Source organism: Thermobia domestica, chromosome 4 (genome assembly GCF_964235325.1).
Source record: "Thermobia domestica chromosome 4, izTheDome1.hap1.1, whole genome shotgun sequence".
Taxonomy (NCBI): domain Eukaryota; kingdom Metazoa; phylum Arthropoda; class Insecta; order Zygentoma; family Lepismatidae; genus Thermobia; species Thermobia domestica.
Window position 1 is genome coordinate 230,115,464 of NC_137457.1, and position 144,179 is coordinate 230,259,642.

The following is a 144,179-nucleotide window of genomic DNA, read 5'->3' on the forward strand; positions in this document are numbered from 1 at the left end:
AGAAAAATTTTATCCCTGGCAGGGATAACTTTTCCCCCCTCTGGAGTATTTTTAAATGGACATGAAGATAGAAAAAGGGAACAATTCTTACTTTGCGTAGCTAACCTAAATATTGTTTGAGTGAAAATTTATGAAACATCTCACATCTCAACTGTTTTATACTTGTTAGTAAATTTATATATATATATATATATATATATATATATATATATATATATATATATATATATATATATATATATATATATATATATGTGTGTGTGTGTGTGTGTGTGTGTGTGAGAGAGAGAGAGAGAGAGAGAGAGAGAGGATGGTGCGCATATGGGTGAAATTCATCCCCCCCCCCCTGGGAAAATTTTTCAATTCGCACACTGCTCTAAACTCTCGTAAAGTTCGTAGTAACAGTATATACACCAGTGTGGCTCAGCATAAAACAAACCTCTTGCCAAATACGGAACTAAACATTTGTTCTTGATCATAAGACTTTCGAGATGTTTGCAAGAACTATAAAAGACTTTTGTCAATAAAGTAATTTCCAGAAATGCATCCTATGCGAATTCTGAAAATATTGTTATTGCCATGATTGGTGACTACAGATCAGCTAAGCGAATCATTGCTGCCGATAAAATCCTCCAATCCAGAAAACAATGTAAACGTTGTGAAACTCGTTTTTTCCAGGTGCCATTATTAAACTTCGAGGCTAGTAATTACACAGAAATGATAAACTAAAATGGGTGTAACAACAGAACTGCCAATACTGACTCATATCACAGATGATAATTTGCGAGAGATTTGTTCTTGAGAAAGTACAAGTGTTGTTATCACTGAGTTTCCATGTTATACGCAAGCAGTGGAAAGATTAATGAAAATACTTAGTGAAGGTTCTTCGTCAGTATGTGGGTCACGAGAGATTTCTTTATTCGTTCCAAATTTGACTTAAGAAAATACATGACTACTTTTCAGATAAAGTCTCAGTATTTTGCTTGAAGACGTGAATGAAATTATGAAACATTCAATCTAATACTGGTGGGTAAGTAGGATGAAACTCGACGGCAGCCACCTCCGTGTGGTGAGTTATGGGTTGATGTAGCCTGTAACATAGAATATGAACTTTGATAGCTTTAAAAATCCACCTGGACATGACAACGAATCTTAACATCTTCAAATTACAGTTTTCCTCAAGCGAAGAGCTGCCTAATAATTACACAAATGCACAATAAACGTGTATTTATTTACAAAACCTATTAAACTTAAGGCCCATTGCGCCCCTGCTAAAGAATATTTTAGAGAATTGAAATTTCCGGTGGTAAAGTACTACAATATGATGCAACTTTTCCCCTATATCCGAATTCGAATTTTAAAAAAGAAAAATTTGGGCTCTTTTCACTCATTTATAAAATCTATCAAACTTAAGGCCCTTTGCGCCCCGGCTAAAAATTATTTTAGAGCATTGAAATTTTGCATGGTAAAGTACTACGATATGATACAACTTTTGCCCCCTATCCAAAATCGAATTTCGAAAAAAAAAAACATTTTTTGGCCTCTTTTCACTCCACCCTAGTGTACATGCTGTCCAACATTCATGTTCCACCAACCAGTGGGAATTTCCGTGATCCGCATGGCAACTGTCCCAAACCTAATATAGTTTCAGACTATAATAGGTGTATGGGATATGTTGACAAATCGGATCAAATGGCTACGACCTTTGGAATGAAGAGGAGAACGGTCAAGTGGACGACCAAACTTTTCTTCCACCTTCTCGACGTCGCAGTTGTCAACTGCTTCGTCATGGGCACCGCTATCAAAGCCCAGGTGAAAGGCCATGATAGGTTTCGGGAAATTCTACTGGAACAGCTGGTGGAATTTGGCAGGGCTGGAAGTGCTGGACCGTCACAGCCGCATGTCCCGGGAACTTCAGGGAGTAGTAGCAGTGAAGTTCCTGAGCATGTGGCTGTGAAAACTCCGAAAATAAGGAATTGTAAGCCCTGCTATGCCCTTACAAAGAAGCTCAAACGGACCACATACATGTGCCAAACTTGTAGGGTGTATGTGTGCGAGTCCCCCACCGGCAAATGTTGGGAATATTTACACCAGGACCAATAAAGTAAGTACATGTTTCTATTTTATATAATGTTTTGCACTTGATTTATATGCCTAAATTTTCGAAAAAGGGATTATTTTCTGCGTATTTTCCTATATGTGTAGTACAGAAGTAAATATTTTTCCCGCTCTTTGTTTTCAAGATATCGGATTGATTTTTGGCACAAGTATTCAGTACATATTGTGGTATGTTTCAAATTCTTTGGAAGGTCTACGATTACACAGGGCCACTCCAGAGGGGCTCAAACTTTGAAAAAGGGATTTTTTCACAAAATTTCCCAAATCGCCTCAGATTTTCCCTTTCTGGTATGCGGCATGGACATGTTAGTGGCACAATTTGATAGGGTGCTCCATTGGGAACACAATGAGATATGAACCGTGGTCCTAGCAGAATTAGTGACTTGCTGGGAATTTTTTACTTTATGTCATCGCTTTGGGGAAATTTGCTGTTTATTTTCCTATGTAAGTAGTACAGAAGTAAATATTTTTCCCGCTCTTTGTTTTCAAGATATCGGATTGATTTTTGGCACAAGTATTCAGTACATATTGTGGTATGTTTCAAATTATTTTGGGAGGTCTACGATTACACAGGGCCACTCCAGAGGGGCTCAAATTTTGAAAAAGGGATTTTCTTCACAAAATTTCCCATATCGCCTCAGATTTTCCCTTTCTGGTATGCGGCATGGACATGTTAGTGGCACCATTTGATAGGGTGCTCCATTGGGAACAGAATGAGATATGAACCATGGTCCTAGCAGAATTAGTGACTTGCTGGGAATTTTTTACTTTGTCATCGCTTTGGGGAAATTTTCTGCTTATTTTCCTATATGAGTAGTACAGAAGTAAATATTTTTTCCGCTCTTTTGTTTTCAAGATATCGGATTGATTTTTGGCACAAGTATTCAGTACATATTGTGGTATGTTTCAAATTATTTTGGAAGGTTTACGATTACACAGGGCCACTCCAGAGGGGCCCAAAGTGTAAAAAAATTCCCTCCGAAATTTTCCCTTTGACATCAATTTTCCCTCTTCTGGTATATGATATGGCATGCAAGTGGTACCATCGAGACCGAGACCGTTACTTATCAACCGAGACGAGACCGAGACTGTATAAAGTCTGGTCTCGTCTCGATACCATCCCTAAAGAACATGACATATATATCCCAAGTGAGGACATAGGAACAAATGACTGTTAGAGTGCGAAACTGAGCCAGGTATATAAATGCTATATTTGTGGTACATAGTTGCAAATATCAATTAGGTGTAACAAGTACCTAAAACTGTAAGTAACTGAAGTACATACTTAGCACATGAATATCATATGTGCCAAGTGTTGGGTGTCTAAAAAGTAGCTGGGACACCTAAATGGCACATGCCTAGCAAATCTTGTGCTGTTAGGGACACTTGCGGGGTGGTTACCGATATATGTAAAAGTAGTAGAATGACCGATATTAGTGTCGAATTCATAGTTTTCGCGGTCGCTGAGATCAATGGTGATACTCCCACATGCGTTGACTAGGATATGTAACAGTATTAGAAAATGGCCGATATCTGTTTCTTCCATTGTTCTGTTTGTTTAAATAGATATTTTATCTGACTCATGCAAAGAATGGGTATTTCAGCTAGTGTATATATAGACCCTAGTGATACTGTACTTCCATAGTACAATTCATTTTCCAGACACGACTCATTGACTCATTGACATTTTGATCGAACATATTGGGTTCAATACGTCAACGTCCGCGAAATTTCAAACTAATAGATGTGTAGTGTTCATACATACATCAATCTGCAAAACATTAAGTTAATCTGCCCATGGGAAGGGGGTGAGAGATTGCTTGCAAAAGTTGATTGCCATGTTCTTCGGGCGGCCATATTATGTCCCTTTCACATTATCCGGCGATTTGCCGGATCCGGTTCCAGCGAATTGCCGGACGAGGTAGAAAGACATTGCAAGCAATGAAGCTCTTCACATATGTGCGGCGGTCGCCGGACATTCATCCGGCGAGCAAAAACAGCCGGATCTCCCTGCTAGAATCCGGCGTGGCAAATCGCCGTGTATAGCCAAGCGGGACATTACAAGCAATGAAGCTCTTCACATATACGCGGCAAACTACCGGATGGGTGTTGGGGGAGGAAGCAAGTGTTGCCAGGAAAGAGCAGAAAGTGGCTGCTATAATATGGGAGCGCGTGGTTTTGTGTGTGTGGAGTGTGTTTGTATATGTGGTTATGTTCTAGCCCAGTACATCTGGAGTAATTAACCAAACCTGTACATACAATATATGGGGAAAGATAACATGTAAAATTAATTGAAAACGACCAATACTACCGAAGTTTCGAAATCAATATAAATTATTATTTTTCTATGTAATAGAAGATTGAGAGATGTCCGGGTAGCACTGGACAAATGAGCTTCTATAAATTTGTGGTGAGCCAAAATTGAAATATACACTATCAAATATTTCAGCAATACAGTCTTTTGCTATATATTTATGTACTATTTTGCAACGCAAAGCAAGAATTCATGATGTGATATTTGATAAATATACCGTACTTTATATATTTTATAATTATCTGGCTGTAATTTCTTAAATAGTCCTCTGAATTCAGAGACTAGAGCAGTGCTTTAAAGGGACTTGAGTCAATAGTCGGAACGCTTAAAAAAAAGAATAAACCCGAAATAGTATAATAATAATAATAATAATAATAATAATAATAATAATAATAATAATAATAATAATAATAATAATAATAACACTGTTCAACAACGAAAATGTAAATTGAACAAAATCAGCTAATTCTTATTGATTTTGTGGTGCTGATCACGAATTTGAAAGTTATTTTCGAATATTAGCTCTACTTTTCGTTCTACAGGCATGTCTAATAATAATGCTTTAAAAATAAATATATTCGCTTCGTTTGGAGTAAAATGTTACACTGATCCGGCAACACTGGAGAAACTATATGAACGCTTGGTTTCATTGTGTTCCTTATCTCAGTAGTGTTTTGCTATTGTTAGAAAAGACAGGTTTAGTGCAGTTATCAGCGTTTTGGGTGTGACGTTTGTGTAGTGCAGGACATAAAAATACAACTACAAGTACGCAAAAATACTGGTATTTCGAATGTATATTTTTAAATAGTTGTCGGAACTATTTCAAGTGACATTTTGAGGATTTCAATAAACAAAAATGCCGCGAAATTGTGTAAACAGTGCGGATAACTTCTGCTACGTGTGTGGGGAAGTGACATTTTCCTCACAAAAGCAGACTATAACACCACTAATAAGAAAAGCCTATCAATATTACTTTGGTTGTAAAATTGGAGACCAAGATAAATCTTGGGCACCCCACATTGTGTGTAACACTTTTGCCAGCAATATAAGAAATTGGATTAATGGGAAGGGGCGCTCAATGCCTTTTGCAGTGCCCATGATTTGGAGGGAGCCAAGCGACCACATCAGAGACTGTTATTTTTGTATGGTTCCTTCCGTCAAGAAGGGAATTTCCGCGAAGAAGAAGCGGGCCTTGATCTATCCTAACATTCCTTCTGCAATGCGCCCTGTTCCACATGGAGGACTACCTCTTCCAGACCCACCTAAAGAATACGATCTTTTTTCTGATGATGATCAAGAAGTTGAAGCTTCTGAATCAAGTACTTCGAAGGACCCTACGTTTGTTGTAGAAGAACCTCCATGTGAACCACATAGACTTACTCAAGAGGAACTAAGTGATCTAATTAGAGACTTGGACCTCTCGAAAAGCAAAGCCGAAATTTTAGCGTCACGCTTAAAGCAATGGAATTTATTGCAGGAAAAAGTAAATATTTCAGTGTATCGGAATAGGGAGAAGATGTTCGCTTCATTTTTTGCTATGGAAGACACACTTGTGGCATATACAGATGTAAGTGGTCTCATGAGGGCACTTAAAATTAATTACGAACCTACGGAGTGGAGGCTCTTTATAGATTCGTCCAAGGTGAGTTTAAAGGCAGTACTTTTACATATTGGAAATGAACTTCCTTCAATTCCTGTAGGTTATGCAGTTCATATGAAGGAATCTTATGAAAACTTGAAACGTTTACTTCAAGCCATTAAATATTACGATTTTCAGTGGCTCATTTGTGGTGACCTTAAAGTAATAGCACTGTTGCTAGGTATGCAGTTAGGGTATACAAAGTATTGTTGCTTTATATGTGAATGGGACAGTAGAGGTCGTGGATCTCATTACCGCAAAAGTGATTGGAGTACCAGAGAAACTCTTCAGCCGGGAGTGAAAAATGTGCAGCATGAACCACTGGTAGATCGTAACCGAATTTTGCTTCCCCCTCTACATATTAAATTAGGTCTTATGAAAAGTTTTGTTAAGAGCATGAACCAAGAGGATGAGACCTATAAGTATCTAAGAGGACAATTCCCTCGATTAAGTGATGCCAAAGTTAAGGAGGGTGTTTTCATAGGGCCACAGATTAGGCAACTATTCAAAGATCACAAGTTCGACGAAATTCTCCAAGGTGAGGAGAAAGCTGCCTGGGAAAGCTTGAAGAGTGTTTGTTCACAGTTCTTGGGAAGACACCGAGTAACAAATTACAAACAACTGGTAGCAAAGTTGTTATTGTGCTACAAAAATCTTGGTTGCAGTATGTCTCTGAAACTCCACTTTCTTCATTTACATCTAGACTTCTTTCCCGAAGATTGTGGAGCAGTAAGTGACGAACACGGTGAGCGTTTCCATCAAGTTATTGCACCCATGGAGAAGAGATATGAGGGAAAGTGGAGTTCTAACATATTGGCCGACTACTGTTGGACTATTGCAAGGGATGCTCCAGATGTAACCTACAAAAGGCAAGCCAAGCGAAGACGCTCAAAATAAAATAAACATAATCCTGTACAAGGGATCACTTGAAACTTTTGTCTACATTGCAGTGTAGTTCTTGCACAAAAAGGTATTTGTACATATTTTTCATGTTTTGATGTTAATACTGATTTTTATTACGGAATTGTTAATGTTTAACTTGACCACGGTTACTTTATTTTCTGTATCGCTGTGAAACTGGTATTTGCGCAATTTTAAAAAAAGAAGTACAAGGGTATAGAAAGCTATAGGTTAGGGTACTTCTTAACTCCCCAGCTTATCACATCACAGTGAAATAGATAAAAAAAAGTGAAATGTAGGTCTTTACAAGGATTTTGCTTAATGTTCTATAAATATTAATACATTTGTATATATACAGCTACTGTTGTACAGCGGTGGACACTTCTAAATGGTACAGCCATATGGAGATTTACGGCTAAGGTGTACCATTTAGAAGTGTCCACCGCTGTACAAGGGCTTTTTTTCACAACCTGAGCTAAGAAAATTCTTCTATTATCATTTCCTTTCATATTATGCTTAAATGAATGTAAAAATCGCAATTTCAAAGAATTTACATACTTTCGATCAAAATTTGTTGAACAGTGTAATAATAATAATAATAATAATAATAATAATAATAATAATAATAATAATAATAATAATAATAATAATAATCTATATATATAAAAGAGAACGCACAAAATCCTTTGTCCGCTCATCACGCTAATACGGCTGAACCGATTTCTTTCATTTTTGGGGGGTTGTTAGGATTTGGACCCTAGATGGTTTTTATCATATCACTTTAATTTTCAATTACCAGTGTCTTGAGATAATTGACCAATCAGGTGTCAATACGTACAAAAAATCCTTTGTCCGCTCATCACGCTAATACGGGTGAACCGATTTCTTTCATTTTTGGGGGGTTGTTAGGATGTGGACCCTAGATGGTTTTTATCATATCACTTTAATTTTCAATTACCAGTGTCTTGAGATAATTGACCATTCAGGTGTCCATACGTACAAATCCTTTGTTATTAGTTCATCATAGGTATAAAAATAAACGTATTTATATGCAACCCGCATGACCCTGTGACTCGGCGGGTTAACATAACTGACGGGCGCTATAAATCACTTGAAAGCGAAAAAGTAAAAATTATCTAAGTAACAAAGTTTATTGCGTTCCGGGATGACCGCAGCGAAGCGGGGCGGGTTAACATAAATGACAGGCGATATAATGTTAACATTAGTGCAATCTTCTATGGTTTTTATCATATCACTTGAAAGCGAAAAAGTAAAAATTATCTAAGTAACAAAGTTTATTGCGTTCCGGGGTGACCGCAGCGAAGCGGGGTGAACGCTGCTAGTAATAATAATAATAATCTAATATAAATAAAATATATGTTTATGTGTCTGTCTGTCTGTCTTTGTGCGGCCTGGGAATCATACGAGTGGACCGAAAGTTACCAAAATTTGGTCACGGATACCTTGGTCCAGGCTCCAGATCAAGCCGATGCGTTTTCTTCAAAATTCGAACCAGGAGGTCTCAGGGAGGCGCTTACCAGGACATGTAAAAGTAGTAGAAAATGACCGATATTAGTGTCAAATCCATAGTTTTCGCGGTCGCTGAGATCAATAGTGAAACTCAAGATAGCGTTCACTTTCACATTTAGTCCCCATCAGCTAAGGAACTTAGGCCAGGAGATCACCGAGACATGTAAAAATAATCCCCAATGACCGATATTAGTGTGAAATGCACAGTTTTCGCGGTCTCTGAGATAAATGGTGATAGTTTCATTAGCGATGATTTTCACCACCATTGTATGCGGGCCGGGAGTCACCGGGGTGGAGAATTGCGAGACATGTAAAAATAATCGAAAATGACCGATGTTAGTGTCAAATCAATAGTTTTCGTTGTCGCTGAGATGAATGGTGATACTTCCAAGGCGTTGGCTTCCAAATACAGCCCCCGTCGACTGGGAGCCAGAGGCGTTGTTTTTTCAAAATTGTAACCAGAGAATCACAGAGGCGTAAAAGTAGTAGAAAATGACAGATGTTAGTGTCACATTCATAGTTTTTGCGGTATCGGCTGAAGGCCAGAGGCGATTTTTTCACAATTCGAACCAGGGAGGGGTCTCAGGGCACGTTTACCGGGACATGTAAAAGTAGTTGAAAATGACCAATATTTGTGTCAAATTCATATTTATCGAGGTCGCTCAGACGTATATTGATACTCCCGATAGTGTTTACGTTCAAATTCAGCCCCCATCGGCCTTCCCAATGAAAACACGGACGTTGTTGGATATATATTCACACAAAATATATCTAATTTTAGAAATGTTTCTTAATTCTTCTCTCATTGTTCAGTTTGTTTACATTGATATGTTATCTGAGCCGTGCGAAGAACGGGCATAACAGCTAATAATAATAATAATAATAATAATAATAATAATAATAATAATAATAATAATAATAATAATAATAATAATGCCTACAGACCAGTCTTGGGGTCAGTGGCTGAATGTTATATTGAGATTCTCGGATAGACCTCAACGGTTGACTATCCCGAGAGGACTTTAGCCGGCTTTTCTCAGTCACAACAGTTGAATACCGGAACGGTATTTTAAATATCCAGAACCGGGCCGCTATTTTGTCCAAGTTTATCAATTGTGGAAACAGTATAGAAAAATCTCTTCCAAAATACTGCTTCTCTAATAAAAAGTGCACATCTTTTCTGTATGTGGCATGTTCTCTCATTTCGGTAACAAACCGGCCCGTATCAACGGGGGGCTAGGGGGCCCCTAAACTTTGGCTGGCCCCCTAAAAGTTTCACGGTAGGCTTGCAAATGAACTATAATATGGTGATGAAGTATACTATGATTGGGTCGGGCCCCCCTAACTTCTACCGGGCCCCCTCTAAATTTTTGGGTTGGCTACGGGCCTGGTAACAAAGCGAATAAAATGCAGATTATTTTGCAATCCACTTCAGCCACGTTAACAAAACTAATGAATGACAATAGTTGATGCGATAGACATACGAAATTACTTAAAGAATTTTCCTTCGTCTTCCCTTAATTGTGGAAACAGTATAGAAAAATCAGGTTGAACCCATATGTGTCTCTGACGTTTTTTTTTTTCTGCCTGTGTCGTAACAAGGTGAGTAGAAAACACATTTTGCGTCTATCCATTACAACCACCACAACACGACAAGAGTCACAGAGTTTTGTTTCTTCAGTTGCACAGCAACCCTGCTCGCATATTTTTCATCCACGGCAAAACGCTGGATAATATGAAAGGGGCCGAAACCGGATCCGGCAAACAGCCAGAAACGGATCTGGCAAATCGCCGGATAATGTGAAAGAGGCCTTAGATTTATCCTTTGCTGTCAGCCCAAAATATTTAACCAGTATTCCTTCATGGCCCTTATCTAAATATATGCGCAGTTTCCGGATCCCCGATTCTTGGGAGAGAACCTTTACTTGTTAGGCTTGGTATACACTTTAGATTAAAACCGTACTTAATTAAAAGTTCTAATTACACCCTAATTACATTTCACGTATTTTAGTTTGACGATCGACCGAATCAAACTCTATCCATATTTTTAGCTACACTGAAAAAAGCCAAGTCCAGATATAAGGAGAAAACGAGGATAAAATGCTTTCTGTTGGGAACATCATGACAAGGCGGTGATATCAATTGTAATACTGGGTGCAACAGCCTTATTTCATGTGGCTACGTACGTCAGTAAGTGAGAGCTCTCACTTACTGACGTACGTAGCCACATGAAATAAGACTATGTCGCCATAGGAAATGAGGGTGTTTCACCCAGTATTACGATTGACACCACTGTCTTGTTGATGTTCACAACTGAAAGCATATTATCCTCGTTTTCTCCTGAAATCTGGACTTTAATTTTTTCAGCGTATATGCAATTATTCAAAGACTTACAGTTAGTAATACGCATTGTGTTGATTTTTGGGTTGGTTTATTTTAGTTTAACGTCCCACAGTTATGCTAGAGCGGCTAAAGGAGACGTGGAGCTACTGATTATAGTGGAACCACTTCGGTCGTTCAACTGTACCCACACCGGGAATCGAACTTGGGACAACGCGAATTGTAGTCAAGCGTGCTGCTTACGGCTCTGCCATAGTCAAGCGTGCTGCTTACGGCTCTGCTATAGTCAAGCGTGCTGTAGTCTGCTTACGTCTCTGCGTGACATCATTGAAATTCTATTGTTAATCAGAGCAAAAAATAAATAAAATAAAATAAAAATAAGTAAATAATTTTAAAACTTTTTTATACTTCACATAAACTACTGCGACGAGTAGTACGAAGAGTAAAACTAGATATTTCCAAAAGGAAACAAATCATTGTTTTGTCCTACTTAGATTAGTAATAATAACTTTGAGGGCCCGCAAAGCTGATTTTTCCTAGCGACATTTTTCCAAGAGGGGCGACATTTTTCCTAGCGTACAAAGAGATAGATCTGTAGCATCCATGAAAATTTATTTAAATTATAACACTAAATTCTTCAATTTCTTAGGTATTATCTTTTCTTTAGTTCTCAGAGTAGAAATTTTGTAAGCCTGACTGGGTTTTTCGACGCCCTTATGGGTGAGGACCCCGGGACACTGTCCCAGTTGCTCCTGTCTAGTTACGGCTCTGGATAAATGCTTATGTAATGCATTACGACCTTATGAATTTGTATAAGAAACAGAATGTACTTAAATTGAGACGCGAACTATGCGAAATATCGGACTTTGAATCTAACTTGTTTGGTGATCCAACCCAATACCACACATAGCAAAGCTGAGAGCCTTAGCTCCCACCACAAGCTTCAGGAAGTTCGTGTTATAAAGTGTCAATTAAACACGGAGATGTAAAACGCTAATAAAGCATTTGATCAATTAGAAACAAAATATATTGTAGTAATAATTTATCCTATTTGTTAAGATCATAAATGTTATATTCTGTTTTCAAAATGGCAGTCAAAGCAGACTGTATTGGATATTAAATGAGATATTGTAAAATTTCAATTTCGGTCCAATTTAATACATTCGTGCTGCTACGTGTTGCGTTATCCGTTAGGAGGTATTGATCAATCTGATTCAAAGGAAGGAAATAAACTGCTGTATAGTACTGGAGCGTATTTAATAGAGTTTAATTGTATAGGCAGTACTGAGGCTATATGAGACAAAGTCTATTGCTAAAAAGTGAAATATGGGTTACTATTAGGATTTTATCCCAGATATGATATACCCACTGATGATTGAAACTGGAACACACGCATGGAAAGCATTAGCGCTAGCAAATTAGCTATGAAGCGGTACAGCGTATCATAATTGTCAAGAATGAAGGCAGAAAATAAGACGCAGAAACGACAGACTGTACAATAATAACACTTCCACATTTTTAATTTCACACCATTTATTTCGAGACTTTCGAGACGAGACCGAGATCGAAACAAGCATCTGTTGACCGAGACCGAGACGGCGATTTTTGACTCGAGACGAAACCGATTCCGATTATTTATCAACCAAGACGAGACCGAGACTGTACAAAATCTCGTCGCGGTAGCATCCCTAAATTTATTAGACCCTGTTATCTTCTACGTGGTTTAGTTTTTGAATGGTGAAGATTCGACTATTAGTTAAGGAGATATAGGCCTCTAAAACTAACACTATGAATTCGCAGAAGCGGCCATCTTTCATAGTCGCGATATTGGATTCTGGCCACCTGTCGGAGTGGGCACTTCGATTGCTGCGTAGTTGGATCAGGGATCCGAGTGGCACCTTTTTAACACAAAGTTCAAGATACTTTCCGTAAACTCCCCTACTAAGAGTACGGATAGGATGGATATATTTATTAAGGGGTCTTTTTGTGATGTTAGAAGTTCGTTCAATTTTAACCATCAGGTTATTTGAACCAATCGGTTTTTCTCCTTTAAGTTACAAGATTTAGATATTTTAGCACTCACAAAATCCTTGACCCAGGAAATTTACATTAGTTTAAGCCAGGGATGCAAATAATCAACAAAATTTTACGAGCCCAAGAAAAAATCTACTAGCTCACATCCCAGAATAAAAATCATTTACTGTACTACCTTCGGTATGATATTAAATACTCGCCCGCACCGATGAACCACTCGCCCCGGGTGAGTGGGCGAGCGGTTATTTGCATCCCTGGTTTAAGCCGACGTATTAATTTCTTTTCTCATACCTCTACACGTATACGAGACTTTGTACATTCTCGGTCTCGTCTCGGTTTATAAATAGCTGTCTTGGTCTCGTCTCGAGTCAAAAATCGCCGTCTCGGTTAACAAATGCTTGTCTCGATCTCGGTCTCGAGGGCCAAATCTCGGTCTCGTCTCGAAAGTCTCGAAATAAATAGGTGAAATTAAAATTGTAAAAGTATTATTATTGTAAAATCTGTCGTTTCTGCTTCTTTTTGGCCTTATTCTTGACTTAGAATTATAGTATGGTGTACTTCTTCAGAGCTAATTTGCTAGCGCTGATGCCTTTCATGCGTGTGTTCCAGTTTCAATCATCAGTGGGTATATCATATCTGGGATAAAATTCTAATAGTAACCCATATTTCACTTTCAGCAAAAGACTTTCTCATATGGCCTCAGTACTATCTATACAATTAAACTCTATTAAATTAACTTCAGTACTATACAGTAGTTTATTTCCTTCCTTAGAATAAGAATTGTTCGATACATTCTAACGGATAACGCAACACATAGCAGCATGAATGTATTTAATTGTACCGAAATTGAAATTTTACAATTTCTCATTTATTATCCAATACATTCTGTTTTGACTGTCATTTTAAAAACATAATATAACGTTCATTATCTGAACAAATAGGGTAAATTATTACTACAATATACTTTGTTTAAAATTGATCAAATGCTTTATTAACGTTTCACAGCTACGTGTTTAATTGATACCTTATAACACGAAATTCCTGAACTTGGTGGTGGGAGCTACGGCACTCATCTTTGCTATGTGTGGCCTTGGGTTGCATCACGAAACAAGTTATATTCAAAGTCAGATGTTTCGCATAGTTCGCGTCTAAATTTAAGTACATTCTGTTTCTTATACTAGTTCCTAAAGTTGTAATGCATTACATACGCATACGTATATCCACTGCCGTAACATAGATTAAACTTATTCCTGAGCTCTTAGCGGTGCATGTGATCTTTATTCGAGAAAACCAATCGTGCGTTCATTACGTTGAAATTTTATATTGATTGAAAATTACTTGCGAAACATGAACATACATATTATATAAGTATATAGGTAATTCGAGCTAGCTGTATCTATTTTCTCTTTCGCCAAAACAAGTGATTCTTAACTTTCTAGTTTTCTTTTGTACTCATTTTCGTAGTTTTGCAGCAACATGAAGTATTAAATAGTCAAAAATATTTTTTTTTTCGCTGTATGACTTTCGTTAAATTTTGGATCCAATTTTACCCTTATATTATGACTATGTAGACTATGTTAAGTCACGTTTTGGTCAAATTGAGTTAGAATACTTTTTTTTAAAATAGACTATGTTCTTTCTAGTGATGTAATAATGTAAGTCTAAAGCCATCTTATTACTTTGTAACTACTTAGTATAGTTTGAAAAACAGTATTATAAATCTTAGTTAAGGAACCGGTTTTTCGCTTCTCCTGTAAAATTACGAAATTACGACATGGTTTAGTTTACCTCTGAGGTCTCGATATAAAATCATCATCATAATCATAATCAAGCATTATCAATCCACTGCTGGATGAAGTTTTCCCAAGTTTTCTCCACAACTATCTATCTTGGGTAATTCTTTTCCAGGTTACTCCCAAGTGGTTCCTGATTTTGTCACAATTTCTTGTATGCGGACATTTCCTAGGCTGTTTTTGTCACGTGGTATCCAATCTAAAATTGTTTTCGTCTATCGATCATAATTTCGTCTTGCAATATGTCCATCACATTTTCCGGTCTATTTTAAACATTATTTCATTAGTACCAGTCATTAGTTGCCAAATAATTCATTTCTATATATTTGGGCTACAAATAGTTCATATCCTCTACTTTTGGAGCACAGACACACTACTTTTTGGTCTTCGGATCTGGCAACACTGACTCAATTATTTAAATCAACACAATGTAAGAACCCCCATTTGCTGTAATGGCTAGTACGCTTGATTTTGGTTCGCATGGTCCCGAGTTCGATTCTCGGTGGTGGTAATGTTCAACGACCGAAGTTTTTCGGATTCCACTATGATCAGTAACTCCACGTCTCCTTTAGCCTCCCTAGCATAATCGTGAGACGTTAAACTAAAACAAAACAAACCAAAAATCAACACAATGTGTATTACTAACAGTAAGTCTTTGAATAATTACATATAGCTATATGGTATGGATCGAGTTTGAGGTGGTCGGTGGTCAAACTATAACAAATGAAATGCAGTTAGGGTGTAATTAAAATTTTAATAAAGCAGTGTTTTAATCTAAAAAATACACCAGGCCTAAGGCTTAGGGAGAACAACTAGTGCTACTGAAAAGTTGTCAGTTACGTTTAATTTCAGTTACAATTTGCTTTTACATGTATTCTGGACAGGGACGTAGTGTCCATTAAGGCTATAAGGCTTAGCCTATCCATTTATTTATACATCAGCCTCAAATGTTGCTTTTGGATATTGATACAATTAATTTTATTAAAATGAATGTATTTTATAATACGCCGTTTAAACATCAATCGAGTTGAAGCGAAGATTCTGCAAGTACGCATTGAAGGCTATCGGCGGCTAGCCTTCCGCTTTTCTCATGGAATTAGGAGAATGGGGCGGTGACAATCACTTTCCCGCCACCCTCAGCAGACGAAAACTTCTTGACCTATACACATATTCAACACGATGCAACGAAAGTGGACGAATGTTGAGGAAAGGCTAGCCTTTCGGGTGTTTGGGGAAACAAAAGGACAGGACGCGGTCTTGGAAAAAAGTATAGAACAGAGACTATGAAAAATTTAGAAGCTCACATTCAGTAACGAGTTTTGACTAAGAAAGGAAAAAAAAAAGAAAGACAGAGAGAATAAAAATGTTATATTATTATCAATAGTATTAATTCATCAGGGACCTTATTGCGTACTGGTTTGCGTTATCACAGCGTAAAATTTACATTTTAGTTTTCGATAATTGACATAGCAGTTCTGTTGTATTTTTTGCGTTGCGTTGCTGTCCGCAAGTTTTTCGAAGATCGATACTAAAGAAGATCTCAGATGATTTATGGTTTCTTTTTTTTCATACTTTTAATCTAAAAATAGCTTTTCCTGTAAAAATCATCAATTGACTATGAGCTACTGTTCCACTGTTTTCCATTAGTATGCTGATAGTGTGTTGTTGTGGGCAGTGGCGGCGGTTGGACGTTAAAAGTGGAGGGGCAAGACATGATCTCAATATTTGTATATCAATGTTTGTTTTACTGGTTGCTTCTAACATTTTGTTTGACGAAAGGTTGTATAACTATTAGGATACTGTCTTTTCCAGTTAAAATACTGTATATCGTGTTTCATATTTTATTAATTAAATTGGCAAGAGCAACGCAAGTATATACTAGCTCTTTTTACTCTTAAACAACGAAGGTGTAAGAAGAGATTTGATTTCTTGCTCAAGAACATCTTAAAATTCTGTCTGAAAAATTGTGTGATCAGATTAGGGGCCTATTTAATAACAAATTTGCAAAACAATTAAACAGAAAAAATAATGTTAATCGAATAGTAATGAAAAATGAGGCTTGTTTTGCAAAAGTTACATTGAAACGGGGATTAATGAACAACTTATATTTTTAATTCCACACATGGCATTAAATGTATGTTATTACTCTTAGAAAGATAATAAATACTAGAAGCATATGCTGCGACATTTAAAGAAGTACTTTGCAGCTTCCTGATGCATGTTCGTTGCCATTAAGTACAGTTTTCAATTTCTTGGAATACGTCAAAACTCAACAATACTTAGAATCACTCCAGTTATACAAAACAATCCTAAAACCTAGAATAATGTTGAATTCACTAAATTTAATTGTATATAAAAATTGTATATGTATACCCCTAAACTCGTATATTACATTGCAAACATTGCCGCGCCTTCACCAGTTGTGAAGGACTTTTTTTTTTTTTTTTTTTAATACGAAATGTTATTTCAATTAGTACCAAAGCGGCTAACTAACATATTGAGTCCTTGTAAGAAGAAGGAAAGTACACTCGAGTTGTGGCACTCCAATAGGTTAATTTTTGGGTCATTTTTCGTGACAATTAAAACCCAATTCCTGTAGCTTTCTTAACTGAACGGGAGACAACCAATACGTACTCACGGGACGGCAAATATTTTATGGCACAATTTTTATTCTATGAACCATTAATACATACAAAAATTTTATATTTCCAAATGAAACTATATACATTAATGTGTCATTTCAAAAAAAGTGGGGGGGCAACTGCCCCCCTTTGCCCCCCTAATCGCCGCCCATGGTTGTGGGTGAAGTGCTTAAGTTTGTCTATGATTTGGAGAAGTTACACTTAAGATCGTCCTGTAGCTATCCTGTATTTGAAACAGTAATACAGTGTTTGTGTGATATGCGAGTATCGCATATGTAAGGAAACCGTATATGTAAGGGAAATATGAAGCAGAACCACTCTTGTACTTTTCCTTGCATTGTATGAAAAATATATGGCATGAATTAGCATTTTTCTATCAAGTATTACAGCGTAGTCAGAACACTAAGACGTGATCGTTTAAATAAGGTCGGAATAGTTTTTTTGGGGGTAACTTAAATTCACTTTACACTCATATATACATACAACAAAAATTGCAAGTTTCAGGGGATTGGGCTCCTCCTAGCTACCCTCTAGCTACGAATCTAATTTCAGCCTACCCATTTCAAAACTTCACGCTACGTTACTGATTCTGGAACGAAAACTTTGACATTAACATTATAAGTAGCCCAAAGACTATGAAAAACATCGTGTTTTGAAAACATTCTTGCACCATAAACAAATTACGAGTAATTTTAAAATATTTTGCACTTTAGCTACGTTATTTGCACTATATTTATAATAATATTTAGCAATTTATTTAAGTTCGCAACACTGCTTAAAATAATGTAACTGCGACTTGTTGTAATTAAAACTACTGAACACTAATGTTATAATGTTCCTGCCATTTGAGTTATTAGAAATCTCTAAAATGTTGATGTTATTGTGCTGCCAAAATGTCTTGAGCCGTGGCAAAAATCCGAACTATAGCTCACACCCCGACACACCCACGCGCTGAGCCAATAAGGGTTTAGCAGCTGCTAAGCGAGAGAGCCTTAGCGAAAGAGAATGGAATTCCTTCAGCCGATAGCAGCGCCTGAAACGGAAGACTAGGTGTCAAGTCAATGTGGTATAATTATAGTGATATGTATTGTCCATTGTTACAGTGAATAATATATGTGCTTTTGTGGTTTAATTTAATATCTAAATTAGAAATATGTAGAGCTCTTTCGTGGCTAAGCAGTTAGCCTATGGCGTGAGAGACCCGGGTTAGATTCCCGGCGGGAGCTCATGTGGTTTAGATTCAACGTTAATCAGTAGGTTCAGTCTCATATAACCTCGCTGCTGAAAGAAGCGTTAAATTCAATTAAAAAATGAAATGAAATTTTTGAGTTTTACGTCCCACGGTTATGCCGGTTAGGCTAAAGGAGACTGTGATGATGAGCGATGAATGAAATGGTGGAATGAAGAAAGTGGGAGGAAACGGGAGAACCCCGAGAAAACCCACGCACTAAACTAAATTAACTGAACAGAAATATGTAATATCAAACGTAGTGCAATTTGAGAAATTACAACTTTATGTTGCGTTAGCAACATTGCTTGTTATCTAGTGGTATTGCAGAGTATCTAGAAGAATTTCCCCTTCCATATTTCACACAGCATGTTAAAAAAATTCAGCATTTTTAATATATATGACTATTATATATAACTAGATGAAATACCCATTTTTCGCATGGGACCAGTATTTGGAAGTCAAGGCCTGTGGGAGTATCACTATCTCAGCAACCGCGAAAACTATGTATTTGACACTAATATCGGTCATTTTGTATTATTTTTACATGTCTCGGTACCCCCTCCCCAGCAGGTGAGCCCCGGCCCGCATGCACTGGTAACTGAATTTGAAAGTCATCGCTAATGGAAGTGACACCATTGATCTCAGCGACCGCAAAAATTATACATTTGACACTAATATCGGCCATTTTGGATTACTTTTACATGTCTCGGTATCCCTCCTGTGAACTCCGGCCCGCAGCTGAATGGGGTGAATTTGGTGGTTAATGCGATCGGAGTTTCACCATTGATCTCAGAAAACGCGAAAACTATTTGACACTAATATCGGTCATTTTGTATTATTTTTACGTCTCGGTACTCCCCTCCCCCGCAAGTGAACCACGGCTCGCATGCACTAGTAGCTGATTTTGAAAGTCATCGCTAATGGAAGTATCATCATTGATCTCAGCGACTGCGAAAACTATGTATTCGACATTAATATCGGTCATGTCCCGGTAAACGCCCCTCCTGATTCAAAATAAGCTTCTTCTTGGTCTGAGGCCTGGGACATGATACTTGTCACCCAAATTTCATAACTCTTGGACTCTCGTCTGGTCCCCAGGCCGCAAACAGGCAATCAGAAAGACAGTCACGCAGACACACAAACAAACTCTTCCTTTTACTTATATTAGATATGATATACAGGCGAGGATTCAAGGGGAGTGTTAAAGGGGTTATACCTCCCCTTGACGCTCAGCTACACACTGTATAAATTGGGCTTCAATCCTACTTCTTTCTTTACAATGGATAATAGGGATGCGCACGAGACAAGATTTGTGGCTGTCTCGTCTCGAAAATGTGCTGTAAAAGTGATGTCCCGACTCGAAAAATGTACATTTCTCTATTGGAAGAGCCGTGTCTCGACTCGAATTTTGTCAGGAAAATCGGGAATTTTGTTTCGGGAGAGGCTTGACAACGAGTAAGAAATATTTGTGTTGTACGTGCAATGCGGAAAAATGATCACAATTCTATTTCGGGAGGGGCTTCAGCCCGATAGCCGTCCCCTAAATACGCCACTGAACATTAGTCAACCGTTCCCATATTACCTAATACAGCAACGAAAGAAAATTTGAGTAAAGGTCAATCTTAATAGTTGTCTATATCAATATTCGAGACGAGACCGAGACTTTCGAGACTGGCCTCAATCTCGTCTCGGTCTCGTCTCGATTTATAGAGCTCCGTCTCGGTCTCGGTCTCGTCTCGGTATATAAAAGGCCGTCTCGGTCTCGTCTCGATAATTCGTTCAGTGTTATCCCTATATGTTACATCTTAATCAAATCACGGAAACACATTACTGTACTGGTGACAGTGCCTCAGTCTTCTACCTCCCGAAACAGAGAGTAAAAACAGGTTACATTTGTTCTCCATAAGACTTTGAGCCCCTTGTACTGCCGTCTGGGGAGTGGGGAGGCCTAGGAGGGAAAACAGTGCAGCCACCACATCCAATATTGCAAACGTCGTAACGACGTTGCTCAGTAATTAGACATATTCCAATATAATCACATAGCTTAGAAAATAATATAAATTAGGAAATTTTAGCGATTCGAAAGGTTTTTTGTACCCAAGGAGAAGTAAATACGGGACATTTTGGCGTTCCGGGAGAAGTTTTCGGGACACCGGGAATGGTAGTGAAAAAACGGGACAATTCAGTTTTTACGGGACGGTTGGTCACCCTACCATAAATAGATGTGACTTAATGAGCGCATATTTCAATATTATCCTGAATGGGCCGATTTTTGTTGGTGGTTGTACCTGGTTCGCTGGATCTAAGGTCTTCCTATCTACTGGACACAAATTACTTATAATGAGGTCAAGAAACGTTTTCATCAAGATGATTTGTTCATTCTGCGATTAAGATTAATGTACTGTGGCCACAGATTTCCAATGCATTTAGACATACGGCAATGCCTAAATAGCAACCTGGATCAAGAAACTATTAGATCGAATTTTTGTTGTAAATTTGCAGTAATTTGTGGATTTGTTATATGTGGTTGTAATTATTATGAAGTTCCAAGAATAAAATTACTTGTATTTTAACTGTTGTTATTTATCAACAATACAGTAATAATCATAGGCTTTATTATTATCTTAGTTACAAATGCTAGAGCCTTTCCTTTTCCTTGTGAAAATATTTATTTCAGCTAAATTTTCTCTTCAAAGAACAGAGAAATAGAACAGAAATGAAAAATAAAAGAAAGGAAAATATTACTACTATTAATAATTTGTTTGTTCAAGTGATGGAAACTGGTTCTTTGTAAAAATGGGAACGCAGACTTTAGTCGTGGCATCCAAGTTGTTACATTTTCTCTAACGAATTACAAGACAGTTTATTTTGTTGTGTTTGTTATAGGCCCTATTCTTTAAATCAGGAGTAAAAGTGGATCTGAAAAGGTAGGGGGACGCATGATGCCACATCGTTCCAGGCCCGTAGTCAAGGGGGGCTAGGGCGGGCTCAGCCCCCCCTAAATTGTTTGGAGCCCCCTAACTAAAATCATAGTTTGAATTAACGGGGAATGCCGGGGAAATTCCCCTTCGGTAAAAATTTATGTCCGGCTTGTATCACAGAAGTAATATAACATCCCTGTCTGTGATAAATTTTCGCCTTCTACACTTACAGCAACAATACATAAACATCACCGTCTCATTCGAAAGTTTAATTCGAACACTGACTGAAATGTTAGAAGAAATTGTATTTCCAAATGTACTTTAGAGTGTTAAATTAAAATTTACTTTTATTATCCTCATTTAAAGTGTTGGCCTATTTATGCGCTACGCTTCTTTGAATTGCTAATATTTATTGTGCTAATATGAGCGTGAGACTGTTTTAATGCTTCATGTGCAAACGACCCTCGCTGCAGGAGAAAAATAATTTATGGTTATTCTATCGGCAAACATGCATTTGTGTTCAGAAACAACATACTTTTACCTTAATCTTACCTTTAAGAGTTTCCTTTTTCCTGTCCTTTTTTGGAATTTGCAACTGAAAACATCCTTTTGCTGTGAGTCATTGGCTTTCGGTCAATATGCGAGAGATTGAAAAGACAGCATCCCTCAACAGGGGGTCGCAACTGTTTCGCTCTAAATCACACAGGCGATTTTGACTACGTTTTATGTCACGTGATAACGGAGTAAGAAAAGTATCTTTTTCTGAATTGTATTTACTACTTGTCTTGTTCTGTTGAGTTGAACATGGTTGTAATTGAAAATTGATCGATGCTGGTTTCTGAAGATGCACCGAAGTTGAATTGAAGAATGAGAATTGTAGTGTAGCAGCAACTTGATTATTTGTTAAATAACTTGGAATAAGTAAGCAATTCATAATGCATGTCTTCTAGGTGCTGCTCTCACGTCGGAAGCACTCACTAACGTGCTATTGAATAAAATATCTACTTTAGAATTGTTCTTGTCTCGACTTCCATCAATTTCAGCCCATTCAGCCTTTTTCCTTTTATGAGCATCTTTATCAATCCCTCGCCTAACCTATTTTTTACGATGCTTTTCATCTTGGCATGAGAGTTCTTTGCTGCAAAAATATGATACTGTCCTGAAAACTGGCCTTGAATCAATTCTGAACTGCTCCTTAAATGACAACTCTTGGATACAAGCATGTTTACCTGTTGGTTTGGGCGGTCTTGGTATTCGACGAGCTGTGGATATGGCGATTCCTACATTCTTAGCGTCATACCACGGATCTCTGCGTTTAATCGAAGCTCTCCTTCCACAGGGTTATTGTTTGGACCCAGATGGTTCAGTACAAGAAGGTTCTAATAAGTGGGCAAACTTAGCAGATACAAGCCTTCCGGAGATTAACAAAAAGTGTTATCAGTCATCTTGGTATACACCAATTGCATGTCAATTACATAATCATTTGTTACAATCTGTTGTTGTTTCAGAAGATAAAGCCAGGCTTCTTGCTGCCTCGTCCCCCGAAGCGGGTGCATGGTTGATGGCGATACCTTCTCCGCCTTTAGGCCTTCATTTGTCAAATGAAAGCTTTCGAATTGCTGCAGCCTTACGTTTAGGCTTAGCAGTTTGTGAGCCTCATCGCTGTCCAGCTTGTGGGGATGAGGTTAACCAACGTGGCCTGCATGGCCTTTCATGCATGAAGAGCGCTGGTAGATTCGCCCGACATTCCTCGGTAAATGATATAATACTACGAGCCCTCAACACAGCTGGATTTCCTTCAATACGGGAACCTTCTGGTTGCTGTCGTTCGGATGGAAAGCGACCGGATGGGATGACACTGATTCCATGGATGAGAGGTAAATGTTTATTGTGGGACTTCACATGCGCTGATACATACGCTCATCCAAGTCTCCCTCTATCAGTAATGAACGCTGGAGCTGTTGCTAATCGCAGAGAAGCTGAAAAGCAAAGAAAATACAACAACCTTCTCGAAAAGTTTGTTTTCACTCCAATCGCTATTGAAACAAGTGGTGCTTGGGGTGCAAGAAGTCTAGAATTCATTAGGGAGGTAGGAAGACGCATTTCTTGTGTTTCCGGCGAAGTTCGCTCCACATCCTATCTAATACAGCGCATATCCGTTTCTATCCAACGTGGTAACGTCTCGTCGGTCCTTGGCACTTTACCACCTGGCAAGGAACTGGATGAGGTGTTTATACTCTGAGAAGAATTGTCTTTGTAGAAGAACGTAATCAGAATCTAATTGCTTGATATTGTAAAGATAATTTCGATTATATTTTAGGAGATTGTAATACCCGATCTCAGTTGGGCGGAAGTAGAGACCTAGTTTTACTGTTGGTACAAATTCCAATCAAGTATTATTATCTTCCTCACGCTTTTGTGCAGTATTGTGTCTTCACGATGAATTATCTATTGTTATATTTCAAATTTTGGGGTGCAACACATTTAGTAAGCAATATTGTTAATATATCTTTAAACTAAAGATAAGTTCGATTCACTTAATCTTTATCGGGGATGAATTATTAGATACTTATATTAAAATAATTTAATAATTGTTGCCAATCTTTGGTGCCAGAATCAAATGTTCATGCAGATCATCAGACGTAAGCCTAATCATCCAAAGTTACTATTTTGTAAAATAATACCTTGCAATTTTCTGGTATGTAAACAAAAAATGCAGCGGACTAAACGGAGGTAGTAGTTGCACTTATACGAAAAACAGAATTTTCAATTAAAAATTGAACCTTATTGGATGATAATATGTATAATTCTTTATAAATTTGAAATTTGACCTTTGACTTAAAACAGGGTGCGTTGGGGAGTTTAGCGTCTCTCTTCAGCAAGGAGGCTATATAGACACGGGACTTATAGCTTAAAGTAACATCCAAATCACTATCGGTTTGACTCCGAGGACTCCCAGTATGGTTTGAACCAGAAACCAGACGCCCCGAAGGCGAGCGCTGTACCAATGAGGCTACGAGGTAGCCCACAAAAGTAACAATTTGTTAATATAGTTTCATTTCGAAGAAGAGATATCTTCAATAGAAATAAGTAAATAGCTGTTTAAATCATTAGTTCTTAACTTAAACTTTTTTAGTACCTACGAAAGCAACTGATCTCGAATTCTTATTTGTACAATGTAAAGAAGAATTTCATGTATACTTTGATATGAACTGTACTATACAAAGAAAATTTAATGAACTGTTACTTCTCTTATCAATTTCGTTTCGAGAAAGAAGGTAACTGCGCTAGAACAGGGAGTTTTTTTGGAGTTATTTCTTATTTGAATGCTCGAGTACCAAAACATAACAGATTATTTTTACTTAAACATGACTTTAGTAGCAATCCTCCTAAATGATTGTTGACAGTATTTCCAAAGAGTCTAGAGCAGTGGTTCTCAAACTGGAGTCCGCGGACCCCGGGGGTCCACGTGACCTACCTATGGGATCCGCGAGGTCTAAAAATTGAAATGTGTTGTGATAAAATGGAACTCACGGCTTTTATGCCAAAAGTATTTTTTTTAATTACAAAAAAAAGAAAAGAAAAAAAGAAAAGAAAAAGAAAGCAATTGGAAATTATACCTAGGTTTGTAAATTTGAATATTTTCTTTACTAAATTTCTGCCCTGAAGCCGGTCAACCGTTATATAGGACTACTTCAGGTGAGAGGAATTCCTTCTTTGTTAGGGCATTTTTTTTTTAAGGAGTTGTACATTAACTGCACCATACCGATCTTGTTTTGTTGAGTTACAACAAGGACATCACCAGAAACTTCGATCTGGACACAATTGTTCTAAGATTGGCAGCATCCAAAACAAGGAGACATACTGTGATTGTGTTGTTAGTGATTGTTCAAATGTTCAACTTGTTTCTAGTATAGTGTGCTAACATGAGGAGTGTGTATATGTGTGTTGTGTTTGTGTTTCTTAATCTTATGAAATTTATAAATTTGTAGATAGCAAAAATCCATAAACATATCATTATTTCTTTCGAACATCACCATAAAAAACTATTCAAAAAATGTTTAGAAGTACAAGTGTAAAATAAAGCGCGTGATATTTGAAGAAATATAAAGTTTCATATTTAAGGAGATGTAAATAATAATACAGGTAAGATGTTAATTTCATTTTTCCAATATGCATATATTTGTTTAGGCCACATGTATTTCAAAATATTGATTTAAGATTTTGAGACCCTTCTCTGTAGAATCTCTTTGAAGGTAGTATTAAATGTCATTACTCTCTACATGTTATTTCTTCAAGTTTCACAAATATTTTTTTAGTCGATCAAAAATTGGAAACGTATTTCCTATACTAATTCTTTGGAAATTTTAATGATTGGTTCGTTCGGCCAACTATTTTTTAAAAAAATATTTTTTTTTTATTTAATAGAAGATGAGAAAACGAAAAAAAAAATGTTGCCATAACAAATAAATAAAAAGGAAACACACAGTATTCTATCTTTCAGGTACAGTTGTACTAACGCTATAGGGGAAAATTTTAATAATAATTCCTTCACGCTGTAGTTTTAGTTTTAAGAGCATAAGAAATTACTCATCATCACACACGGAGACAGACATTATATATATATATATACAGTGGCGGCCGGTGGATTGTGGTTTTGGGTGTTGCAGTACGAACGATAAGAGACAGAAGATATAAAGTTGACTCATTGACTAATCAGCATAACTTTAGATGCAAATGCTATGTCACATGTTAAATTAAATAAAATTCTGTTTTTAAAAAATAAAAAATGCAGAACATTTTATCCGATTAATCACCTTAATTAATTAGTAAGTTCATTATCCTCTCTTTGATTGGAGCAAATCTGTCTAATACATGCTGGTTGAACCCTGGTATTCTTATTGTCAGGTCTTTTTCGATGGAAAGCATAACCAATGGTGATAACCTTTCTTGGGACATTCAATTCCTTGAAAGTGTCAATTCTTTCTCATGTGAAAAAAAAAAAAAAAAAAAAAAACTTTTCGTCTTTTGCTGACGCCATAAATACAGTTAATATTAATTTCAGAAGCTTTGCAGATTCACTAAATATTTTTTCTAGATTATTGCGAACGATTCATTCTAGCAAACTCAGTTCCTGACAGTGATCCGAATTCGTCTTCAGCGTTGACTGAAGAGAGTTCGTAGCAGAGATTAGTGTTATAAAAATGTACATTGAACAGACTGTATTCACATTTTATCCAGGAAAATTTAAAATAAATTGAGAAAATGTATCTGGTGCAAACAAAACACTACTGCCATAAGATATCCTGTAAATTTAAACTGGATTTTTTTTCGAACACTCTCCTGAATTGCCCTTTACTTGTTTTGTCTAAGCTTTCATTGCAAATTTTTCCTCAGTTGAAAGCTGGTCAATGTTTTTTGTAAGTTATTTACAGAAGTCATGGTATACAATTCATTCAGAATTTGTAGGTTATTTACAGAATTAAAGCACACACAATAAAATTAAACCTAATAATTAAAAACCAAACCAGCTGATACAAAAGAGGTACTGGTATATGAATTTCGAATGTTACATATTCATACATCAACACACACACATGTGCGTAAAAGAAAAAAAAACTACATTCCAAATCATCCGCCTTGGTTGTTACGCAATGCACAATGAACACAATATACTTCCACATGAGGCGAAACAACGCTTACCAATGTGATATGTTTTAGAAAGGAAACCTCGAAACCCGCCAGATGAAGGACCCGCATGTAGCAGAAGCCAAAAATCAAAGAACAAAAACAAACAGCACTGCAATTCTACACCCTGAAATGTTAACTGGGAGGGGTCCAAAGTATTTGAGGGAGGTCCAATACGTCTACATAATATGGAACCCGTGTTATTCTGCACCCGAAAACACGATAAGTAATTCTTACTTACTGTCACCTGCATTTTTAGAAAAAAATGATAGAACGTTTATTTTTATAAGAAAAGAAGAGTACATGATGAGGCTTTAAAATAAAATATTTAGCCTACATCAATCGTTTCTCTGTTAAACAAGTATGGTTCGTTAAGAAAATGCTAGTCAAGTTTCAAAATTTTTGGAGAGGTCCGGACCCGGTGGCCCCCCCTCGTGGCTACGCACCTGAGCATTTCTAACTAGTACCAAATTCAATGTGGCGTTCCCCATCATACAGTTTTATGTGGGAATTATCAAGAGTATAAAATATACTTATTTTATAAAAGAAATATGTTTATACTAAAATACTATCCACAGAGGGGGGAGCGCTTCTACATACTGACTTATTAATATTTGATTCACAAATTACTGTAGAAGAAGCCCTCATTATCAATATAAACTAAGAATTAACTTGTAAATATGGGTCTACTTTCATTTGTTTTCTCCTCTACTAGATATTTTCTTTTTTATTTTGTAATTCTGTAATCACTTTTTTTTTAATTGTCATTATATTGATTTGCTTCAGTATGGTCCCGTAATTTAAAAATATGAATGCATAAAAATAAATTCCATTTGTAATTACTAATGAAAGAAAATTCAGAAATCTTATTTAGCGCGAGAGACCTCGTTCACTGGAAACCGTGCTGTGTTGCAGAAGCAGTGCAACGACCAGTCCCTTTAACTTCTGAGATAGGGGAAAGGAGACTTAACATTTGCTCCAATTGCCGCGCTGAAGCAGTGATGCCAATTCCTTCAGAGCCGTTTTCCCTTCACAAGCTTCAGAATTTCCCTTTTCCGGACAAAATTTCCCTTTATCCAAACCGTTCAAGTACTGTATTTAGTAAACGTATTTTTAATCGTTTTCGTTTCCACCCCCTCACCCCAATCTTATAACCACAACAAGCAGATACCTGACAGCCTTCCTTTGAGCTTACGCAGAATTTGAACTTGATTTGTTGTTTAGGTATCTAAGGCGTCGCGATAGAGGAGGGGGAAGAATATGGAAAGGTGTAGGGAAGGACCTATGTTAAAGGTGCAATATCTGCATTTGCCTGGTGTGACTGCGGAAAAACCCTATAAATACCTCGGTCAGGACGGACAGCCTAAATAAATCATAAAGAATATAAAATAAATATTATGTAAATTTAATTTTTATCCTAGATATCATGATAGATTTTAATATTAATGTAACCTAAGGTACAAAGAAAATATTAAGTATATATTTGGTATGTACTTACTTAAGAACAGCACTCCCATATTTACTGAAACGAATACGAACAGTTACAAAGAAAACTCTAGCTGCTACTGTCTTTGGCTGTACACGATATGTATGTTCATAAGCACAATACAGAGTTTAGAGATGCGGAATTCTTAAGAATTTATAATTCTGTGCGCACAGTTACCAGAAAATTTGTAAACTTACATAAACACACACACACTAATGACCCAGTATTCGCCCATTTATACATATTTACATTCACGACACGCAGATTTTCTTCTCTTACATCGATTAATCCTCTTCAAAATCAATTTTCTGGTTGGGAAAAATACCTTCTGATTGGGAAAACCAAACTGTCGTAATAGTTGGAGTGATGAGAAATATTTCATCTTATTGCATTGCATTGAATTCAACAAGAGGAAGATTAATTTTGATAAAAGATTTTAAATAAGCATTGTTGTAATGTTTCGAATTTAACTGAATATGTTGATCGATGTGTAATGTTGATAAATATTAACGAATGCAAAGCAAGATAACTTGTGAGAATTTATATGAAATATGTGCAACGGATTATGTTTGGAATAAGTACGACGTTGAATATATACTGAATTTTAATGAGATTAATCAGATACGTAAATACATTCAATCTATAAATGATTGAAGAGAGGTTCAAATTTCCCTGCAATATTGGGAGATTACAAGCAATTTCCCTTTTTCCCTATTCTCCAAAATTTACTCAAAATTTCCCTGCGCCAAGGGAAATTTCCCTTCAATTGGCATCACTGCGCTGAAGGAATCTGGTCGTTGTATGCTCGCTGCAACGCAATATAAATTAGGGACTCTGTGACAGATTATTTTTCGCTTTTTAAAACGGATTAACGGAACGGACAGTTACAGAAGTAAAAAATACGTTATTTAAAGTGTATATATGCGAGTATTAAAAAGTATTTTTTTTCTGTTCTTCACAACTATTGATAACATTTTTTTCTTGAAATACTTTGGTCGTTGCGCAACGCTGCAACACTAACAGTAGCCGCCACTATATATATATATATATATATATATATATATATATATATATATATATATATATATATATATATATATATATATAATGTCTGTCTCTCTCTGTGTGTGTGCCCACCCTAATTTACATTTAGCCCCCCCTAAATTTGGAAGCTGGCTACGGGCCTGCATCGTTCCCTTTGCCTAACTTTGCCGATTGTAATTTTTTAGAAAGTGGGGTAACGCCATCGATATTTTATGGAACGGCGGAAGACGACGTACCCGGCGTTCCCCCACACTTTTACCCCTGCTATAAAGTAAACACGGCATTAGGTAGCAAGAAGCGGTTTTCTGCAATGAATTAAGCCCAAAGAAAATATTCTGTCTTCACTCTAGCCCAAGGTGACCAGACGTCCCGTTTTAGCCGGGACAGTCCCTTATTTTCAACCACTGTCTCGTTTTTTTCTGATTCTCAAACGGGACGCCTAAATGTCCCGTTCTTAAGCAAACATGACCCAGGTGTCCCGTAATTATTATTCAAAATATAAATGGTCAATGCTAATTCTACACTCTTTCGTACCAGCACTCATTGGGAGATTCAGCAGTGCCTAGAACTTCTGAATATTCAAATGAGAATTGAGTGTTCTGTGGTTCAAGTGGGAATTGAGTGGGAATTCTGAGTGTTGAAGTAGTTAAAAGTATTTTTGGGTAGTACTTAAGTTAGAAACGCTGTGTTATCATTCTTACTTGTGTATTTTGTAAATTGAAAACACTGCTGACTCCCAAGATGCAATGTGGAAGTCACCCCACCCACCCCCACCCCGTCGCTGATTCGTATGCGTCCCGTTTTTGAAAGTAAAAGTTCTGGTCACCTTGCTCTAGCCCCTCTACTAAAAACCGGAAATGATAGAAATCTACTATCACTTTCGGTTTCAACAATGATTGAGAAAATATGCCATACAAAGCAAATTCTTTCACGTAACACTGCTTCTTGTTATTCCTTGAAATTTAACAAGTGGTCTCTTGAATTTTTTATTTGAGGGGACTGGGTTTCCTGAAGAAGAGTTGGGCTTTCCTTCAAAATACTGTTGTAAAGTCCATTCAATAAATTACTAGTACAGCATTTAACTAATCTTTATTGACAAATGAGACAAGTTGCATCCCGTTTGCAATTTTCTCGGGACTACGAACGACTTTCTGTAAAAAGGGACAATCCCGTTAGAAAGAATTCTCGTTACACTACATTACATGAAAATTCTGACTGACTGATTCTTGAGTTTGCATGCAATAGATATGTTGTACTTTTAACATGTCATAGTTTGCGACACTGAATTCAGTTTGTTCTGCATTTTCTTTTCATCTTTCACGTATACATTGCCCTAAGTTCTATTGTGTTATAGTTTCGCTCTTCCGCTTTTGTTTCGCTGATCACCTGTTGCTCCTACACAATCTGCTGTTATGGTGGGAAATACGAAGTAAGATGTGGAAGTGTAAATATTTAATAGACTCCAAGCGATGTTTGTTGTAAAATTTACATTGCATTATATTGAAGTAAATGCTAATTTTGAAGTTAAGTGATTATAGTGTGTGTGTATGGAGATAAATTAATTTAGGGAAAAATGAGATGATGTAGACTGCATGGAACTTGCTTCGTTTTGTATACTTGTTTCCTTGTAGGAATACAGTAATATTTGTATTTATTTAATGTACTCCACTGTGAAACTTTATAGTTGGTGTTTTCAGTCTAGCGGATAATATAAAAATAATCAGGAGGTTCTGAACTGGTGTTCTAATGAAATTAGATTGTACAGGAAGTATTATTTTGTAGGTCAAGGAAGTAAAAACGTAAACAAAAGTCTTCTGAAATTTGTGGAAACACTATGATAAAGAAAATAACTTTAAGATTACTACATAACTTTCAAATTGGCACAAACGGCCTTCCTGTCAATATTTGTATTTTGTATATATTTCAGCCTTCACCCATAATCTAGTGATTAGAATGCGCGCCTCTGTGCACGTGGTCCCGGGTACGATTCCCGGTGGAACAGCATTGCAATCCGAACGCATTACGGTGGTTCGGATTCCACCTTAAACTATAGGCATAAATTACGTCTACGTTTGATCCAACTTTTTTTTTTTCTGAAAAAGGACGCTGAACTTAAAAATAAAAGTGTAAATTAACATCATTCTCTTACCGTGGACGTTGACGTTGACAATATATCGGGCTACATACTGTAGCTATAATTGTATGTGCTTTCCAAGAATACCTAGTGTTAAAAAGTCACTTTACTAATATTATTAGCCAATTTACACTTTTATTAAGTCTGCTTGTAAAAGTTAATAGTTATCTTAACAGGCTTGGTTACTTTTGAAGCCGAAGGGATTGGAGATGGGCGAGTACGATAGAACGATAAAGTGTTATTTGCAGTGAACAGCATTTCTGGTAATCTTCGAGTGTGCACCTGCAGCAGTGTGGGGTGCAGATCTAGAATATAGGGCCATTGTTTAAAGAATATTTACAGAGATAATGGGAAGGTTCTAGATTACTGGTCTCCATGTAGGTTAGTAGCTGGGTTGGTTTCTTTCTGTACTTAAGTTTATATATTTAATTTCCACAGTATTGCTGAGCGAGCGTTAGCGAGTAAAGGCGGGTTAGAACCCCGCAGTCCACGTTGTTTTCTGTTTTTATTACTGCTCTATGGGAAGGGGGACCAGTAATCTAGAACCTTGCCGAGATAATTGTTAGTTCACAAAGAAAGACTGCTTTCTAAATAGCTTACTTACGTACGTGGGAAACAAATATTGAACTTAAACTTTCGAATGCTTTTATCTTCTCTATACTATTTTTATTTTGCTTCAGGTGATAACCAACATACGCATCCGAACAACAGCCCTCCCTGTTGGTCTAGCGGTTAGCGTGTGTGCCTTTGGTGCACATGATCCCGGGTTTGCTTCCCAGTGGAAGAGCTCCCAATTTTTGGCTAAAAGCATAATAATTGGTTCCTTTCTGGGTAAGGTTCTAGAACACAGGTCCCCTTTCCCATTTAGCTATAATAAAGACAGAAAATAATGCGCCCTGCGGGGCTCTAACCCACCTTCACTCGCTGACGCTCGCTCGGCAAATACTATGTGAATTAAATATTAAACTTTGGCACAGAAAGGGACCAACCCAGCTACTAACCTGTATAGGGCGACCTGTGTTCTAGATCCTTCCCTCCTTTCTGTACCAAAGTTTAATATTTAATTTACATAGTATTGCCGAGCGAACGTTAACGAGTGAACGCGGGTTAGGTCATGTTTTCTGTTGTTATTACAGCTAAGTGGGAAGGGATCTTGTGTTCTAGAACCTTGCCGCCGTGTTGGTTATGTTACTTACCGTTACATTGCTTGCCGCATTTTATACAATATATTTTTAGATTTATTAAGCCATAACTCGTACTTTACTTTTAATAGATTTTCCTGATTATCACCAGCTATGTTTACAAAACAAACGCTCATTGCATTCCCATTATCCTACCATGAAGTAACCTTGCGCCAAGTAGTTCCCTCCGCTTGCCAAATAGTTCCATGTTTAGAACCGTTTATATAAGAAAATAAACACGATTTTCGCTTTCCTTATACATTATCAAGCATACAAACAAGCAAATTATTCATTTCTTCCCTGTAAATTTTCAAAATTTTGATAGAAATGGACGACCAGCTTTGGAACTTAGCCTAACCCTTCGCTAATCATCTGTCTCCTTTAGCCAAAGGGCATGAAATTAGTTTAAAGTTATTGCCATGAGATGTATTAACAATTGAGGTTTCTTTTTAGGTGCTAAAGAATTACCGAAACCGTTCGGTAATTTAATATTAGGACTCATTCCGAGGTAAAACCAATACAGTAAAACCTGTCAACTTGACCACCTGCCAGGGTTTGAAAAAACCCGGGTATTTTTGAAAAAACTTTTCGGGTATTTGCGGGTTTAATTGTTTTTTTTTTCGAAATATTTCAATCTCTGGGGTAAAAATGTTAAAATATGATTTACATTTTATGAGTGTCATTGTCACAACTTGCAACAACTTTCTATTCACTGCTGTTTTGAAAAAAATGCCGCCTTTTGAAATTTTATATTGGATCACCGAAAAAATATATACAGCAAATTTAGAAGGTCTTGTGCTTCTACCCTCTAAATATCAACTTAAAAAGTCCGAAAATTGCACCTTGTGGCATGGATACCCGCTATTTTGAAAAATGGCCGCCATTTTGAAATTTTATGCCGCCAAAATATATACAGCTAATTTAGTCCCTTGTGCTTCTACTTTGAAAATTTCAACTTGAAAGGCCTAAAATTGCGCTTTGTAGCGTGAATATCAGCAGTGGCGCAAATGTCTTCAACGTTGGGGAGACGGATAAAACGGAATATATATGCGATGTGCAAAATATTTATGAAGGCGAAAAACAATGCTGGGGAGGATTACTCATGTCAGACTCGGCGTCCGCCACAGGGGACATAAAATATGATATTATTATTGCTTTATAACTTTAAAATCCGACTGGCAACATTGGAAACTGTTTACAAGGGATGATCCAAATATGATCATTCCCTGTAAACAGTTTTCAGTGTTGCCAGTCTGATTTTAAAGTTGTAAAGTAATAATAATATCGTCATATTTTATGTCCCCTGTGTGGGACTCCGGGACAACATGGGCAGGGGAGCAGAGTTGTCTTCAACATTGGGAGGCGGTCAGATTTGAGGCTTATTCTGGGAGGTATCAATTTCATCTCACTTTCCTTTGTCACAGTTGGACACAAATCATCACATTTCTTCCTAAAAGACACATTTCCAATCGGATTATTGAGGGGGACAGTTCCAAGATTGTAAGGGATATGTCCCCATCATCCCTCTGGGATTTTCGCTAGTGGATATCAGCTATTTTTTTTAAAAAAAAGCGCGCCATTTTGTAATTTTACATTGGTATGCTGCCAGAATCTAAACAGAAAATTTAGAGTGTCTCTGGTTTGTATTCTGAAAATTGAACACTGTGTGGTAAAGGCAGACAAACGAACAAATGTAGATCGAATCATCCTAGGAGCCTCAGTGACGTTCGCCAAATATGAATACCAAATAGCTATATTAATGTAAAACGAAGACATAATTCATCAAAATATCTTAAATATTTTTCAACGTAAAATAAATGGTCTTCTTGTGGAAATATTTTTCAACGTAAAATAAATGGTCTTATTGTTGAAGTTCACTTTCAATGCTTTGTGCATTCAATTACGGGAATTACCCGAGCACTTGTTGCAAGACCGTTCTTTTCCGAAAATTAATTTAAAACAATTAACAAAGATAAGCCTATAATTCATATTTTATAAAGTAAATGTTTCAAAATGTCTAAAATGAAATGAAATATCCTCCAGCGTAAAATAGTTTTATTGTTGAAGTATTCACTTTCGATGCTTTGTGGGTTCAATTGCGGGAATTTCCCGAACACTTCTTTCACGATGGGTTTTCCCTGAAAATGCAGCTTGCTTTACTATACATCGAAACTTCCATTAATACTGAAGTTTGAATGCAGCACTTAAATAGTAAGCGTTACGTAGTCTTCGGAGCTCCGAGCATTAAGCTTCTTAATTTTGACAAGAATTTTTACGTTATTGCTAGTGTTGATTCTACAGAATGCTTATTTGAAGACTAGCAACAAATGGACTGAACTTAACTGTTGTTGGAAAACCAAATTTTACTGAACACTTTTGTTACCATTAAAGGTAAGAAATAATATTAATAGTTTTACTAATGTATTTACATATTTACTGTTAGTACCGGCACCTATGACCTTAAACCCGTCAACGTATGAGGGATAACGTCCCTCGGCGGTGCCGAATCCGGAAACACACTGTTCATGGAAAGTATTTTCTAAAATATACAATCGCTTGCTCTACTTCAAATAGGCTGTAAGCATAATCCACACATTAATCTGTTCTACAATTACCTCAAGCTAAGGCGAGGGTTTTATTTATTTATTTATTTATTCAGTGCATTTAGAGCTTTATAAAGGTCGTATGTTGAATATTGTTGTCTATCTTAACATGAAAGCATATAATTCGCCCAAAGAAAGTTTAAAATCTGATAAAAATAACTTTCAATGTGATCACCTTAGTTGTATCAATAATACATTAACAAAAAAGTAAAAAACCCAGGTGGGTTTTAAGATGGGTTTTTTCAGGTGGGTCCAGGGCTGGACCCACTTGGGCAAACCCTGCCACCTGCTCATCTTGAATCTGCATTTCCCCATAAAACATTCGTTACTTATTACTCTGTAAGTAGGCCGCATTGAAGCAATATTTACTTTATGATTATAATGATAAATTTATATGCATATCTTGACCACACAAAATACTGTTTTGTTATTTTTCTTAACTCTTTCGTATTTCCATATGAAGAGCAGATGCTTTGTATTTGTGATTGGAGACAAAGAAGCATGCATTCCCACGATTTATTCTTGAAGGTCAATGGCTAGAACAGTGCCTGATAAAGGGGTGGTAAAAAAAGATGGGAATAAGAAAAAGCATGCACAGGAATTAGGAAATGGTTGTGCATATTTGTTTACCAGGTCTGTTTTTGTAAAACCATGAGCTACATCTGCTCCTTTCATCACTGGGAAGCTTTAATTATTCCGGAAAATTCTGAAGGTTAAAGCCAACCGTCTTAATTGTCATCTATTTGGTCCTGATGGTTTGCCGAAAGATAGCGGAAGTTTTGAGATATGAATTCCCTTAAGATTTTCTCAAAACACCTTTAGCTGCGAGGGAAACACTTCTAGCTCGTTACCAAGAGGTAGACGATGATATGCAAGAACTACAAAATTAGAATGTGCGTATATGTCAAAAAGAATAAAAGCAATAAGTCTAGAATGAAGCACCATAAAATATTTGTCGCTGTTTAATCAGTTGAGATGAAAGTTTCTGTTTTATGCTTGTTTGTGCTGTATTTTCAATCCGAGGAAGAGAAAGGTATATACACGTATTAAAGAAACTGTAGTAATTTTTCTAGTATTGTATATTGTTATGATTACTCTCTATACATTATTTAAAAGTAGCTGTCGTGCCATTGCTTATTAAAATCTTACAATCAAGTAATACTAGAAATCCTATTCTAAAATACACTAATCACACTTATATTCTATTCTATCAGGCCTTGTTTCCATATTGTACTAAAACACAATAACACACTGAGCAAGGCTGGAGACCAAAAAATGCCGAAGACTATATATGAAATGACCAATTCCCAAGCAGCCAGAAGGAGTGCAAGTCTGATGAAGACACAGTTATTCTGTTGAAACTGTTATGTTATTTTTTTTAATATATATGCTAGTTTTCTGTAACTTGGCCACTTTTCAATAGAACCGATGGTGGCCAACATAGACAGATTTCACTGTATTAATGTTTGTGTCTACAAGCAATGAAACTCATCCCAAATTGTGTACAGCATTAGAAAGATTGCTTAATTACAATACAATTGTATGTAAACAAGCCATTGAGTGTAATGTCTAAATATCTTCGTTATGCATGTCGCCGACACGTCTGCTCCCACTGTAGCGCAAGCTCACCAGTTTCGTCTGCCTTGAATAGGAGTAGATGCCAATATATCTTGACATGAGCACCGAGCACAAGTTGGCGCGTAGTTTTCGACTACTAGCATATCTACCCTAAACATACAATTAGGAGTAAAGTCTAATTATCTAGCTATGCGTGTTGGGTGGGTTTTTCAAGTGGGTCCAACCCTGTTTACACGTGAATATTCCATTTGTCACTGAGATCAGGGTTTACCCACGTGGACCCAGTCAAAAAAAAAAAAAAAAAAAAAAAATCGGGTTTGACCCACCTTAAAATCCACCTGGGTTTTTGAGCTTTTTATTAGTATATTATTATTGGTAGAATTAAGGTGATGACATTGAAAGTTATTTTTAGAAGTTTTGGATTTTTCTTGGGCGAAATAGGTGCTTTTACGTTGAAGTAAACAACATTTAACATGTAATATATTCAACATATATACCTTAACCAATGTCACAGCTTTTCTCACCCTAAGCCTGTTTCTAATCTTATTCCATATCAATCCAAATAATTGAACCCACGAAGTGTCGAAAGTGAACTTCAACAATAAAACCATTTATTTTACGCTGGAAGATATTTATTTCATATAAGACATTTTGAAACATTTATTTTATTAAACATGAATTACCGTATTCTCGCGTGTATAAGCCGCACTCATGTATAAGCCGCACCCTTAAAATTTAACTTTACTTCCGTTAAAAAATCTTTTGTTCGTTTACCGGTAATTGTTGATTCAAATCAACAATAGCGGTATTTGAGTTAACGTGTTTGTTCCTGTATTGAATTGTTGTTTCGTCTGATTGTGGCTTTGTGGATTTGTTTTCTATACGTGTTTCTTGTGATGTACGGTAAATGCCGTACAACAAACGCAAAAAATTAATACCGTAATTATCTTTAAGCCATTTTAAATCATTCGCGTGTATAAGCCGCACCCTGCATTTTCGTTTGCTTTTTCGTGAAAAATAGTGCGGCTTATACACGCGAGAATACGGTATATCTTTGTTTTAAATTAATATATTTGGTATTCATATTTGGCAAACGTCACTGAGGTGGGATTCCTGGGATGACTCGATCTACATTTCTTCGTTTCTTTGCCTGTACCACACACACACTACAGGGTGCGATTTTCGATCTTTTAAGTTGAAACTTTCAGAGTAGGAGCATGAGATGTGACAATTTTTAAAGATAGCGGGTATCCACGCTTCAAGGTGCAATTTTTAGACTTTTAAGTTGAAATGTTGAGGGTTGAAGCTCGACACATTCTAAATTTGCTATGTAGATTTTCTCGGCGATTCGATATAAAATTTCAAAGTGGCGGCTATTTTTTTCAAACAGCAGTGAATAGAAAATTGTTGCAAATTGTGACAATGACAGTCTTGAAATATAAATCATATTTTAATACTTTTACCCCAAAGACATTTAAATATTCCGAAAAAAAAACAATTAAACCCGAAAAAACATATGGGTCCAGTTGGGTTAGTTTTTTCAAAAAACGAGTTTTTCAAACCCTGACCGAGATTGTCTCAATCTGTATGCATATCCAGAGTATCTTGATGTTGAATACTATCATCATGATACGACGTATTTTGCATAAATAGGAACAATATTACAGGAAATTAATATCTTCAAAAAGTTTTGCTTAACACAAACACAAAAGAAAAATCTACTGAGTTAGGTATCACATCCAATCACGTAAACAGTTTCTAGTAAAGGTGAAGATCATAATGCGATTTCCGACAATTTGATGTCTAGAATTGTTCCGGAGATAGGATCAACATAGTAAAATTTGCAACTACGAAAACCTATTGCAATTACAACTATTAAAACCTATTCGTATAATGTTACAGAAGAAGTCAGATTTTGTAACTAGAGATTCAAAACCTCGGGAAAAAGTTGAAGTTTCAATTTTTATTTTATTTTTTCTTTTTTTATTTTATTTTATTGCTTGTGTGGCGAGAAAAGTACGATTTTTTCCATGGGGATTTTGCCTTAAAAATTTTAGACTTTTTAAAAAATGTTTCAATTCTAGTGGAGATTTAACAGTACGTTTCATCTGTTTTTTCCCGTTAAAACATGAAAATACATTTAATTAGTATGTGCTAAAGAGAAAATGCCGTAAAAATCTAGAAACAAATAAAATCGTCATTTGATAGGCGAAAAAGTACAGATTGATGGACGTATTGAGTTTTCTAGATCCAACGAATTGCTTATAGAGTCATTACATTAACGTTCAAAGATAAACATGTTTTAGTAAAAAGTTTAATATCATTGGGAGCTCAGTGATAGTGCGTCCACCTCTGGTAAATGGGATACCTAGTTCGATCTCAACTTGTGTCAAGTAATCCTTGTGGTGGACGTGGGTTTTTTCGGGTTCTCCCATATTCTTCATTCCACCATTTCATTGATTTCCCACTAGCTGGCATATGCGTGGGGATGTAAAACTGAAATAATTCATTTTATTTTTTGATAGTGTTAGCAGTTACTCTGAAAATGTAATAGACTTCCTAAAACAAAATTATCGTTTGGGACGTAAAACTCAAAAATTTAATTTCAGTTTTTCAAAGTTCCGGTTCCGGCCGAACTGGTATCGCGAAAAATTTGTTCTTGGAGATCCGGTTTTCAGAACCAGTTCCATACCTTGATCCAAAAAACCCAGTTCCAGAACCAAATCTCCTAGAAACGGATCCGTTCAGAACCAAAAACCGGTTCCCTAGTGAAAACAAAGAAGGGCTGTTTTTTGTAGCTGTAATTTTGCTTTTGCATTGCAATGTATTTAGAATTTGCAGAAAATTGAAATTGTCCGTAGATACATTATTGTGGTAATTTTTCAGCGGAAATACTTAAATACACACAAGAAAAGTAGAAGTTACTTTAGTAGTAAAACCTGGAATGAGTCCGAGCTATTTATGTTCACTAGTGATTTTTATTACATCATTTGTTTCAGAACTCGTTTGCGAAAAATAAAATCAGTTGTAGCTTACATAAAAGGATCCTGTTCGATTACGTTTACAGGTTCCTCGTCTCGAGACGACATCGTACATAAATTCAGAACCGGTTCCAGTTCCGCCCATCCCTAGTTAAAATAACATCATGTCCAAAATAACCGCTTATGGCTTTTATTTTGTAAACTGAACTCCGAAGCCTAGGATAAAATGTTTTCCGAATGTCAGAAAGCGTTTTTTTTGTTTTGTTTTTTTTTTGTTTGTTTGTTTGTTTACTACGACCGCAATATGGCACCACTGACAGTACCAGAGGACAGGGTTGGCAAAATCATGGTTTTATTTTTTAAAAAAAGATCCGATTTCTTTTGTTTAAACCAGTTTTTTTTTTTTTTTTGGTTTAAATAATTTGCTCTATGTATTTATATCACATATGGACAGAAATAAGTTTGTTTCACCTCGGTGTTATTATGTAACAAACGGGTTATGCTGAAAGGGATCACATAAGCTTAAAGCGGAGTCCAAACGGTTTCTCGACTTACATCCAAAACAAATTGTCCTCCATTTGAACTCGAAATCGGACTAATCGGCCGCAAATGCGATACGTCTGCCGACTCACTCACGAAGGATTCCTGATACGTTGCACTAATCTTTACATACTTTTAATATAATTGTCAAGAGTCATTTGAGAAGGACAAAAGATAAACAGTTGAACAAGTGAAACAATTATACAGGATTACGTACAGTCGCGGCCACCAATAAACGGCCCTTACCCATACCCTTCGTAAGAAAGAGCCCCTTCCGCAAGCATAACCACAAGTGACCACAAAAGTCTTTTCCGCAGGTACTGGAGGGCAAGGTTGTCACATTTTTTTCTTGAAAATATCTGGACACCATATGTTCTTCTCTTCTAGAGAAAGCCGTAGTAGAAACGTATTGACGCGTGAATTCTGTAGTAAAGAATGATCTAAGAAAATTATGTGATCCATTCCCTACGACATAATTCAAATCGAGGGAAAACACCAAAACTCAACACGAATCATTCTTTTTTCTTAAAAAGAAAAGTAAGATATATATATATACACTATTATATAAACAAGATTAAAATGATTTACTCATCAATAACTAAGTCAAATTATTATAGATAGAAACATGAATTTGTAAGTATGTTCCTTTGTCACAAAATCAAGGACTAAGAATAGATTGTTTAGAAGTATGTCTTATAGGGGAGTAAAAGAGGGTTCAAATAGCTTTTTCTAAGAATAGAGTATCTCACGAATCCTTGAAGTTATTTTATTTTAAAAATTCGGTTGCTGAGAAGGGGAAGTAGAGTCATTTTCTATAATATTATGCCTATAATTTTAGTTTTATTGAAGAAAAAATCACAGGTAATTAAAAACAAACATTAGTGCAAAATATCAGAAAATTGCAATTTGATTAGCACTTGGTTGATAAAGCCGTTAGTAAACTACACTTAAAATAAAATTTAAAACAGGCTATTGTGGAAGTGATGACTTGTATGTAAATATTTTACTATTATATTAAAATCAATGTAATTCAATTGCTTGCAAATGCATTACATGAAAACGTATCCTAAGCTTAGTGGCTTGGGCTGGGTTTATGGTTCTCATCATTGAAGTCAATAAATAGGCGATATTAAAGAAATGTTGTTTAGATTTATTGTATATTATCCCAATTGGGACGCGCGAAAACGATTTAACTCGATCTTGACTAGTGTTGCCCATGAGAAGAGACGTCTTGTTAAGTTTGAAGAAGTCTCGTCTCGATTCTCAAAGAATTCTTTTTCACCACGTCTCAAAAAAAAAAATAAATAAATAAATAAATTAATTAAATAAAATAAAATAAAATAAAAAACTTCTTGTCCAGTAATTTTATATTCTTGACTTTTAAAAGTAATTTTGGTGAATTTTTACATTTAACAATAAGAAATTTATATGCTTTATTGGAATAGGTGTTAAATAAGTAGCATTAATTAAGAATACATATCGCCCAGGTCTCTTAACCAATGTTCATATCGAAATCAAATCTGTAGCTAGGATTAGTTCGTCTTCGACTACTTTCAGCCCTCCTGAATTTTTCACTTCTTTGTTGGTTGTATATCAGGTAACTTTGCTTCTATGTTATTTTCGGTCTTCGGGTAATGAATCATAAAGGATAAAAGAAATATATTGTATTACCAGTGGTAATAAAATAAAACTGCCACGTATTACTCTAACTGTATGTGAATTCTTCAAGAGCAAGCGTTATCATATTACAAATTAAAAACTTACAATATATTATATATGAATATTTTAAGTAACACAAAAAATAAATAGGGAAATTATTTTTAAATAGGAAATTCTGTAAAAACATGCAATTATATGTTCGCCCATTCGTGAATACAAATATTTTGAACAAGAAAAAAAAAATTAATTGAATAGCAAGCAACCACCATGATCTACGAAAATAAGAGAATATTAAAAATTATGGAGTACTGTCTTCCCTGGAAAAGTGCTACTCCTGATCTAAATCAGAATCGTCTGTTGGCGAATCTGTTATTTCCACTAAAACTCTACTTGAGTTGATTGGGGTCTGTCATGCTCACATTCGCCGCATTCAAAAAGAGGCCATTGCTGCTAAGAAAAGATCAAGTACATCAGCAACTGATACTTTGGTTTTGCAGAGAACTGGATGGTTGTGTTGCAGGAAGAAATCCAAAGTTAGCATTGGCAGACATCCCAAATCACAAAAATGAAATGAAACTTTTGAGTTTTACGTCCCACGATTATGCGGGCTAGGCTAAAGGAGACGGTGATGAAAAATGAATGAAATGGTGGAATGAAGAAAGTGAGAGGAAACGAGAGAACTTAGAGGAAATCCACGCACACGGTGTTTGTCCACCACAAAGTTAACTCGGGCGAGCTGGGATCGAACCAATGACCTCATGCATCAGAAGCAAACGCTCTACCAGTGACCCAAATCTCAATATTCACATGTGTTGGATACTTTCATGGTACCGCACATAGCTTTGTAGTAGGTCAGTGATGACTTGGCCCATAATGGTGCGCAAGCACTATGCGCTATCCAGTTGATCATGCATGAAATATCTGCACTGTGTGATGGACAAGCGTTTTCTACCCAGGCATTTGTATCTGAGAATGCAACTGCCCATTTCAAAAACAGATTTCAGTTATTTGAGCTACAACGCACGAGTGACAACGTTACAAGGAGATGGCTAGTTTCAGCTACTGGGCATGGAAAATGCCCCTGTGATGGTGTAGGCGGTTTAGTAAAACACTGTGTAATTAAATTTAATCTGTAATATAGCCTATTGATGCAATTTAGAGATGCAAGTGGATTCGTTGAAACTGTCTCTACATTCATGAACAATAGACCCTACAACATTTCTGTTTTTTAGACAAGTGTACTGTCGAAGAATATCGTTCAATTAAAAAAGAAAGAGTAGGTGAATGTGAAACCGGTGACTGGAATTCAGTCCAGACACTTTTGGATTGCATCACATGAACTTTCCATTGCCAGAACTGCTGCTCATACAGAGAAACCTTATTTTTAGTTTCGTAACCAAACCTTGATATACTATGATGGATTTGTGTGTACGTGATTTGGTATCGTGTGTATTAGACAATCAGTAGTGGGCAGTGGCGTAACTTAAGGCGGTTAGTACCTCTTCACTGAGTCGATTTTTCCCCTATCTAATAACATTGGAACTTTTTTCGTGTTTTTCTCAGCAAGCAATAAACAAAACCTTACAAAAATTTGCATGGAGTCAGGTCGATAATAAAGGACTCATTATATGAGCTTATAATTTTACTAAAAGCCTCCAATTAAGTTATTCATTCCCCCCCCCCCTTTTTTTTTTCATGTAAAGATTTGCAATAGTGCAATCTCTGTTTCTCCCTGTTTGTGGTAGCATCGTGCGGGAAATTCGGGCTAGCCATTTAAAACAGGTTTTTAAACTCTGTCCATATCACATCTGTGGAATGAAATTTTCTAGCCCTGTCGTCTTTTTCGAGGACAGATTTATGGCACTGAGAAGGAGTGGGCGCTCTTTATTTTCTTTGCTGAACCTATTGCTTTTAGTATATTCGTCCAGTCTCATTCGGAGTTTTTGTGGTTACTTTCAAACCTAGCAAGGTGCCCCTTGCATCTCACGTATTTCAGTCTTACACCTGATGATTGGACATACAAATATAAATTAGCAGATGATTGTGATACCGGATAAATTTCCTGTGTGGGGGCCGCGGTGGCTCAGTGGTAGAGCGTTCACTTCTGGTGCATGGGGTTCTTAGTTCGATCCCAGCTCGCGCCAAGTGAACTTTGTAGTGAACAAACACAGTCTGCGTGGGTTTTCTCGGTATTTTCCTGTTTCCTCCCGCTTTCTTCATTCCACCATTTCATTCATTACTTGTCATCACCGTCTCCTTTAGCCTAACCGGCATAAGTGTGGAATGTAAAACTTACAGATTTCATTTTATTTTTATTTTCAAATTTCCTGTGTGAAATACTAATACTAATAATAATAATAATAATAATAATAATAATAATAATAATAGGAAATCCGTGGCACAAAAGATAGGGAATATCAGTGCAGCTCTGACACTAATAACTAATACAGCGCTCTTTGACTTTTGTAACCTCACGAAAACAGGTAAACCAGTGGAGATAGTATTTTGGAAATTATATATGTATGTATTTATTTATTTGTATGTATTTGAAACTGTGAATAGTAGTATAGAATGTTTATGCTAAATAATAATCATTTCGTTTTTACCACATACAAAGGAAATTTAGATTTTTTTTTTTTTTTTTTTTTTTTTTTTTTTTTTGTTATTATACAAATGTATTCTTAGCTTGAATGCTGTCGAATTCTATTCCTAGTGATGACAGAGTTTTCGGTATTGATTCAGTATTGTGAGGCAATTGGGAAACTGAATAAATGTCCACACATTACCTTTCTAACAAAGCACATTTGTAGGAGAAAGTAAAGTGTAGTGTCAGGGATTCTTTTACTACACAAGAAAACATCTATACCTAATGAAATATGTACTGTTAATGTAGATACAAATGTCGTTTTCTTATTACTTTTCGAAATATGGATAGGGATTTATTTCTTGACGACAGGGAATACGGACTTACTAGTGTTAACTGCTAAGAATAACCTTGTAATTTACGCACTCTAAATATGAAATATTTATTTTACAGATGGTGAACGCGAAATTTCATCTATTGGTACAACACATATTATTAACAGAACAATTTTAATTTTATGCATTATTTTTTCATGCTTAGTTTTAAAATATAGGGCTTGTTTTTTTGAAGTACACCAATTTGTCAATGTCATACATATTAAACTAAAACATTATCGTATGAATATAAAAATATGTGATGGAATACTTTGTTACATCAAGCCACAACATTATGTAAATGAACTTACTAGAAAACTAAATAAACAAGCAGTATAATCAAAATGCTAAATATCAGCGAAGCACTGTTCACAATTTAAATATCTAAGAGCATACTCCAAAATCCCTAGGCAAGCTTCTACGTTGAAAAAAAGGTAAACAAAATTCACAAGGCCGCGTTAAACATAAATACAGGAAAAAAAATTAAAAAATGTTATTAGTAAAATTTCTACCCCTCCCCTCCAAAATTATGTCTCAAATCAAATAAGTAACTTGCCTATAAATTATTCTGCTCTACCACTTTTTAACTTTGTTGATAGGTGGCCAAAGTTACACTCGAAGTATTGACTTCAATCAATATAAATAAATCAAACAAAACTAACATTTCACATTTATTTATACAATGACTATGTCATAGTTTTTTTTTTTTTTTTTAAAAAAACTTAATTTTCATTTCATGTATAATTTTTAAAAAGAAATAATTTGGTTTCAAATGTTATTTTCACGCAAAAAAAAAAAAAAAAAAAGAAAGAAAAAATATACTATGGCAAATTAAAGTGAGATTACAGCAATACAGTATATAAAACTATTTTTGTTATATTATACTATATACATTGTAAGATCAAACCACAAATTCTCTAAACATACACATTTCATTTCAAAAAGCAGTTCAAATAAGATGCTAACAAAATTTAGCTGATAACTCTCGAAACTTATCTAAGAATCAACTTCGAAAAATTGACAAAAGTTCTGGATATACTTCATGAGTGAGTAAAGAAATAATATAGATTAAAAAGAGATTTAAAAAAAAATCTGCAGTTAACAAGAATATAGTTAAACAAATCTAAAAGATTCTATAAAATAGATTTAATAAATCTTCAGTCAAATCAGTTGATTTCCTAAATTCTCATTGTACCACATTTTATATAAATATTTAAAAAATACATAAAATAAATGTATACAATATGCAGTATATTGGGGTTGTTCATTATTATGTTTGATCTAAATCTAAAAATGACTGGTAATAGGTTTTATTTTGTATTTGAGCACTATTCGTTGTTTCAAACCATACAATTTATTTTAAATTGAAATATAATAAATAAACTACAAATAGTTCTCTTAGCAAGATACATTACTATAAAAGTTGTTTTTCTTTTACCAGATTAGACATTTACTAATAAATACCTCATATATAGATAGAATGGGCAAGTTACAGGGTTATTAGCATCAGGGTTGGCAAAAACCATGGTTTTTATTAAAAAAACCAAATAAACCGGTTTTTTTGGTTTAAACCAGGTTTTTATGGTTTAAATAATTTGCTCTATATATTCATATCATATATGGACAGAAATAAGTTTGTTTCGCCTTGATGTTATTATGCAACAACCGGGTTATGCTGGAAGGGGTCACATAAGCTTAAAGCGGAATAAAAACCGCTTCTCGAGTTACGTCCGAGAGACATTGTCCTCCATTTGAACTCGGAACCAGGACTAATTGGCTACAAATGCGATACGTCTGCCGACTCACTCATGAAGGAATCCTGATAAAAAAAAATACGATGTACTGATCTTTACATGCTTCTTAATATAACTGTCAAGAGTCATTTCAGAAGGACAAAAAGATAAACAGTTGCACAAGTAAAACCATTACACAGAATTACATATGAACAATTTCAAAGTACTACGGAGTATAGAAGAACTAATTTAGTTCAAGTTAGTTAACAACGACTTTTATTGGTCCAAATTAAAGAAACACACCAACTTAATCTGCATATCAATAGAAAAATGAATAAAGGTACGAATTATTTGAGTCCACTTTGGCTCAGACTCATTTATACATAAATAGATACCAAAGATACTTATTTCACTAAATGCCTCTCGTGGGGTCTGTATGACCCCCCCCCCCACACACACACACAAAAAGTACGGCATTTTCGATGTATTTCATCAATAGTAAACATTGAAACGAAACAATATTTAGAATTTTTCTTCGATTGCAATTACATAACAATAATAACAACTACAAAAAATCACAAAATAAACATTTATAAACTTATAAAAAAAAGTTGCTTTTGTAGTATAATCTTTTTGAGTAATGAATGGGGATAGGTCTGAATATAATACGAATAATATACGGGAGTGAAACGTGATAACCCACAAATGTGTATTCATCAAGATTTTACAAACACTTACACTTTTACGAACATTTTTGTTTTTTGGTTTAAACCAGTTGGTTTTTTTGAAAAAACCAGCTGGTTTAAACCACCTTGGTTTAAACCAGCCAACCCTGATTAGCATGCTATTACTTGGAGTCAAGAAAGGTATATCTATTCATGTTTCGAAAAAAAGTTATAATAAAGTGACATTCACTTTCATATACATTAAAAGTGATTTTATTCAATAGAGATAGTTCGCTTCTAATTGCTTACAACTGTCTATACTTGACGGAGAAAAAAGCTAACGTAAAAGAAGAATGGATTTGTTCTCGCTGTTTTTATTTTTTTCTGCTTTCAGCAAAGAAAACGTACTCCAACGCCTCCTCATTGAAATGCCATAAATATGTCATTGTTAAAAGAGGTTCCCTCACAGCTGTGGACAATGTTTAAACTTCAAAGTAACCCTGATATTCGCCGCAACCTGCTAGAAGAGAGAACACAGTGTCGTCAATGCGTTGTTGCAAATCTTCACATGAAAAAAGGCGGGAATGAATAACTTAATTGGAGGCTTTTAGCAAAATTATAAGCTCATATAATAAATCCTTTATTATCCACCTGACTCCATGCAAATTTTTGTAAGGTTTTGTTCATTGCTTGCTGAGAAAAACACGAAAAAAGTTCCAATGTTATTAGATAGATGAAAACTCGAGTCAGCAAAGAGGTACCAACCACCTTAAAGCTTCAGCCCCCCACCCCCCCCAAAAAAAAACGCTTCGTTATGCACCCCTACTTTCTATATAATGTGCGCTCCTGGAGCTCGAGCGCCTATCGCACCGCAGGAGTGATATTTATGCCTATGATGGTGGGTGGGACAAATAACGCACGTATCACTCAAACTGGAAGATGTTTGGATCTCTCTCATGACTCCACATGGTACTGCAACTGGTTTCAAATGGCCTTCAGTGCAAAATGTCTACAATTCCCATAAGAAGTGTACTGCCTAAGATGGATTACCCTATTCCCACTGAACGCTCTGCTCGTCTCCACAAATTTCCAGCAACCCAAGTAAAGCTTACAGAATACGTTGTTGCACAGCTGTGATACACTGGTGAGTGCTTACATAAAATAAGTCTTAGCAATTACTAAACCTGTTCTTGGTCAATATATTTACTTAAGTTGTTACTATGGTGATATAACACCTTGGATGTGGAATTTAAATCAAAAGCAGTGTTGCTAATCCCACACTTTGTTCACTACTTTACTATTATTTCACAACTTGTGTAAGGTGCAATATAAAAATTCATCTCTCTTTTCTCAGAAAAATATATCAAGTCTGTCTTTACAGGATTGGAGAACAATTTCGTGTACATGCTTTGTGTAACTTTATGAAAATTCAAGATGGGGTTTTTGATATATTAATTTTTGAAAATAGTCCAATTTCGAAATTTTCACTTTTTTCATGCTAAATTCTCACATGTAGTGTTCAGATAGGTAGAAAATATTTTTACTGGAATGTCATGTTTCCATAGTATTTATTCCTAGCATAAAACAAATCTTATCTGTTTTCATTTAGGCACAGTAAATATCCGAAATATGTGCAGAAGTTTTTCCCAAGTTCAACAATTTTTTTACAGTTTATGTTACACCTCTGATGTCTCTGTTTGGTATGGTTTGGAAGAGTTGAAAACATAGTATAAAATAAACAATAAAAAAGGTTTCTAGCACTTTTTGTTCTTTCTTAATCCTTAGAATCAACATGTATGTAAAATGAATACATGGACCCTCGAATTTATTGCGCAGGCTGTAATTGCACGGCGAACGTTTCGTTTGTGTCTGCTTATCAAATAGATATCTGGCAACGTGTAGATTTTTTTAAAAAAATCCATATCAGTACTCTACACAATGTTGCCAGCTATACGAATTTATAACAAAAAAATTCTAATGATATTTTTCACAAGGAAGGTTGCATCCATTTTTATGGTTAGATTTGTATGTATACATTTTTTTCGAAACACCCTGTCTTTTTAGTCATCTACAAAAGCCCAAAAACCCGTTATAGTTATATAATATCCTTATCTGTCGATCGAAGGTTTTAGAAAAACAAGTTAATTTATTTTTCCCTTCTCACTGACGAAAAGGAAAACAAACTAAGAAAAGAGAAACAAAGGCGTGTTTGTTTCGCTTCGCCTGTTGGAACATATTTATTTATCAGTTCAACCAGGAACCTCCCCTCCTCTCTCCTCTCTGTCTATTTCAGACATACATAGGGTCATTGTTGATAAGCTAAAAATAAAACGGGGTGGTTTTGGTGCATTATGCAGTTCGAAACAGCATAAGATCAGAACACCAATGCAGACTTTGTGTTGCATTGAATAGCTTTGCGATACTTGCAAGATTTATTGGCAATAGTCCAGCGCACATTTTCCAGTATTTTTCTCCAGCACGAAAGCAGTGTTGCCAGTCATTTGTTTTTACAATATTTTTTCGTAAAAAATAGGTGATTTTCCCTACTTTTGGCAACACTGCTTTTCTGAGGGACCTCATATGAGTCCTAGTGTTACTGAATATGAAAGCGTGGTCTTTGACAAATTCAACGAGGTATAAATCATCACACTGCTACAATTATGGACCAAGTTACACTTCTTTAAGCAAAACTACCCAATTTTCATCAAAAAACCCTATTAATTCTAAGGGTTAATAATACCTTCAAAACGCCAATTCCTCTCTTTGCTGCAGAAGTAACTATTTGTAATGATTTTTTAAGAGGTTGCAACACTGTTGCAAATCACCAGAGACCGAAAGTGTTTTGTTTCTGTATTCTGGTCATGTCCATCTTTAATATATTTTTTTCATATAACTTCAAGATGGTCATGGTACACATTTGCTATCACGTTACGATGTGAGATGAAATGGGCCCCACATGGATGCAATACCGTGAACGTAATCTCCATGTCTAGCGAGGTATCATTTTGCATTCATTGTGCCCTGAATGGCATGGGCCCGCAACTTTCGTGAAAGTCATGCCGCACCACATTGTTACATTTGAACACTGTTGGCTTTTTTCAACAACTATCCTTGTATCCTCACTTGTCCAATAACAACATTTGTGCCGATTAAGAAACCCACCAACATGAAACATGACTTCATCTAACCACAGAATATTATCGAGAAGATCAGAGCAGTCTTCATACCAAACTAGCATCATCTCCGGATACACCAATCGATGATCAGTCTGTGGTTTCTATGCATGAAAATCCAGCTTTTCTTTCAGAACAGTTCGGATTGTGTGTCGGTTTAAACCACTTTCGCGACATGCTGCCTTTGTGATTTCTGAGGACCTAGTGAACATTGCCTGGACCAGTTGTACTCCGTCCTGGATGTCGAGGGGTGATCACGTCTTTGGTTTCTGATGATCTTTGTATCTACCGAAGCACAAGGTCCTTTTACAGTTCGCCATCATCTCTGTACTAGTACCACGAGCTGACATACTTCGTGCCGGGATGCCAGCTGAGCCCGCACATGCAAGATTAGACGTTGCACTTGGCAAGGGATTGAACCATCAGGGACACTGATACCTACAATGACATAAATATCATGTAAGAAATTCTAACGTTATAAGGGACAAAATATATTTTATTTCATAAGAATTGGTTAAGTATTAAAAAAGTTATAAACAGTTTTCAGTAGGGAATTAATTCCCGCCCACTGTGCATATTCAATGGAATTCTGTTTTAGAGATCTCTTGATAAATGTATTTTAAGCCGATTCTGGCTAGATGTGTACTGAGAAACACGATTGAGGAAAGTAATTATAATCACATTAAGGTTATCATTTAAATTGAAGTTTTGAAATATATATTTTTTGGGGTAGTTTTTTCTCCTTTCTTTCTTGATTTGTGGGTTTTACACCCCACTCCTTCCAGGAAGAAAACCACGGGATTTTTGGACTTGGGAAGTTTCCAACAATCCAGAATTAAGGCTAGGATCGTAATTTTTCTATAAATTCTAAAATCCTAAGAAGGTTTGTTGACCAAATATCTATTTCTCCCTGTTTTATATTTTCTAGCTATGAGGCCGACATTTCCGTAACTATACAATAGTAATCTGTGACACAAATAAACATATTTATTTGACAAATATAAGAAACAAGCAGGACTCCACTGCAGCGAAAGTCGGTAGTGAACCTGTAGAGCTCAAATATTCACTGTTGTAACTAGAGATGCAAGGGCTCGGAAAAAAACGGCTAAAAAAAAAAAAAAAAAAAAAACACTTTTTTCTGCTTTGCATTTTGCTTTTTTTTTTTTTTTTTTTTTTTTAAGTTCTGCTTTAAATTGATAAAGCCGACTTTCTTTCGCTTCTCTACAATACAAAAACTCATTTAATTAGTTGCTGATGCAGATAATAATATAAAACCTCGAAAATATACCGTGAATTTTGGGGTTGCTAAAAATCGGTACTTTCCCTAATTTTCTATTCATTTATCACATACGTAATAATCTGTTACCACCTATCAAGTTATTCGGACCTGCAAAATCGGTAACGTCTCGGATTCTGTAATGCACTGACTGTTCCTTAAGCTTGTTTAGAATCGGTAAAGTATCGAATTTTTTGTTAATGGATCATGTCCGTAATAGACTGTTCGTCTGGGCGTTTGGTTTCCAAAGCTCTAGAATATATAACCACCATCACGATTTACCCGGTCCTGAAAGTTTCTGAATGTTTAACAAGAGGCATTCAACATATTACAAACTCTTCCTTAATAATAATTTTTAAAAGATACTACGGACCCTAACTTTTTACTTCGTTTCTTTTTTCAAGTCTAGAGGCATTGTAGAACACGTTACTTATGGTTTCACGCCTTTCTGCATCGAGATATAGGAGGCGATGACGTCATAACTTTTTAGGCCTATTTTTTATTTTTTTGTCGGGCTTACTTTTGCACCTAGAAGAATAAAATTTTGCACAAACATTCAATCCACCGAGTAGTATTTATGAGATTTTTTTTTCACATCTCTGCGTTAACAATGGGTACCAGAAAAGTATTTTTTTTTTTAACCAAAAAATCTTTTTTCGCTATTTTCACGCCTCAGATACATGATGGAGACGTGAATGGTATCGTTTGAAAGGCTGTTCTAGTCTAAAGAGAATGAGGTACAAAACATGACACTACGATAAGTAGGGATATCTCAGGAAATTTTTTACCTGAGATCAGGGTCTTTTGCGGTAATCTGAGGCGTTATGGGGATCATTGGTAAATATTTTTCCCGCCCTTACTAATCAAGAAGCTTAAAATTTTGTACACAGATTTAGTGCAAACCTTAATATTTTTCAGTTGATTTTCAGTCTCAGCGTTAACACAGGAGGGGTCCAGAGGGGCTCAAAATTTGAAAAAAATATTTCAGAGAAAAATCCAGATTTTTCTCAATTTTCCGCCTCAGGGAGATGATAAGGAAATGTGAATGGTACAGTTTGAAAGGTTGCTCTATTGTGAAAATACGAGGTATAAACCGTGATCCTACGATAAATAGGGATGCTGTAGCCACTTGACAATAAGTGTATAATTTACCTAAAAAGGCCGGAATTTATAAGGGTTAAGTCAAGCACAACAAACATGAGTGAGTGGTTAACTTCTGCACTTCTGTCGGGAAGTTCGGGATTCAATTCCGTATTCGATTATTCTGGCAAAAGTTCCTCTTAATTCCATCTGTAAATGTAGACTTGCGTGTACTGAGAGTCCTGGCGACTTCCTTTCTTACTGTTTTTAAATTGTTGTTATTACTAATTACCAGCAGTGATGGATTTGCGAAGGGGAATAGTGTGTGTGTGTGTGTGTGTATTTCTGTTCCCCGAAAGTATGGAATTTCTAAAACAAACAAAATATTAGTTAAGCCTTTACTCATAAACTTCAACTCACCTCAAATAAAAATTAGGAATTTTTAGAAAAACTAAATAAGAAACTGACATTATTAAGAAAAACAAACCCCTCCCAAAATACTTTTCTAAATCCTCCACTGATTAGCAGTATAAAATGGTCTTCAAGGTTGCATCTGGAAGATTATTACTGAATATACAAACGAAACGAAATATTAGTTAAATTCCTGTACTCATAAGCTCCTCCCTAATAAATTTAGGGACTTTAGAAAAAAGAAAACATTAATCAGAGAAAACCCTTTTTTGTATAAAATAGTATTCAAGGTTGTATCATTGTATAGCTACAGTATAAGAGAAATGTGAAGTACGTTCTGACGAGTATATGGAAAAACATAAGTTTAACTTACGTGCTAGAAGCTAAAGTACTAAGCTGTAAGAAATGAAACACGGATGACTAGAAATTATCTAAAAAAGAGAAAACGTCGATAACTTAGAAGTTAAAATAAAGTAAAATAGCCTCTAAAATTACCCTCAAATACTACGTACTTTGTTTTCTTTAATTCATAAAACATGTGCTCCATTCATCATGATGGTGAATTCCAGAGCGAAAATGTGGCATTTAGGTCATGAAATCTTATTTAACTGTAGAGTATACTATAAGAAAGCTATTTAGACAGAAAAATCATAAAAATAAAAAAAAGGCCAAAATTACCATCTTTTTATGTTAAAAAAAATTCGATTCAAGAAAGCCGCCTTTTTTTTGCATCTCTAGTTGTAACCCTTAGTCCATGCATCTCTAGTTGTAACCCTTTGTCCCAAACTGTCTAAGAGGTGAGAAATTGTATATACTTGCTCAGGACGAGTAATTTTTGTCATTTTAGTTGTATAAATGCAAGTAATATCAGATTGCATATCTAATATTACAAATTGATCAATCACATTCGTAAACAAATTGATCAATTTGAGCACAGCTGAACAGTTTATAAGTGTTATTGGAACTTTACGTAGTGAATGCTTATATTTGATAAATTAATTTCTGTAACTTCTCTGTTTTTGTAGAAGCATGACTAATCCGAAAGTAAAGAGCGCATTGGAATTTTGGGAAGGAAGCGTCTCAGATTTGTTAGTTAAAAATGAAGTTCTTAAAAAGAGGTGTGACTACAAGGTAAATATTAATGCAAACAAAGATAATTATCAAGAAATCAGGAATAAGGCGAAATTGAATGGTAAGTAACAAATGTATTATATGTAAATTTTCTAGTTGTAATATTAAAAGAAGCACAAAGACGTCCGATTTACGTATGTTTAGACTTTTAATAGGGTAACTACTAAACCATGCTCTTGGGTACAAATTTTAAAAATCAAGATCTTACCTTGCAAGGTAAGATTTAGATTTTAATAGGGTAATCGAAGATGGCCTTTTCGTTCTCGTTTTAGATTCTAGTTTCATCGTCATTTTTCTTTTTTCCTGCTTAGCTTCAGCATCATTACTATGTAAGACAGACCCACAGTTGTACACTCCGCATCAAAAAAATTGCGACAGCTAACGCCGTGCAGTTAGGCCACCCAATATACATCTTCTTATCCCATAATCGTGTCAGGTAGAGAAACCCCCTTCTTTTGGTAGTTTTCACTGGTTTAAAACATATGTAATAAATGCGTAAAAACAGTGACGTTGTTTGATATTTTTCATTTATCAGTTCCGTTCTTACACATTCAGCCTGTATTAAATACGCTATATCCTTCGCACGTGGCTAACAGTGTTGCCGGCATACTAGAACTATAATGGTGAATAAAGACAATGAAACAAATATAGCGGAAATGTTACAACTCTGTCTTCTACTTCAGAAAGCGAAACCTCGTTCATGCGAGTTAAAATTAACTGAAGTTTCACCTTCCCCCCCTGTCACTCAATCTCTAACAAAGTTAACAATAAATAAAGTAGATACGAACGTCAGAACCTACCTAAATCGCCTTCTCGTGTCTGAAAATAATAAATACACCCTATATCATGGAAATCATTTGGCGAAATCATGAGGACATCTGAAATGAGTGTTCTGAAAATCGAAGTCAAGATAAATCACATTGACTTCCTCGTAAACGGTAGATTCATCCAATTTCACGAAAATCTGTAGGACTTTCCATACACCTATTGTTTGGATGGGGTAATTAAATAAACATAACTTTAAATAAGAAATATATTACTTTAATAAGTAAGATTTTTGATATTCCATCGTATTTTATTTGACTGACATTTCAAACACACTGACTGCGTTTTACTTCAGAGCTGTACTAATTCGGGGAATTGTTGAACAATTATTGAGGGGTAATTTTAATTGTTACAGTGTTATAATTTTACGGAGTCGTAACATAAAACATATAATATTGCGGTCCATACCTTCAAATTATCCTTGATACAACAATCTTAGTGGTTACTTTTGTTTGTGTGTGTCAGTGTACTTTATGACCCTCCTATAATCGCTTGAGAATGTCATTGGTTCGTACATGGAGCATACGAGAGAAATTTCAGTTTGGACACAAGGAGTGCTCAGTCTTAATTTACTGATTACAATTACTGTATAATTATAAAATTACAGTTTCAGTCAAATAACATAGTCATGTATCAATAATAAAAATTTCTACTGATTTTACAATAATTAGTTGTTTTATTGCCGTTCTATCAAAAAAAAAAAAAAAAATACCAGACACTATAATAAGTTTCTCCGCTTACATTTCTTAAATTAAATTACATTTTTTAAAAAAAATACAAGATTCAAAGAACAATTTCTTCTGCGATATTTCCAAATCTCATAACAATTGAATATTATTACAAATTACAATTTCATTTAAATGTATATTAACAGTTTTCTTAATATTATTATTGCTTTCTTTTTTAAAATGTATTTATTTGTGTGTGGTAATAAAAAATTCCAAATTTCCTTGATTTTTCAAGCATTTTTCTTTATCATGTATCTTTTTTCTTTATTTTTCAGTGTGTTATCATGTAAGTTTATTTCTATTGCTTCTCTTAACCTTTTTTATCCATACGTGGACCTATATGTCACCGACGCATTTTCCAACAAAATGTTATGCTTCTCTTCTATTAGATGTTGCACTAATACGGACTTCTCTGAGTGATTTAATCATATATATATCTTATATGCTCATCACTTCTAGTCTTAGTTGTACGTCCCGTTTGTCCAATTTATTTAGGCTACATTCACATGAGCTTGAGTAAATTCCTAGAGTGTCTGATCTTTCTTGATCTTTCACGAGCTTAATATTTATCTGCTCTTTAAAAACATATGAATTTATTTATTTATTTATTGAACAATTTCCCAGATACAGCATAACTTTGCCATTTTACACAGGGACATGCTAACAAAAGAAAGAAAAAAAAACAAGACAACAATAACAACAACATAGAAAAAAAGAGTGTAAAAGTAAAACTATTCCGTCAAAGCTCGTTTAATTGCTCTTTCAAACACTGGGTAGCTCGAAAAAATGTCCACATCAGTTGTTACTTGATTATAACTATTTGGTATTCTATAAAAAAGAGACCTCTGTATAACAGCCAACCTAGGACGGGCAAGATGGAATAGGTGGGTATTCCGAGTGATGCGGGAAGGGACACGTAAGGATAGTTCCTGTAGTAATATTTCCGATCTTAAGGTTCCATTAACTATTTTATGTAGATATTTCAGGTCAGAGATAATTCTGCGTACTTCAGGAGTCTGAATATTGAGATGTCGCAAGAGCTCCTTCTTAGATAATATTCGAAGTGCAGGAACACGGAATCGGACTATAGCAATGAAGAAATTGAGAACAGAATCAAGTCTGGAGAGATGTGTAGGTGCTGCCATGGCCCATATGGGAGAGCAGTATTCGATCTTGGGCGCTATTAAAGTCTTATAAAAAGTTGCTAATGAAGAAACAGTGCGTAGTTCGGTGAATCGGTAAAGAAGTTCCAACATGCGCATTGAATTCTTTAGTATTGAGGAGATGTGGTCAGAGAAGGTGAGTTTTGAATCAAAGATGACACCAAGATCGTTATGACTAGCAGAATGTGTGATAGGGGAATCGTTGATATGGTATGTGGAGGGAACAGGAGACTTTTTCAAAGTAATAGTAATACTGTCACATTTCTTACTGTTGAGTTTCAAGTGCCACATTTCACACCAGCCTGTAAGGTAATTTATGTCTTCCTGTAGAGCAATTGTGTCATGGAGACACGATATTTCTCTGTATAACTTACAATCGTCAGCAAAAAGCAGAAGGCCACTAGATTGAGCTGATAAGTGCGTGTAGAGATCATCCATATACAGGACAAACAGTAGAGGCCCAAGTACACTCCCCTGAGATCACGGGTTGGGGGTTAGAAGTCGCCCCTGAAAGAACAACTCTCTGTTTACGGTCCTTCAAGTAGCTTGTGATTAGAGAGAGAAATTTGCCATGTACATTAAATCTATTGGAGAGTTTATGAAGAAGATGAATGTGACTGACAGAATCAAAGGCCGTCGAGAGATCAAAGTAGATAACATCTAGTTGAGTATTGTTATTCATACATTTGACTGCACAGGAAAGAAGAGTACTTAAGTTTGAGAGACTTGAGCTTTTCGGTAGAAAGCCGTGCTGAGAACTATGGATGTAAGGTGAGGTGAATTTAAGTAGCCTGTCTTTAATTATTTTTTCGCAGATAATTGATATTACAGAAAGAAGAGATATTGGCCTATAGGAGGATACATGATCTTTAAGTCCTGATTTATATATTGGGGTCACGTGAGCCAGTTTCCAACTGGTGGGATAATACCCTTCCTTGAAGCATCTATTGAATAAGATAGATAGAGGAACCGCAATAACTGATGCAGTTTTGTTGAGAAAGAGAGGACTAATTTTATCAGGTCCAAGTGATCTATGTGGAGATAACGATAGCAAGAGAGCCAGAACTTCGCCCGGGGTGGTAGAGAGAATGGATAAGGTGTCCGAACAGATGGGGTGGAGAGGGGTTGTAGAGGGAAGGGAAGTAAATGTTTTGCAGAAGTAGTTATTGAAGAGGTCTGGTCTTTGATCATCACTCGCTTCAGTATTTTCATCTTGAATTGTTGCCGGTATGCCCGGAGATTTTGTTCTAGATTTAATTACAGACCAAAAGACTTTAGGGTTACTAACAGTAAAATCACCAATTGAGTCCATGTATTCAAAATATTTACGTCGCTGTACCTTCTTGGCAAGACTTCTAATTCTAGCAAAGTTTTTATATGTGTAGTCACTCGGATGTGATTTCCATAGAGTCCAGGCAAGCTTTTTGTTTTTAAGAAGGTCACGAAGTTCATTGTCGTACCAGACCGGAAACCTGTTCGATTTTGATGCTTTCACCGACACAAAGTCCTTTATGGCTGAGTGGACAACGGATGTAAATAAGTCCACAGCGTCGTCAACAGTTCCTACCTCTAACAAAAACCAAGGAAACAGTTCAATAGCCCGGCAGATGTCACCCCAGGGGGCTTTCTTCCATAGAAGTTGTGACCTACTTTTGAGGGGCTGGTTTGTAGTAGTGGAGGGGAGGAAATAGAAAGAAACATCCAAGGAATCGTGATCCGAGGGAAAAAGATTTCTGCATGGGACAACACAACGAGGTTCTAAGTTTGAAAGAATGTAGTCAAGATTGCTATTATTGCGGGTATTATGCATATTATGTTGACCTAGACCAAGTCCATGAATAAAATTGTCCATGAAATAACTGTCGTTTCCATCTTTAGCGACTCCATGCTTGCTGTCCTGCCACGTGATGGAAAGGTTGAAATCACCCAATAGGATGACGTCACCGTGTGACAACGCATGTAACAGTGAGTCATGGCAAGCTTCTAAGATGTGCTGGGGGGTGTTCTTGTGCGGCCTATAGAAGCATCCAATAAACACAGAACGACGCTTTGGAATAAATACTTCCACCCATATAAGTTCACAATCCCGTTCGAGATCCAGTCTTCTCTTGCTCTTCCACTTATTATTTACACAAATCATCACTCCGCCTCCACGAGTTATGCGGTCTTTACGATAAATGGTGAAATTATTAGAAAAGCTAATTTCACTGTCGTTCACTGATTCATTCAGCCACGATTCGGTCACTGCGAAACAATCCAGTTCCCTTATCTCACCTAGGTTCAATGAGCACTCAAGTAATTTGTTTTTAATGCTACGAACATTTTGATAATATATATTGAAAGCATTAGTGTAATATGGACAGGGTGGGCCAGGGTTTACGTGAATATCACCACAAAGGAGGAGAAAACAAACGAGAATGAGGCACTGTTTTTTTGCTTTTGACTCATACCTTGTCACAAAATCACTGGTAGTTCCTCCGTCACTGTTAGCAGTACCAGAGAGAGCACATGGCGGTCCTCTTGGTATGAAGGCAGCAGCAATAAAATGAAATGATCTTCCACTACACTTCAGTCCATGTTTCATTGGCAATGCTTCATTTGGGAAAGTCACAGCACCGTTACTACATGAAGACAGTAGAGCACGCACATAAACACTACACACAACCACGAGAAAAAGATAAACAATAAGAGCACCACTTTGCATCGACTTCGAGCTTGACGCCATCTTTGTGAATTGTTTTAATTGCGTGTTATTCAGTAAACGACATATTTTATTCGAGGTATTGTGAATAAAGGGTTTTAATGCAAACTTTTGTTCTCCATCGGAAGTCGTGTATGAACTTTGCATTTTGTTATTACCTTATTGATACCTTTTTTATTAAAACCATTTTGTACAGAACATGTTTCAGATTACTTATTTGTAGATGATTTTTATCTAATATTCTCATTGTTCTGTGTAATAATATATTTAGTAACGCATTCTTCTGGAATGGGTGATGATAGAAATCAGGTCTTAGCTAGAGATCAATGTGTGTAAGTTTTCTGTATATGCACTGTAACCGTCCCAAAGTTTTCTTTCAAAATGATATATCCAGAAACGTACATTCCATTTTTTCTTTCTTTCTTAAATTTTCATTTTTACTTTCATGTTGAGATGTATGCTGTTCAGATGATTTTGAAATTCATTAATTCATCCCTTCTATGTGTCCAAACTACGATTGCGTCATCAATATAACGTAAGCTAAATTTATTTTCAGCTTAGCTATTCCTAAAATTTTTTTTTTTCTTAAAACCATATAGAAATTGGCTATAACAGGTGATAAAGGTGATCCCTCTAGATACATCATCTAACTGTTTCTTAAAACTTCCCTGTATATTTTAAATGTGTTAATACTAATAATACTAAGTGAACAGGTTTTACAGTATATTCTTTAAAACTTCTACTGAGGAGTCATAATGTGGTAAATAACGAGCATACATCGAATCTGACTAAAAGATCCTTGTCATTATCTCTATAGAATCAAATACTGTAACATATTGTGCAGAATTTTTAACGTGGTTTCTTTTACTGCTTACGAATAGACCTAGTAAGGTAGTTAGATATTTTGCAAATATAATGTAAACAAGTTTATAACACTAAAAATCAGTCGAAGGGAAATTTTTTCTTTGTGAATTTTTGGAAGTTCATACAATTAAGGAGGTATATTATATTTGGGAATTATTTTCTTCTTTATTTCTTCTGGAAGATGGCTTGACTTGATTCATTGCAGAATTCACTCTTTTCTTGAACTGAAAGGTCGTATTTATGAATCACAAACGTCTCCGTGAAAACTACTGTATGTGGAATATATAAAAGTTTATTCGAAATGATTGAAGACAATTTTCGTCAAAGTTTAAAACATTGTTTAATATGTCGTATGTTTGCTTCATGTTTCTTTTGCTGTTATATACAATATAATATTTTAATTGTAAATAGAAGTATGTAAAATGTAAAAGTCATATTATTTTTACAGGTTTTCCTGACGTCCATATTAGATCGAATATTGCTGTTCGTGTTGTTAAAGAAAGAAAATGTTTTCAGTGGACAATTTACGTTTTATACATTTTCGCAGTAATAGTGTTTGCTATGGGAATACGTTCATATGTAGAGTTCAGATGCATAAAGAGAGACTTATCACTTCAGATGATGCAAGTTCGTGAAGTAATCAGAGTAAATAATCAGCTTCAAAGAAAAGTAACTCAGTTAGAAGTGTTAGTTAATGAGCTTTCAGACATTCTAAACAATGAAGATGTACAACACAGTGATAGTAATATCGTTGAGAGAGACATAGAAACGTTAAAATCTTACGTAGATGATGATAGTGGACTTCCAATCATACCGATATTCAATGACAGTAGTTCTTCAGTAGCGGACATAACAAATAGTTCTGATGTAGAGAAAAATTTGCAGAACGCAGAGAGCAGTTTAAGGAGAGGAAAAAGGTCCAGAATAAGAGGTAATGTTCCGAGAAAAAACAAGAGAAGACCCAAGGAACGCAAGAAATTGGGTATATATTATTGATTACTAACATATTAGTGCAGCTTTTATGCGATAATGCTTTGAATTATGTGATTTTACTAAAAACGTAACTGGTAAATAGAGAATTTAATAAGTTTCGGAAGTTAAGCTTAGGCAAGATCGCTTTCAGCATTTGCTTTCTTTGATCGATTCGTTACTAAATGCATGCACAAACTTAATACTAATCCACATTATAAATTGCTTGATGTAACTGCTGATGTATATACCAGTATTTTTAAAGATGTGATTGAATTCAAATTACTTTCAGGTTTTAATTCCTTTGGCCTAATTACAACAAGAGTTCAACATTCAGCTAACTAAGCGTCCAAATAATATAACACACAAAGAGTGAAAAAGTGACTACGTGGACTGGACTCGAACCCGGGATCTCCAGCATACCGTGCCGATGTGTTAAACCACTACGCCACCCAGTCCGCTTCCCAGAACAGCCACTCACTCTCGAATTCGGTGCTCTCCAATCGGACCACGTTGCCGGGTTCGAGTCACGGTCCAGTCAGTCACTTTTTCACTCTTTGTGTATCATAGAAATCACATCTACAGAGGATCTAGTGTGTGTGAAAAACAGGTTGTTTCCTCTTTCATTAATATATAATAGTTCAAATAATAGTTCAAAAGGAGACATTTCACCACAAATCTTCAAACCTTTCTTCATAAGGACAGGAAATCGTTGCTAACAAAATTGATCAATCATTTTATTACAGAGGCTTATGTTTCACAAATATTGAGAACAGTTACATAGTAGCCGCTTAGGTCTAAAGTGACGTTGAAACGAGCCTTTTTCTCACAGCGACAATTTTTTCACTTCAAGTTGGATACAAGTAATAGGAACACAAGACAATTTTAAGATAATGCTTTAAAAATTCATAACCATTATTTCCACAGACATGATTTATCAAATATGCAATGTAGTTGTTGTTGTAACGTTAAAATTAAAGGAGTACATACTAAGGATGACAAAAACTTGTCGCTGAAACATTAGCATTTGGAGCGTTATTTGGACCCTTAAAGGAACGTTGAACTTTTTGTTATAATTACTCGATATACATCTATTATTTCATTAAGTAATTACCCTCGGTGTGGTTTCTGTTATTCGGAAAGCGGCATTGTATAATGACTAATAGAGCAAATGGAATACCTATAAATAAAATTACCACTAATCTTTTTGTATTTCTAAGGAAATAATGTTCAATATTTTGAATACTCTATCGGAAGCGGATTTAAACGAAGAAATTAAATTATACAAATTAGGGCTAATTAGTGGTTACAATAGGTTCACTATGGTAGTTAACAGAAACAGGCCTTTAATATCGTTAATAGGATAGAAAAGAGAAAGAATAGTAAAAGGGGCAACCAAAAGGACAGATTAGTTCCTTTTTCGTATTCCTTAGCTTATCGTGGAGACTTCTAAGGTAGCTTTGAAACATAAATTAAAAGTCAGGAGCAATTGGCTGGGAATCACAGTATGGGAACCTACTCTACAATGTGTATAGCCGTTTGGGTAATCAAACGCAATAGCGAACATTTCTTGCGATGTAAAATTGAAAGTATGAACATTATAGTCGCTATTTGCTGTGTTTCTGTGTAATGTTACCTTCAGCGCGGTCCCTGGATATCTCTCCTATACGTTTGATTCCGTAGTTCAGTTCAGTATCGGTACCCTGTCTTCATTCGTGTATCACTTTTCCATGGTGTCCCGTAACTTCTGGGCATGAGCGTATTAAAATCCCATCTTTGGATCACTCAGTCATGTAATAATTTAATTGTCCAACTGTTTTGTTAGTTGAACATTTTAAACAACGTTAATTTGTGATAATTTGCCAAGTGAAAGTGACATTTAATTCGAAATGACCATATTGAAGTTATAAAGCTTGCTTGGTAGGAAACCCTATTTAAGGTCTTAAGGCTAACGAATATTTAATTCCTGTGACATCGTTCAATATATCATCAATAGTAACTCTTTTCCTAACGGAATATCTGGGAATCTCATGCGCCATCATTAAATAATTTTGAATTATGTATTTTTTTGTTAGAGCAGATTACAACTCCAAGGCGATAACCTGTCACCTTCACTCTATGGCTGTTAGTTTTGCGAGATATTCAGTTCCGAAATATTCCCATACTTTCGACAGCATGTACAGTATTTCTGAAACAGGGTGATTCCAAGGAAATGTTTACTGATTTTTTTTTTTTTTTTTGCTTTATTTCCTTTCCTATTTTTATTAGTAGAATCATCTCCCATGCATAGTTAACGAGCTTTAGAAACACCCTGTAAGAATCAATGTAGCTTCTAAATCGGTAAGTATTGTATTAATGTGTGTTATCAGCACTCATTCATTGAAATTATTGATTTACAGAAATCAGTTTCTAGCGAAACATTTAACGTTACGCAGTATGTTGTTGTGAAGTGTGCAGTTGTGTAGCAATATGTCGTCAGTGTGAAATATGGAAAGATTATATCTGAGAGTGTTTCCTTCTTCTTCTTCTTCTGAATTAGTTCAGTTATTCTGGTCGCTTAGCCACAGAAAATATTGAAACAGCATTAGGACCGAGTACAGCTAAGAGTGCGTAGTTTTCATGAACCTAGAAGAAGCACGTGCATCTCGAATGTGATTTAATGCCTTGACCAGGGGCGGTTCCAGGACCGTCTTCTGGGGGGGGGGGCGGTGGGTTGTCATACTGCTACTTTTAAGGGCTCCAAACTTTGGGATGGGTTTTATTTATATATATAAAATAAGAAAGTTTCCTCTTCTGGGGGAAGGGGGGGCGGCGATCGCTCTCCTGGATCCGCCCGCCCCTGACCTTGACAGTAATATATATATATATAACGAAAAGGTTACTTCATCTAATTTCACTGAACAAAGCATGTCAGCTCGAAAGTGTACTGTGTCTCATAAATCAGGAAGAGGTTTTGCACCGAATAAACACGATGTACTTGCCGTGCATGATGACATTTGTATTTGTGTGTCACAAAGAACCTAACTGCCACACAAGGGTTAGAGTATGAAACTATGAAATCCATCCTCACTTGTAGTGAAATCTGATCAGTCCAACGACCAGGCTAGGCTGTCTTTGTAAGGATAAACAATTTGGCAATTTGAAAGAAAACGTTTGTCCGTTGCCATAGAAACCACCGTTTCCAGGGCAACAGGTCCTGTCACGGTTAGCCAATATTGAAAGAAAACGTAAAAAATTAACGAAGATAAAAGAGCTAATGTAGAGGTTGGAGAGGAGTCGCTAAAATTAATTCTCTTTAACGAGGACGATTACGAAAGATCACTTACTGATTGAAATCCAGATTATTTTCCAATAGAGTAACTTCCAATAAACCTTTTGTTATTGTTAATTATTCCATATCGGACTCCCGAAGAAAAACTCATCGAAACAACTTATTGACCGTGCCAATAGCGACTACTCTCAATCATGACTCCGTTTTCTTTCATTTAGAAATAGGAAAGAAAGAGAAGAAAGTAGAAGGGTAAAAGAAGGAGGTAGGTAAAGAAGAAAGAAAAGAAATAGGGTATTTTAATGAGAAACAGATTACTGGATAATTCCGGAAATATAATAAAAGGTCGGGAAAGTCGTTGAAAGATGAATCATTCTAAATGTTATTAACAACTAATCAATTTTGGAATGCTTCGGAATAGACACATGTTCCCTCATACCACCCAGACCTAGCTCCAGGCACCACGATCATGGGGTTGCCCAGACCTAGACCTGGAAATGAGAAAAGTGAAATTTAATTCTTTGTAATGTTATTCCAACCGGTGATTGATAACTATCCAGCATCTGAACTCTGTCCTCTAGGATCGACCACACATATGAATTAGCCAAGAAAAAAAAAACAAACTTATTAACTCAATATAAATTTAGGTATCGTATCAATAAAAGGTTCGACTTCCTGGAAGAAAGATGTCGTATTTAGGCTTATCCTGCTAATTTTGCTTCACTCCTCGAGCCGATTTAAACCGTTAGTGACGGTCCTTCATGACCTAGGTTATTTACCTTAACACATATATTAAAACATGACACATATATTACAGATGTTAATATGACAAATGATATCACTAGAATTGCTTATATTAAATCTATCATGCATTCACTCGCTCACTCACTCAGGACAGTGTATATATGTTTAAAGGAAACCAACTAACTACAAGGGTACAAATAGTTTATTACATTCATAGTGAGAAAAAAAAAAACAAACATATAATTATGAAGAAAATATTAAAAGCACAAGTTCTTGGTTATATATTAATAGAGTACATAGTATTAAATTTTAGTAAGTTTTTATATATTCAATCATATTGACAAATGGAAAAAAAAATACATGTATCATATCTTAGGCATGCTAAAGCCAAATTATGATTTGCGACATACGCAAATAAGACACTTATTTCACTTTAAAAAAAAAAATTGGACAAAGAGGAAAGGGAAAAAACTTTTTGGTGTATTAGAACTTATATGAGTCTCTACCTCACGTCGAGATATTAAAATATTAATAATTTCGAGCGTCCAAATCACAACTCACGCACTAGTCGTAGTGTCCAAAACGTTTCGCTCCATTTAACTTAGTTTGTGGTCATTTATATATATCTCTATATGTATATATATATATATCTATTGGTTTACAAAACCATTCGTCGTCTATATTTGGTTTGTAACTGGTAACAGTTTATATCTGCAATCGCACACTGCTACGTCTATACCCATCTAGGGATTTCGAGAAAATCACTTTCACTAGAGGAAGTTTCTCCTCTTAGACGGTCTATTTCCAAATTTATTAATCGAATAATTTCAAGTTATTTATCCAACACTGGGACACTTCACGAGACCTTTCATTAGGATCACTTTCGTATATGTTTATACATGGTTCGGATTAAAAAAAAAAAAAATGATCTTCCACAGGTGTACGGAGTATGATGGTTCAAATTGAGGATAAAAAAAAACTGGTCAAGTTACAGGATACATATGAAGGTGAGACGGATTCAAGGTACACTTTCCACAATGGTTTTAGGTTAATTGCTCAGGGATAATATTTGTTATGATGTGGGTTACGTTTAGACCTGCCGATAATTTTCAATGCATGCCATTATATAATTACAGAGGTTATCACTTACATTGATTCAGAAGAAAAGGAAAATTACTTAAGTGCACGGCGGTATTCTTAACAAAATCTACATTCTTAAATTCGTCGGAAGACTTCTGGTAAACTATAGCAACCAATACACGTCTAGGGGGACAGACACGAGCGCTCTTACATATATTCATAATACATTTAATATCAAACTTTTACTTTAACATCATATTCACATACTAATTACACATACATTTCGAAGTATTTATTTCTCTCTCTATATATATATATTTATAATAAATGCGCACACATTTAAAGTAATCACCCCTACAATAAAATTTTACAAGGTTGCAACATTGTCCAAGAAAACAAATGACTTCCAACATTACATTTGGAAACAAATTAAATTTTATCTGATACCGCGCGTCTATAAATTTTTAACTTTTATATAATCAATTCGTGTTTAAATCATGAAGTAAAAAAAAAACTTTGTGTGGCAGGCACGTAACACAGAGCATTTCTAGATATAACTAGGTAAATCAAAATACAATTTCTGGGCCCAGGTTAACTACAAAGTAATTGAAAACCAAAACAGAAAGGAAAGTGACCAATGGATTAAAAAGAAACTTAAGAGGAACGACGGTGAAAGAACGTAATCGAAGTGTCGTCAAATACTAAGTCTTTGTTCATTTCAGCGATAGGTCAAAATGTGATGGAGGACCCAATCATTATCTACTCCATTCATGAATCGTGTCTTGCAACGTCTCAGCTGGTAATTTCAGATCAGAGTTGTACGTTAAATAAATCGTAAGTAACAAGTTCAAAATCTTGGGGGGGGGGAAGGTTGAAAAATTTAAAAAAAAAAACTTGAAGAAATGAAGACAGAGAGAGCGATAGAGAAGAAGGAAGACGAAGAATAGGGGCGCCAAAGACTTAAGTGAGAAATAACTAACGCTACAAAGTTAGAAGTCGAATTTCGCTCTCAACAAAATCCATAGCCAAAATATTCTTAACATGCCAAAAGGGTGGTCTACTCAAATACGTAGACTCAAGGGGCGTCCTGCTGCCAAGGATGCAAGTTCTGTGTCCATCAGATCCCAATCCCACAAGAGTTTGCTTGTAAGATTGAAATCCGATCCCCGTATCCGGCCCAGACCAGCAGGATAAAAGGAGAGGGGGAAAGGGACCAGGTAACTGCGTCCCCAATTTTGAAATCTCTAAGTAAAAAAAAAATATTCGACCCCTTAGAAAAACTAAGAAGGTTCGAGGACAGTAATGAAACTAGAATAGAAGTATTATCTAAGATATCCCTAACTAATGATTTGCCGAAATAAAAAAAATTAAATAAACTGAATTTTGGATCGGTGATTTCTATGCCAAACCATCACCGATAGCTACCCTGCGCAGACACGCCACAGTCTGGGATGTCGTTAATTTCCCTCGTCTAATTAAACTAAGAAAAGAAATGAAAATACTTAAAGGGACTAGGGGTCGACATCCGGGTACGCGAAAATAAATTTCAATAACTAATTGTTTTGATACAGAGCTGTCGCCTCCATGAACATTGTAAACTAGCTCGAGTAGGTAACGTGAAGAAAAAAAAATCTCACGGAGCAGGGTATTCTATTTTAAAACCGACCAGAAAATATAATTCACTACAGCCCTGTTGTATAACTACTACTGTCTTTTCATAATTTATTATTCAATATGTCTAGTCTGCGATTATATGATGCTACCCATTCTATCAGATGGTATTACTATGGTTGATTATTATTATAACACATTAAACTACAAAGTATTACCATAGTCCGACTATATATCGCCCTCCGGTCCGCGTGATATTATGGTGCAGGGGTCAGAACCTGAGATGTTTGTAGTTACACGTATCTATTCAATATCTATATATCAACACGCGGCGAAGTATTCACTGGGCCACAATATATTTAACTATATGGGTGTCCTATATTCTATATTCATTTACTACAATATTCATATACTTATTAATATTCATATAATATTCATATCATCCTTTTCATTTACTACGACGCTATAAATTACGAACACCCTGTTTCCTCTATCTACGCCCAGCCTATTTACACATTTCATCATAATACTTTAAAATCTATAATCACTACAAACATTTCCCATTCTGATCACCGCACGACAACCTCACTCGAACCCAAGACTCCTTCACACACACACAATACTATGTAATACTCGGTAGCTTTATTAAGAAGAAAGAAAAAAAAAATCCTACGTATGTTCACTGAAAATAGAATTATCTGCGATAATGTTTAATGTTTACGAAATTTCTGCAGCAACAATTGACTTCTGCAGCCACGAAGAAAAATGAACATCTAATATAATTCCAAAGCGAAGAACTAGCATCATATCGCCCGACTTCTGTTAAAAATTTACGTATTGTTTATTTATTTAAATATCTCGATTTCTAGACTATGCAGAATGTTGAAACTTTCAGAATATATTAAGTTTGGATCACTTGACCTAACTGTACATTCATATGGGCTGTGAATTATACCTTCTAGGTTTTATTTCGGAAAGAAAGGTCAATTTCATGAAAACTAAATCACTAAGCACCTCGACGGAAGAATGGCGGTTAGTACTGACTTTTGACACTAGGGCTAGCGACGATATAATCAACCCTTGAACAACTGAATGTGACCTTGTACACGGAATCATTATACTATATTACGTTCACTATTAAATATCGTGTATGAGTTCACTTAATGACGGAATAATAAAGAATTTATCGCATAGTAAATACTACACTGTCCAACACACTCTTTCATCACTTAACTACCACTATCACTGATACTACATTACAAATATACACATACTACTCGAACTACAAGACACATCATGCCAATACACACCAATCGTCACTATCATTAATACATGTTATACTAATAAATATACACAGAAAACATTCATATTTTACCATGTTAAATCGGCTCTATGAAAGGAAAGGGGAAGAAAGGAAACAGGGCCAACTGGCCCTGTATTTACTAAATCACATTCTTAATGCAAACTGTTTAATCAATGCCCCGAGGGGACATATCGGAGTATTAGCTAACAATAGGACCCCTGCCCTGAAGGGGCAGGAACCCGGAAACAAACTAAACGTTCAACCCATCCCACTGGAAGCCGTACTCCCAATTTGGGAGTCAGATAGGAGCCCTTACTGATAATTCACACGTGCATTGTGATTACTATTATAACTACCACAAAATTAAATACCGCCATGTATGCTAAAAAAAAAAAAAAAAAATCACGTACTAACTACACAGACAGATTACTGAACGGACAGGTCTGACCGAACCTACACTGATTCAGGAGGGGCAAAAGGGAAATTTAACTATTCGATTCACTGAACTGCAAACTGGGTTTGGAAAAGGAGATTAAATGCACACACTATCCTAAATTCTGTCCATATCAATCGGTGGATGAAAACATGGCGTCATTATCTTGCATTTACTATTTCAGATTTTTTAGACCAGTTTTACTATGTAATTTAAGAGTTCATGGCTCCCAAGACTTCGTGATCTTTTGGACGTTAATAAAGTCCCAATATTACCTTGTTTGCAGTTTTTCTCACTCCGTTGCGACCTTTTAAGCTCGACGATCAAATCCAGTGTCTTCAATAACACTTTTCGGCGTGGAATGGAATAATTGCGCCCTAATATCATAGCGTGGGTTTATCAGCCAATCAAAACTAAGCATTTTGGCGGTGGGGCTTTGAAACGAATAAAATTTGGTAAAATCTGGATTAAACTAGATTTTAGAAGGACCTAGGTATCTAAAAGAGAGGTGAAGGGTGGTCCTGAAAATTCTGTCGAATTTTAGATTGGTTATTTGATCTGGAAAGTTCCGTCCAATAGTGGATCTATATTTTCGGATAGCACTGACACCGTAAGAATTGTAATAATCCATATACACATCCATATACAAGACTTATAACTAACTTAAAATATAAATAAAGATATTGATTCCCAAAACTATAATTCCCAATGAATTTTTTTTTTTTTTTTTTTTTTTTTTTTACAGTTTTCCATGTTAATTTGAAATAGAATAATGAACAATATTACGAATTATATGAACAGCCAGAAATTTTTTGTTAAACATCAAGTACAGTCGGTGCAAAAAATTTCGGGCACCCTCCTATTAAAAACATAATATCATTAGACTGTAATGGCATATTACAAATTTTTTAACATCTGAGGTTCATGTGAAGAGAGTTAGGAAACGTTTTCAGCGTAACCTCAGAAGTCTGGAGCGACAGCGAACCTGGAGCTTCCAATTCTCCAAATTCCTGTGTAGTGCATAGTGCATAAGCGTCTAAAAATGTACCCTTATCGATCGAGTGCAGTTGCGGCAACATCTAACACACCGGAAGATCACGTCATCAGCTTCCACTTGTGTGTAATTTCAAGTTACCAGTGATGATAGTTTTTCCCGAAGTGCGGTTCATTGATGAGGCTACATTTTTGGTTAGTAATAGAGTAAACAAGCAATGTTGGCATTTGGTGGAATTAATTCTTACTTTTTAAGTTTAGTAGATGCTCTTTAATCAGGTACGTTTGTGATCACAGTCGTACCGGATTAGCAATTTTGTCGGATTATCAAACATCGATATAATTTTAATGGGAATACGAAAAATAAATCATTCTAGTTAAAAAAAAAAAAAAAAAATCAAATGACTGCAACATGTATTTTACCTGTTTACACACATCTTGAACCTGTGCAAGCGATAAAAATATCCTACAAAGTACTTCATCATACTAGCAACTGCAGGGTTTGAAGTAATATTCTTTCTTGTAATTTAATGGAGTACAAAACTAAATTCTGAATATTTATTTGAGTGAGTATTCTTATATTAATGAAAACACAGTACACAGGGAAAATTAATACACTACATGATATTTAAAGTAAATTGTAATTAGCTGTTCTATGGCAAGAAAAAATAGACATGAGCGTTTTTTAAATCTGATATCACATTGCTTCTGTGAATCGAATCTCTTCTTCGAAAAGTGTTACAAATCATATACGAATTCATAAGTTCTTAAAAAAAAAAAAAAAAAAAAAAAGTGGCCCAATCGGTGCCGGATTATAAAATGTGTGGAACCATAGAATGCCGGATTAAAGAGCGTCTATTGTTGTTTAAAATATGCATACTTCGCTGAAAACAAATTTCTTGTGATGTCTTCACGTTAAAAGTATAAGGCCCGTTCTTCGTCGTAATAGTACACTGACTTGCGAAACATCTTTGGACATGCTGACTGTAGCTTATGCAGACAGTACCGACTTTATCTGGATAGAACCCCATACGACTTTTCACTATCGTGGTGTAAGAAACTTCCTTAATTGAGATTGTTTTATCCATGGGTTGGATGTCTATGTACAGGAGTTAACTCTGTGCTGGCCCCAAAATCATTAGACCTCCCCGTCTGTGAGTATGATAAGGACACTACCCACAAACTACCATTCCTCAACGATTTGTCTAAACTGACAGATCAGATTCTTACTGCGGTGCAGACCACTAATAAACACATAAAGAAACGTGTCTGGTTGGAGTTGTATTACCGGATTAACGTGTGACGAGTAACAGGAGGCTCGCATTGCCCATTTGTGATTTAATTTCATGTCAGTCATTCCAAATTAAACTTGAACAGTTAAATTACATTTGTATGAATATAACAAATTGAAATCGTTCAAATAATTTTGAAATTATAATACAAGAGGCAGAATTACGTATCTGTGTATGTATACTTTTAATTTATTCCACATAGTGACAACTTTTCAGTGTAATTTGTGTCGTATAAAGGTTATTAATCATAGGAAGCATACTTTTATTTCGTGTCAAGAGTTTTGAATTATAACCTGTTATACTAAATTAAACTCGCTGTTGCTAAAGTCCACAAAGAGTTATTCGCCAGATAGCTTTTAAGTTCAATGTGGCCAGCAATACTATTATTTATGGCTTTGCGCCGAGTGTTAGCAAAAAGTAGCGCCGTTTTATATTTATAACCTTCTTATTTATATTTTCAAGCTCATTATAAATATTAACAAAATATTTATAATAGGATTGGAAACATTTTATCACTTTTCAATGTAGTCTCCACAGCGTTGAGTGCACGTGTGTAAGTAAGCGTTTTACTAATTCCTAGATTTTACGAAAGAAAGATATTGTAACTGCGTAGCTACTCATGCACTATCTCCATCGTCACTACAAAACTTCTTACTACTTAGTACCTCCTCAAGGTGTCCACACACTTTATATCACTCGCTACTACATCAGGGAAATATGCAGGATATAGATTCGAAACGAAGTACCTTGATTTTGTGCTGTTGTTGAACCGCATAAGGCCTCGCGGTATCATGCTGGAAAATACACCAGAGCTAAGCAAATCGGAACGTGTTGATCTGATTGCGGGCGTCAAATGGTTCTCAGTCATATTGCAATATAATTCGTGGTTCACATCGTGTCCTCTGGCCATGTAATATTTAAGGATCACTCGTTTACAGCCCAGAAAGAGTGTGTCACTTTACCGGCCAGCACAGCTGTATAGAACTTCTTCGCTTTCGGTGATGATAAATATTGCCACTTCTTGCTGGCTCCTTTGGTCTTTGGCTGGTTGCAGTGTACACAGCACTTGTTACTAGCGATAATACACTTTAAGAAATTATAATTTTTAGTCTCACAACGTTGTAGCAGTATTTTTTTAAGACATCCACATAAAATTCTTTCGGATCAGGGATAGGTTGTTTTAACCACTTAATGGAAACTTTTTTGGTACGGCTGCATGTCATGAACGGTAGAGTCATGACTAATGTTCAGTTCTATAGCTACCTCGTTGGTTGTTGCCCGTTGATTCTCTCGTGTCACTGGATCTGCATTAGCGACAGTGTCCGGTATAGTAGCAGTGTGTGGTGGTCCACAGCGAACTGCATTCGTGAATGTTGGCACTTTATTTTTAAATTTTGTCCACTCACAAACCTGCTGAAACGATATACATGAATCTCCATATTTCTTTCTTCATTCTCCGATAAATAGCTGTTGGTTGTTCGCTATCAATACTTGGAAATTGGATAACTGCACGCTTAATCTCTTTCGTGCAGTATATACGTTACTTATGTATAATGCAGCTTGCAACTAAATTATTATTTTTTGTTGCTAAATTGTGTTATTATTTATCTATTTATTTAATCTCCTATATAAATTAGAAGTGAAAGAGAGGCGTAATTATGTTCAGCCTTACTGATTTGAAATTTGCTTAAAATAGCGGTACATTTCTCAATTTTCAAACATGATCCGAGTTCTCAAAATACTACCCGCCACTTTAGGAGAGAAGAAATATATGAAGTAATTGTTGTTTTATAATCAAGTATTCATCATAAGGAAAAAAAAAATGAATTTCTGAGATGGTTGGGTAACAAGTGATGAACCACTTTAAATGAACCTCTCATCCCCCCCCCCTCCACCCAGTAAAAGAAAATTCTTCAGCATTCTGATTGATTCTGTTTCAGTTTTTGACCATATGATGAATCAATGTGTTAGTTCATATTTAATTTGCAAAATCCCCATTGGTAATTTCATGGATGAAAATGCTACAGTTACACTTTCAGTACAGTTAACACTGGCACTACTTAAAGGATTTTTGTTAGTATCACTGTACTAGATCAAAAAAAAGCACAAAAATAAAACCATTTGTTGTAGTCCGAAAACCCAGTACATTAATAACCATTTTCTATGAAATGGACCATTTCTTTCAGATTGAAGTAATAAAATGTTTTTGCGTTATAGTAGTAAAAGAGAAATCAAGTAAATTATTCTTAATTTCATTAAGAAGAAAATAAAAATATTTCCCAGACAAGAAATTTTGTGAACATCTGTATCATTATTCCAAATTGGTAATGAACTTTTTTTTTCTTATTTACATACATTTGAGATCATGATATACTTCTTGCTTTGTTTTCCTGTTAAATGAAACCTAACTTAAAATGTAACTTGTAAGAAAAAATTATTTTGTGTTCTAGGTCTTCTTGCGGCTCAGTTTAGAGGTGCAGTTCCTGATCTAAAAATAGAGGAATCAGGTAAGGTCATTCTAAATGTTTTTAACTGAAAAAAAAAAAAATCTACATTTTGTAAAACTGTTACCATTTTCCATATAGTTGTTTGTGTTACTTCTATTAGTATCTAATTAAACAAAAAATAGTGCCCTGAAATATAGAGCGCAGTAACACTTCTAAGTGATTGCTGGTTTTTCTGAAATTGTGATGGAGTTAGTTTTTTAAAAACTATTAAGTGAACGTACATAAAAGACTAAAGTGTATCTAGTTCTCGTGTATCTGGATCTAGTGTATCTAGTTTAACTTTAGTAAGATATATATGAGTAGTTCGGAAGATACAATTCTTATGCCTAAAAATTGATTTTTGGTTTTGACGGTTTCTGAGCCTTCAAACTCTCCTCTGTCACATGTCGTTTATCGCATTTGAACTCCTCCGTGGCTAAGCGGTTAGCGTACGCGCCTGTGGCGCGGGAGACCCAGGTTCGATTCCCGGCGGGAACTCATGTGGTTCGGATTCCACGTTAATCAGTAGGTCCACGTCTCATATAGCCTCGCTGCTGAAAAGGGACGTTAAACTCAAAATCAACTCAACTCAACTCGTTTATCGCATTCAAAAATCTGCAGTAGATCCGACTGGAGAGCTATCTTACGCTAAGCTGTTCATATGCAAAGGTGTGGAAAGTGTGACGTTTACTACGTGTTACAGAATTCATGCGCATAAGAGGTTCTGCAGACCCTACCCTTGCCCACCCTCGTGGCTAAGCGGTTAGCGTACGCGCCTTTGGCGTGGGAGACCCGGGTTCGATTCCCGGCGGGAGCTCATGTGGTTCGGATTCCACGTTAATCAGTAGGTCCACGTCTCATATAGCCTCGCTGCTGAAAGGGACGCTAAACTAAAATAAACTCAACTCAAACCTACCCCTGCCCAGAGTAACTAGTAATTGTTCAGTCCTCAGATGCTACCCGGACAATAAATAAAGCATACATAGAGGATGCATACTACTTTATTCCACGTACAATGATGTCTAATGGCTGATGTTTATCACATACGAGGTGATTAGACACAAAATATCACCTGTAAGATATGTCAAAGATAGAACGGGGATCCGTTAACAGAAAAATGATACATTTCTATATTCACAATTATGTCGAGCCTGTTAAAAAAAAAAAAAAAAAAAAAAAAAAAAAGTAATTTAAACAATCTCCACTGAGAACATTCAAACGGAACTTTGAAAACAATTAAATATGCTTACGACCGCGACCCTGGTCATCACTCCAACTACAGCTTCACTGTACCCTGCCTCCAACTTCTTTTGTGGCTTTGCTGATGAATTGATCTCCATTGGCTGAATTTACACACAAGACAAATTAGCAAGATTAACCTCATACGCAGAGGCATTATTGGAGATTACCGTGCGGATTTAGGCGAAATCGGTCAACTATCGACGAGTATTTACCATTCGGCAAATACTCAAAAAGAAATAGGAATACAATACCCCGGTACATCAATTATTTATTGATTTTAGAAAGGTTTACGATCGGTTAGGAGAGATACATCCAACATTCTTACAGAATTTAGAATACCAAAAAAGGTAGTTAGATTAATTAATATTTGTTTAAATGAATCCCAAAGTAAAGTCCGGGTAGGAAAATTCTTGTCCACGAGCTTTCACGTCGAGAATGACCTGGAGTACGCTATAAGGAAAATCAAAGATAACAACCAGGGCCTAGAGCAGAATGGTATTTACCAGGTTATGACGTATGCTGATGATGAAAATTTAATAGGATATGGTAGAAGAACAATAGAAAAAATGCACAGGTCTTATTAAATGCTTGCAGAAACATAGATTTAGAAGTAAATGCAGAGAAAACTAAATAAATGGAAGTTCATCGGGATCGTAATACTGCAAATTACGGATGCGTTAAAATATCAAATAATACTTTCGATAAAGTGGATACTTTCAAATATCTAGGATCAGTGTTAACAGACCAGACGAAGAAATTAAATGTCGACTAAAAGCAGGAAATTTCTGTTATTCTGTTCAAAATCTTTTGTCGTCGCGAAATTCTGTCGAGGAACTAGAAGCTTAAAATATATAAAACGACAATCGTATCTGTTTTGTATGGGTGCGAAACATGGTCGCTTACTCTGAGGGAAGAACGTAGACTGAAAGTATTTGAGAACAAGATTCTGAGGCAAATATTCGGACCCAAGAGGAACGGCAATGGAGAATGGCGGAAACTTCATAACCGTTTAGCAAACTTGTTAGGGTCGTTAAATCTACGGGGGCTCAAGTGGGCAGGTCCTGTAGCCAGAATGAAAGAAAATGGGATAGCTTTCATAGTTTTAACTGGAAATCCAACTACCATTAGGAAGACTAGGCTCACTTCGGAAGACAATATTAAGATGGATCTCGCAGAAATAGGAATACAAAGTATATCTGGATCCAGTTGGCTAAGGATAGAAGTCAGTGGAGAGCTTTTGTGAACGCGGCATTCAATCTCTGGGTTCCATAGGCCGTAGAGTTAGATGATGTAGACATTTTAGGCGACAACATGCATTCTACAGTTCAGATGTTCCCAGTCAAATACGCAATTTTAAACGATAGCAATGTGGTAGTTCACACTGTTGAGCTATAGAGGCATGGTTTTATGAATATTGAGATAAACTACTTCTCCCCAGGTCAACTCAATCCCCAGACTTCAACATTATTAAAAGCTGTGGTGAGTTTCGGAGCTCAGACTTCAGAGCAGATATCGTCACCGACGGAACTGAGTGCTGCACTTCATAAGAAATGATACAATATTCCAGTGGAAACCATTTACGACTTGTATGCGTCAATTCCACGAAAGATCAGAGCTGTTCTGCACGTTAAACTGTGGTTTAGGCCATACACTATATACGTATATATAGTGTTTAGCAGAATATAGTGAAAATAATAACTCACACCATAGAAAAGAAGTTGGCCACGTGGGTGCTATATTGAAATGCAGGGTCACATGCTACATATATTACATTTGATACGTTACGTAATCCTGAAGTAATTTAGAAGTGCAGAAATGTAAAATTATAAAAGAAAAATTTTAATGTATAAGGGTAAAAATTATTCCACGTGGTAATTCACTTGAAAGCTAATAATCCAATTACTACATTAGTTGTCAAGTGTAAACCGTACAAATCTAGATCATCCATAATACAATATATGATATCATCATCGTAGGAAAACTATCATATTGTATATTTTCTCATATGTATTAAACTGATTTATTACAATCCACTGCCTCGAAAATTTTGAAATCATCCTCAGGCAAACAGAGGATTTATGATTGAATATTACTTAATGGAAGCCTTTTGAATCTCAATCTCAATACTTTCTAACTTGTAAATTATGAAAGTAAATAATAAGTATTTAAGTCGTTATTGTAAACAGCACAAAATTTCCCTTCTTTACAGTGGACATTTGGAATTTGATTTCTAATAAAAATACTATGATAAAGTTCTCATTTGACCAAACCAGTAATATGTTTAACTATAGAGTTCTTTAAAAACGATATTTAAAATTGAATTGAATGGTTCTTGTAATATTCAAGGTACTCAATATCTCAACTTTCATGCTCATGTTAATAGTTTTTATGCTAGAATTTGACATGTTGTTATGTGGTAATTATTATGTTGTTTTCACTTATGCTTCCATTGAAGTACTCCATTTTTCAGACTGAAGAATCAATAATATTGTTTGCTCGTTTTATGTAGGAAGGAAGATAAGCAGTAACACATATGTCTTATACTTGAAACTAGATTTAGTAGCAGGCAAAATAAAATTGAGTTATTGAATTATTATTATTTTCTGTATCTGATCTGTAAAGAAAGCGTAAATGAAAGTAATATGTTGGGAGAACTTTCTTAACATTAAAACTACAAGTATAATCATGAATACAACTTCAGTAAAAGTCAGGCCAAGAAAAGATAATTTAAGATCCCATACCCAATAGTTAATATATTTTTAATATTTCTACATTATAATTCTGTCTTGTGTCTAGGTTTAATAGCTCCATGGTTTGCAGACAGAAATACAGGAGATTTTTCATTTAATAATTATGTTCTAAGCAATAATTCGTCTATGATTCAAGTAACGGAGAATGGCTTATACTTAATTTATGCACAGGTAGGTGTGGTAGCTATTAATAATATATCTTATTTTTTGTTAACTTAAACCATTCAGTACCTCTATGATCAATGGCGTACGCAGGAGTTACAGAGTTTTAACCCCTCCCTTTCAGCAAGCTATGCAAAAATAAACATTTACCGTAAGATGTATATAAAAACACTTGAAATTATATGAAATTGGGAGCTTGACCCTTCCATTACTAACTTCCCCGTACGCCAATGTCTATGATAATCATTCCTCATAGAGTAGAAGTAATAAAAATCTAAACAATTGAAGTGGTATGCAAAATGTTAATTGTTAATTGATGAGAACACAATTGAAAAACCCAACAGACATGTTAAATGATTGAAAATCTTACCTTGTACCCCAGAGAGTTTTGAACTACGTATCCAACAGCATACTACTATAATCATAGTCGCTGTAGTACCAGCAGGGAGACATTCTTTGGCATAAGGTTAAGTGTTATCAACCCAACATAAAGTTCAACTGTCACTACGTCAGATTATTATTTATTTCAAATATACATGTAAAAGGAAAACATACGATACCAGACTTGGTATGTAGTGTTGCAAATTGAGGACGCTATCACAAACATCGAAAACAAACAAATTTTGGAGGTTTCTACAACAATAATAACGCAAGTAAGACGGGTGGCGTAATGCATATCCGTTTACCTTAATGTCGAATTCTGTAGTCACTATATTACGTACACTCATGTCCAAAATTATGGTCGCATGTCTATAAATATGTTGTTATAGGAATATAATTTGATAACGAATTCGCCCGGTATTTCTTACAATGTTAGTATGTGTATAATAGGCAAAGACATGTATGTGGCAAATTTCATTTGAAAAGAACAGTAAATAAGAACAATAAAACGAAAATAAAACTTTCTTGTCCATTTAACATCATTTTTTTTTTACTCCTTTTAATTTTCGTATTTATAATTCTTTCCCTATGAAATTTACCACAAATATACATTTCCCGATTATACACATAGTATCAGTATTAAAAGTACCCCGGAAAATCACTATCAAATTATATTGCCACAACAAGACAGTTATAGATATGCGACAATCATTTTGGACATGAGTGTACCTAGAACAAGTAGAGACAACTTTAGAAGGAATTGAAAATTTTACTTTTTTCAAAGGACTTTATTTCAGAAAAGTGCTTAGATAAGTATAACACCAAATTGCGAATATGGTTTGCAGTAAAATGTAAGAAGATCATAGTACTGTTTACACCAATTTGATGTCTCAAACCACTCGTGAGATATGAAAAAATGCTTAAATTTCGTCTAAATTTTGATGGAACATAAAGTGGGAACGGTTTGAGCGAAAGCTTTGATCATTTGCAGAAATTAGTTTTGGTCGTTGTAGGCCAAGTGTACCAAATACCATTAAAATCTGAGTCGGTGAGTGACAGTTCGGTTTTTCGCTGAATGAACTGATGTGGAATGACCCTACAATAAGTTGTCGGAATTACATAATTTTAAGCAATGTAATGTAACTGTAAACTTTAACAGTTTTAACCATATGTCCAGAATGGTTTGAGATATCCAAATACTGTACACGCCATTGTGTTATTCACGTCTATTGAAAATCTTTTATGCAATTGGAGGAATTACTTATCAAAATAAAAGCTTTTGGAAAAAGTCAAATTTTCAATCTCATGTAACTTTATTCGTACTCATTCGAAATCCATCATATCATGTTTATAGTATTAGACAACTAAAGTACTTTAGATATGTATTCGATTCCCGACAGAAGATCATGTGGTTCGGATCCCACGTTAAGCTGTAGGACCACGGCTTATATAGCCTTACTGCTGAAAGGGACGCTAAAATCAAATCAACAACTAGACGGCATTTGGAGTGTTACTATTCATCTCAGCGACTCCGGAAACTAATATGGGTCGTTTTCAATTATTTTTACGTCACCTCCTTCCCCCATAGGGGTGTATAAGTCATGTGTGTTAATGTGAATCATATGTGTTGTTTTAAAAATGAGTTTACATGCCGAATTTTATCATCCTAATATAAATAGTTCGTGAGATATTTATGACATAGACTTCGAACAATCTCTTCTTTGAATTTCTTTCCTCTCCCCTTAAGATACGTATCAAAAAATTCTGAATAACCTAAGCTCTCTTCCTACAGTTACTTACAAGTATACCAAACAAATGGCCCGGCTTTGTATACCGGACAAACATTCATGTTTTATCTGTTTGTAACAATGTGGTGAAGAAACTATAAGTATGCTTACCATTCTTTTTCTGGTGCAACAGATCTGAAAATTAACGGTACACGTTGTTTTCCCTCAGTGATTGTTAAAGAGTTACGATATGAAATGTATAGGTAAATAAACCTCATACTGAGGTTCATCATAGGCTTAGGTGGAGGTTCCTAACCTCCACCTGAAAGGCATGTTTCGTGTAGAGTAAAGGAACACGTAGGAGATGCTTAAAATATTTATTATCTGTTTTAGATGTATCTAGAAACTTCTAAAATTTGCATATGATGTTTAAAAAAATTAAGATATTGCATAAAACATTATAACAAACTTCAAAGTGGAATAATAGAAACACAGCATGTCAGAACGATAAAGCATCAACTTAATTTAGATGCGAGATAGCTAAATAGATCATGAGACAAGCTAAGTAAAATTTTGAGTTCGTGGAGGGAAAATTACAAACAGTTGCTTGACAACATTGATGAAATCAAAATGAAATTACGTCTAGGAGAACCTTTTTGTACCTATATATACTTCTGGAACAGTGCGTGTTTTCCCATATCTTTTATATCATTACCTCTTTCTTATGTCTTTTAATAAAGAATCATATAAGGCTTAGAAATATCAGGACTGGTGCACTAGAAGTACATGGAATGGTAAGTACAACTGTACATTCTGAATGTTCTTATTTCTTCAATAATATGATCATACAAGCTGTTTTGTTTTCTTTTCCTAAGGTATATTATATTGCATCAGAGCCAGCGAACAGTTTTTCCATTAACATGAAAAGGGATTACATGGAACCTCAACCTGTAGCGTTTTGTAGTTCAAATTCATCCACCAGGTCATCCGAAATCAGTTGCTACACAGCAGTTGTTCGATATTTGGAGAGCAATGACAAAATCTTCATTCAACAAAGAGAAAGAAATAGACAAATATTAATGAGAGAAGGATATACATTCATAGGTTTAGTCAAATTAAATCACGGAAGGGAAAACACACGAGGGACAGGAAATTAGAAATAGGCGTACTGAATCTATCGCTCGTAATGGATACGATAGTTTTAGGTATACAGGTAAAATGTTGAGCGTGTAACTATTAAGAAAAAAGATCACTTACAGATAGCGTAATATGAAACTTAAACGGCCTTGCATTAAAAATTCTCATCAATAAAAATGTTACAAGTTATGGATATTTGTCTTCTAGTCGAATATTGAAAAATAATTCAATCGGCAGGTAAATGAGTTAGTAGAGATTACTGCTAAAATATTTTTGTTGATAAAGTATTGTGATACTGAGTTACTAAGGATTATTATTTTTATTAATAAGGCATTGTGATAACTTTAATGATGAAAAGTGTACCTGAAAATGAATACTTTTTCATATATTCATGACGCTTACTAATTAGTTTGCGTTTAGAGTAAAATTATTTCAGTAAGTATTACCAGTAGCAATTGAAATAAGATTTTTTTTTTAATTGTGTATTAGTAACAGAGAGGCCTAAAAAGCAGTTTGTCTCATGAAATAAGATAATAGCTTTACGAAAGACTACATCTAATAAATTCTACAAAATACTTTCGTGCACTTCTCCAAAATAATAATGTGTGTGTGATTTTCTTTCCTTCCAAGTCCGTAGAAAAGGAAGAAGCTGCAAAAAAATTTCATTACTCCAAGCTTCCCGCTTGGAATATCGTTACTTTTAGTTTAAAGTTATCAGACATCTGTTACCGTCCACAGATTTATAGAATCTGTTTTAGCTGTTTCAACGTATTATCTTAGTAATATAAAGGTAAGCGTCGCCGGATTGATAAAAATCTGGTAACCATGTTGTGGTTACATATTTGTTTTGTTCATAAAATATAACTTTGCTAAAGGGAAAAATTGGAAAATAATCTCTCTTATTGGGTAGTGTGTGTTGCATAGAAATGTAGCATGAAAAATAAGAAATAATCTGGGTAACCGAACACTTTAAGAAATTTCTTAATTTCGAGTTTTTATAATCATCGTCGTTCATTTCTACTGCATTTACTTGTTCTATAAGCTTTGGTTGAAAGTCTTTATCATTAACATTTTTTTAAAGGAAAATTGACATTTTACGATGAAATGTAGTATTTAAATACTAGATAACACTCACTAAATTTCATTATTTCATTAAGGAAAAAAAATGTCATTTGTACTTTCTTAATTTAATTTTTGAGAATTTAAACAAAGCTTATTCCTATTGATTAAACCCCCTCTTAATTATGGGTCATTTCATCATAATTCTTAACCTTTTGCGGACTGCGTGGAGCGTCATTAGATGTTACGCTAATACAAATAAGCATAGCGTGCATAAACTAGCCGATTAACCTCTTGAAATCTGATATTTTTCGAAGCAGCATGGAAATTTGCGCTGAAGTATAGTTTGGAGAAGTCTACATTATTGAAGTACTGTAAGATCGGTCTCTGGATGATAGAAAATATGTTTTCTCCGTATAAATCGGAGATTATTTGTGTAATGTTTTATATGTTATTTTATTATTAAATCAAATGTTAACGTCTTGACATATTGTGAAATACTTATGCATCCCTGTTATCAGCCATAAATAGGATGTAAAGTTTTTTCAAAACAGTTGAGAAGAAAAAGAGTTTCTAGTAGGCAAGGCAACCCAAATTATACATAATATAATGGTAAAATAAAAGGAAAATTTTGTTTCGTAATCATCATTAATACTTATTTGTTAAATGTGGGGTGTATGCGCATATGCGTAATCGTAAAATCTGCATTAGTCATCCCAGTAATTTTGATGTACTAAAAAGTCTGTAGTTTTAAGTTTTCTGCACTTGAATTTGTTATTCACGCAAAATATTCTGCACTTGAATATTTTGCAATGTTAGGTATCGATGGAGAGATTTTTTTCAGCGTTGAAATGTATATAATAATGCATACATTTGTAAAGAAATTAAATTCTGTTCAACACTCAGTTTCATAAAAATATAACTCATGTTTTAGCAGCCTTGTTTAGTTGTGAAAAATTGTAATTTTTTTCTAAAAGCATAAAGTATGTTTTGATTACAGGCTTTGTTTATATGGCTTCTTTTTTGTGTGGTATTTACTGTGCTTCCCAGCTTATTCTATATGCTTTGTACTATAAATTCTGTATTTCGTTTTTTTTTTTTTTTTTTTTTTTTTAACCTCTTGGATTTATTCAAAGTTATGGATATATTTTGATATTATGAGAAATGTTGTATATTATTAATGTATCATTAAGTAATACGTTGACCGCGTACTGACCTTTTTCATTATAATGTTAATGTAACAGAATATATTTGATTTGTAGAAATTTATATGGACATTCATAATGTGTACAATCAAATTAAAACAATTCTTCTCATACAGTTGTTAAAACTGTGTCCGTATCAGAAGGGTTATTATTGTAGACGTATAAAGAACTTGAGAGAAGATAGAAGCACGCAAATTATGTAATAATACATATGTTAAAGTGCGTAATTGACGCATACTGTTGAAGAAAAAAACGACTTAACCAATATTGCATCGTTTTTAATTTTTATTTGTGGGTTAAAATTAAACACGACGCATTTTGGGAGAAGTCTGTTTTCTTTGTTATATATTATAGTATAAAGACAGGGATTCTGAAAGTTACGCAAAGAATTTTTATTTTATTGTAAAGAGAATAACAAAATTTCTGACCATGGTATCTACATATTCAGAATAATTAGTTTTCCTCTTTACAATTTGTTGTTTTCAGCAACATGTCTGAAAAAACAAAGGTCGAAGTTGAACTTTGTCCTTGCACAGAACTTCGTGGACAGAATATGGCTGTATCGTAAAAATAAAGTTAAATTATTCCGTCCATGTACTTCTATATATACTTAAGCAATGAGTAAAGAATATGGTCGTAGTTTTGTTGTTTTTATTGCCAAACTTCCAAAGTGCCTCTATGTAAGTTCAGTGATAACGACGTACTTTTCATTAACAGTCGTAATATATAAATACCGGAAGATAGAATAGAATAGAACTCAAATAGAATGTTTCAGTTTTTGTAAAAAACAATTTAACCTCCGTTTAAAACTGTGTGTATGTGTGGTCAGATAAAAAGGTTTATTACGTATTGTTATTGTGACATATTTTAGTATATAAGCAGGAGCTTTAAGGATACAAATCCCATTCGAATATGCCAATACAAAAGAGCAAATGATGCTAACAGTGTTCCAATATTGACTCTTGTCTTAATGTAATGCTTTTGCCGTGTAGAAATGTTTGTGAACAGAAGATAAACTTATAATTTTTGATATAGTCCCAGTCGTCATTGAAAACAAATGGTCTTTTGATTAACGTATCATCACTCAGCAGAAACTAGTGCTTACCTTTGTTTTGACAGTTATACACTGATACATAAGATATTGATTTGTAATATTTTTTAATTGAACTTGTTCGATTTTTTTTAAAAAATTAATAGCAATGATGCGTAATCAGTGTTGTTGATGACATTTTTACTTTCTATTGGAAATGAATTATAAATAGCAAGTAGAATGAAATATGGATTTATGTTTATTAAAAAAAGACTTAAAGAAACGTGTTTACAGGACCTATTCAAAAACAGAGGATAGGATTTTCTCCTTATTTGCTACGGGTTTGAGTGACATCATATGTAAGATGTCAAAGCTTAAATATTCTAGGCTCTAGTAAAATCTATGCAAAGGTGAATATGTGATAGTACAACTTGTTTCTTACAAAATATGTAAAACTTAAATAAAACTATATAAATTGTGTATTTTTAGGTAGTTGTTTATTACTGTAAAATTATTTATATAAATACTTAAACCGAACACAAGAAATTTCACATCGTGAAATAATGCTGAAGGAAACAAAACCGGATATTTATTAGGGGTGTTCGGAATTCGATTTCGTATTCCGGAATTCGGAATTCATCTAATTCCGGAACGTTTCGAAATTCCGGAATGTTCCGAAATTCCGGAACGTTTCGAAATTTCGGAATGTTCCGCAAATTCCGTAACATTCCAAAAGTTTGGAATTGTGGAATGCTCAAAAGTATGAATTTCGGAACTGTTTTCAAGAATGAAATTTTGAAGCTCACTGTTGATTCTGGAATCGTAATATTAATATTAGTTCGAAGTTTGAATATAAAAGTTCGAAACAGTCCTGAGGCAATGGTTCTCAAACATTGTTACAAGGCTTTAATCCCACAAATTTACTCGCAAATACTTTCTCGTTTTCACTTTGGTATCTATGGAATATAGTAGCAACATGTCTTAAACAGTTATGCATTCTCGCATTTACAATTATTGGAATAAAGTACAGCATTTTATCTTTTACATTGTTTTTTCAATCATTGCCATTTTGTATTTTGAAGTACCAACAAGGAAACAATTTACATGTTTGGCATTTTAATTCCAAAATATTTGTTTTACTATTAAGCAAATAATACAAGAGCACACGAAACATTTGTAGTCATGTCATTTGGAATTATATTAATGAACTTTTAATCTAAAGTACAAGGAGTGCACATGAGTAATACATAATTGTGAAAATTTTGACAACTGAAACCCTGAAATGGTATAACTGATCCTACCTGAGACGTCATCAAATAATGCAACAAAAATGTAAATGTAAATTACTATTGAAAGAAAAAGCAAAATTTCTGTGCTACAAAATAATACTGTTAGAGAACAATGATGTGGATAAAATATTATAAGAGCATGTATTAAATGTCAATTTTCATATAAATGCCCAGATGATTTTTTTAAAAATTAGGGGAAAGTAGACTTTAGACGATATTAGACAAGGCAATTATGTATGCAAAAATAGGAGACATGCATTCAAATTATTTCCTGTAATAAAAATTAGAATTCAACTTTCCATGGTAGATTGCACATGTTCTATCTCCGAACAAGGTGAAATACGTGCAATTTACTATGGAAAGTTGAATGTTAATTATTATTACACGAAATAATTTGAACGCATGACTCTTAGCATGCAAGATTGGCTTTAGGGACTTTTAGCTTAACAAACTTCTTTTATCTCATTGATCTTTTTTATCTGATTTATTTGAGAAATCAGGAGAAAGAAAGTTTTCGCCAACTTTTCTACTCAAGGAAAGTAAGACATCAAGTTTTGTAAAGATCAATTTACGCAAAGTACGAATAGTTTTTGATACAAATTAATTATTTCGTAAGAGCGAAATATGAATATTAGGCTATACTTTTAATGTGAATATTAACATTTACGAAATGATTTCTTTCATTTTTAACTTTTACCATCGCTACTCACAATTTCGGGTATACTAATTGAACATTTACCTTTCTTGTTGTTAGTTAGTCATTGGTTCAGACCCTTTCTTCTGAATGCATAACTACCCTTCATATTGCAGCTTTGTATGAAAATGTACATATTCTGTTGGCTTGTATCAATGTAATTGTTTAAAGAAAGTAACATGCTTTTACATGAGAATTTCACAACATTGATAATATATTGGTGATTAATACAAATTCTCAACAAACCAATTTTAAATGTTTTTCACTCACACAATTCATTTATCACCTTGCATAAAATTTTGATTAGTAGAGTTAGAACTAATCTTCATACGTAGGATCCAATGCTTAGTATTTAACTGATAGACACCTTTATTTAGTTAGTTATTCAAATAAGTGTCGCAGGACAAGAAAAGAGTAGCGCGTACATGTGAATAATTATAAGATATTATGTAAAGTTTGCACCTCTATTCGATTTACTCTCGTTGTACATTTTGACAAGTTATGCAAATAATGCTTGATAAAGTTTTCATTAAAAAAAACAGCAGTAGCATCATGATTATAGAAGTTACAAAAAACATTAAACAGTAATCCCTTGTTCTAAGAAATTTTTTGCTGTTTACAGCATGCAGTATACTAAATACAATACAAGCGATGCATTATTAATTTTAGCTTTGCGTGATTTGAACCTGAAATATGAAATACTGATTCTAGTTTCCAAAAAGTTCATGTAACATCAATAATGCATATTTTTACATAACACGGGTAGCAGCATAATATTTATATATCTGAAGATAAAAGAATATTAAACACTATTTTGTAACAAATTATGTAAGATACTAAACGGTACCACAATAATATCTGCCTACCAGCTATAACATCATAGTATTAAACTGTCATTACAAATTACTAGAATTTTGTGGTGTTATGAAAAAACTTTATTGAATTTTGACTGGTTGAGTTTAAACTTGAATGACTAAATTTGAATTTATTTTTATTTTTAGGCAACTGACTAAAAATAAAAATAAAACTGTCGCGCGAGAGGCGTAGGTGTAAAGATGTAGAAAGGCAGAGTCCTGGCCGTACAGCTTTATATGTAACTTTTGAATAGTTCGTTATAGTTAGTCCTGATGAGACGATCCATGACCTCAGTACTTTCTTTTCCCATATTATCTCTACTTTATTCATTAATAAAAGTTAAGGAGATTTTTCTCTTATTTTGATTTTTCGCCATTCCATTTTGATTTTTCTTTTTCCGTAATTAAAAAATATTTTTACTATCTATATTTGCAAGTAAGAAGGTAGTAATATTATGCATTTTGTAACTGAAAATTTAAAAAAAAAAAATGCTAATTAATTACTAATTTATTTTTTTACTTTTCAGCTCAACGACGGAAATTCAAAAGTTATTCTTCCTCTATGGCTTAAAAAATGCAAAGCCTCATTTACAAACACTCGTCTAATATTATTTTTTTTTAATTACGTGATCCTTGATTAATTCAATTAAATATTAGACGAGTGTTTGTACACAAAGCTTTTCAAATTACTTTTAAGTCATAGAGGAAGGCAGACTTAATCAATTTCTGTAGGGTTGGTTGTTTTAATTTCCTTTGCTGAGCTGAAAAGTAATAAGTTAAATTTACATTAGTTAGCAATCATCTTGTAATTCAGAGGCGTACGCAGGGGGTGGGTCCTGGGGTCCGTACCCCCCCCCCCCGGAATCCCGACTTTTTTGTAATGTAATCTACTTTTAGGGACAATTTTAGAAATTTTTATAAATTCTAGCCTCAAATTTTTGGACCCTCCGAAACGCTTTAGACCCCTCCCGAAATAAATTCCTGCGTATGTCCCTGTTGTAATTGCTTAATATATATATATATATATATATATATTTGCAAAATTTCAATTACAAAGTTCATAATTATGTACTTTCTTACAATTATAAACGCTAGAAAATGTTTTAATTACGGGAAAAGAAAAAAATCACAATGGTGGCAAATATTCCCTTAAAGCATATAAAAAACCAACTATTACGATAATTTAAATCCTTTACTGGAGTGGAAAGTTAATTTCATGAATCGTTGTTAAAAGTAACATAGGCGTACCAAGCTTTGCCATAACACCACAGAATTATTACATCCTATGAAGATTCTCAAATGTTGATTAAAGAATACGTTTTAACTTAATATACTTAGAGCTTTTGGAACAATGGATTTGTTCATGGACAAAAATATCAACTGCTCGGCATGTTCAGGTGTAAGAGAGTGTCTGTGGTCTGTCACTACATTACCTCCACAACTAAATACTCTTTCACTAGGTACACTTGTAGCAGGAATGCTCAAATATTTTTTTTGCCAACTGTGCTAACCTGGGGAGTAGAGAAGAATGATTTTTCCACCAAGTAAGTGGATCTTCTTCCAATTCAGCGTTTCCAAGATTTAAGTATCTATTCATTTCAACGATTTCACTTTGTTCAACAGTATCTTGTTCAACTTTTTTCCGTTTCAAGTAACTTGCAAATCCTTTCTTCGGAACGTTTCTTTGAACACTACCAGAGTTATCTTTTATGGCAATGTCTTTTAATTCTGCTAAAACAGCTGCCTTCACTACATCGACATCCTTTCCTGCTGGTTCAATTTTAAATCTTGGGTCGAAAAAGGAACAAATCTTAAGGATTCTGGTTTCTTCCTTGGTGTCATACCTATCATGCAAGGGTTCTAAAATTACCTTTTTCATATGAACCTGAACATCTTTCAAAGCCAATTTCAGTACCACTTCACTACCTTCTTTTTCTTCTTGAAGAGAATCATAACCAGACAAGTAAGTCTCGCTGGACGTAAGCATTTGTTCATCATCATCATCATCATCATCATCATTATCTGCTTGAAATTCACTTTTTACTTGCTCATAAAGAGGACGGATTGCTGAAGCTGTCACTGATTTTTCAGCAGGCATATTGTCACTCAGCATTTGTAGGAGTAAAATTAGCGATAAAATCGTCTCTAGAAGCTTAACTTCTTTCTGTTGCAGAATAAAAGACCTATGTTTTGTCTGGGAAAGGAACTTGGCGAGTGCAGCCTGTTGTTCTATAACGAACTGAATTAATGGAATAAGAGACCACCACCTTGTCGGTGTCACTGTGGTATCATTTTATATGGTAGTCCTAAAGCTTCTTGTTCCTTTTGTAAAGCACGTTTCATTTTATGACTATGACTGATGATTCCCCTGATTCTTTTTATCTTCTCGATAACTCCGCATGTGGGTTGTTCTTTAAAAGCGTTAGTTACTCCAATATTTAATGTGTGACCGAAACAATTCAAATGGCGGTAAGCACTTAATTCACCAATGGCTTTAACAATGTTAGATCCGTTGTCCGTAGTTACACAAGAAACCTTTTCCTGCGGTATTCCCCACAACTTTCCAGGCTGTAATTCAAGGCACTCTGAAGATTTGCTGCAGTGTGATCAACATCCAGAGAAGTACAGTTGAGGCAATAACTCTTCATTTCAAAGCTGCTGTTAATAAAGTGCGCTGTAACAGCCATAAACGGATGTTCGGAGGCCGACGTCCAACAGTCTGTTGTTAGCGCAACGTTATTAGCGTCTGCCAATTCAACTTTTAGTAATTCTGTCGTTGCATTGTACAAAGCAGGTATTTTGGATTCAGCAAAACACTTCTTGCCAGGTACATGAAAATTAAGACATAATACTGATATTAGATGCTTGAGGCAGTCTTTCTCAACTGCTGAATAAGGCATCATATCAATTGCAAGCCAATATGCAACAGCATTCCGATACTTTTCATTTGTTTTACTATCCGGAAGGCGAACATGAGTGGTCTGTGTCTTCCCGGAAATGCTCATTGGTTCCGTTGAACGGGAAACGTTCTCCGGTTGAGCGCTGGAGGTTGAGGAAAGTACTATGTCACTGTAACAGAGAAAGAGAGGAGATGGAGTGAAATGTTTGCTTCCAGCATGACAGAGCTGAAAACTCACAGAATCATAACGCTCCAATTTGTATCTTTACACACACAGTAACCAGTTCTTGGATATTTGGATGGCCCAGAGCTAGAGGTGACTTAGCGCCATCAAGGAAGTTTGAATAAATGAGAGTTGAAGTTTATATATGCCATGCAGACTTTCATGTCAGTTTCGCCGCATTGCAAATAGTGGGTTCTTGCCCACAGAATATATAATTCAAAATCCATTTCACTGCATAACTCAAAATGTCCCTCTGCGACGCGTAGTCACCTGTGTCACCGAGCCGTTCCATTTTAGTATTAAATTGTAACGTAATCTTTACATCTTTGTGGAAAGCTTAATGGACTGTAAGTAGCATAGCGTGGGGAACAGAAACGTTTATTCTTTCAATTACAACTCGCTTATTATTATAGGCTGTCCCTAAATTCGTGTATTAATTTTATTGTGGTACTACACAAGGCTGATCAAAGCCAGGCCAGTGCAATCTGGATTAAACTTAGACGAAGGTGAAGTTTTGTGTTCTAGCAAAACAGGACCACGGGTATTAAGGGATGCTGAGTTACAGGATCAGAGATTAAAATCCAATTTTTAGTTACAGGATTCCAATGTTACATGGAAAAATATACATCGCTGGTAGCAATAATTGGCATATGTGCCTACATTATATTGCTAAATAGTTGAATAATGACAAATATTCGTAACCGAATCCAGTGACCTCTAGCATATCTCGTGCCATCTTTGTGGAGATAGCTTCTTTACGACAGATCATCTAACAAAATTAATGCAATTGAAGAAGGTAAGATGCCATAATACACGCATAAAAGATCTATCAAAATTTTCATTTTAGCCAAAAGGGATCACAACGTTACCACTGCCCCCCCCCCCTCTTGCGCAAAGCGTCGCAAGATACTGGTGTCCCACTGGCAGGAAAACTTGCTACGCGTAAAGGAGAGAAATCTATTTAAAATTTACTTGACTTTTGGCACCGAGTGGGCGTTTAAGAGCTATTCGTACCGAGAAATTAAACTAACACTAATTTTACCATTTTTCTGTAATATCTTCAAATCAGATAAAAATAGTCGAAAAGTGAAAAGCGGGTCGCCTAGATAATATTATTTTGCATGCGATATTGTTACCACGAGTCACTTAGTTTCTCTTGTTTCGCAGCCACTTAGAAGCCCCCAAACGTATGGCAGGCCTACAAATGAGTTCAAAATGAAAGAAACTAAGTGACTCTTGGTAATGATATCATATGCAAAATAATATTGTCTAGGCGGCCCGCTTTTCACTTTTCGGTTATTTTATCTGTTTTGAAGATAATACAGAAAAACGGTAAAATTAGCGGTAGTTTAATTCCGCGGTACGAAGGGCTCTTAAGTAGCCTTACAAAGAAATCAGCACGGCTGAAGTGAGAAATCTATCGTTTCTTGCTGTATGGATGTGAAAATTCAGTGATACTCAGTTTTCATGAAACGGACTTGAACAGGTTTTCCAAAATTTACGAAGTTCGCAAATAACAAATTCAGTGATTTTGCTGTGCTTATGTGCGTACCAGAGATGGAGTGGGTCAAGTTTTCTGAGTGGGTCAACAGCATGTAACCCACGGCGACCCACCACCCACCATGATCCACTGCGACCCACCACCAACCGTGACCCACTGCGACCCACCACACACCATGACGCACTGCGACCTACCGACTCAGTCTGATCTACCGACTCACTCTGCTCACTGCATTGTAAACAGTATCTTCTGAAGACTGGTAAATTTGTCTGCGTTTTACTTTCAAGACTTCCATTTCCATTCCTTTTCCATTTGTTTCTGTCTACTTACCTGAGGTGAGTATAACTAAGTGAAAAAAGAACTTCAGGCACTTTTGGATATTGATATTCGTAATTGTAATAATACAAATAGGACTTATACTACTACTTGGCTTTCGAGGCCTGTGAGTTTTTAGACGAGCTAACTACTGGAAAAAAATTACATTTTTAAATCACTGCCATATATAAATTATTATATAAAAAAATGAATGTAACTATGTGTGCCTGATCACCACGCAAATTGCAAAGTCAAATGAAATGACTTTTGGTATATAGTTAGGCCTTAATCCAAACTGGGATGTTATATCCCTTTGATTATAATACATATCATAAGAAGGTAGTGGGGATCCAAATTTTTTCGAAAAAAAAAAAAAAAATTAAGTATCTCGCAAGCCGTTAAAATTACGGAACTGAAATTCAGTGTATTAGCTCTTTAATAATAATAATAATAAAAAACAATGTGTCCTAGCATTTTTTTAAATTCTCCTTTATGGGGGGGGGGGGGACTTTCTATATATGGAAAATTGATAGTTAGTTGGTTTGTAAAAATGATCGAAAACGATCGATATTAGTTGAGATAATATTCAGAAACAAAAAATACAGTGCTTCGCTTCATATGTCCATGCTTTCTACTATAATAATTGCTGAAGCTTATTTTTATTATATGGAGCGTTTACAGCACGGGGCAATCAACTCATAAAGTTGTGAGAAAAATAGACAAGAAATTTGTACTGTGAACTTAATTACACGGAAATTTTAAGTTTGAATTGTACGCATATGTAAAATTGTACATTTTTTTCCTTTACGTTGGTCTGCTTACCTTGATTTGGGACTTTCAAATTTCATCCTTTTTTCCACTGAAAAGTATCGATAATTCAACAAGGAAATAATTATACTATGATAATTTAATTGAAATTCATCGTAATTTGGCCCATGACAAACAGCAGTGTGGCAATTGAAGGGGGAAATTCTCAGGCACCCCTGAACACTTCCCAGGAAGCTCTTTCCCTTTTGCTTTCTAGGGGGAGGGAACTTGGTAATGTCATCAAAACTTCATGTGTAATTACAAAAATTAAATTTATAAACAAATAAGAAATCACCAGTTTATCAGGCTTTAATTGATAATTTATGCACATGATTCCCTATCGAAGGTGTGGTAGATGAAGTTTCTGTTCTCCATGAGTCGACATTGCCAACTGACATGGTCAATATGGAAAAGATGCTGTATGGCGATAGAGAGATGATATTACTTGCTGAATATTTCAGAACTGACCGACAAGCAGATTGTCGATGAGGAGTTGCAGAAATAGAAGTATCATCAATTTCCACGACAGAGTGCGAACGGGGATTTCCCCTTATGAATTTACAGATGACTGATATTAGAAATAGACTAAGTGCTCAAACATTGTCTAACTTGTTCACCAATATTGATGGCCCACTGTTAGATAAGCTCAAAGTAGACGAGCTAATTATTTTTTGGCTGAAGGATGGCCATCATTCCGCTGCGGATGATTTACCACGAAAAAATTATGGAGGGCAACAGGAAAGAAACCCGATTTCGGATTTGTTTTAAGGTGTCAAATTACGAGTTATGGAAAATGTATACTTGTATTACTAATGGCTTATGTGTTTTATTCAACTTTGTACCTAATTTTTAATAAGTCTATTCTTTGCTTTTTATAAACTAGAAGGTAATCTACTTTGAAAATGAAATGAAATCTTTAAGTTTTACTTCTCACAGTTAAGCCGGTTAGTCTAAAGGAGATGGTGATGATGAGAAATGAATGAAATGGTGGAATGAAGAAAGTGGGAAGAAACGGGAGAACCCCGAGAAAACTCACGAGCACGGTGTTTGTCCACCACAAATTCCACACGATGCTAGCTAAGATCGAACCAGGAACCTCAAGCACCGGAGGTGAACGCTATACCACTGAGACACCGCGCCCTCATAAACTACTTTGAATAAATATTCATAACAATTGCAATTATGCATTTTGTAACTTACTTTAACTTGGTGTTCTGGTGAAATTACGAGTATATTTTATGGAGATGTTCTCTCAGAGTGTATCCGAGATCCTTTAATAGCTATGAAAAACTGATTTTTCAAGTCTTGTGAGAAAAATACTGTGAACTGAGGAATCATAACCTTTTCCATATTGTACAGGGGTATTTTCCTGCGAATAGAAATTTCTTTTGGAATGAGTTAAGAAATTAACACTTGCAAGAATACTCTCCTAATATAATATTTTAGGCACATACTAATTTCCTCTCACCTCGATTTTCTTCAATTTTCACACTGACAAACACTACCATTTTATATCGTAAAGGTCAGATCAACCGTTACTGTAACAGAGTGCTGCTTGAGCGATTGACCCTAGAAATTTGAACTCCGATTAGTGATTTTTTTTTTTTTTTTTTTTTTTTTTTTTTTTTTACAAATGTAAACTCTTTAGTCAGTAAAGAGGCCATGAATCACGTGTCAGAGTTGATGATGGATTTTGGTAAGAGTAGGTCACAGTATATGAGAATGGTTCGTGGTGGGTCAGAGTGGGTCACAGTGGGTGGTGATTCAAGTTTTCATTGACCCACGCAAACTCTGGTGCGTACCACTGTAAACCCATCTCTCTCTGTCCTAGTGTGTCTCAGCTGTGACATGCTACTTTATATTGAAAATGAGCTTTTTCCTCACACACCTAATCTGATTTTCACGAAGCTTTGCACCCCCTGTAAACAATGCAGACTGCAGTGCAGAAATGTTGCCAACTAATTAAACAAAAAATGTTATATGTGATTTTGTGCTAAGAAATTAATAAACAAATTAAAGGGGGGAAAACAATGAGATTAAAAATGAAATGGCATGGGCTTTTGATAGGAGAATCAGGAAGCATTTTCTCTCGTTTGCAGTGGCGTACGCACTGCTCTCCTGAGTCTTTGAACTACTATGTAAACGCAAACTCGCACCAGGAGGAAGAAGGTGGTAACGTTACATTTCTTCTACCAGTGTATATTACAACTAAAACTTACTATCCCCACTCCTAACGTTTCCTCTAGCTGAGAATCTATCTAAAATGTTTTGAATCAGAACTACTATTACATGATATCTTAGTGGTCCTACTAGCAGATCTATGGTTGGATGGATGGATTAAAGTTTATCGTCCCCTTCAACAACAAGGTTCTATGAGATTTGGACCTACAACCGAACGAGTGATCCGAACTACATGAATTTACTCCGGACATCGAAGGCGGGTCTCCCGCCCGATGACTAGTAAACGGATCATATAGACACAAAGGAGTTAATTATCAGATCTAGAAACATGTGCAGATGTACTCACGACTTCTATTCAAAATTGAGCTCTTGGGGGCCACGGTGGCTCAGTGCTAAAGCGTTCACCTCTGGCACATGGGGTTTCTGGTTCGATTCCAGCTCGCGCCAAGTAAACCTTGTGGTGGACAAATACCGTGTGCAGGGGATTCCTCTGGGTTCTTTTTTCCTCCCACTTTCTTCATTCCACCATTTCTTTCATGTTTTCATCATCACCGTCTCCTTTAGCCTAGCCTGCATAATCGTGGGACGTAAAACTCAAAAGATTTCATTTCATTTCATTTCAAAATTGAGCTCCTTGTACGTTTTCATTACAGGCGAGCGAGTGTTTGGAACAAGCAATTGTTCATTCTGCAAGAACTTGAAAACTACTGAGTTTACTTATTTATTGAATAGAGAATTTATTATTTTATTTCCTTTGTTATATGTAATAAAATACCTATAAAATATATTTTGAATCTTCGTGACTTATGCCTTCATTTGATATCTGACAGGAAAGTTACGCCATAAACAAATATCGGTCATCAGAGTATGAAGACTCTATCCACATCTTGTTCACCAAATTCCAAGAAACATTTTAGATTCTAGATAGGAATAAAGACACATTATTTAACATGCATATAGTACCTCCTCTTAATTTCACTGCAGCCAGAAAAAAAATAAAACTCAAAAGTTATGAACATTCCTATCCAATATTATAAAGTTCTTAAGTGTTGAAGATTCCTTTGTACATTATTTCATTTCTGGCACCGAATATTCGGTTTTTGTATCTTTTAAATGGTAATTTATTCTGATTGCATTTTAATAAGGCGATATATAAATTATAACTGAAAAAATTAGCCTCATATTACTTCGTAATGAATCACTAAAACAGGTTTATCCTCTTTAACTTCTCTCTATCCCTCTCACTCTCTCTCTCTCTCTTTTTATTGACTATTTCCTCATCTCTAACGAAATGTCAAACAAAGATCTGAAATACTATAAGGAACTTATTATCTTCAATAATATAGCGAGTACACTTGATCTCTCTTTCTCATTTTCTTAGCCCATTTTCATGAAATGACACAACTATTTGACAACCATTCTTCGTGAAAAACTGAAAAATAACTATGATTTAGCAACATTGAAAATCAGACTAATAACAGTTTATTCTTCCATGAGCAAATAGTACACAACAAATGCAATGTATTGTGGTAATTAATGTATTGTTAAGGCACAGTAAGAACATTTAGGATCCGACTCAAAGTATGTATCTATATGGGATTGAAATCTTGAACCAAAATCGAATTTGTAAGAAAAAACTGTTACAACAAATGACAAAACACACGAAGTGCGCGCCACAATTTAAAGATGTCACCCAAGGAAGCCAGCAGGTTTCCTGCTGCTCCGAGTTATTCTGTTAAACATAAACAAGGCAAACCCGTAAGTGCAGAAGAAAAGCAAATACTTTATCAAACGATATCAACGTTGTTCAATTCACTTGAAGAAAATTAAGACCTATAATAGCTAATTTTCATGTTCTCATAGAATATTTATTTATTTACTTTGTAGTACTGAAGTTACTATTTGTACATTCGTATGCTATACAATGTAAGAAAGCACATCAATATATTGAACTTAAGGGGGAAAAGTACCATTTGTTTTTCATCGAAATGCGTAATGATTTAGATAATAGATGAAAAAGAAATAATCTCCCATAATGATAAATATGCTTGCTGTTACATACCAACGCCATCTCTTTATCGTTCAGTTGATAATATGACATAACTCATTGTAATTTCATCTATAATTACAGTTTGGGGAAAAATAACTATGTTCAGTTGCTCTTAAAGGAAGGGGGATTATATAGTATTGGGTATTTTGCCCTATATCACGGCAATGCACAGTGGTCCGAAACGCCGCAAAACCTGCGCAAAAATCCAAAATGTCAAGTACTGGAGTATGGAGTATGAGTATCATACACGTTTAGTCCATACAATAGTGCATCCAAAAACAGCATTAAATATTTTTTAAATACGAATAGAACGAACATGTAGAGAAGTAAAGTTTGTGTAATGTGTAATTAGAAGTTTGCTGTACAGGAACTGGAAGCAATACTACAACACCACTCAGCGTCTCCGTTTGAGAACACAAGTGAACGAAAAGTGAAACCCCATGAAACAGAAACTGTAGGGAAGTAGCAATGAGAGGAAGTATAAAACTGCTCTCCAGAAACGAACCTGGAGGAACAGTGTCATATAAAATCTTAGCATATACGTAGTAGGAGAAATTCACCGTAGTGGTGATAAATCATTGAATTATAAAAAAAGTACCAAGAGGTACCAGTAAGATTCCTGCATAGGTGTGAAGGACAACATGTATAGGTAACGTGCATAACAAACATTGTTGCACATGTTTGCACATTTTCAGACTAGTCACCTGTTAACATGGGTCAGTACATAAAACAATGCATAATTTGACCCATACTATATCCGCATTATGTACTGTCTTGACACGTTTCGCTTTTCATTTGGTCTTTATCAGAAGGAAGATAGGTGAATTACTAAACCGCACATCGTTCGCTGCACTTTCGAGGAAGAATGGTTTGAGAACAGTATGTATAGGACGTATAACAGTGGAACTTTCTTCAGCTTCAGTTGCCAGCTCCAGAAATGGTAACTTTGCAGGTGCATTAAGCCAATCAGAATATCGTTTAAGAAACCTATCAACCATTCTGGAACAACTATCTAGTCCCTGGAAAATCTTGGTGCAAAACAATTTGATAGCTGTCTTTATCTCGTTGCACTTTTCTGCATTATCCTGAATTCGCAGCTTTCCTATAATGTACTCTTCCAAGTGTCCTTTTTGTTCAGAATGATGTTTGCCAGCCTTTTCCCTCATTACGTTCAAAAGGTATCTTCTGGTAGGCCTAAACGCGATTATTCCTAAAAAAAAAACAGATAATAAACATCTTTCTGAATTTAACAACCACAAAGACTAATGTGTACAATATCAAAGCTATTAGGCCTGAAAAGAAAATCTACGTTAGATTGCGATTTCCACTGTTGCACGTCCTATACATACTGTTCTCAAACCATTCTTCCTCGAAAGTGCAGCGAACGATGTGCGGTTTAGTAATTCACCTATCTTCCTTCTGATAAAGACCAAATGAAAAGCGAAACGTGTCAAGACAGTACATAATGCGGATATAGTATGGGTCAAATTATGCATTGTTTTATGTACTGACCCATGTTAACAGGTGACTAGTCTGAAAATGTGCAAACATGTGCAACAATGTTTGTTATGCACGTTACCTATACATGTTGTCCTTCACACCTATGCAGGAATCTTACTGGTACCTCTTGGTACTTTTTTTATAATTCAATGATTTATCACCACTACGGTGAATTTCTCCTACTACGTATATGCTAAGATTTTATATGACACTGTTCCTCCAGGTTCGTTTCTGGAGAGCAGTTTTATACTTCCTCTCATTGCTACTTCCCTACAGTTTCTGTTTCATGGGGTTTCACTTTTCGTTCACTTGTGTTCTCAAATGGAGACGCTGAGTGGTGTTGTAGTATTGCTTCCAGTTCCTGTACAGCAAACTTCTAATTACACATTACACGAACTTTACTTCTCTACATGTTCGTTCTATTCGTATTTAAAAAATATTTAATGCTGTTTTTGGATGCACTATTGTATGGACTAAACGTGTATGATACTCATACTCCATACTCCAGTACTTGACATTTTGGATTTTTGCGCAGGTTTTGCGGCGTTTCGGACCACTGTGCAATGGTGTGAGAGTGAGACGAGTAATGCACATCGCAGTCAAGGTTAATAGCATCGCAGTAGCAGAAATACATGCACGTGCTGCAGCAGAAATATTGCGGGAAACAGACGAAACAATTTCCTCTTCACCAATCAGCAAATAGTCGTGTGCGCAGTGATACAACATCAAGTTACGCGGTTTGTTTTTGAATGGTGCAAAGGACTGTGAGAAACGCTTTAGGTGTTTACGTTCCTTTTTTCATTATTATTATTATTACTATTATTATTATTATTATAAATTATTGACTCTTGAATGACGATTGTCTGAAAGTTGAACAAATGCTTTCTTCATGTAAACATAGGTGCCCAAGTATAGGTAAACTTAGTAAAGGGCAGGAGTTCTACTTCAATTATTTTCTAGTATCTTTCTTGCCTCTTTTATCCACTTTCACGAGAGCCTGTAAGTTGATTATTGACTCTTAATTGACAATGTGTGAAATAAAAATTTGCAGTTTGTTGTTTGGAAATATAAATTGATCAGTAAAAATAACGTGAAACAGTAAGGGCTCTTTTAGAAACGACCGCTTTATACAAACAGTTTGAAGAAATAATAATAATAATAATAATAATAATAATAATAATAATATGAACCTTCAAAAGAGTAATCTGGTCACCTTATGTAAAAAACATGAAATTTTACCCGTGGACAATTGAAAGTTCCGCTGTTTCTGCTTCTCCCTCGTCCCGTGGATCATCTTCCGCAGTCTTCAGTCTTTCTTGGCTCCATATTATTGGATGACGCCTTTTTAAGTGCGCAATCATGCAGGTTGTACTGCTACCTTTTATAGGAACAACAGCCGAGCAATTAATAACTGTACACCGTACTTCAGCCCTTCCTTCTATTCGTTTAAAGTACTTCCACGTATAAGATTTCATTGTGCTTCTGTTTCGTTGACTGTACTACGAAACCTCCAACTCGTTGTGAAAAGTCTATTACTGCTGGAGAGACTGCGACAGAGTCTAAAAATTCGGGACAGTACCAAACAATGAAGAGAGTTTGCAAATTCGGGTAAGTCCCGAACAACGGAAGAGATCGGGTGAGTACTTCTGAAGTAGTGTACTAGAGCGCACGTGTCCATATGAAAAGCATTCATTACAAGAACGTTGAAATTGGAAGTAGATTGGACACCGATGACTCAGAGGAGTTCCTCTCCTGTGTATCACTAAAGCATTCACGTGCCTGTGGCTAGGCGTTGATAGGGGTATAACTTACGCTAGGTGTGGTCCAATCCAATGACGGTCTGCCAATTCCATACTCATGTGGTGAACACATACGCTTGTAAGCGTCTACAATTCGGGAAAGTACCGATTCACATAGACCTACCAAACATTAAAAACAAGCTCACAAGCCAAGCTTTGATTTTGGTGCGATAAATTCGGTGCTTTGGGTACGTCATGTAAATTCGCTTTTATCCCTTGTAGGGTATTATTTCAGATTGTTTAATACAAAAGCGTCTTATTTTCAAAAGGACACTGCTTCATAGCGTATGCTATGCTATGGCATACTGAAATGCCACGAAAACTGTACTCTAGTGTTCACGTCATGTTACATATGCACATCAAACTTTAGTCAACGAAATGATCTATTTGTTCACAAAACAGAAACACCTGACTTAGCAAAATAATATTCTGTGCACTATTTGCAGATTATCATAAATTAAAATGCCAAGCCATCAACCAACTATCAAGAAAAAAATCTAGCAACAAAGCACGAACGTCGGTGGGTTGGGAATCATGTTTCTCTTTAGATTATTGACAAACAATTTCTACTTCCCTCCCAGTAAGCAGGGGTGTGGGGCCACCGGAAATACTGGTCAAATTTTTTTCAAATATTTCAGACTATCCTATCCCTTTAATTACTGAAAATCGTATTTTCTTTTAAATGATTCTCTGCCCCTCCTTCAGGTACTTATACTTAACAATGGCCATACATCAAAAGATATGCAGTTCTATTTCTTGTTAGGGTTGCCTCGTATAAATGGAAATGGTACAGTCGGTATTCATTTAAAAAAGAATATACAAAGTGGTTTATAAAAAAGGTGTTTCTTGGAAGATAAACTAAACTAAAGGGAAGAACTAGCTCGAATTTCTATGTTCCGATTTCTGCAACAAAATTACGGAATTTACACTGAATCACTTATGATTGAGACTTTATGGATAACCAGACAAAGTTCCAAATCTTATGCGCAATCGTTCACAGTGAACGGATCTAGAGAATGAAACAAACCAGTTGCCGTGGACCAAAACTCCTTCCTTCAGCACAGCGGAATCAATATCCAGTTTCAAATCTAAGCTTTGCGCACACCTCTCAGTTCGGGGTAACAGCAAAAAATATTTTTTCAATAAGAAGTTCCGGAATGTTTCGAAATTCCGGAACGTCTTGAAACTGTGTTCCGATTCCGGAATTGGAATTTCCGTTCCGAAAAATTCCGGAATTAGGAACAGCCCTAATATGTATAATGTTTTCCAACGCTTAGAAGAGTTACAATTTCCATCTCTGTGCGCCTGCAATTGGCGACTTAACGTAACTATTGCATTTTTCTTTTCGTGTCTGGTTATGCTTCCATAAAATGTTACGAAATAAATATAAAGAAAAAAACTCGATTGAAAATATTCTGGCAATCATGATTTAGAGGGATTTTTGTAATGAAAAGAAACTGGGAAATCAGCCTAACTTCCACCAGAATTTTGCGTTTCTTGGTTTAAAATAAGTGCCTATCTTGTATGCCTAACATACTTTTGTAATCAAAATTCATACGTGAACATAGGACGAAAACAGAAAGATCTCTTGAAGCCCAAAGTAACGCATTAGGGCTGCAACATCTAAAAATATAGTAGAGTGGTTATTGAAGTTTAGCGTTCCTCTTCAGCCTGAGATATTTGAGACGTGGACCTACAGTTTAAGGTATACCAGGACCCCATAATTCATTTAAATGTTAAGGTTCCCACTGGAAAATGAACCCTGGATGAACCTCGCAATAACTGGTCAGGTTGTTTTGGAACTGAAGCATAGGATTGATTTTCCGCAAATATGGGCTACAGCTCCTCTACATCACACAAAACATTACTCAGAGGACAGAGCTCTTATTTACATATCTTGTTCACAAAAATCACATAATAGTTGACTTGAGTGGTGAAGTTGTCGTGCGCAGGTTCTGTGTGATTTACGGTGGGCGCAACCAGTAATGGTTTCTTTTTAATGTCTTGTGTAGTTAATGAGTGCTCATCATAGCCATGGTACAATTCTGGTTATAAAAAGTGGGACTGCTTTCCAGAAACTAAGTCCGATAAACTGACCCAAGATCCCTACAAATTCCGTTTAGGTCTGGCTCTTTTTCTGTGCATTTGTGCCACAGCCAGGGGTGGAAATTGAATGATAATGTTGCATCGTAACTACATACATACTACAATGATTAAGTCTCTGTCTCACGTAACTCAGTGTATAAGCTCATTATTCAAAAACAAACGAATACTTATACCAGCTTTTCTGAAAATTCGACGTTTGCGGGAGGGAGGTGGTGGAAAAGGAGTCATTTGAAATAACTTTTCCTACGCATTCAAATCAACGTTGTCTGTATCATCACGGGAAAACTGCTACATTACTTGAAATTAATTTTTTTAAAATAAATATAGCATGTTCTCGAGCCTTCGTTTTATAATGTCACTTTTATTAAACTGGATGATCTTAGGGAGAAGGAAAAGTTCAAAACGTATGTAAAAAATAAAGAGTATCTTATTAGCTCCTTAAGTTTGGAAGATGAAACTCGGAATAGAGATTGGTTATTAAAAATAAGATGACACGCGTCCCAGTGTTCTCGATTCTTTCGCTCCTAAAGAGGAAAGCACAATTTTTATGTCTGTATTTTGATTTCCCATTTTGTATTCAGAAAATGACCAAACGGTTGAATCGTTTAAAGATGAATATTTGAATATGGGCCTAGTTAAGATGGGTCCATCTGAGGTTTTGTACTTCAATTGAAATGCTTATCCTAAGAAGGTGCAGGGCTTAAATATAGCTTTCAAATGTTCTTCACAGATCTTTTCTTTGCTTAGATTTTTGACTTGATTTTTTCAAGATATATTTTGGAAAACTATATCCAGTGGAAAATCTATGAGCACAAGTTACTTGAAAACTACAGGAAAATGGCCTGACAACTCACCAAGGAGAGCTGACGAGCTATGGGAACTAATTCTTAATGCATAGGAAGAAGTGGTACAGAGACACTGATATGTCGCAAGTTTAGTTAACTTCGTATCAAGACGACAAAGAGCTGTAACAGAAGTTAATGGGAACTACACAATATACTAATCTTGAATAAAATCACAGTTAGCATGAAAAGCTCCTTACATAGTTGCCTAATTGTATCCATTTCTCCTGTGACTTCAATTGAGACTTACAACTTCCCAGCCTATTTCCACAACATATAACGATTATTTACTAGTAAAAGATTCAATGTTTCTCGTGGGCAGGGGATTAGTGTTCTCACTTTAAAAACAATAGATTAGGTTCGATCCCCAGTGGGGTACTTTTTATTTTTACTAACGATTATTCAAAACCACTCACATGAACTCCTCGTGGCTAAGCGGTTAGCATCACATCTTTGGCGTGGGAGACCCGGGTTCGATTCCCGGCAGGCGTTAATTTCACGTTAATCAGTAGGTCCTGTCTCATGTAGCCTCGCTTCTGAAAGGGACGTTAAAATCAAACTCAACTCAAAAGCATTCACTTATTGTGTGGAAGATTTGAAATAACGGCATAACAAGAAGTACCTGTGAATTCTGCGGAGAAAAGACATTAAAAAATCCATAGCATCAACAGAATTAATATATAGGAAAGAAAAAACGCATACTGCTAAACAATAAAATGTAAACGAAATTAACACAAATACACAAAATAATGATGCTAATAAGCGCAAAATTGTGAGGGAAATGGTTCACTTGCTATAACGAGAACAAAGGTACAAATTTTTGTCACTGACACACTTGTCAGTCACGTGAAAGAATGTTTAGTCTAGAAATTCTCCCTAATATAATGGTAACGTTATAAAATATTCACTGCTATGAAACGTCGCCAGCTTATATATACGTATTTCCTAAACAAAATCACAACTCTATAATGTACACCCCAAAAAGCAATACAGAAGACTAGCTGAAATTTCTGTTCTTTGCACGAGAAAAATAATTTATGCAAAATATTTGAAAGGTATAACTGAACCCGTTAGGTTCCATTGCGAATTCCCACATTGCGATGTTCATAAATATACTTGGACCTCACCAGACGGAAAAACACACAATCAAATTGATCACGTTTTAGTAGGTAGAAGAAGACAATCTAGCATAACTGATTGTCGTTTAAAGGAGCTGATTACTATCACTGATCACTATCTGGTAGCAGCGATAATAAGAGATTATCGTTGAATAAAGGAAATATTCAATGACTGAAAACGGAGGAACTTAATTTAAAGAAAGTAGAAGAGAGGCAGATAGAAGAATACCAGATTGAAGTTTCGAATACATTCTCGGTTTTAGAAGATTCAAAGTGCACTGTGTTGAGGATACGTACATTGAAATCGGAGATAGCATTAATTTCAACAAAACAAAAATTGAGACACACGGAAATACGCAGAAACAAACCATGGTTCAACCAGGAATGCATTAAACTAGCAGAGAAGACAAAATTACATTGGCTACAAAATCCGAATGAAATAACTACTCAAAATTTCGTAGACATCAGACGGGAAACTTCCAAAACTTTCAGAACAAAGAAAAGCAATTTTTTGAAAGCTAAAATTAAGGAACTTGAAGATAATAGTAAAAACAAAAACATTCGAAACATGTATAAGGGGATCAACCAATTTAAGAAAGGCTATCAACGGCGTGCCTATATATTAAAGAAAGCCGACGGGACAGTTCTCACTGATACAGATAGTATCTTAAATAGATGGGAAGATTTACTTGACGATTTGCTTAACACGGAGCCAGAAACTATAACGCGGGGAGAAAGGGAAATGCACACCGCAGAACCGTATATTCCAGAACATAATCGAATAGTAGAAATCGCTATAAAGAAATTAAGGAAACACAAGTCTCCGGGTGTAAACAAAATTCCGACTGAGTTAAATTTAGCTGGAGGCGAAAAATTGTAGAACAAGATACATGAACTTATTCTCATTACCTAGAACAAGGAGGAATTGCCACAAGAGTGGAAAGAATCAATCATTGTTCCAATTCACAAGAAAGGCGACAAAACTGATTGTAATAATTATTGAGGCATTTCTCTTCTGTCAACATCCTATAAGCAAGATTGACCCCATACGCAGATGAAATTATTTAAGATTATCAGTGCGGATTTAGACGAAATCGATCAAATATTTACCATTCGACAAATACTCGAAAAGAAGTGGGAATACAATATCCCGGTACATTCATTATTTATTGATTATAGAAAGGGTTACGACTCGGTTAGGAATTGTACAACATTCTTACAGAATTTGGAATACCGAAAAAGTTAATTAGATTAAGTTATGTTTAAAGGAATCCCAAAGTAAAACCGGATAGGAAAATTTTTGTCCACCAGCTATCACATGGAGAATGGTCTGAAACAAAGAGATGCGTTGTCGCCATTATTATTCAACTTTGTTCTGGAGTATCCTATAAGGAAATTCAAAGATAGCAACCGGGGCCTAGAGTTGAATAGTATTCACCAGGTTATGGCGTATGCGGATGATGTAAATTTAATAGGGGATGACAGGAGAACAATAGAAAGAAATGTAGAGATCTTATTAAACGCTTGCGGGATATGGGTTTAGAAGTAAATGCAGGGAAAACTAAATACATGGAAGTTCGTCGAGATTGCAATACGGTAAATTATGGATGCGTTGAAATATCAAATAATATTTTTGATAAAGTGAATACTTTCAAATATCTAGGATCAATATTAACAGACAAAAACCATGTTCCCGAAGAAATTAAATACCGACTAAAAGCAGGGAATTCATGTTATTATTTTGTTCAAAATCTCTTGTCGCGAATTCTTCGAGGAATTTGAAGCTTAAAACATATAAAACGATAATCATGCCTGTTCTGTATGTTTGCGAAACGTGGTCGCTTACTCTGAGGAAAGAACGTAGACTGAAAGTATTTGAGAACAAAATTCTGAGACGAATATTCGGACCCAAGAGGTACGGGAATGGGGAATGGTTTAAACTTTATAACGAGAAATTACATAATTTATACGGTTTACCAAACATTGTTAGTGTCACCAAATCTAGGAGGCTCAGGTGGCAGGTCATGTAGCCAGGATGGAAGAAAGGAGGAATGCTTTCAAAGCCTTAACTGGAAGATCAATCGGAAAACGACCGTTAGGAAGAGCTAAACGCAAATAGGAGGACAATATTAAGATGGATCTCGCATAAATACGAATACAAAGTAGAAACTGGATCCAGTTGGCTACGAATAGAAGTCAATGAAGATCTTTTGTGAACGTGGCATTGAACCTTCGAGTTCCATAGGCCATAATTAGTTATTCAGAAAATGACGGATCAAAGCATGTTCAGGTTGAAGGTGTAGAACTCGGTTATATAAACTCTTAATTAAAAATAAGGAAATACTTTTCGGAAACTTCTCTCTCTAAGGACGAAAAGGGGGAAATTCATAAAGTATTCGAATTTTTCTTTCTTTATTCCGAAAGTGCACAAAATTTGAGATTTCCTTAAGCTGGAAGTGTGTTCTGTTTTACACAATCTATTCGTTAAAAATGTGCGATTCAGCATTTAATAAAATCCATATTTGAAGGGGAAAAGGAGGACAATTTTTACAATATTCAAATTTCCAGTTTTATATTTATTATGTCTTCGTGTACACAGAAAGGAGACTTTTGTTAGTATTAATAAAATTTAACGATCATTTATTTTCTTATACAGTGATTTCCCTTGCCCTCACAAGGGAAGTTCGGGCAGAGAAACTAAGCACGCCATTTAAAAGACCAATTCATGCTGATTACAACAAGCTAATAAAATTCCTGTACGGTTGAGAACTGTTCGAGAGATTCAACTTGGAAGTTTATATGAAAGAATTAGTATATGCGCATTTAAGCGCGTTAAGTATTCTCTCCCATGGCGAAGCCTGATGGTTTGAACTTGCCACTGCTTGATCACTGGGGTCCATTCACATACAAATTGTCCATTGCAAGTTGGATGACGGATGGGAAAGACGTAATGGGTGAGAATATACCAAAGAACTGCATACGATTTGTACAACCATTGGATGTGTTTGGATTCCGACCAATCAAACTTTATGGTAGGAGATTTGTACATAGTATGAAACTTCTTCATCCGGACGTGATGATTACCAACGAACTCTAGAATCAGTTCCGATCACCGCGATACGTTGGATTGTTTCAGTTTGCGTTCTACAAGGCAGGTTACCGAACAAATTATATGCCTTTTGAATCACCTGTCGAATTTGCTTTTCACTTTGGTTATGCGAACTGTTCCCTTTACGGATGCAACGCAATTGCATATATAAAATGTCCATGGTGCAAGGAAGTGTTTCGCCTGCGTCATTTCTTCATAGAACAGAACAACAGTGATCAATTTTCATCTCTAACCAATCATTATTGTGAGCAATATAATTACTAATTTTAACTAACAAACCCGTTAGTTATTTCAAAACTTTTTTTTTTTTTTGTTACCTCCGATAGATTTCAACTCGTATGTCAATATTCGTTGCTAATAATGTTGTACTTAATGCGTTTAAATGCGCATATACTCAGTTTTTCATATAAACTTCCAAGCTGAATCTCTCGAACAGTTCTCAACCTACAGGAATTTTATTAGTTTGTTTTAATTAGCATGAATTGGTCCCCGAACTTCCTTTGTCAGTAGTCATTTCAGGTTTTGCTTGGGGAGGGGAGATCCCAATATACACAGTTTTACATTTTTCGTTGATTTATTACACTGTTGATTAAAATGTTTATACGTCTCAAACTCAGGAGGGCACTTGCCTTCTAGAAATGACGCCTCTGCTTGCGCGAATTACTAAAGAGTTATTTTCTAGGATGAACATATTTCCATATTGCTTTTTGGTCAAATGTAAACATTAGACTGTGATGTATTGCGGTTTAGCGATCCTTTCAACATCGAGGTTATATAAGACCTAAATATTTTGTTTAACGTGGGATCCGAACACCACACGAGCTTCCGTCGGGAATCAAATATAGATCTAAACGTTAGAGACAAGAGGAGAAGCAGTTGTGATTTGTTTAATACATATGTTCTAATGTACTATATTATATAGTTGTAATATATATTTTTAAATTTCTTGCATTCAAACATGAATGCTCTTTCTCAGTAAAATGCAGATTCTTTATTTACACAAAAAAGCTTGACTAGCCAGGATTCAAACCCATGTTAAAAATAAACATTACCACGCGAATCCATTATATTATCCAGTAGACCAAGAGCGCATAATTATTAGCCTTTGCCATTTGTTTCTGTTACTATCCTGTTGACGGTGTACTTTCTACAGGCTTTAATTTCATATCATGTAGTATGCTAGTTTTATACTTTTTTGGTGTCATATTTTGACTGTTTTCTACATGCCACTTGAATATTTACTTGGAGGCAATGTCCAGATGGTCTATTTCTATTAGAGAATACCAATGCTACTCTGGAACTGAATGAGGGGAAAGTAGATTTCTCGTGTAAGAAGATCTAAAATATTATTAACGCTGCTAACAGCTTTCAATGACAATTTCACGTTTAATATGATTCTTTAAAACATCTATAATAATTTGAGAAGTAAAGTGAGTATATTTTGAGTTTATTATTATTATTATTAGTTTAAAGGGAAAATACAAGGTTAATTATTATTATTATTATTCAACAATGCGTTCTTTGCGTACTATTATCTGTTGCTTGATAAGTTTTCTGCTTATTTTGCTCTACATTTTATACTACTTGTCAAGCTTCCTGAACTTAAGAAGTCTATGATCATCCGGGGAAAATACACTTTCATGGTGAAAAAAGATTATCTATTGAGCAGTTTCAGATTACCTTGAAAAACAATCTATAATATGATATGAGATTAGCAAGGGTTATACTTTACAAGAAAACAAGGTTATAGTTCCCCTTGTTAAATCTTTTACTAAAACCACAGGCAGCGTAAAAAAAAAAAAAAAAAAAAAAAAGTCACAGTAAGACCGGTATTTCTTGTAAATAATCAATCATAACATATCACCACAAAAGGCACTCTTACTTGCTATTGGATCGAAAAGCCAGATCCTTGAAAGAAGAATCAGTAGATACAGCAATTAGTAATTATATGTACTCGTAGATCATTTTGGTAAACTTGTAACAGAACTGTGACCTATAAGACCGTTTAGCAAACACAATTAAAAGAGACATCTAAAAAACACAAAGCTCTATAAAAGAAATCCGCGTTTCAGAAGTGAAGGTTGATGCTGATGAACAGAGAAACAATGTCTTTTCAATAACCACTAAGTAAGTAGTGTGGTGGAAAATTTACGTTTTGAACACTGGTTTCATTTACTACTCTGGACTGGACCAATTGCTTGCTTTCTCCCTCTTGTGATAGTAAAGACAAGGAAAATAGAGTAGTTAGAAATCAATGTACAGTATGTTTCCATCTTCTGTCACGCTCTACACGACTATGGAGATACTTGCATTTTCTTGAGCATTATGCGTGACGAGTATTTGTCCATTCTATGTCGGATACGAAATATAATTCAAGCCCTGGATGTGGATAGAAGAAAAATTTGCTACTAACAAAGTTTATGCGTGGTGTTCAGATACCAAAATTATTTTGTCCATCACTTTTATATATATGACTTACAAACTAAGCTATGTAACTGACTTAATATTACTTGAATTAGATCCAAATATCTCCGCATCTAAGCATCACATCATATGAAGAATGTATTTTTATAAACTAAGAAGTATGCTTAAGTGAATATTATTTGATACACATATACGTACTTTCAAAGATATGTAGTCTATGTTACAATATATATATATATATATATATATATATATATATATATATATATATATATATATATATATATATTATTGATTGACTAATTTATAAAGGAGTGACTACTCGTTCTTCTATAATCTTAATAAAGTGAAAGTGAATATTTGAATCAACTATTTTCCACAAGAAGTGAAACACGATGATAAGAGATATAAATACTTCAAAATCTTCAAATAATTTACTTTAAAAAAATGATGTTATTTCATTCTTACAAAACTACACATCATAGAAAAGAACCAATATTTCATGTCATGAAAACAAACTTATGTACAAAATGATTAAATAAACTTAATCCCAAAAATTATCTTCGTTGGTATTTTCATCCCAACCTGATTCTACTTTCATCGTGTTTGAAAAATCTATTTGTTTATCATAAACAAACTCAGGGTCCGTTTTCTTGACTTGATTTTGAACAAAAGTTTGATTCATTAGTTCTTTCTTTCTCCTTATTTCATCATCACCAAGTTTGTTAAGATCTTCATCCGAATGCACAGAAAATTCTAGTTGGATTTTCTCTAATATTTCACTTAGTTCATATCCTTTTATATGTTCTTGTAAGATACGTAGCATCTTCTCTATTTTCACTAATGGCACATCTTGAAGGTAATCATAATGATGCTTCTGTAGTTCCTTAGCAATAAATGTAATGTTGCTACTGATCTTGAAATTTCTTACAGGAATAACACGTTTCCTCAATTTATTACTTCTTTTGTCTGTATATACAAGGATTACTGCTGGAGGTGAGAAACGAACTCCACATTTCTGAGGTATATACTGCGAGTCGTTGCCGTTCATGATTTTCACACCTGCATAACGTAACACAGCAATTAGTATGCAAACTATTTAAATAAAATATATAAGATCCCCTTTCAGCTTACTTCTCAAATTAGAAAACAAAATTGTGGTAAACACAACAATTATATATTTTATACTCATTTCATTACGTTCTTAAGGATTATAAAAGTATGTGTTTGACTACTCTCTATAGTCGGTCATCTGACTCCAAAATAATAAGACAAATGAAAGAATGGATTAATTAAAAAATCTTTATCTATAAAAGTTCTTCCAACCAAGATTCTATTGCAAAAGTAATGGATACTGGAAAGCAATACTATCTTAAACACACGGAAGAAACGACAAACCATGAGAATCTAATCAAAAGAAAAATAAATTTAAAAAATTACCCATTAATTGTTCTCGACAAGAGTTGCCCTGTACGTGTTACTGTGATTCTGAATGCCTACAAACGTCTGATTATGACCAAACATTAGCATAATTATTTCCTCAAGAAAGAAATACGTTTTTGAATTTGCATAAGCAATAAATACTTTAATTAAGATAAACCCCCCAGTAATGGACATGGATAAATTCGCAGCCAGTAATGCACACTTCGGCGGAAATGCGTGAAAAATAAGACATTGTGTAACGCACGGAAGTTTGCATTGTGTTGGAAATTATCTACGTGATATACTGGTTCCACTCAAAATTGTTAGACTGTCGTTTGCTAAATCCACGTACTCTGCAGTTGTGGTAAAGTCGTGGTGTCGATTGTACGTGCTTGTTTTCAAATTGTGTTAAGAAGTTGAATAAGCTAAGTAATTACTTGGCAGCTCTCCTATAGTAAAGTTATGAACCAAATGAAAGGTGTGTGTTTTTCTACGCACTAATACTGGTATAAAAAAGGCATAAGTGTGGCAAAAATGTATATTAATAAACTTGAACCGTCAATATTTGGGGTGTCCACGACTGGTAAGATAAAGGTGCTATTTGCCAATGTTGGACACCCCCTGTCCATTACTGGTAGAATCTGAAAATGTGTCAATAATACAAATGTCCACTGCAAAAGCATCGTGAAAGCTATATGAACAAATTGGCTCAAAAAAACTGATAACTTGTGATGTTTACCACTAATGGACAGTGGGTATGTATTACTGGTGTAGCTTACAAGCAACGTACAGAACAAGGCAGGATCAGATCCGACTCAAACTTCGCCCAGAGGACACATAATAGAAAAGAAGACAAAATGCCAAATTAGAGCTGCTCCTGTCCAGAAACACCGGAGATATGCTCCGCAATATAACGCACTACGCGACAATATGATATAAGGTAAACGTCGCAAGATACCCATTTATGTCGAAAACGGAAAGGATGGGCAGCACGAGGATGACATCAAGATATTTAATATGCTATAACACTGACTTGGCGGCCATCTTGAAAGCCACGATCTTGGATATAGCGTAAGGTATTGAAATGAGAAGCGGGGTGTGTGATATATCAATGTAAGGCATAATGCAAAAAGAAAACCAATGACGTAACCGCGAAAAACATATATGTAATGGTATGGACGAGACGAAGTGTAGAAGACTCAGGCAAAACAAACGTGTATTCGAAGGACAGAATAATAGAGCAAGACCGAAGAACCCACGACAATGGTACGCGACAAGTAACTGCAACACTGTCTGTGCATGGAAGTGCATCTGCCTTGACACATTATGCGTTTCGAGGATATTGGGATTCCGTTTGGGACAGTGAAAACCACAGTTGCAACTCGCGATACGAGCACTCGTTTGGAGATTACATAAACTACAAAGGACTATTTCTTATGGAACGGCAATTCGACAGCTCGCTCCGGAACGTAAGAGATATCATCTCGGATTGGTGAGCAAAAGCCCGACCTATTTGGGATTGACGCCCACTCCTGGGCAACGTTTTTTACGATTCTTGTTCAATTTTCTTGCTGTTTCGTATAAACAAGTGACATTTCGGTTCACGTTTGTTTAAACAACACTATCTGAAACAAAGTGTGTACGGATGAGAAAGCCCAGCCATGTTTTAGCTTACATTTTTTTACGAATGTTTCTTTTCCTGTGTGCGGCTTGCTATACCGTTTCGCGAAGGTCTCAAAAAGTCACAATATCAGGGAAAGGCAGCGTTCTGCATTGACTCCATGAGTTCCATGAGTTGTTGAAGTCTCCCACGCGAAGGGTAGTTTACCACACAATGAGACTACTCGAATTGTGGCTGCCGGTTTCAAGAGTCTCATCCACATTCACTTCTGTTACATCGAGGTTATTCAAAATTTCCAGCATGTATTCAGTTGCTTGTCGTTCGTCCACTGTCGGTTCTGTCGATTGAACGTTCACTTGTTTTGGAAGTTCACTTTGCATCAGTAATACCACATTGAGAGGGTTCGCCATTGCAGCTCTACGTTGGTGTTTGTAGATGAACGATACTGCGGATACATTCACTACACAAAATATTACGCGTTTTGGCATGTGTATGCTACAATCACACTATCACTTCTCACTGGCCGGCCCCTGCTGTCACTTTCACTTCGTTCCATATGTGCCAGTGAAACCAGTAGACACAATTCGAGTAGTGTCATTGTGTGGTAAACTAGCTTTCGCGTGGGAGACTTCAACAAATCATGGAACTCATCGAGTCAATGCAGAACGCTGCCTTTCCCTGATATTGTGACTGTTTGGGCACTTCGCGAAACAGTATAGCAAACCGCGCACAGGAAAAAAAAACATTCGTAAAAAAATGTAAGCTAACATGGCTGGGCTTTCTCATCCGTACACACTTTGTTTCAAATAGTGTTGTTTAAACAAACGTGGGCTGAAATGTCCTTTGTTTACACGAAACAGCAAGAAAATTGAACAAGAAACGTAAAAAACGTTGTCCAAGAGTGGGCGTCAATCCCAGGTAGGTCGTGCTTTTGCTTACCAATCCAAGATGATATCTCCTATGCTCCGGAGCGAGCTGCCGAATTGCTGTTCCATAAAAAAAATAGTCCTTTGTAGTTCATGTAGTCTCCAAACGAGTGCTCGTATCGCGGGTTGCAACTGTGGTTTTCACTATCCCAAACGGAATCCCAATATCCTAGAAAGGCATAATGTGTCAAGGCAGATGCACTTTCATGCACAGACAGTGTTGCAGTTACTTGTCGCGTACCATTGTCGTGGGTTCTTCGGTCTTGCTCTATTATTCTGTCCTTCGAATACACGTTTGTTTTGCCTGAGTCTTCTACACTTCGTCCTGTCCTCGTGCTTCCCATCCTTTCCGTTTTCGACATAAACGGGTATCTTGCGACGTTTACCTTATATCATATTGTCGCGTAGTGCGTTATATTGCGGAGCATATCTCCGGTGTTTCTGGACGGGGGCAGCTCTAATTTGGCATTTTGTCTTCTTTTCTATTATGTGTCCTCTGGGCGAAGTTTGAGTCGGATCTGACCCTGCCTTGTTCTGTACGTTGCTTGTTAGCAACTTTCGTCCAATTATGGACACTTTGCACATGTTCCAGTGCATATATACGGGATGATTCAAAATAATTACTACAATGCTTGCGAGGTGATTTTAGAGGTCAAAAGACGACAAAAATATATTTGGTGTTGTTTCCTATGGGACGTCGTTTCATTGGTAGGGCTCCTTAAGGAGTCCAAAATGTGAAAGATATGTTTGGCTTTTCGGCAACTTTGGTTGAACGTAAGGCAATGAAATTGTGTGGGATATTGGCAAGAAATTGTATAGGATCTATTCGTAAGAAAACATCCCGGCATTTGGCCGTTGGAAGTTAGAAACAGACATAAACAAACGGCTCAATTAGATATCACAATTTCGAATTGAGCCATTTATTTCCATGTCTCGAGTCCCAACGGGAAAATGCTGAGATTTATTTTACGAATAGATTCTATACAACTTCTTATACGTCCTATACGAATACGGCCAATATGCCACACCATTTTTGTTCCTCATGTTCAGCCCCATTTGCCGAAAAGAATTAAAATCTGAACTCCTGCAAGGGCCCTACCAACGGCACGAGGCCCCCAAAGAAAAACACGTCGAATAAATGGTATTTCAACGAGCGACTTCAGAACACTTGTAACAGTTATTGAGTTTCAAATTTCACGAGAAAAACTATTACCATTTAAACGTTGTTTGGAGGACTTGCAACCATGGAATGGACGCAACGAGGATACTATCTTTGGAAAAAATTAGTCACAAATTTTCAACGAGTTAGTGCAAACCGAAGATGTATCTCATATGAATAATGTTGCTCAACTTGTCTCAGAAATTCCTGCACCTTTGCAAAATCCAACACAAGCAGATTTGGATGAACCTTTCACAGAGTTGGACTCTAGTCAGACCATAAACCCCGCAGCAGATGACGCGTGGAATAGTTTGTTCCTGTTCTCTGAAACAATGTCAATGTCTGCTCAACATTTTTCTGCATTTGTAGAAACAACCAGAAATCCAGAGGTCTGTACAACAGCTTCCTTGATGACAGAATTTCACACAGGGGACATCTCTTCAGAAACCACAGAAGCCAGCAATTCAGAACCAACAGTAATTGCTTCCTCATCATCTACATCCAACAACTCAGATCCAACAGCAGTTGCTTCTTCATCAACTACATCCCACAATCAAGTATGGTGTTATCCTGATGTTCCACCATACTTGATTGTGGGGAACGCTTTCAAAAGCGCTCTGTTTTGGCCCGAGGACAAATCGAGGTTGTCCAAAAGAAAGAAGAACGAACGGATTTCTGGAGTTGTCACATCTGAACAGGCCCGCAACTGGAGGAGGGATAGGAGTCCTGGCCCCCCAAATCTTTTCGTGGCCCCACTAGACCTCAATACAAAATGCTATTTTTAGTACAAAAAACACAATTTAGATATTTGTAAGAGAATTTTTAAGTACTTGGCCCTCCTAACATTCATGGCTCCCCCAAACCTCTGTGGCTGGTTTCGGGCCTACATCTGAACAATAACGATTCTATAGTGAATCAAAACTTAAAACCAGAATTGAGCAGGAGAAGTTGCAGATAAAACGTATGATGGAGTTGAAGAAAGAGGAAAAGCGACGCGCAGAACAAATAAAAATGGAACGTACAAAGCAGAACTTCAAATAGAGGCAGAAAAAAATACAATCCTTAAAGAACTTTTCTTTTACGATTGTATCAGAAAATGGTACCAGTACCTTTCAGAATAGCCGTTTGCTTTATCTTTTTTATTATTATTATTATTATTATTATTATTATTATTTTCAATAATAGATATGGTATTTATTTTCCCCAGTTGTTCCCAAACATATGCAATTTCTAATGAACATTGGGCTCTTTTCATTCGTTTTCACACAAGTACTGGTTTTGCTTAACGTTTTTCAAGTGTAAAATAAATAAAAATCCTACGCACAAATACCGGTTACATATTAAATTACACCTCAATAGGTTAGACTTAAAAATTTGCTGATTTCTCTTGTATGTCCATCACTGGGTGTCCATAACTGGGGCATCCACTTTTTTTAAATGTCCATTACTGGTTAGAAAAATAGGGTTACAAGAACAACTCAAATAGTACATTCTACTCGTTTTCTATAGCAGTAATGACTATGATTTAATAGGCGCAAGTGTAAACTATGCCTACCACTACGAAACAACAAGATTACTACAATTGCTCTTAATAGTCTCCATGACTGGGGTGTTTACCTTATTCTATTAAAAAAAAAAAGAAAAAAAAACACTCAAATTTGTATATGATTTTCTCAGCTTTAATATCAAGTAGTCTAAAAAGTATTGAGTCTTTTGCGCACGAGATGGTGTTAGTATCCCAAATCTCAAGATATATATATATGAGTCGCAGCGAGTCAGATTTAACATCATTTGACCGCAAACAGTTACTGATAGTTGTGCAAAAGGTGTTGGAGTTCTTATAATCACACTTAAGGTATTTCGCCGTGAGAATAAGTAAACTTTCCGCAAAACTACGCTACATTTTACAATTTTATTTTGACTCAGGCGCAGGCCCTATGAAGAAATTTAAGGTACGTTATCAAAAGCAACAGCCAAAAGATGGTTTAGCCTCTTTTATTCTGGAAATTTCGATGTTGAAGATCCTCCTCGAAGTGGGAAACTAATCACAATAAAAGTGGATGATATTCTGGAAAAAGTCGTGCAAGATTGGCATGTAAGCAGTCATGACAGCCAAAGACCCAAACATCCATCACCAATCAGTATTTAGCCATTTGGAGAAAGTTGGCTCTCAAAAGAACCTCGACGTTGTAGTACTACATGAGCTGACTGAAAAAATTTTACTCGAACGAATTTCTATCTGTGGATTTCCACTGGAACGTACATCGAATTCGAACTATTTCTGAAACGATTGATCACGAATGATGAAATGTGGATAATTTACGGTTACGGTCGAAGCCAGAAGAAGCTCCACAGTCTGTAGTAAGGCACACACTGATGCCCAGGAAGGTTATGCTATGGAACTGGAACTGGAAGGGCATTGTGCATCATGAGCTGCTGCCGCCGGCTAGAACGATATACTCCGATTTGAATTGTCGACAATTAGTTCGACTACATCTGGCAATTCAAAAGAAACAGCCAGAACTGGTCAACAGAAAGAACGTTGTATATCACGCTGACAACGCCAGATCACATATATCTTTCACGACCTGTCAGAAATTGAGATAACTTGGCTGGGAGGTTTTAATGCATCCACCGTATAGCCCGGACGTGGCACTGTTAGACTGTAATTCGTTTAAGTATTTCTAGAACTCTTTAAATGATGTTTTGTTAATGTCAAAAGAGGACTCTAAAAACCACGTGTCGTAATTTTTTAATCAAAAACCATAGAAGTTCTACAGTAACAGAATATGATGTTGCCGGAAAAATCGCAGGTCATCGAACAAAATTGTGGATATGCGGTTTTTAATGTTATTTGGAAGTCACAATAAATGTACTCTCAATTGTGATCTCCAAAGGCTTAGCACTTTTTAGACAACTTGATATTAAAGAGTTAAAAAAAAAGTATCCATAGACATCATCCATAACTTCTTATTCTCTGAGACATTTTTAAACTAGAATAGGATGAAACAATATGAAACACAATTAATAGGACCTTTTTTGAAATTATGCAATGGTTAACAGCTCTTAATTGATTACATGTTTTACGAAACTGTTACTTCCAAATAGAAAAAAGAAAGCTAGGCAAATTTTGTGTACTAGTATGTTAGATGGTGGATCAAATGTAGGGTGCTTCAAAAAAGAACTTTAGAACTTTGTAAATTCAGACTTCCAGAACTGGTTTTGGTGTAATTTTATAGGTATATACCTATACATTTAACCTTGCTAGAAGCACGCTAGGTTGATTTTGTAGTAGAACTGTTAACAAGGATTTGCTTTCCTTGTTCTACGACATCGTCAGACATAAGGGAACGCCCTGAGAATTTACTGTGTCCAACTGAATACCCGGTTTTCACTCATGTCACTCACAAATAGTAGGCCTACTGGGAGGATCTTTGCCATGATCGGTACGAAAATTCCGTTGCACAATTGAAGACTCGCTGTAGAAAACAATGTAAGTGCCAAAAACAATATTTTACAGTACAGACAAAAGATAGTAAGTTGTGCCAAGCGTCACAAAATAGAAAATAGTATTGCTTAGAAATACTATGACGAAGCAAATCTATGTATGAAAATCTAACTAAGACAAAAATTTATTTAAAAAAAAAAAAAAACATAAAACAAACAAAAATTTTGTTGAAAACCATGTATTTGCCATTGTCAAATTGCAGAAAAGGCTGTATATGCGGTCTCTGAATTGCAGGAAACACTGTAAGTGTCATGTTACATATTGTAATATAACGAAGATTGCATCAAATGTGCCACACAATCTTACACTCACAGATTTGCAATAAAATATAACAATGCCATACAAGAATATATTTATTAGTTTCATTTGATCCAGAGAATAAAGTTTGAATGTAAACTTAAAACTACATGCATGTGCATAGCATGTTCTCAGTATCAACAGGCAAAAACAATGAAAACTATTTTTGATGTTATTCCACTGTGTACAAAAAATCTGAGTATCATAACATATGCCAAACAGTCTACAGTATCAAATCATTAAAAAACTTGTGGTATTTTTTGTCCATATATTCGAACATTGCTTTGAGGACTTGTTTCTTCTCGACACTGGTCTGTGCTTCTGGCTGGCAGGTTGTCAATGTCCATGTCATGTTGAAGCACATTAGTCTTTTTCCACGGCTCCTTTTCATCAAACGAGGACCTAGTTTTTATTTATGTAGGATTTCTCGATCTTATCCGAACAACTTGCTTTACTTATTTCCAGTTGCGCCGTGTTCAGAAAGTCGTTCGATGTTGATGCTACATTCATAAAGCATTCTTTTTCCATACACACGACTTTAAAAGGATTTTTTTACTCTTGGTGTAGGAATTATATCTTCAACCTCCGACATAGCCTTCATCTTCTTTTTTCATTTTTCAATTACCCCAAAATCCCTGTCACAAGGGAGGAACTGTGCCCTGACACCAGGAATTTTAAGTCAATACAATCAAAATAACGTTTCTTTACTAGATACACTAGGGCCATCAGCACTATTTTATTTTTATTTTTAATTTGGCCAGTGCAGTATCACACCATATAACTAACTTTTTCTTTTCGGTGCTGGCATTGTCAATATTTTCAAAAATAAGACGAAATTTTACTCCCCCCTCTACCTGCAACACCTTCATGCTAGGTACACACTTAACTGTCATTATTATCCCCTACATGAACACAGAAATTGTAAGTAGATAGTTGCCTGGCATAAAACATATTGCTGTGTGTTAGTGTGGGAACGAAAATAACCTGTTGCAAGTCGACACATATTCGCGACACATATTCACACATATTCACTGAGCGACACACAATGTCGCTCAGTGACATTTGTGATTGAAGAATACTTTCACTCAGTAGCGCAAGGGCTTTCTCTGCTTTCGCCTTGTGCAATTTAAATTTTGCCTTTTCTTCAGAAATGTTCTCATTGGAACCTACACTTTTAAAACGCATGTTATATTTATCACAAAGTCTACACATATCACTGCGAAGTGTGCCAAATTTTAGACCTGGAAAAGATTCTTTGAATATTTTTGCATAAAATTGATATGAAATGGGTTTATCAGGGTATCTAAGTTTAAAAGCTTCTACATGCCGACTCATGTTTAGATCTAGGCTGAGATATTCGTTAGCTTATTTTCGCCTCCCGTAGTGGCTTTCCTGTCTTTGAAACCTATTTATGTGTTTCTTAACTGTATTCCAGTCTTCATCAGAATATTTCCTTGTGTAGGCATGGCTTCTAGAATTTGTATCTCTTTCATTTATATAACACAGTATGTCCGACTTTTTTCTCGTTTGAATAGTTTGAAGCTATTGACTTGACAGTGCAAATATCAATTTAAATGTTTTAGAACATACTTGTTTAATTCCTGTTGCTGTTGGTATGGTGTAGGCGAACGTTACTTGCCTTCTACTTTTTGAGGGATCGTCATCATTTCCATGTCGTCTCCGTGCAATTTGTGCCAACTCTAACCAGTTTACAATATATGTACCTTGATCTTGCTCTGACAGTTTATAGTATGACATATGCAAAAGTTCAACATCGTTTCTGTCTAAGGACCGACACTCATATTTAAACTTACGATAAAAAATGTTTCCGGTGACAAAGGCCTTCCAGGAATCAACTTGCCTTTACTTGTTTTACAAGGTTTTCCACTTTCTCGTAGTTTCTTTCTCCGATTAGCTCTTAAATGAACTGTTAAAGGCACTTCCTCTTCCATAATACTAACACTTCAAACTAACACAACAGTCCCCAAAGTAACGCTGTTTCAGGTTGTCACCCAATACTGCTTGCAATGAGTAAATCATTTCCATATGGAGGGAAGGCACTTACAATGTTTCTAACAGATGCCAACAGCTGGACATACAAGTGGTGCCATCTTTGATTAACGCTTGGAACTCCACCAAATAGACAAGGCACATTCTGTGTTTACAGCAGGAATTCCATTGGGACATACATTCCTTTTGACTAAAAAGTAAAACAATTGCAAGGTGGCACTTACATTGTTTTCTACAGCGATTCTTCAATTGTCGTCGACTTCGACTTACCAAAAACCACAGCGAGCGCGTTCGGGACCAGTGAAGGTAGCCATGTTTATTACAAATGTCGCTAGCGTTTACAGATATGCTATTTGGTACTATGCACTACGTGATTCAAAACTTTGCTACAAAAATATACCAAAATCAGCTCTGTAAATAGTCTGAACAAATTTATATGAATTATTTAGAAAATTGTTATTATATTCTTTATAAGTATATCTGGATGTATCTATGTCTTTAAGATTGTCTAACAGTCGCATCGAAATTAGACACATTTACAGCAATCATGTCTTCGTTTTATTATCTATCTTCCTTGCGAAGATACACTTCTTATTCACAATTATCCTGTAACATATTATTTCATCAACGGTTTACCTTATTCTGTTAATTTTATTGCATATATCATATAATCTTTCTAACTTGATATCATATTCCTCAATTCTAATTGAATATTGTAGTCTTTACACAGGCTATTTTCATAACAACCGCTTAAGGCCAATAAATTTGTGTGTTCATGACACTTTCTTTCAGACTAACTCCGAATACTCTTCCCTTTCTACATTCATTGAACATTGAAATAAATGGATTTTATCAGAGCTCGCGTTTCCTAGCGATTGACGCGTAAATTTATATTTTTTTCGACTCTTTGACTTGCACAATTTAAAGCTGCGAGTCATATTTGACTCGCAAAATTTCCCCCCGGTAGTTTCACTTGTTGCGAGTTATTTATCACTGTAAGGACGTGATGTGTTGCGGAACAAATTTGGTGTACTGATGAATATGTATCAATAAACAAGATATAGAGAAATAAGATTGAATGAACCTGGTATAAACCGGTGAGTCATGGTAAAGCAACAGAATGTCGTTTTCCGTTTTGCAGGAAGAATGAAAAATGAAATCTTTGAGCTCCACGTCCTACGATTATGCCGGTTAGGCTAAAGGAGACGGTGAGGATGAGAAATGAATGAAATGGTGGAATGAAGAAAGTGGGAGAACCCCGAGAAAACCCACGAGCACGGTGTTTGTCAACCCAAGGTCCACACGGCGCGAGCTGGGATCGAACCAGGGACCTCAAGCACCGGAGGTGAATGCTCTACTACTGAGCCACCGCCCCCTCCTCCTCTTCCCCCACAGCAAGAAGAATGAGTTCCATGATTTCCTATAAGCAGTAACCTGTGGTAGCAATCTGAAATCTGGCGTGGTTTAGCATTTTTGCATTCTCGGAGTGTGATTTTATTTCTTGAAGACTTAAAGAAATATCAAAGTACTATTGATCAACTGTGCAAGTAATACTTCAATTCAGCAGTGAGATATAACAGGCTTCGGGAACTTGAGGAAGTACCAAAATGTGAACTTGTGTCATTAAAGGAACCACAGCCTATACGTTAGCTGTCACTTTATTCACAGTGAAGGCTGTGGACAGATGTTTGGAAGCGCTAGTAAGTGGACTTGAACAAGAAACATAATCCAAAAATGCAACTGCAACAGCACTCTACAATGAGTTAAAATCATTTCGCTTTGTTTATATTACAAAATTACTTTTAGACGTGCTTCCATGCCTTGAAAAGTTGTGTAAATTGTTTCCAGAAAGATAAGATTGATTTGTCAATGATACAGCCACTGTAAACAAAATATTCTTCAAATGAAGGGTATTCAGGCACCTAGTGTAGGAGAATTTCTGGATGAAACACAATCTTATGTTGCGCCTGATGATCAAGACGATGTTGTGAAATAGAAGGACATAGAGCTTCGTTTTTCATCTGAAATCTATCAACGGCAAGTTGAAAATGTAAGGAACAAGTTCATTGCTAATCTAATTGACAATTTGGAGGCAAGATTCCCAAATGATTCCCATGACATTTTAAACTCATTTGATGTCATCGTCAATCTCAAGAAGTATCCTACATCCATAGGAAAACTTGATATCTTTGAGCACGCAGCTCGAGGTGATTGTTAATAGATTTGCCTCGGTTGTAAATAAGAAAAGAATGTGTGGTGATTTTACAATGTTCAAATTTCTCTGATTACTCACTTTTGGCTTCTTGTGTTTTGGATTTGCCACTAAGCAATATTCCTTGTGAAAGAACATTCAGCACTCAAAACAGAATTAAACGCAGTCACAGAAGTTCACTGAAAAACCCAAGCTTGAACACTCTTATGTTCCTAATCACCAATGGACCACCTGTAGCGGAATTTCCATACTGGAAAGCTGTAGCCGCTTTTGAGAAGATGAAGCAGAGACGAAAGTAACTTTTCAATTGTGTTTGTACATAGTGTAAATAGTTAAACAAGAAATGTACTGTTATCCTGATGAAAAAACTGCCAGGTTTTTGTCTGTGTTATACAAGAATGTAGTGTTACCACTTATTAAAAGAAAAACTGCCAAATTCTTTTCTGAAAACTGTGTACGAGAATTTAATATAAAAACGGTGTGATGCTTATGTGGTAGGTAAGTACTGTGCATTTTTAAAAAAATATTTAAAATATTTATTAATATATTTTGTAATTGATCAGAATTTCATTGATAAGTTCATTTTAGTAATTGACTTGCAAATTTTGTTTGTTGATTCGCAAATTTCTGTATTGAGAGTCAATTTGACTCGCAAAAATTTGAGTCTAGCGCAAGCTCTGGATCATAGATACACAACATAATTGAAAACTTGTAGGTTCGAACAAAGTCTTATAAAAAACATTCTTATGTTAGGTTGCACCTTTCTTCTTCTTCTTCTGCATTCGCCACTCGGACATTAAATAATCAATCGAATTCTGAACTCATATTGACTGTCGATAATCATGGCCACGATGCAATCGCGATCCAGATGCTTTAAACGCTTAAGATGATGGCTGTCTAATTTCCGTCTGGTAGAAATGACATCTTTGGTCTTGTTTCTCTATATTTTTTTTTCAAATCATTTTGAAAGAATTGGCGTCGTTGTTACTTGTGTGCTACTCCTGGTACTCATGGATGGAAAGTATATAGTTCTTTTTTTTCTTTTTGATCTTTTCATTGATGTTGTGATATTGCCTAATAGTAGGCGTCCTCTAAAGGCAAGAACTCTTCTGAATCTTCACGAACTCCGTCCATACTTTTCAAATGAGCTGTATTACGGGAAGTACTGCATGACATTACAGTTAACATATTCTGACAAATTTCATCAGCAGACGTCTCAGAATTGGGATTTCTAAGGAAACGGAATCTAACTGAAGTAAATTAGATAGCATGTTAAATACCTTAATTTACACTTGGTCAATGATTGGACTATTTGCCTTAGCTTTGTGCTCCGAGTCAGATGAAAGAAAGGTATCGTATTGGCAACCTAATGCAAAGTAATTTTTCCGGTCACATCGCAAGCTTCTTTGTTATGCTGCATCCTGCAGAAACAAGAGTTAGCATTTGATTTAGGCGATGAGGAACTGGAAATCAGGTGATGGTGATGATCTGACTTTATGCACATGTACTCTAAGAGAATGAATTGCGCTTACTTCCCTGGTATAGGAAGGCTTATACAAGATGTTATTCGGTGCTCTCCATAGATTGCGCTATTTCCGTTGCCTTTGTGAAAGTTAAATCACTTCATCGCCCACTCCATGAATGAGGAATGAGGTTTTTTGCTGAGCAACGGATTGTAAGGCAATGTTTAATCTCAATCTTTTCTCTACTATTTGCTATACAGCTGAAACTTATACACGCTATACTGCTATTACTTTTACTATTAAAATAACTACTTCCAAACTAAGGTACTCTTTATTTACGGACACGGGTACATGCACACAAACTTCAGAACACTTTACTAAATTTTATCCCCATGCTACTAAATAATATTCTTCACAGTACTTCTAACAAGCCCACTTGCATACTCCAACTTCATTCTTGCTGCCACGAACTCTTTGATCCATGCCAAAGCCAGCCATCCTCATGCTCATCACAGAGTATTGACAGTAGTCACACTCTTCACAGACTACTTGCTATACCACATTCTCCACAGATTACTCACTATTTAACTCTTCCACATTCTTCACAGATTATTTCCTATTACACTCTTCCACATTCTTCACAGACTACTATTCACTATTACACTCTTTCACATTCTTCACAGATTATTCACTATTACACTCTTCCCCCGTTTTGTTTTTTTTTTTTTTTTTTTTTTTTTTTTTTTTTTTTTACAATGACAATCTATTAGGTGGTCTCCTGATCCTTCCGGATCTTCTTGGTAGCTGCCAATCTTGCTGCTCTGCTGATGTTCTGACACCTCCTGGATATCTTGTTGGTAGCTGCCTATCTGGGTCTCGTACTGGTGTTCTGCCATCTTCTGGGTGTTGTCTTGGTAGGTGTTGATCTTGCTCTCTGACTGATGTTCTGTCACTTTCTGAATTTATGTTTGGACTTCTAGGCAGTTGTACATCTTCCACTGCTGCGTCTGCGAGCGGGTTCTTTCGGCAAGGAAACCATATATCCTCCTGACATTTTCTTGGCATGTTATCTTCTCGGTCTTCCTTTGCTTGCGGAAAAATTATTTGATGTCGATGGCACTTCCGTATTTTTCCTTGTATGCTTACCAAAAATACGACTGGGCTCATCTGCCTGACCAGTTCGCCTTTGATAAATTTAGGAAAACGATCGCGATAGTTCTTCACCCAGACCACTTCATTCTTTTCTTGTTGCTCCACTTTTTTCCTGTCTTTCTTGCCGCGTTCAAACACTCCCTTCTGTACAACATTAAACATTGTGCGTGGTTGGAAATTTAACATCAATTCCGCTGGTGGTTTCCCTGTTGCCTTACTCGGTGTGAATCGAAGCATGTATAATATTTCTTTCAGCTTATGCTCTCCTAATCTACGGTTCCATGTATATTTATTGTCTAAAAACTGTTTTCTTAAAAGCTGCTTTACTGTCTGCACGGCTTTTTCAGCGATTCCATTGCTTTCTGGGTTGTATGGTGGAGTTAGCACTGCCTTGATGTCTCTTTCCTTTAGGTATGTCGTGAACTCAAATGATGTGAAAGGAGGTCCGTTATCTGATACTAAAGTCTTTGGATACCCGAAGATTTGAAAAAACTCGTCTAACTTTTGTTTAGTTTCAGATGCTGTCGTTGAATTTACATTCCACACTTGGATCCATTTTGAATAACTGTCCACTAACAGCAAAAATTTAGATCCCACACAATCAAAGTGATCTACATGCACTCTTCCCATCGGTTGTGCTTCTGCTTTCCAACTACTATATTGATTTTTCGAGTTATTCCTATGCATGCTATTACACGTTTCACAAAATTCGCTCATTTTTTTGATATCACGGTCTAAACCTGGCCACCAAACTGCTTCCTTAGCTACAGCCAGCATTCTCCAAGCACCTAGGTGATTCCTGTGTAACTGTTCCAGATACTTCTTCCTTAACTTATGTGGGAGTACAGTTTTGCCTTCCATAATCACACATTTGTTCACAACTGAAAGTCTTTGCTTGTTGTTAAAGAATGTTCTTAACTCTGTAGTATTATGTTCTTCCTTCAACTTCCTGGGCCAGCCTTTTATTATCCATTCTCGCACCTGACATAATAGTCGGTCTTCTTCCGATGCCTCCATGACTTCTTGGAGCGTTAATGGTGCCAACATTATTTGGCTTATGAACTCTTTTTCGTCTATTTTTACATCCACTGGTGCCTCATTAATCGGTAGTCTGGATAGGAAATCTGCTACTTCCACTTGCTTACTATAAAGGATTTTGAAGTCGTACGAAGACAAGAACAGCATCCATCGTTGGAGTCTTGGTGAAGCTGCGTCTGGAATAGCCTTTTCTCCGAATATGATCTTGACTGGCATAGAATCTGTAATAATTGTAAAACGTCTACCGAACAAATATTTATGAAATTTCTTTACTCCGTGTATTATCGCTAATGCTTCTCTTTCGAACTGGGCATAGTTACGTTCTGCATTGCTCAATGTCGCTGACGTACACGCTACCGTCTTCAACTTGTTATTCACTTTGTTACACAGCATAGCGCCGATTCCATCCTGTGATGCATCCGTAACGAGTACCACCTCTTCCTTCTCATCAAATGGGTGTAGTATTTCCGCCTTCTTCAGGAGTTCTTTCGCTTGTGTAAATTCTTGTGCATGTCGTTCATCCCAACACCATATGGCTCCTTTTCTTAGTAATGCATACAATGACGGGATTTTTGACGCTAAGCCAGGTAGTTGTCTATGGTAAAATGAAAGCATGCCTAGGAAGGCCTTCAGTTGCGTTACATTCGTCGGTTCGGGACATTTCATGATCGCTTCCACCTTATCTTCCATTGGTTTAATTCCTTCTGGACTAATATGATGTCCCAAATACTCTATTTCCTGTTTGAAGAAAACACACTTGTCTCCCCGCAGTCTGATATTCAGATCCTTGAACTTTTGTAGAAGTATTCGTGTCTTTTCGTAACAATCAAACGTATCTTTTCCCCATATTATCACATCATCCAAGAAACATGCAGCCCACGGTAAATCTTGTAACACTGACTCCATAAACTTTTGAAAAATTTGTGCTGCACAGCTCAACCCAAATGCTAGTCTTTTGTGTTGGTACAAGCCCCAAGGTGTGTTCAGCGTCATGTATTTTAATGAATTTTCATGGATCAACAATTGTTGGTACGCCTGCTTTAAATCACACAATACGAAACAATGGGCACCCTTCAACTTGTTCATTAAGTCTTCAATGCGTGGTAGTGGGTACGATACTTTTTCCAGAACTTTGTTTACCGTCACGCGAAAGTCCCAGCATAACCTGATGCTTCCATCTTTTTTTCTCGCTAATACCAGTGGCGTCGCCCAATCAGAATAATCCACTTGGGTCAAAATTCCTTGTTGCACTAACTTGTCTAACTCATCTTTCACTTGTGGTTTCAAACTTACCGGTATTTCGTATGCCTTCTTGAAAATTGGTACCGCTTCTTCTTTCACTGGTAATACCACTTTGTACCCTTTAACTGGTGTGTTTAAGTCTCCCTCAAACACTTCTTTGAACTCATCTTTGATTTTACTTGCTAAGTTGTCAGCTACAGTTGCGTCATCTGTTCCTATCGAAGCAATATTACTACTAAACTGTTCTTTCCAACAAGGCCAAAGTATATTGATCCATGAACGTCCCACAATTGGTTGGTTTAGTTTAGCATCCAGTACATATAATGGTAACTGCCACTTACTACTTTTCCACTGCACTTCCACCATTATTTTACCTTTAGTGTCTAACGGTCTACCATCGGCATTGCATAATTTAATGGCATCCGATACTACTTGTTTGTTGGGGAAATGTTCGTTGCATGCATCTCTACTGATTACTGACACCGCGGCACCGGTATCTAGTTCAAAAAACACTGTCTTACCGTCACATTTTAGCGGTATGTTACATAAGTCCTTGCGTTTACCGTCTGGTACGTCCATTGCCAATAATTCAACGATATTATCTAAGTTTTCTTCCTGCATTACTGACGTTTCTGGGGTAGTCACTTTAATTTCTTTCACTTTTTCTGTTACTTCTTCTGCGTCAATAGTCCCTTGTACTTCGTGTCTTTTAAAACACATTTTCTGAAAATGGCCTTGTACACCACAAAAATTACACTTCACATATTTCGCAGGACAGGAGTATTTGTTATGTTGTTTTCCGCACTTACCACACACAAATTTACCCTTGTACCGTTCTGCTTTGTTACTATTTCCACTGTTACTACTGTACCTTACCTGTGTTTGATTTTGCTTATTTGGCTTACCTTGACAATGACTCAACACATTCACCTGACCGACCTCTTCGAATTCTTTCTTTCTCATGATTGCCATGTCGTTACCAATAGTTTCCGCTTGCACTGCCATTTGAACAGCTACTGTGAAGGTCATATTGTCTTCTGCTAACAATCTCTTACGCACATTATCGTCGTTGAGACCATATATAAACTGATCCCGTAATGCTTCTTCTAAAAATGTGCCGAATTTACACAATGCTGCTTGCTGTCTCAACGTGGCTACAAATTCGGTAACGGACTGACCTTGTGACTGTTGAATAAATCTGAATTTGTACCGTTCTGAAATTGTGTTGAGTTTTGGTCGGAAGTGTAACACTAACTTGTCTTTGATTTTTGCGTAGGTCAGATCTTGTATCTTTTCCGGTTCACAAATGTCTCTCAATAGTTTGTATGTTTTTGCCCCGATAGACGCGATCAATGTAGGCACTTTCTTTGCGGCCGGTAACTCCATGGCTATGCAGAATTGATCAAACCTGTCCAAATAATCACTTATTTCCTGGTCTTCCACCTCAAATGCTTCAAAAAGTTTGGAACCTGCCATATTGTAAATCCTTTTACCTCGTCGCCACTGCTATACTGCTGAAACTTATACACGCTATACTGCTATTACTTTTACTATTAAAATAACTACTTCCAAACTAAGGTACTCTTTATTTACGGACACGGGTACATGCACACAAACTTCAGAACACTTTACTAAATTTTATCCCCATGCTACTAAATAATATTCTTCACAGTACTTCTAACAAGCCCACTTGCATACTCCAACTTCATTCTTGCTGCCACGAACTCTTTGACCCATGCCAAAGCCAGCCATCCTCATGCTCATCACAGAGTATTGACAGTAGTCACACTCTTCACAGACTACTTGCTATACCACATTCTCCACAGATTACTCACTATTTAACTCTTCCACATTCTTCACAGATTATTTCCTATTACACTCTTCCACATTCTTCACAGACTACTATTCACTATTACACTCTTTCACATTCTTCACAGATTATTCACTATTACACTATTGTTCCTCCTTCGCAATTTTGTCGTGGGACTATACTCAAGAGGATTTCTTTGTCGGTACGCATCTTCCCGAGTCTGTGTCTCACAAAGGACGTTTGGTGTATATTTCTTGCTGAATTTACCATCAACCATGCAAGGTGATGTTACCTGCGAACTCACACATGGGTTATGTATCATGTTTTTCGTGATTACGTCAAAGAGTATGTGACCACTGTCTAGATTTGGAAGTTCCGCTGAAATAGCATTGTCGATATCAGTGAGTTGTATTTTCGTTTTCAGCCACTAATATATATTTTCGAGTAGTCCCATTTTCTGCCATTCAATGGTATGTATCCATGCTACTGATTCCCTGGAAACTTTCTTTCGTCAGGAGATCTATCAGCTTATCTACTTCCAGTTTAAATACCTTTGCTGTAATATCCTGTAGAAGTGGCAATGTTCGTCGGTGAAAACAAGTTGTCTTGCATTTCTGGCAAGTTTGGCTTGCAAGTAAACACAATGAAAAGCAAGGGACACTCATAATTCCGTACACATGTCATTGCATTGTGAGTTTACTCGTGCATATGTCTTAAGATGCCAGTGAAAGTGAAAGCCAGAATGCCTGTTTAACCGATGTCGGCACAGTTCCTGTCTGAATTAACACCATATCGTAAATGTGTATACTAAGCATGTCTCAATTTGCTCTGGTTCAGTCTAATATATAGAATATTTCCTTATTTATCTTTATGTACATATCAACCAAAAATCTGTATCAATTTCCCAAAATGTAAGAAGTAATTCGTCTGAGATCTAATGAAATGAGTAGAAGTCTGTTGCTGTGACCTTTCTTCATATTGCTACATTAGTTATGGGATAAACTTTTTAGACGAGAAAATGCTAACCATTTCCACCCCATGAAAGCATGAGACGACACTACAATATTAGCGGTGTGCTTCATTTACTCGTTCATTTCGTTTGACTTCAATTCTATCACAATGGCGTTGGAAGTTGTCCCTCAACATAATTAACTGCTCGGGAGTTGAATCTTCTTGCGTGTTTTCTTTGTATTTTCTTCTATCCAATATTCTGTGATACCTGCTCAGCATTTTTTCCATCGATTCTTAAAAAAATTGACGTAATCACTGACACTGTGTAGTATTCTTTCCAATGACTTAACGATATATCAATTAATACCTTGAAGAACACTGTATCATATGTAGAGCTTAGATTGTTCATCTCCAGTAAAGAGAAGCTGCAGAAACTTGTACTCACCAGCAGCAAGAATAAGAAATCTTAATACATGATAAACTTGTTCTTGAACTTAGAAAGTAGATTGAAAGCCTTGCTAACTAATAGTTGCTTCAAAATACGTAATTTGGAAGAAATTACTGCAATCATTGTAGCATCGCATTTTCTTCATGAATTGCCTTGAATATGGATGGTTTCAATCAAAGAGAGACTTCTGGAGTTCGGAAGGTGGTGTTAATGCCTTAAATTTCGCATTTTCATTGGCGTAACACATACCAGGTGTCTCCTCATTGAATTTAAGGAGACGACAATATTCGCAACTGATGATCATTGAACTGACGGATGACGCTCAAAATTAGTGATTCATTGAAGATACTTGAAGAACAGTAATCACATGGCAAATTTTCAAAATATTTCCAACTCTTTGATCGATATCTCGACTTTGAATTAGTATAGTCATTGTCTTTAGCTGATGTCCCGTCTTTTCTCCTTTGCGCATCCCATCTTGAACTATGCTCCTGTTCAGTTTTCCATTCCCTGATAGTTATTATTCCGTTTCTCTCGTTCGTTTCCTTTCTGGCATTGTATGATTTATTTTGAAAGTCTACGTAAAAACAATGAAAAACGAAAAATAATATACAAGACTCGTAAAACTAAAATAATAGAATTAAAATATTAAAATACAAGCATTAATGGAGTAAATAATGATGGTCCTGGGACTAATGTGATTTATTTTTTAAAAAAGGTTTGGCCTGAAAAATTTTTCTTCCATATTTCTCCATCTTCAGCTTCCTTCTTTTCTTCTATTTTTTAAATCATTGATCAGTCGTATTCTTTTTCCTATTTCTTGCTTTCCCTCTATGGCGGTATGGGAGAAGACAATTTCTTCGCAAGATATGTCTAATCCAATTGGCCTTCTTACGAAGGATGCTGGCCAAAAATGTCCTCTTCTCTTCTGCAAGTTTTAGAACATGTTCGTTTGTTACTCTCTCCTACCCATTTTAAATCTTCGTTTGTTATTTTCTCCATTTTCCACCAACACCACAATTCGAAGTTTCCTAAATATTTCTCCTGTAACTTCTGTAATGTTCAAGTCTTCGAACCATGCATTCCAATACTCCATATATAGCACTTGACCAGTTTCTTCCTTAGTCCAGTATAAAGCCTGCTAGTTAAGAGTGATGTTTTTTGTTGAATGCTTCCTTGGCTACGGCAATTCTTGACCTGATGTCTTTGGTGCAGTAAGCGTCTCTCGTCAAAATACTTCCCAGATATTTGAAGTGATCGATCTTTCCAAGGGATATTCTCATGATTTTTGACTTTTCGAGATTGATTTCCATTCCATATTGTTTCCCAATGTCAACTATTTTGTCAATCATCTCCTGTAATTCTTTTTCGGTTCTATCTAAAATAACCGTGTCATCCACATACCTAATCTTGTTAATGATTTGCCCTTCACTTTTGAAGTCTTCAACTCCCATTAAAGCTTCCTTCATTAAGCACTCACTGTAAATCTTGGATAACTGAGGCCACATACTACGTTCTTGTCTGCTTCTCTTCCAAGCGCAACTTTACTCGTTGTCCTATGTACAGGCTGCGAATGAGTCGTGGTCTTTTAAGTTGACCCAGATTTCTTTAAGTATTTTCAAAGTTTGATCCAATTGACCCGGTCGAAAGCCTTTTGCCACTCGATGAAGCATAAACGCAACTCGTCCTTTATGTCAAGAACTTGTTCTGCTACAATTCTCATCAACTCAATAGCATCTCTGGCGCCTTTCCCTTTCCGGAATCTAAATTGATCATCCTTCAACATCTCTTCTATATTACTTTCCAGTAGCCTGCTCAGTATGCGCGCAATAACCTTTCCAATGTGAGAAATAAAGATAACGGTCTTGTGATCACTCCATTTCTTTGCCTGCTTTTTCTTTAGGTAATACAACCATTGTAACATCAACACAATCTTTTGGCTATTCTCCACTCAGATAGATTTCGTTAATAAGTGAAGTCAGTACTTTTATTGCATTGTCTCCTAATCCCTTGAGCAAATCTGCTGGCATGTCGTCGCCTCCAGTGGTCTTCTTCCTTCACATCTTTGATGGCTTGCACTATTTCACTTTCAACATACTGGGTTCTTTCTTTCTCTTCTTCTTTCTTCATCATTCACCTCTTCCTATGCTTCGATCGCAATATCTTTTGGGCGGTTATTCTAGTCATGTAGATCCTTTATGTATTCTTCCCAGATTCTAAGGATTCTTTGACGGTCAGTGACTACATAACTTTGGTGATCTTCGATTCCAAATATGTGTATCCTTCTGTTAGCTTTCTCTCCTAATTCTTATGTTTTCTGATACATCAGATCATATCTGCCGCGCCGCTGAAGTTCTATTATTTCTTCACATATGTATTCCATGTACTTCTCTTTGGTTTTGTCGGTCTCTCTTCTCAGTTCATTATTCAGGGTTCTGTATTCATTGATTTCTGTGGTTTTCGCCCTTCTGCATTTTTCCATCTTCTTAAGCATCAGTTCAACAACACACGATTTTCTCGGTGCTCTTTCCATCCTGGTGTTGCTGTTGTGGAGTGTATCTGGTAGAATCTGTTTAACTTTTTCCCGGCTATTTTCTACACTGCCTACCATATCGCACACTGCACAGAATTTTTCATCAGTCTCTTCTTTCCAATCACTGTTCATACTACTTAGTCGCTCTAAGTTCCACTTTCGTTATTTCCTCGCGGTTTTCTTTACTGACTTTAACCAGGTTTACAGTCCCGCCACTAGGAGATTGTGGTCCGAATCGATTTTCGCTCCTGATAGTGTCTTTACGTCTTGTATACTATTTCTAAAACGCTGTTTGACAAGAATGAAATCGATTTCGCGCTGTTTCTTATCTGCTGGACTTTTTCACATGTACAGCTTTTTTTTTTTTTTTTTTTTTTTTTTTTTTTTTTTTTGTTAAACCACATATTCGTCACTACCATATCATGTTGCCTACAGAAAACGATAAGCATCCCGCCCCATGAGTTTCCTTTATCTAGTCCAAATGATCCCACCACCTCATTCGCAACTCCTTCTCTCGCTATGTTCATGAAGTTTCCCATTACTATGGCGCTGACTTTACCTCTCTCCTCCTGAGGCAATATAAAAACTAATCTCATCATGGTCGGTTGTTGGCATATATACTTATATTATATGAGACTTGTAAACCTAAATTAATAGAAGTAATATATTAAAAGTAAGAATTAATGGAGTAAATGATGATTCAGCAAGCGAAATATAAGTAATCAAAATGAAATGATAAAAAACATCCTTGACCCAAATCACGACTTCACACCAAATATCATTTCAATTGGTTCTGCCGTTTAGTCATGATGCTATCACAACTTCGTAGTCATATTTATACATAGAGAAAAAATAATATGTAAATTGACTCTTCCTTCCTTAAAAGTAGAATTTTTGTTTCTTTAATAAAGGGTTTATCTACCAAGTTTCATCTCCCTAACATGAGGATTGCGAGATACATTATTTTTGATATACATTTTAAACCCCTATTCCCTGCTCTTTAGGATATGCATTTTAATGAAAGTAACACGATCAAAAAATCAACCCAAGCACAGTTCTAGCTATGTTCAAAAGTGCATAACGTCAAGTTTAATGTGGCCAATAAAAAGGTAGAAATTACCCTCTTAAATTGAAATTTTCGAAAACACTTGAGACACATGTCCGTTTATTTTTAATGAGGATTTTATTCACAGAGTTTCATCTTACAAATTTGAGGGGCTCGTAAGATACATCATTTTGTGTATAACCCCTTCCCCGTTAGGATACATATTTTAATCAAAGTGATATAATAGAAACCCAATTCGAGGTAGGTGGTAACTAAATTCATAAATTCATTTCAAACGGTTTACCCAGTTTTTCGTGACACAATCACAAACAAGATCACTTTTATTTATAGAAATACAATTTTAGTGTATACTTTTACCTTCTTGGGTAAACTCGTTTCTCTTAAATTCAGTAGCATGCGTCAGAGGGTTTGCAAAAACCATGTTTTTTTTTTAAAAAAAAAAACAACTAAAAAAAGATTTTTTTTCGGTTTAAACCTATTTTTTGATAAACAAGTTTTTTTTTGGTTTAAATAATTTCCTCTATGTATTTGTATTACATACAGACAGATATACGTTTGTTTCGCCTTGGTGTTGTTATGCAACCACGGGGTTATGTTGCAAGGAGTCACATAGGCTTAAAGCGGGATGCAAACCACTTCTCGGCTTACATCCGAGGGAAATTGTCCTCCATTTGGACTTGACACTGGACTAATTTGCCACAAATACGATGAGTCTGCCGACTCACTCACGAAGCACTCCTTATAAAAATATGCCGTACTGATTTTTACATACGATGATAGTTCTAATATAATTATCAAGAGTAATTTCAGATGGACGAAAAGATAAGCAGTTGCACAAGTGAAACCATTATATATAAATCGGAAAACTCCCGCCTTAGCCATTGGGAAAATCCCGTTATTGCTTGGTATGTAAAATTTTAAGATCAACGTATCATAATCAGTACGTTAAAACTGAGAGATTAAATTACAAATGTATTATGTAGATATCATTCAATAAAATTAAAACTGAAAATCCAATCCAAGCTAATATTGGAAGCTACGTAGATAGTCGATAAATTTTGCCAATTTTTATCAATATTTTAAGCAACCTTGGTTTCTTTAAAACAGGCATTCAGGCAAGCAGAAAAGTACAATTTGGTGTCGTTTCGTATGTTTAGGCTTAACATACTTACGTAATACTGAGGTTATCAAGGAGAAGACTTTTGTTTAAAGTGATATCCGAACCGCTACTTGGTTTACATTTGAAAGAAGGGTTGTGGTTCGACCGATAATCGAACATGGGACGCCTTGATTAAAAAGTGAAAAGGAGATTAAACTAATGCAGATGGTTTGATATGTGGAAACGTCACCATGAAGTTCATACAATGTAAAGCATTCTTCATTCTTTTTTTTTTTTTTTTTTTTTTTTTTTGTGGTTTAAACCAGGTTTTCTTTTCTTTTTTCTTTCTTTTTTAATAGCTAGTTTAAACCACCTAGGTTTAAACCAGCCAACCCTGATGCGTCAGATACGTACTTTAATTTATTAGATGAAAACTAGTTCGCAATATACGTATCACAGATTATAGAGAAAGAATATATATATATATATTTATTTCAAAGCCAGTTTATTCTTATATTTAAAAATTAATAAGCTTCTTAACATTCCTGTGTAAACAGTGTCTTTTCACCATCTATATTTCGGATACATTCATCGAGTATCCATCATTTCGATGAATGATATACAGTCTTAAGTCATGTTGTATAAAGAGTTCTTGCGAATTTTATCAATACGTAGTGGAGATTACCGAACTCCAACACAATGGAAACATTACTCTTTACTAAACGACCAGAGATTTAATTATATTTATATGTAAACAATTAAATATATTAATTCTTAACAAATAGCCTGTTTATTTTATTCTGTGGCAGGTATTCAAAAACACTAGCTTCTTCCAAAATTATCCTTAAAACGTGGTCACTATATAAATATATATTCTTAAAGATAAACTGGAGTATTATAATAAAATTTATATGCTTATAATTATTTTTACATTTGCTGGTAATCATATTATCTCAATCTCTCCTAAATTGCTTTTTCTGAGTATTTATTTTTGGATTTCTTGTCCTAATATAACATGCTTCAAAAACATTTCTTTCCATTGAAGATAATGCACAGTAATATCCAATACATTATGTTTCATTAATTGGAGCTGCTTACACAACCAAAAGTGGCTCCCGTAAGTGCCCCTTTAATCTAGTGCTAATATTCCTTTTTGTCATTTCTATGTACTTATTGTCACATGAGCAAGAAATCCAGTAGACTGCACTCAAAATATTTCTCTATGCAAAATAAATCTTATACTACCCAAAGGTCTTTTCTAATTTGTTTTTAGATTGTTTAAGGTTTATCGTTTTTTGTTTTGTTTTTTTAATCTACAATAGAGACGTTTCATCCATTTTGTCTAGTTTTCTAATTTACACAGCTTTTCCCGTTTTTGAACCTATAAAAATGTTGTAAGCATGTTTTTGCCAATCATCCGAACTAATCAAAATGTAACCGTTAGCGAGACCAATATCAGTGATGTGTTTATTTTCTTTATTTAGATCTACTGTCAGACTCACTAATTTATACACTCTAATGAACATATTGATTTAGTAGCTAAGAACATAAGAAAAACACACTTTTAATATTTTTAGAACTCACCTTTTTGCACATATGGGTGAGTTTTAAATATTTTTTTTGTTACTCTATTAAGACTAATGGAATTGGCAAAAAGGAGTTGATAAAATTTCAAAAAAAAAAAAAAATAATAAATAAATAAATAAATAAATAAAATAAAATAAAAAATAAATTAATAAATTATTTTATTACTTATACAACGTTAGGAACATTTATTTAAATCCCCTTCACTCACCTCTATGCTCCTTGTAGTATAAAAATATTCAGCAAATCACACACGGCTTTTCTTCATCAGCAGATCAAGGCTTTTAATCAAACATGAGATGGAAAATCAAGCATGATCGTATCTTTCACTGTATCAGCTTCTTGTAGAATTCCGTATGAAGGTAAATATTCACGAGGTATAAGTATTATGCATATACGTAATTCCATAAGAATAATGAATATCAGTATGAGATTTTCCCATCTCATATTTAATTAGAAGCCTTGATTTCCTGATGGAGAAACCACCTAGGTATCTAGCTACTACAAGGAATGTGGAGGTTAAAAACTGACATAAGAACAGTCTCTCAAAATAATATACCTTTCTCAAGTCCATTAGGCGTGGTATATCGTCCTTAGTAAATGCTATCCATGTGTCAGTCACTCTCCTCAGCTTTTTAATTACCAGTTTAAAGTGTCCATTACTAATCGAAATTTGCAGAAGTATGACAGTAGAGCCACCTGAAGAACACAAAAACAAAAGAATGAAAACATTCGCTTTGACAGCATTACAAATATACTTATGTGCTTTTTCCTAAACAGAAAGAACGAACCAACAAATATAACCGATCTCCAAACAGAACATTTACATCATTTGAACTTTGTCGTCATACTGCGACTGAAACCACAAAATGGAACTAATACCGATTAAACGAGACGTCTGGAAACCCCATTGTAATGCCAGTCTTATACACCTTAGTTATGATTTCTTAAATTGGTTTGTGGTCGTTTTTCGGTTTCACTAGTGTAAGTAATAGAAGAAAAATCTCAGTAGGAAAATATGTTATGGTGCAGTTATTTTATATTTTACTTAAGTGTTTTCTTCATCCTTTGTTTTAACCAGTGGATATAGTGTTGCATCACTCTAGAAATGTATTGCAAACAGTAGCAGCTCTTGCTATCAAAACGAAGCGTGCTACAATAAATATTATATATACATAGATAGATAGATGTTTATACTTGCACTTGCTCACTAAAGTCGGAAACAGAAACCTATGCTTCGATGATTCATGCTGGCAAACTTCTCTATCACCCTGGACTTGAAATCTGGCATGTTGTTGATCATTTTTTTTTCCTATCGAAGCATGGCAAGGTCAGTTAACCTTTCTTGACCCATGGAATTCCTCACGATTGTCTTAATTCTCTTTAGAGATGAAAAGCATCTCTCAGGCTCTGCTGTGGACATTGGTATGGTCATTATTATTTGCAACAGAGTTATTTCGCTTAAAGTGTCCTGTAAAGAAGAGAAAGAGATCCATTTATGTTTGTAAAATCAGGTCTTTCATACGAAACCAAAAGTTTAATGCGAAATCGCTGCTTATCTAACATTGGATAGCTTTCAACCGCAATGTGCAGAATGTGTTCCGGAAATTTCATCGAAAAATCACTAAAATTAGCAGAATCCAGAAGTTTGGTAGCATCCAAATGGCTTTTGTTTTCTCAAATCGATTTTGCGCCTCCGCAGAAATGTGATCACACACTTCTTTGGCATCTAGTACTCTGCAAGATTCAATCCGCCGTTTGTTTTCAATATCGAAAATTGGAATGCAATAAACATAAAATCTTCTAAGCGATTTATTAAATGAACAAATAAACAAAACCGGAGGGTACGCTAAGTAGATATCATATAAGAACAACAAAATCTTGGATAGCTTAGCTACATGATTCTGGGTTTGGCCGAACTATGTTTGTGTGTGTGTGTGTGTGAATGGGTGAATGCTCTGTCACCAAGCAGAAAAAGAAAGCGAAAAAAGTAGTACTTGGCGTTTGTGCAGAATGTCTTCGGGCTCAACCTAGCTCCGCACGGTGGAAACTATTTCTGAAAAAAAAAAGAAAAGAAAAGAAATGGACAAGGCATATTCAGATCTTCGCTCCATGTTTGTTGGGTAGACTTGTATAGTTGAAGCGGGCTCCATTCAGTAGAGCCCACTCAGTTCGTTAGTACAACTTTCACATTGCGGAAGGCGCTGATTATCGCGCTCCATGCTCGAAAAACAAGATGGTCATCGGAAAGTACCGTATTTTGTTAATTAAAGAACAGTTTAAACAAATGAATGGATAAAATTTTTTGAACTAAAATTAATCTAACACAAATGCACAAATACAGGAAGCGTGCTGTAGCACGGTAGCTCTACGTCAGAAACCGCTACTGATTGCAAAGGACACATATTTCATTTCCAAAGGAATTTGAATTTGTAAATGATGATCTCCTTAACTTTATTTATACAAGACCGGAGAAACATGTTGCTCAATGCAATAACGTTTAAAAGACCAAAGGTAATTTCTGAGAAGTATAATTTTCAGACGATTATTTTTAATGGTGGCTCTGAATTAAGTTGCACGGGTAATCTTTATGCACACAGAATGTGCGATTCAGATATTACCTTCCTTCTTCTAAAATAAAATGGTGAAAACGTTAGTATTTTTCTACTTGCACATAAACAGAGAAAATATTTATGTAATATAATATTTCACTCCTTAGAATTTAAACCTTTAACTTCTAATATTGCAGATTAAAGATAGGGTCCCCAATATATTAAAGAGCGTAACCTACTGTGAACTATGAATGCGGGACGGTAGACGAGCAATAGAGCAGGTCAGGGCCGCTGAAAGCACAGTGTGAACATTATTTTGAATCACAGATTGTTCGCAATATATCCGACCATTTTCGACGAGTACAGAACAAAATTGCTGCGTCCTTTGCCCTCAATGTCACGGTATGTGAGCGCCCGAATGTGACCACCAGCAGTGAGATGGACATGTGAGTCATCCATTGCAACAACTTTCTTCCATTTGGAACCGCCAGGTACTTTTGATACAGTTTCCTGCAGTTCGTCTTATGTTCGGCAATGTGACGCGAACACGGGGTAGCAGGTGGTGTACACGGGCTTTCCGCAAACACTTCATCCCGAGGCGTTTGCGAATTGTTTTGTTCACAGTTGATAAGTGCTAGGTGGAATCTGTGGCCCATATCACCTTGAGTCGTGGAATTTTCTTGGCACGTCAATCGACGGATCCACTTTAGTAATACGGGTATCACTTTGATTGCAGCCCTTCTCCTGGTGGTCTTTGTGGGTGAATATTTCACTAGGGGAACCTGTTGTATGTAATGGGCCACAATAGCTTTCACAGTAATCATGCCGAGTGTTAACCCATTCTCCTGACACTGTTTCACAATGCGTGCGTACGAAAACTTAGCATGGAAAAGGGTCATTACGCAATCTTCCCAATACCGGTTGATTTTCGGCGCCATTTGATAACACTCACGCACCTACAAGGTCAGACACAACACTGCTTTCGCCAGCGTATGTGAAGCATGATCAAAGCAAAGAGCAGTACACACATAATAATTTTACTGGTGAAATGAAATAGCTGTGAATCGAGGGAAGAGACTTTTCCTTAGTGTGACCGGGGTTGGAAACAACCGAGTCTGCAGAAATTTTCTTATTTTTATCAGGTTTAAATCAAAATCTCAGTTCGGATTTTTTTTTTTTTAAGTTGCGCGACAAAATTCCGTTTTGGGATTGTAAGATTTTTTTTATTAAGATAGGGCTTTCACACACAACATTAGGATTTCCATTGTGCTCATTGCAAGCTCCACTCGTAGGTCGATGTCCTGTGTCTGTAGTTGTGGTTCACAACCTATTTCCTGATGGGATGTGGATAATGAACTGCAGGCCTGGATACCGGACTGTGAGTGGGGATGGAAGAGACTCTAGAATCTTTACATTTTGGGGCAAGATTTGAGTTCTATTTTCCGTAGATGATTGGCTTGGTGAGTGTGTCAGTGACTGTTGATGACGAGCCCATACGGGCCCAGTAGGTTCACTATCACTAGTCAGTGATACATTCAGCATAGCTTGTAGTCTCAAGGAAAGGGAACATCATACAAAAACACAACAACATTAACATCATCGGTATTATCATTATTATTATTTTTATTTATTTATTCATATTATCACAAATAATATCACAATTATATCACAGATATTGTGATAATTTATATTGGTAATTATCTTGATGATTAAGGTTATTCAGTACCTATTCATCCATATCTATCACTTACTCGTGCTTACCTCGGTCATATAGTATTTACTTACTATGTGAATACTAATACTCACTCAACCTGACGTAGGAGAATGGGGTTATATTATTTATGAGAAACAATGACTACTCAGCAATCTACCTTTTGCTATCTCATTTTATTATGTGAGCTTATCTATACAAGATGTGGGTGTGACTCTTACAGGGCTATTCTAGACCCGATAATGATGACGGATTAATATGTGAGTCACCCACTTGTGAATAGATTATTAGCATTATCTCAATGTTCTAAATAACAGACGTGATTATCCATCAGCAATACATGGATTGACAAACAAATCAAGAGTGCATAGCATTACAATAGAATACTGCTATTACTATTATGATTGTTACTGTTATTATACTACTACTCGGGTTTATCATAACCTACGGTTACGAGGACTGTGAGAATTGCATTGCCTGACCATACTGATGTGTAAAATTAAGAAAAACCATAAAATACACAACTTACATGTTCTGGTCCATCAATACTGTTGACTTAACCAAGAATCGTTAAGACGAGACTTTCGCGTATACTCGAGACGAGACTAAACCGCGTTTTCAGATGCGAGCCAAGACCGACCGAGACTCGATCTAAGACTGAACGTGACTGAACGAGCCTGCATCCAAAACTGAACACCCTGGTTTAGAAACCAGGAGTTTTTATATTT

The 144,179-nt window shown here is 35.7% G+C and overlaps 2 protein-coding genes across 9 annotated transcripts in view; one reads left to right on the forward strand and one right to left on the reverse strand.

Annotated features, from left to right (window-relative positions):
- Positions 1 to 30,957: 30,957 nt before the first annotated feature.
- LOC145683891 (uncharacterized) lies at positions 30,958 to 86,418 on the forward strand. 6 transcript variants are annotated; one of them, XM_081755539.1, is made up of 7 exons: positions 30,989 to 31,109; positions 48,107 to 48,856; positions 54,678 to 54,844; positions 61,513 to 62,046; positions 75,208 to 75,264; positions 79,282 to 79,406; positions 82,381 to 86,418. In XM_081755539.1, the coding sequence occupies exons 3-7, from the start codon at positions 54,682 to 54,684 to the stop codon at positions 82,660 to 82,662; spliced, it is 1,161 nt and encodes a 386-aa protein (XP_081611665.1). In that variant the 5' UTR covers positions 30,989 to 31,109; positions 48,107 to 48,856; positions 54,678 to 54,681; the 3' UTR covers positions 82,663 to 86,418. The 6 variants fall into 6 exon arrangements, with proteins under 6 accessions (XP_081611663.1, XP_081611666.1, XP_081611665.1 ...); XM_081755537.1 differs by lacking the exon at positions 48,107 to 48,856 and having other exon boundaries at positions 30,958 to 31,109; XM_081755540.1 differs by lacking the exon at positions 48,107 to 48,856 and having other exon boundaries at positions 30,983 to 31,124.
- Positions 86,419 to 111,948: 25,530 nt separating this feature from the next.
- LOC145683894 (centrosomal protein of 19 kDa-like) overlaps positions 111,949 to 144,179 on the reverse strand; it is a 35,711-nt gene continuing 3,480 nt past the window's right edge. For all 3 annotated transcript variants that reach the window (XM_081755547.1, XM_081755546.1, XM_081755545.1), the window contains exons 2-3: positions 139,748 to 139,887; positions 111,949 to 112,709 (exon numbers count right to left, since the gene is read on the reverse strand). In XM_081755547.1, the coding sequence (XP_081611673.1) occupies positions 112,192 to 112,698 (507 nt within the window). In that variant the 5' untranslated portion in view covers positions 112,699 to 112,709; positions 139,748 to 139,887 and the 3' untranslated portion in view covers positions 111,949 to 112,191. The remainder of the gene's footprint in view (positions 112,710 to 139,747; positions 139,888 to 144,179) is intronic.

What these genes read in the sequence shown, in the direction of transcription:
- LOC145683891 (XM_081755536.1), top strand. Translation starts at nt 31,273, where the DNA reads ATGGAACTTGCTTCGTTTTGTATACTTGTTTCCTT. An exon ending in CAAGGAACGCAAGAAATTGG is followed by an intron (nt 62,047 to 75,207) that starts GTATATATTATT and finishes TTTGTGTTCTAG; the next exon opens with GTCTTCTTGCGGCTCAGTTT. An exon ending in TATACTTAATTTATGCACAG is followed by an intron (nt 79,407 to 82,380) that starts GTAGGTGTGGTA and finishes TCTTTTCCTAAG; the next exon opens with GTATATTATATTGCATCAGA.